The sequence below is a fragment of the Perca flavescens genome, chromosome 22 (genome assembly GCF_004354835.1).
Source record: "Perca flavescens isolate YP-PL-M2 chromosome 22, PFLA_1.0, whole genome shotgun sequence".
In the NCBI taxonomy this organism is placed as follows: domain Eukaryota; kingdom Metazoa; phylum Chordata; class Actinopteri; order Perciformes; family Percidae; genus Perca; species Perca flavescens.
In genome coordinates this window covers 21,361,659-21,487,883 of record NC_041352.1, presented here as the reverse complement: position 1 = coordinate 21,487,883, position 126,225 = coordinate 21,361,659, and the positions used below count along the sequence as shown (strand labels likewise).

Here is a 126,225-nt window from a genome sequence, read left to right as displayed (position 1 = left end):
GCTGACAAGAAACTCTGTGGCAGATAAAATGTCTGATATTTCTGGAGTGGTTTACTGGTCTGGTAGCATAGAAATCTAGAAGCAGCCTAGCAGCAGCAAATTTAATTTGCAGGCAGGGGGGTCTAGGCACTCTCCGTTGACTTGTGAGCTGGAAAAACCAAACTCTGGTCAGGCCAATCACATCGTGTATAGAGTCAGTGGGCGGTCTTATGGCTGCTGCTGCTGATGGGAACAGCGTTCTTCTGGAAGACTTGGAGTTAAGCTTTTCTTTGAGAAAAGAACAAAGAACGGCACTGAAGTCATTCCTAAAAAAGGAAGATGTGTTCGGAATTTTGCCGACTGGATACAGCAAAAGTTTAATCTACCAACTAGCTTCTCTTCCTTCTTCGTGCAGAGGGAACTTGAAAGACAACCGTTTATCCCGCCAATTGGATTGAGCTACGTCAATGGTGGGTTCCCAGGCCTAACATCTTGATGTGGGTCTGGCTTGTCAGGCTAGTGGTCTGGCCCACTTGAGAACAAATTAGGAGTATTTGGCCCATTAACTAAAATGAGTTTGACACCTCTAGTGTAGAGCGACCTTTAATTATTTTTGTTAAAAATTGTGTTCACATGGTGCTTTTTTTCCCTAAATTAGAATTTGTTTAATCAAATTACCCCAAACTGACTGACATAGAAAACCTAAGGCCAGTATTCCAGTGTAGGAGCGTTGGTTAGTATCTGGGTCTCTGGAATGAAGATGCCTTTTATAGCGTGCTATGTACTTGATAGGAAGGTGGAGGCAAACAAATGTTTTGCCCCCAAACAGGTTAATCAGGCCATTCATGTAGATATAAGGGCTAGAGATTGGTCTGGTCATGCAGCAGTTTGCCTTTTTAAAATAAGAAATGTTGTCCATTCATTTCAGGAACCACAGTAGCCCTCCATAATATTTGTATGTACATGTCCAACACCACACTAAATGTGTACTCTTTCAATTTTCACTACTGGCATCTGATAAATTATTTAATTGTAGCACCTTTCGTGTGATAACAACAGATATCTGAATGTGAACTGCCATGTCCGATCATCCCTCAGTTACTGACCCGTGAACCGAAATGTTGACTTAATTTGTGTATTTCATATTTAAGTAATTGAAATCATAATCAGTTGTTATTGTGGATGGCTGTGGCTCAAATGTAGAGAGGGTCGGCCCTCAACCACAAGAGTGACTGTTCGGCCACACATGACTGAGGTTATATTTGAGTATTATATCACATCAGACAGTTGGATATATTTTTAATGACGGAAGACATGAGCAGGTCAGCTTTCCCTGTCTTGCTCATGGACCCTTCAACAGTATACCTGGCTGCTGATAGACAGACCATGGCAGTTTATTTTAGGGATCTAAGACCTCTAGTCTTCTGGTTACAGACATCACTCTCCCCTTTAAATGAGCCTGTTGACAGAATCTATCAGTGGACCGTCAGTGTGTGGACAGCGTTGATCCACAATGAAAGCTAAGGACATGTGAGACTCAGGTCTGCCTCTATACTTGAGCCACGCCGTCCCTTCCAGGGTTAAGTCTGACCTATAGATCGTTTCACATCCTTTTGTTTCCGCACCAGCTTTTCCCAAGGGGCTCAGGCAAAGAGACACAAACCACAACCTTAACTAAATGATGTGTGAATTAAAAAGGTGCGCATTAAAGCTAATTTTCTAGCCACATTGAGGAGCTGCCCTTTGTCTTAATATGCTCCATTTGGCACAACTGCTGACTTACAGTAGTTTGCCTGCTTGGTATTCCTGTTTATACAGTGAATGGGAGCCACCATTACAACCTGTGATGTTTTCCTGTGTGCATATTTTAGTGTGGAATCAGCAGGTGCCCCTTTAAGCCACTGCATTTAATTAGGAACCAATCTGCAAACAGGACACATTTGAAGCTGTGGTGGAGAGGAGGTCACTGAACAAACTGTTATCTATCATGGATAACCCCGACCACCCTCTCCACCCCACACTGGTCCAACAGAGGAGCACCTTCTCTAAGAGGCTCCGACAGCTTCGATGTCGCACGGACCGCTACAGGAAATCATTCCTACCACAGGCAATTCAACTCTTTAACACTTCATCACTGAGTGTGAGATAAGACTCATATACATCCCAACTGCACTGAATGCACCTTGCACAACCTTGCACAATAGGTTGATCTACATCCTATCTTTACTAGGGAAACAGTTGTACATTTTTACTCCCCAACTTGTACATTAACTTTATCTATATCTGTTGAATCAGTTGTACATTTTATTTCCAAATTGTATATATTTTAAATATTGCTCGTGTAGTATTCAATTATTATTTAATGTATATTGTTTCCTATTATTTAATGTATACTCTGTATGTGTGCTGTGTGTCTGATATTTTTGCTGCTGCAACACCATTATTTCCCATTTAAAAAAAAAATCCATCTATCTTTTCACAGAAACGTGCATGCATTAGAGTGTATTCTGATCATAGGGGCTTTGAAGAGACTTTAAATTAAAAGAGCTCCATGCAATAGATTGACTGTGTAAATAAAGTCAAATGTAGAAAGTCAAAAGAACAACGGTGGGCCCACAAGGTAAATGGTCACTCTATTAAAAACGCTGGGGCTCTTGCAGAATGAAGGGGTTGAAAACTTTAATCTTCAGGCACTCACAGGAGCAGGAACAAGTAGACTTAAAAGCATTGATTGGCTTTTCGAAAGGACAGATTTAATGACCAGTTTGGAGCTGTATCCCTTAAAGGTTGGATCACAATTTTTCAAGTCTTAGAAACAGTCAGGTGCCCATATTTCTTGCTGTAATACTTCTGTTCATACTGGCCATCCATTAATAGATGCCTTCCAAATATAAGTGATGGGGGATATCATTTACAGTCCTCTTTCTGTGCAAGAATATATTCAAGTTTATCTGAAGCTAATTTGAATCCTAAACAATCAAGCTTAGACAAATCATGTTATCTTGTTACTTCACTGTGGTTTTAGTACCAAATTTGCAAGTTCCCAAGTTTTTTTTTTAAGACAGAAACTGCCTGGGGGAACATAGAAGAATTTTTGTACTAATACAGTGAGACACTTCAGAACATATTTTTTTACAGAATGAGGACAGTGGAGTTTGTCTCTGTCTTCCACTGGATTCATGTTAAGAAGACATTGTTAAATGGCAGCCCGCATCTTCTGTTGGTCTTTTAAGCACACATTACTGAGTTCACCACATTATTTTCAGGCTGAGAAAGAATCATTTATATCTAACTACATAGCTGATAAAAAAGGTCTCCAAACTTTCTTTAGCCACAGGAGAAGCTAATGTAAAATAGTTCTCACATCGCAAACAGTCTGGCTGAGGCTGAATCGACGATGGGAAACAAGCCCCTCTTTAGGAATAAACAACACATTTCACATCAATGGAAAGCTACCTCCACAGAAGCTTTAGTTCATGGCGATGCTGCATTCACCCTGATGTATTCTGTAGGAACTCTGAAAAAGATCTTGAGCAAATCAACTTTCAGAAAAGTTTGAAATGCCAAGAGGTAAAATTCAGTGTGTGGCTGTAATAAAATGGGTGGGTGGCTTTCATACGGGAATCCTCTTCCTCCAAAAGCCTCTCATCAACATGGGAGAGATTATCTCAATTTGATAACCTTTTGGTATGCAGGTCCTCAGCTATTTATTTCAGCGCTCCTCACTCCTGTATATGTGAATGTTAATGTGGGGTGCTGCTTTCTGCGTTGCTGTAACCAGATAATGGACTTATGCATAATAATGCTTGGTGGATAATCTAGTTTTGAAAGCTGCTCTTTTTTCCCCCAGATAGCATCCTAAAGTTATTAAAGACGGCTTTTCTGGTTCTCCAAATATTGTGCAATTAAGGTATGTGCCGATGCTTCAGAGAACATCACATCTGCAAATTGGTTTACGTAAATTTTATGAGCCAGCATTTTAAACCAGAATACTGGTCTTTTCACATTATGTGGGGCAAGTTTTGGCATATCATTTTGGGCTGTTTACCCATAAAGGCAAGGTTTCAGCCATGAGAGATAGAAGAGACAAAACGACTGCACAGAGGAGTGGAAACGCCATGGTAGATGCCTGTACACCCACACAGAGATACACAACAGCACAGGGAATAAAATAGCAATGTGTTTGTTTCACAATCTGAACCCAGACAGTGACGTACTGTACAGTTTCAAATCACCCATGTTGGCCCAATTTGGAATGTTTGGCTATGTCATGGGCATCAATGTTTCCCAAAACAGCAATCTGTGTTCTTAGCAGTGCGTCGTGTTCAGGGAAGCAGATGGTAGGGGATCCCTTCTTCCTGGAAGCCATGAACACACCACTTCAATAACATTCAATCACATAATAGGATAACCAGAGAGAGAATCCTTACAAATGTAAACCACAACAAGGAGTGATACAGGCCTTTTAGCTTCAGATTCACTCGCATTATTCGGATAGATTTCACCCGTTTTACTATGAAATACTAAAAGCAGAGGAACGCGTTTCTGAGATTTGGGGATTTTATTGTGGTTGACTTGGGTCACCAAATGCAATAATTCCTCTGTATTACTTTAAAGTTACCTACCGCAGCTTTAAAGCTGAAATCCATAACGTCTTGCTGTTGAAATGTTGCTAAACTCACATTTACTATTCAATAGTTATTAGCTGTTAGATAGCATCTTGATACCTTGAAGTAGTGTCAAATCAATTCATCAAATTAGCAAATGCATGTTTACCCACAACAATAAGGTATGCAGAACATTTCAGCTTTTAAGCAATAATCAGACTCAATTCATGCACAGAAAATAAAAAAAAATTGTTTTACTTCAGGCCCTGAATGAGGAATACGATGCAACAGTGATCATGAATTACCTGTTTAAAGTAGGAAATTAAAGGCATAACATGTGAGAGAGAAAGAAAATCATGGCTTAAAAGAAAAAGAATGTCAGCAGAGTTACTCAATGATGAACTGCAATTCAGCAGAACGAGTTGTGTTTTGAGTTGGATTTTGACTTTGAAAATGAGTGCAGAGGAGGAAAAGGTCATCCCATAGATTTAGGGATTAGAGCAGCTGCTGGGCCAATCCCAGTCCACATCTGGTGCCCGCCGTCCTGCCTGCTAACACACCTCTGGCAGCTCAGCAACACATCACATTCCAATTAACCCTCAAACGCTCTACGGACAGCAGGTTTCATATTGCACATCACGTCTACATGGATGGCTGTTTGCCCGAAATCGAGTTTGCTTTGCTTTTTGTTTGCGTGTGTTGAATGGTTTATCCTTAACAAAACAATACCAAATTATTAAGTTATCATGATTCCTTTTCAAATACACAATGGTGTAAGATAATGTCTTTAAAGGTCCCATGACATGGTGTTCTTTGGATGCTTTTATATAGACCTTAGTGGTCCCCTAATACTGTATCTGAAGTCTCTTTTATATAGACCTTAGTGGTCCCCTAATACTGTATCTGAAGTCTCTTTTATATAGACCTTAGTGGTCCCCTAATACTGTATCTGAAGTCTCTTTTATATAGGCCTTAGTGGTCCCCTAATACTGTATCTGAAGTCTCTTTCCCGAAATTCAGCCTTGGTGCAGAATTACAACCACTAGGGCCAGTCTGACAATGAGCTTTCCTTAGTATGTGCCATTTCTGTGTCTGTAGCCATGATGTCTCTCTCTCTCATGGGTGGGCCAAATTTTCTGGGCGGGCAAAGCAGAGAAAGGGGAGGTAACCTTGCTCCTTATGACCTCATAAGGAGAAGATTCCAGATCAGCCCATCTGAGCTTTTATTTTCTCAAAGGCAGAGCAGGATACCCAGGGCTCGGTTTACACCTATCACCATTTCTAGCTACTGGGGGACCATAGACAGGCTGGGGGAACTCATATTAATGTTAAAAAATCTCATAAAGTGAAATTTTCATGCCATGGGACCGTTAATCTTTATTATTTTTGTTTCAAACAAAAAATAACACACCAAAAGGAAAAACAATATCTATGAAGTGTTACAAATAATATGTTCAATCTGTCCAAAAAGGAGCGGGATGAAGCCAAAGCTTGTTATTTTTCCCACCCCTCGTTCAACTGTAAATAGTTCCTGTATATATCATAAATTTTGTATAGCAAGATAAGAGATATACAGAAAAAACATAATTTCAACCACATACCAAACATTTTTAACATTTTGCACCAAACAGCCCTTTACCCTAATTACCCACCCCAGTACCATCAATATACTAACCCGTCCTTATTCTCATTTCCTCTTAATAGTGTTTTCATAAATTATGTTTGTACAATGTTTTAGCACCTGGTCCAAACCATTCCACACACTCACCCCACAGATCGTGATGCACATACTTTTTTGAGTTGTTCTCATTTTGAGTTTTTTTTTAAGTTTAGTTCTCCTCTTAGATTATACCCACCCTGCCTTTCCAGAACATTTTTTTTGTAAATTTCCCGGAAGTAAATTATTTCTTGCTTTGAACATGATTTGTGCGGTCTTAAATTTAACCAGATCAATGAACTTCAGATTATGTGACTTTAAGAATAATGGATTTGTCCGTTCCAGGTATCCAACGTTATTGATGATTTCCACACAGTTGGTTTTCTGTGGGGAAGAAAAGTTCACTCAAGTACATCAAAATTGTTTCTCAAAATAGCTAGATTCTTTAAAATTCAATACCTGTAAACTGAACCTCTCAGACAAATAAAGCTTGAGAAATACTCTCATTAAGCTACCTCCTGACAGTTTAGTTTATTGTTGCATTTCCATTTTGTATAATTAGTTTCCTAGTGAGAGATGTTGCACCAAGTCTTCATGAGTGCATAACAAAACAACAATGGCATGCCGTTTTATGAACAGTGCTTCAGAACACCTACCATGTGTGACTGATATGCATTCATCTTGTAAACAAGAAGTGCAACAGCATAATTAAAATTTGAATGGTTGCTTGCTTTTTAGGTTATCCCACATTCCTAAGGAGGATTATACTTTGCTACAGTCTGTGAAATATGTCACTGCAAAGTACTATTTGTGTAACGGACGATTCCTGAGAATTACAAATAATGTCTGCCTGATATCTCTCCATGGTGGTAGGAAATCTAATCTGTAGCAGTATCAAATTCTCATAAATGAGTATTTGAAGCTGTGTCTGTGGAAGACTGGCTGAGAAGGGAAGGTTTGAAACCCAAAACCCCTCTACCATAACATATGGAAATGAGCTGCGTGATCTTATTTTGATCTTGGGCCCCAGCATGCGAGAGGAGACGTCCCCTTTCTCTCAGGTGGAAAAGCTGTTTGACAGCTATTTCCAATGAGGGAACAGTTGGTTTGCAGCAAAACTTCTTTTTGCTCGTCATTATGTGTGCCGCCGATGGTTGTCGTTAGGCATGCAGCCGATTCACTTTGGTTTCAGTAACGATTCAGGGGTCCAATAAATGATGATCAGGTTCAAGGGCATTATTTTAATTTTGCCTTCATTTTTGTAGGAACTGTTATACACAGTACAACTACAGTCTTCAACGGTGAGACTTGTGTCTTCTTCTGTTTTATATGTATTTTATTGTAAGGCATTTATTGAAACAAAGAAGACAAATCATCAAAAACAGTCAAGTAACAGGTTAACTCAGACGTGCAGAAGAAAAGAAAAAAATATACAATTAAAATTAAATAATAGTAAAATGCTTCTAGTGGAGAGTGCTTTGCATTAGATTTCAAGCAATGGCCATGAAAAAGTAGCTGGGTGAGTTACTTATCCTCCCCCCGGTCTCGTCTAGGTAAGCAAGAAATGGGTTCCAGATAGGCAAGATTTTTTAATTGAGTTGGTTCTCGATAATCTGAATCTTTCCATCTGTATGACTGAAGTCATGTCAGCCATCCATCTCAGGAAGGAAGGGGGAGAGGATGATTTCCATTCCTTCAAAATGAGTCTTTTGGCGACAGTCATCCCCAGCATCAAGGACTGTCGCATGGCTGCAGGAAAGCACAGAGTGGATTGTGGGCAGCCGAAGACGGCAAGTCCAGCTTCCAAAATTTGGGGCCAGAATCCAGTAAGAGGGCAGAGCCAGAGAGGGTGAGACACTGTTCCCTCTGTCACTTGACATCTGTCACACAGGGGTGAGACAGAATGGTACATCTTATGCAATCTGGATTTAGAGGAGTGAACACAGTGGACAACTTTGAACTGGATCAGCTGCTGTCTTCTGTTAACAGAGCAGGGCTGTGTTATAGACTCTTATCCCATGCAACTTTAGATTAGGGGTTTTCAAATTTTTTTTGGGCCAAGGACACCTAAACTGAAAGAGAGACGAGCAGGGACTCGTACCTCATATATACTGTATACCTCATATACTGTATACAATTGAGTTGCATAATGGGGCCTACAATAACATGTAGGATTGCCTAAAGTCTTTACACATACCTATCAATGGTGCCCTACAATTTACATATTCAAATATCATCATGTGTAAATGTCAAACATACATGTGGAAGGCACAGTGCTAAACCTTAACCTCTGTGTGTTTCTGTGGACGGCTACCCTAGAGGTAGTCTACATCCACGACGTTCCACTTCGGGATTGCTCCGTTGCCGCCGGAAATTCCGCCGGATGTCACTCTTTTCGGCCGGATGTCACTCTTTTCGGCCGGATGTTACTCTTTTCGGCCGGATGTCCGTTACCTTCTGCTTTCTTTGTGTTGGAATTTTAAACTCTCAATTTATGAGGACTATGGTTAACTGCTCCTCAGATCTCTGCAGGGTAAATCCAGACAGCTAGCTAGACTATCTGTCCAATCGGAGTTTTCTGTTGCACGACGTACACAAGTTCCACCAAAATAAGTTTCTTTCCGAGGCTATTTTGCAGCGGCACCGGGGCTCCGTTCGGTGCTTAGCGCCACCCATGATGATTGTTATTGGTTTAAAGAAATGCCAATAAACCAGAGCACATTTTCTCCCATCCAGGGAATGCCGTGTGGACTAGCCAGACCCTCCTCCGCAGTGCTGTGGAGGAAGGTCTGAAAATGCAAGACTACCATAGTCTACCTTAACTATAGGCTAGTAAGCATCTCATCAGTGTTGTTGAGGTTGTTGTGGTTGTTTTTACTTGAATGTTGGATTCCTGTTAATGTATATTTGCAGACATATTTTAATTTTGGGGGTTAAAAAAAAATTTCAAAACAAAAATCTGGCGTCAGCCCTGCAGTGATTTTAAGGACCCCCAAGGGGTCGCAGACCTCCTGTTGAAGATATCTGGTTTAGATAATACAACGGCCAGTTACCAGGCATTTAACCAAAATTCACTGCAACCCATTAAAAAGTTTTTAGGTATTTCAGTGAGGACCAAAGTGGTGGAGCCACCAACAGAGGGACACTGTCATCCCTAGAACAACATCGCTATAGCATTGATCATGAACAAAAGTTTAAAAAAAACACTGTTAATAACCACAAACCATTATATACTGTAGACGCTCAGTCAATCACTCTTCTTGGCAAATTTTCATGTCAAACCAAAAAATGCCATCTATGGTTGAGGTATTTTTTTCAAGCAACTTAAGAAAGTATAGAAGTTGCGCATAAAACGAGATTTTTTTGTTCGACAGCAACATATTCTGTTGTTTAGGTCCTCATTGGAGTAGATCAATGAGTAAAATTGTTCTCTGGCAGTGAAGGAAATAATTCAAGGGCCCTGTAGTTCACATAAAAAGATCCTATTTTACTGTCCGAGCTGTTTCGCAAATTTTTACTTGTGCAGACACAATCTCTATGTTCTTCTATCATGAATCCAAGACACGTTAATGCAACAGCATTTAAAAATGAGGAGAAACCCGGTTGTAGCATAGTTCAATCAATGCCACAGATAACAGAAGAAATGTTTTCAGGAGCACATAAGAGTGAAGCTGTTAACACGTGAAGTTGTTAACAGGAATGCTAACAACTGTATCTCCTTTCCAACTGTGGTCCTGTCATTATCTAGCAATCATGTTCAAGTGCAGATTCCCCAATTTCAGCCAAAATGCTGAGAGTCATAATTTGCTTTTCCACTCCATGACACACCGATATCAGCAGCATCAATCTGCAGCGTTCCTGCAGAAGGCTAGTTATTACTTCAGATCAGTCAGCCTTTTCATTTCCATCAAAGGAACATCTTGTGAATTGTCAACACACATAGGCACATTATTGGTGATAACCACTTTCACACTTGAGCGGTTGACAGAGTGGTATGACATGAGGATGGATGGGCTGCAATCTTCATCTGTCTCTGGATTTGAATGTTACATCTCACAGTATGCTTTGCTTTTGTACTTTATATTGTACTGAATACCTACTTTCTCAGGCTGTTCTCATGAACCATACGTTTTGAAAAGCTACGAAAAGATAAGCACTGTAACTCATATGATTTCCAAGTTGGTTTTTTGCTGGGCGAACCACATTGACTGCTGCTGTTTAAAAATGCGGCGGGCCGCGTAGGCAGGGGGGTCGGGGTGATAGGTGGGCGTTAACACGCGGGACTTTCAAGCCAGGGAGCGGAGTTCGCTTCCCGCAGAAAAGAAGACTTCCCCCGAGGAAATGCAGGTTCCATGGGAGTGTTTTAAAGGCCATGACATGGTGCTCTTTGGATGCTTTTATATAGGCCTTAGTGGTCCCCTAATACTGTATCTGAAGTCTCTTTTATATAGACCTTAGTGGTCCCCTAATACTGTATCTGAAGTCTCTTTTATATAGACCTTAGTGGTCCCCTAATACTGTATCTGAAGTCTCTTTTATATAGACCTTAGTGGTCCCCTAATACTGTATCTGAAGTCTCTTTTATATAGACCTAAGTGGTCCCCTAATACTGTATGTGAAGTCTCTTTTATATAGACCTTAGTGGTCCCCTAATACTGTATCTAAAGTATCTTTTATATAGACATTAGTGGTCCCCTAATACTGTATCTGAAGTCTCTTTTATATAGACCTAAGTGGTCCCCTAATACTGTATGTGAAGTCTCTTTTATATAGACCTTAGTGGTCCCCTAATACTGTAGCTGAAGTCTCTTTTATATAGACCTTAGTGGTCCCCTAATACTGTATCTGAAGTCTCTTTCCCGAAATTCAGCCTTGGTGCAGAATTACAGCCACTAGAGCCAGTCCCACAATGAGCTTTCCTTAGGATGTGCCATTTCTGTGTCTGTTGCTACTGAGGAGGAGAGAGGGGGGGCAAGGTGGAGGGTGGGGGTGTGGCCTTGACCAACTGCCACTTTGCTCATTTGAAAGCCATGATGTCTCTCTCTCTCTCATGGGTGGGCCAAATTTTCTGGGCGGGCAAAGCAGAGAAAGGGGAGGTAACCTTGCTCCTTATGACCTCATAAGGAGAAGATTCCAGATCGGCCCATCTGAGCTTTCATTTTCTCAAAGGCAGAGCAGGATACCCAGGGCTCGGTTTACACCTATCACCATTTCTAGCCACTGGGGGACCATAGACAGGCTGGGGGAACGCATATTAATGTTAAAAAACCTCCATAAAAAGGTGGGCAACCAAAATGTACGAAATATGTCTGGAGTCGCAGTGGAAGTGTAACAAGCGGCGCACATTTTGGACAAAAAAAGCTGCGCAATTTAAGACAATCATCAGGGCTAGTGGAAGACTGTTGGAGTACACCTTTAAATTAATACTGTTAACAGGTTTATCTTTGGGTTAGAAGTCAAACATAGAATATTGGTTAGGTGCATGTAACATTAAAAAGTAGTTGATATTACCTTTCAAATAGTCTTATGCTCTTCTTCAAATTCTGTTAGATGCATTGAGACACTGTCTGCCAGACAGTACAATACAGGTCAGACATAAATGTGAGAGTGTGGTGACTTCTGAAATCATAAAAGAGCAAACAAGTTTAAAGTCATAATCACATCGGTCCTCACTGGCAACTGCTGTCCAACATTTGTTAGAAATTCCCAGGATTGATTCTGCTCACCGAGAAGATGTGGTGCTGTGCAATTTAAGATTAAATCAAGACAGGGATGGAAGCTTTGAAATACAGCGTATTGATTGACTTGAGAGAGGAAAATGAATAACAGCCTCAGACAAGGAGATTGAATTATTTCTAATTCAAGTGGATGAGGTGCTAAAGATTTCACTTTGCAGCCTGTCTGCTCACACTTACTGTAAGGTCTTAAGATAGAAAAGTTTCATGGTGGGAAATTTACAGTATAGCTTTTTAACAGTAAAAGAAATTGCATTTTGAAATAAAACATTTTTTAAACATCCACAGTGATGTGAGATGTGATAAATCTGGAGATTTTCAGCAATTGCCTGTGGTTGATGTCATTGTGCGATTACAGTATTTGTGTCTACAAGCATGTTCGCATAGATTTCACTGAAAGCTCATCTAATTTCCTTTAGCATATTTTGCATAAAGATTGAATAAGTCTCCTTTTGAGGTCACATTTATTTTCTCAGTTCTATGTGTGACACAACGCTGCATTAATGAAAGCCTCAGTATTCAGGTCACTTCGTAGAAGTGTTGGGGGGCAAAACAGTCATTATATTAACAGCAGAATGTGTTTGGCACCAATGGGTTAGATTAGTGCGTTGTGTAATTAGGCAATGTGTGATCATTTGTGATGTGTATTAATTTATTCCAAAAGTATGTGTTGTGAATATTTGCCGGTATCACTTTCAGAACTTTGTGTTTGGGGAACCTGTGGTGCAATATGACAACTCTATCGTGTGTTTATGAGTTATTGAATGTGTCAAGACAAAGAGAAACAGAGATGCCGTCGTGATGACTTGATGTCCCAGCAGAGGCAGAAGCAGCACTGAATGTCTTTAAGCACTTGCATTGCACTTTAAAAAAAAAACACTGATACCAGCTGAGCTGTCAGGCCTCCTCCTCCTCTGCTTCATCGGTAACTTTGCCAGCTGGCACACTGAAAGAAAAGAAAGGAAAAAAAACAACAGACAAATGAGTTTCTTACAGAGCCACGACACAGATCATTATTGCATTTGCAAAGTCAATGCATTGTTGAGTCAGTTATTGTGCCATATGGTAACCAGTTTCCTGTCAAAAATGGAAAACATGACATAGTTATTGTGCCATACAGTAACCAGTTTCCTGTCAAAAGTGGAAAACATGACAGAGTTACTACAGGGACTTGGCTGGATCCTGAAGTGCTGGTGCCATTCAACCGCGTGGCTCTTCTTCTCTGTGCCTATCTGACGGCCACATTCTGCTTCATGATGACTTATGCACAAATAGGAGCAGCTGTTAGGATTACATTTCACTGAACTTGTACCTCGTAGGATTTCAAATAATAAATAAATTAAATTAAATAAAAAGTCTCTATAGTTCAACAAATTCCTCAACTCAAGTTTATATTTTCACATGAGTCACTCAGCAACGGCTTTAAATGTTATCAGCCGATTGAATGGGCGTTATCAGTTGTTTATCACTACAATACATCGATATGAGGCAGTATGGCCCTACTCTACCTCCTAGTGTCAGTAGGTCGGTATCATCTATAGGTGAGCTGGGTCCGCCATCCAGTCAGAGCAACTGCTCGACCGCGGCACTGTAAGACGACATAGTATCAAGAGCGACAGTAAGTAAGTAAGTATGTAAAACTTAATATATAGCTATTAAATGGATGTTACCTTATACATTATAATTTAATAAAAAGAACAAAACTCTGGGTTCTTCCCAATTTTTTTGTTGCTTCTTTGAATTACACGCAGACATGTCCCGGGTCCTCCCTAGATAGTTGGAGCTCTCAACGCCCCCAGTGTTGAACCCAAAGCTCCCCCCTCGCCTGGGTCCCATATACAGAGGCTCAGTCCTCACCGCAGCGGCAGCGGGTTCAATTTTGACCTGCGGCCCTTTGCTGCATGTCGTTTCCCCTCTCTCTCCCCTTTTCGTGTCTAAGCTGTCCTGTCAAATAAAGGCCCTGAATGCCACAACAACAAAAGATCTTTAAAGAGCGTAACTCACCTTATGAATGTTGGGGTGGTGGATGGGTCAGACAAACAGGACTTGGACCAGATAGACCGATGTTTGTGTCCCGTTTGGGGACTTTTTCAGTTTAGTATGCAGCAACTGAACGTTGCAGCACTTAACTGAAAAGCATGCTTCAGAAAACGGTCAACTATATGTTAGAAAATTAAGAAATGTTTTTTTGAAAATAAAGCTTGAATAAGGAGCCACACTTTTGCTCAGGAAACTCCGTAGATCAAATGGATGTGACCCTATACATTAGCTACAAAACACAATCTTTTAACCAAAGTGACAACGGTCACATGTACAGACGCTAAAATTAGGACTATGTGCCATTCCTCTTCGACAGTGGTAAAAGCCTTTTTCCTGCGGTTTGCATAAGTGGAGATGTGACAGATAAAAAGAGTCGAGAGCGTGAGAAGATGAAAAGTGTCCGACTTATTTCACATCGCTTGAAGGAAAAACAAAAACCCTTCATATCTCAGAAAGTAAGCCCAAATGACTTCCTTGTGGTAAAAAAATGTACACGAGACAAAAGATAATTTTGTGACTACACAGACTGACAGGATTTGTTCTATATTAAACCGAAAAGAAAAAAAATGGAAGTTAGACTATTGTGATTTTTTTTAAGTTAGAGGAGTTTTGCAGGATTTTTCGGCCCCGAGTTCTGAAAGTCAAAAGCACGTTATCAACGCCTGAAATGGAGCCTTTTTTTAAAAGATAAAGCCTCTTCCTCTCCTCCTCACAACCTCCCCCCCCCACCCCTTCTGCTGTGGTATCTCCTTTAATGGCTCAGCAGTTCTCATGTATGATATTGATGAGAAATCACGTCACGGTGTCATCTGTACTGTAACAGTGATGGATTGCGCTCAGAAAGCTCTCTGCTAAACGAGGGGTTAAATTAAACAGCGTTGCCAACAAGATGAATAGCCACTAGCTGCTGCAGAGTTGTAACCATGGTGACTGCTTTATTGGCAAATCATAATGATGAACCTGAATATGCATCTCTGGGTCACATGCTAATTTGAAGACAGTGCAGGACAGCTAGCCCTGATGGAGAAGCATTCATAAAGCATGCAGAAAAACGAAAAAATGAAACATCAAAGACTGGCAATCAAACATATTTGTCTAATTCTGAGACAATGTTTCCGAAAAGATTTCCTGGTTGCTGTTAAAGAAGTGGAGATACCACTCTTGCATTACAGATTAACAACTCTTTTGTAACAATTTTTAGAGAACGGTTTTCTTCAGCTGTCTGTCTGTCTGTCTGTGGAGTGAAGTGAAATTGTGCCAAGTGATAGCATCAATCCCTGACTTTATTATCAGCAGATTATGTTTTAGAGTGAGGAAGTTACTTTATGGCTTTTCCATCCGCCCACATGGGAACTTCTCATCACCCACTTGGCAATTCATCTCATTTGTCTCTTTAGTTTCTGTTTGTTAGTTTGTTGTAATGTTGTCTGTTGTTTCTGTTCTGTTTAGTTTAGTATTGCTCATACAACCCCACCTTATAGATAACACATACACACACTTCCAAAATGACCATAAAGTGGGATCAACATATTCCAAAAAAGAATTCAACAAAGATTTTGTAAATTTTTGTAATTTAATTTTGTAAAAAAAGAAGAAAAAAAAGAAAACACAGATGTTTTTAATCTGTTCAATTTTTTCTTATATTCCATAAAATACAGATTTTAGTTTTTCTGGATTATTAGCACATCCCTATGACTTCAAACTATGTTAATGTTAAACACCTTACCGTAGTTAAAATCAGAGTTCTCATAACCCGGTTAATAGAGAGAACTCCTTCAGTAACTGGGGTATTCCTGCATGTTTAACCGGAGTATAATCGGTTTAAGCGTTTGCGCATGCTCCAACTGCCCATATGGCCACGCCAAGACCCGCCCTTCAATAGCATTTATTGGCCATGCATCCATGATTACGCAAGGTAACGTAACCCGATTTGTACAGGTCCTATCCCCTGACCAATCGGCTATCCTAACCTTAACCACTCAAGGCCAATGCCTAACCCCAACCAATCGAGCTGGCGCGCGCAAATGTGACGTCGTGGAATCGGCATAACTATTTATACCCGTGCTGGTGGTCGCGACACTAGTTGCAGTCTTCTCCTGAACAGAGGTGGCGCTAATAAGGAAAGGCTACCGACGTTGCTCTTTCTACGGACTAGAAGAAGAAGAAGAAAAAGACAAACAACGGCAGAGCTGGCAGCAGCATTGACGTCAATGCTTCAATTTAATTCGATGACTTACTTGGTCGGATCAAGCCTTTCATTCACCATAAAACAACTCCTCTTAACCCAGTAAGTTTACAGGAGAGACTTGCAGTCACTCTGAGAGTCCTGGCATTCGGTTGCCCAGGAGCTCGTTCATGCTTCTTGTTTCCGCTTTGTCGCAAGCTGCTGAAAGAAAAAATTAAAATAAAGAGTGGTGCGCGACCTCTGCTCTATAAATCTGGGGTGCGCTGGCAAGATCTACATCATGTTGCCGTCACGATAGCGCACGCCAGCTTGGCTGCGGCTACTGTAAAACGGCCATTAGTTAGCTAACGAAGGTAGCTTGCTAATTCCACCCGACACTGGGCCACACTTGTTACAGACCTAATGAGCCAAACAAGTTGTCAGTCGTCTGGCGAGAGCACTGTGCGTTCCTACGCTGTGACAAGAATGTGTAAATGAAACACTAAATTGTTACATTTTACTAATTTAGTGGCCGATCGAAGTAATTTTGACATAGGTCAACCGAATAAAAAAAGCCAGCTGTGCGTTGGCAGAGTGCCACCTCCTGTACTGGAGGTAGAGTTACGCCCGTCATTCTTCCCATTGTTCCCTGCTCATGTATGCGGGGAGAACTGTCCTAACCCGGTTATTCAATTATCCGGGGTAAGACCATACCCCGGTTACTGCTGTGCATGTAAACGCGAGGAGTAACTCCTTACTGTCCCTCCGAGCTACTGTACCCAGCCTCTGTGTGGAGATGGTCTCAGTCACTGTGAAAACATCCTCTGTCACACTCCCTTTGATAGGATTAGCGTAAAGCTGTGGGCAGGAATGGGGAAAACTCTATTTTTACATAATGTGTTTCTGTGTTTGAGGGGTTTCTGAATTGGCACATGGGAGCTTAAATGGAATGTTTACACAAATACCTCATACACCTCCTCCCGAACATGCGATCAAAGACGATACCTTCTTCCTGTGGGAGTTGGCGGTGTGCAAACAGCAGTGAGAATTTGCCAGAATGTTATGTACAATATATTGAGTTGCCAGTGGCTTGATAACTACTGGTAACTACTGTCACAGCTGCCAGCTTTGGGACAAAATGATAAAACTGTGTCCTACTTTCACTTTTTTCCCAGAAAACTACTTATGAAAAGTACTGTTTGATAATACCGTGGCCTTCCTTATCCTCCCCTCCCTTGCCATGCAGCCAAATAAGCCCCCCAAATAAAATTATTTTCTTTTGTACCCTTGTAATATATTCATGGCACAGGAAAACAGGCAGAGGATCAAGATCAAGCAGCACAGAGAATATCAAATGGAATATATTCATGGGGCTGTGTGGGTTGTCTCTGTGGCAAACAGAAAAAAATAAATAAAATCAAGCGTATTTTATATATAGGATACACACTGACACTGCTTGGAGGCGGGCATGTGCTGAAAGTAAACAACGTCGTCACCTGCTGTGTTGATTGAAAGAGATACTGTTGAGGAGACTGTGTGGCCACGAGTCTGGTTTTGTATTTATGTGCAAAAAAAAAAAAAAATCATTACTTGTTTTGTAATCACTTTAGGCATGAAGATTTTGATAGTCATTTAATGTACAGTCTATGTCTGGAAAAAACAGAATGGTCTTATTATATATTATTATAAACATGTATTTATTGGTCAAATAAGCATGTGCTAATACTGTACAGACATTATGATATGCAATTTGCATTATAGAAGTTACTTTAACAAGTCGTCATATAATGTAACTAAATGATAAAATAGGAAGTTTTTCGGTGTGCCTTTAAAAACGATCCCTTTGACCATTACATGAACAATTCATATGAGCATTGTCTGCCAGCTGGTTGAGGTTTGTAAGTTTAGACAACTAAAACAATTTGAATTGAGGTTATGGAATGGTCACGGCCATTGTTAAAAGAAACTAGTGACTGCTGGTAGGAGACAGGTTGTGAAACGTGGTCTCAGCTGACACTAAATCAGCCTTCATCTTCATCACTGATTTCGTCCTTTTTTGCACAGGCACAAGATGACACTTGTAAATTGGAAAATGTGAACCCATTGGCGTAATTTAAAATAATCAAAACTGGCCGGTGCAACCACCCCAAAAACCTATAATAATTTGCTTGCTACATAAGTAAAGACATTTGCACCATAACTTGATGCAGAAAAGGCACTAATTATTCAACGCATTCTCACGAACGGGTCCGTATGATACAGTACAGTATGTATGCACACCAAAATGCATGATATCCTACGAAATTAGGACAACACCGGCTGGTCATGTGACTCTGCGTGGTCACGTGACGCCTGCTGGCTACGAGCTCCATGACGCGGAGCGGCAGTTGCTAGTTGTTAAAGCCGAGAGCATCGCGATGCTGGCTACGGACCTCCATCACAGCTCGGCTGTATCAGCGGCAGTTAGTAGATGTGTTTAGTCGAAAATGGGTGACTTTGAGCCGGGTACAGAGCACAGCAAGCTGACGCTCGTTTCGGCGGATATTGTGGTTACATTTAGTCCAACGAATATAAGCGTTTTGCCGCAACGAAAGTGAAGATTAGGCACCAAAATGAAGAAAAAATTGTGGTTTGGATTAATACACTCCAAAGGAACACTTATTTCCTGGGGGGGGGAAGTCTATATTTTCTCCAGGAAGCAAACTCCGCTCCCTGGCGGGAAAGTCCTGTGTTTTTATTCTTATACAGCGGCCGTCAATGTGGTGCAAACAGCAAAAAAAAAAAAAAAAAAAAAACGTGGAATGCTTACGAATTACAGTACTTAACTTTTCATAGCTTTTAGAATGAATGGTTAATGAGAACAGGCTGAATTGTTGCAGAAAAATTCATCAAAATGCAGGAAAGGAAGTGTTTTGGTATGCTCAAAATAAAAATGTTGATTAAAAGTGGAGATCTAACCCCCCCATCCCCAAATATTGAAACCAAAAGTTACACCCTTGAACTTATGTTGCTTTAAAAGGGGCCCTGTGGATTTTTCTTGTAAAAAAACCCAGAAAGTACTAAAGTAAGTTAAACTTAAACCAAAAATGCATTGTATGAATCCTTGAGTTCTAACTAATGTGTTAAATGCATTTCTCTACTGTAGTCATAAAACATTTGCAAAGCAGATTTTTTAAGTACTTTAAAATTCAGAATTGTTACATCCATGTTTACTTGTTAGCAGTCTTCTCTGCCTGTGCTGGTCATCAGGGCATACACTGAATGCACCTGCAAGACCAAAACAATGAGCTGGAATAAATTAAAACGCTGTGTAGAGCTGAGGGGTTCATATTTCTCTCTGGGTTAAGACTGACAATGGTTTGCACATTACACAGCTATTTTAGCCATGTTTAAATACAAATATTGAGTTGCAGCTTTAAGTGTGTGAATAACTCTGGGGGTGCGTGGGTAGCTCACATGGTAGAGCATGCGCCCATAGCAACGTTGTCTTTTCTCGATGTTTTGTCGCCTTTTTCAATGTTTTTTTGGACACTTTTTTCGACGTCTTTGTGGCCTTTTTCTTAGTTTTTTTTTCTTTGCCGCAACGGGTTCAATTTTGACCTGCGGCCCTTTGCTGCATGTCGTTTCCCCTCTCTCTCCCCTTTTCGTGTCTAAGCTGTCCTATCAAATAAAGGCCCTGAATGCCACAACAACAACAGATCTTTAAAAGAGAGTAACTCACCTTAGGAATGTTGGGGTGGTGGACAGGACTTTGACCGGATAGACCGATGTTTGTGTCCCGTTTGAAACCAAAAGTCAACAGGGACTTTTTAGTATGCAGCAACTGAACGTTGCAGCACTTAACTGAAAAGCATCAGTGTTTCCCACACATAGACTAATTTGACACAATCAACACCGGCCGCCACATATTGCGTTTTGTTATTACATTTTCTTTTTTTTACGCCATTTAAAACATGCAGTGTATTCGTATTATAAAACATACATATACTGTATGTTTTATAATGATGCACCTTACTAGAGTGGCTCTACAATCTCATTGTATGTAAATGCAATGACAATAAAGGCATTCATTCATTCAGTCTGAAACAGAGCTGTACAGTCCGACCAGTGTAATTAGTAGTTATTACAATAACAATTTTTACAATATTGTCAGGCTTCAACCAGTGCTGCTCAAGCAGAAAGACAGGGTCACTGGGAGAGAAAGAGCTATATTTGTTAGGCATTGAAGAAAGAGTATGAGAGGAGGACAGCATCCAACAGGGTGTCCTCCTCAGTTTTTGATACTTGATTGTTAGGAAAATAAGTATTCCCCCCCTCCACTGACACGGGGCGACCCCCCGCACCACAAATCTGTGGGAAACACTGAGCATGCATCAGTAAAATGTTAGAAATATGTTAGAAAATGAAGAAATCGTTTTTTTTGAAAATAAAGCTTGAATGAAGAGCCACACTTTTGCTCAGGGAATTCCGCAGGTCAAATGGATGTGACCCTATACATTAGCTACAAAACACAATCTTTTAACCAAAGTGACAACGGTCACATGTACCGACGCTAAAGTTAGGACTACGTGCCGTTCCTATCACTGCTGTTGCTTTAATCATGATTTTATTAACGGCATCCAGTTTATTTTATAGAAATGTGTCAAGAGAAAAACTCCAAAGTTTATTAGTAATGGCAACATGGGAAATGATCATGACCTTTTGGATTCTGAAATTGTTAAATTACTTGTTAAGATGGAGGAAAACTGCACCACATTTACTAAGAAAAAAACGCTGTTTGTTTACTATGTGTGAAATGATTTGTATTTTAGAGTCTTTTAACGGTATTTTAGAGAACATTTATCATTTGGATTTACTTGTTTTTCTCTATACGTTTCATACATACATACACACACAAGCACAATATGCATGTCATGGAGGCTGTGGGAATAAAACCTGTGACTGAAGTACTGCATGACAAAAGGTCAGATAATACCATTCTATAACTTGTGGATAGAAAGCCAATCCTAATTAGTCCATCTGGGAGGGCATTGATTTGTGCATCCGAGGCCTACGTGCAGTCTCTATCAATAATATGGATCACAGGGGGAACACTACCAATACACATATCTGGATGCCAATTAAGCTTTTGTCTCCACGCTGCGACGCTCTGCTAGTCTTGCGTGTAAAACAAAAAGGGAAACCTGTCATCACCTCCACTAATGACTTTATTTTTTTTCATGCATTTCTTTATTCATCTGTCATTAGCGATCCTGTGTGCGGAGGGATCAAGCTGACATCGCTTTGCTCTAAAGCAATTGTGCTCATTTGACGGCTCAATTGGATTTATTTTGATTCAGCTTGAATTGGCACAAAAGAGAAAAAAAAGCTCTATGCATGCCTTGATTAGTAATGGCAGCAGCAGTCTAAAGTTGGGTTCCCACAGAGGAGCAGAAAAAAAAATTTCCAGCACTGACTTTGAACTTTATGCCTATGAATTCTTTTTAAGTTTAAAGCAGTGGTGCACCCCAGTTCTTGTAGGTCTTTGATATCGTGTCTCTTTGACTTCCAGATCAGCAGCGTTAGGTATGGAGCTCAGAGAGATCGCACTTGTTTACTGTAGGCCACCGTAACGTGAGAAAAGGGACTGATCATGCTTTATTGTCACTCTACCTGCAAAAAAAATAAAAAATAAAAAACGAATCAGGCAAAAATGTATCAAAATGCATCAGAGTTCTTTTCCTACGCTGATCTCCAGGTCTAACATTGAAGCTTGTTTACCGTGTTATGCATAATGTGATTATGTGAGGTATGTTCGGCACCAATGGCAAAAATCCCACCTAATCGCGTTTAATAAATGTCAGGAAAATTTGCAAGACAGAGCCTCTGTGACCGAGAAAAAAAAAGGCTCGGCGAGGACTCGGGAGGGAACGCTTAGCACGCACAGCAAAAAGGTTACATGTCTTACAGGGATTGTTGCTTTCCCCACTTTGACATTTTGTTCTGATGATGATGATGACTTTAATGTTAGTGATGTAAAAATGTCAAGGATCTTCTGCTCTGCGGATGACAGAGGAGTGGCATTCAAGGTTCTTTCAAATCCATTCGCTATCAAAAGAGGATTTTCCTCCCACGTGCATACATTATGAACAACAGGCACTCAAGCACAGACATGAACCAATGCAAAGGCATACAGCTGGCAAAAATGCACCAACTTTGGATTTGAAAGCCTTGCGTGGTGGTTGTTCACGCGCCTGAATTTGGACAGCGTTGACTACAATTTCAAGAGCCCCCTTTTCCTTTGTTCCTCATCTCCACTGAGAGCTTTCTCTTGTCTTGATTCTCACTGGGTGCCTCCCCAATGAACAGATGAAAGATTTTGCCTATAGTCCCTAAGGAGCGGCCCTGACAAAAATCTATCCAAAGCCAACCTTTTGTTCTCACCGCCAGTGCAATGATAGTGCAGATTTTTAAAACAAAAACATGCTACCTCTTGTCTGTCTTGGGGTTTGTTATTGATGTGGGGATTTCTGTACCTGCTGCAGACTACTGTGCTACTTACAGGGTTATACTCATTGACGGTAACCGCGGATCTGCAGCAGTCTTTTTTTTTGCGACTACATCCATTAGAGTTAGAAGTAGTCCCTCGGGTATTACACAGAGAAAGGACCTGGAGGCTTATGGATCTCCAAAATTAAGCACCAAGGAGCAACATTAGACTAAAAGCCGCTTGACAAGGAAAGTAAATCACTGTATGATTTAAATTCCTGCTGGGAAGCTGAACTCCCATGATATTACATTGTTTCACCTTTGGAGACAGTTCTTATGCAGCCTCATTAACCTCTGCACAGTTTTTTTTTTACGTTTCTGCTGTGAGCTAGCGCTGTTGCAAACTTCTGAGACAGGAAACACTCGTTCTTACTACGTGTTGCCAGACCACATCGAAAATCTAATGTGTTAAGTGAAAAACCAGCTGTTGTAGAGAGGGTGGAGATGAATGCACTCATTTTCTGACGGACATTTACAGTGTTGCACTCGGTTGTTTACATGAAAAGTGGCAGATATATTTGTGTCGTGAGAGAAGTTCAAACCCTGGCTTCTTTCACCTCTGCTCATCTGACCAAACACAGGCTGAAGTGGGTATGAATGTCGCATCCATAGATTCAAGACCACTTAAATTACAATAAGCTTGTTAAAATTATTATGGAATTTTTTGCATCGTTGGGTAAAAAAATTAGCCTGGTCCTACCAGACTCTGGTACATTTCATTTGTACAGAGAGTCTGGCCACTCTCCATTGACAAGTGTTAACTTCCTTGAAGGCGGGTACTCTGTTGAAGTTTAAAACTATTGGATCTGCCCAGAGCCACTCTGGATCTGACATAACCAACCGCTAACGTTAGCTAACACCAACTCCTTCACCACTGATGCAGCGAGCTGGAAAACCAAACCTTTCCCGAACCCCGTGGGGAGCAGGGCCACAACATCATGGCCACCAACAAAACTCAGCAAAGATTGCTCTTGCTCGGGATTTAACTTCTGGATATTCGGCAGCGTTGCCACAACAGACCGAATGGCTTCGCTCGCATCTTTCTCAGCCGCCATTACGGAACTACAACTCAAACTAGCGCACAACCTCAACACCATCGTTCTCAGCCAGGCGCGGATTAATGTACAGGTTACGTAGGCTGCAGCCTAGGGGCCTCACGTGTGCAGGGGCCCTGGATTGGCCAGACAATTTATTATTATTATTATTATACTTATTTGTTTTTTTTCGGCCCATAAAAGTGTTAGGCATAGATCGGCGGCCCATTGTTTTTTTTCAATTGACTCTGGGCTGGCCAAAAAACACTTTAGTCAAAAATATCAAATTTTTTTCCATACACCCCCTACTTTCACATTGAAATGGACTAGTCCATAACGGTGCGCGGCGCGAAAGATAAACACACAGTGACAGGAGAACTCAAACAGAGACGAAGCAAGACGAGTCTAAACGCGAAAATTAAACAAGGTTACCCGAGCGGCTCAAATAAAAGAAAAAAGATGCCGATAAGTATTTGGCAACGCTGGCAAGAATGACAAACTTTCTTTACATAAAGAACACATCACATAAAGAGCAGCCTAGGGGCCCCTTAATCCGCCCGTTCTCAGCCACTTCCTCTGTTCGCTGATTGGACTGGTAAAGATTTGGCCGGAGAAAACCCGCGAATATACCGCAAACCCAGACGGAGTACTGAAGAAAAATTTAAATTGAGCGGAAGTACGTAGGAGGGCGGAGCCAGGCTAGCAAAAAATTCCATAATAATTTTAAAGTGTGTACAACAGCTTTCAGTTTATGAAAAGATGTTAGTTTAAAGCACAAGTCAAGAGTTTCTCAAATCAAATGTAGGTTGGGAGGTCTGCTAAAGTGTTACATTTCCATCAGTTCAGTGAATAAGGTCGGTTTTTTTTCCTCAGCCATTCTACGGCAATGCAGGTCAATCATTTGGTAAATAACACCATGAGATACTTTTACATAGACCTTTTTTTTCAAAAGATAAAATGTGACACATCCATATTGACTGAATTAATGATTAGAAATTAGCTTTATGGTGCATTTTAAGGGCAGTCAGAGTGCTTTGTATTCAAATTAAACAGCTGGTTTGGGATTCCAAATTCTTGCCACAACCACTCTCATACTTCACTACTTTGGTTAGTGTCCCCAAGAATAATGCACACACACACACACACACACACACACACACACACACACACACACACACACACACACAAACACACACACAAACTTAATAGCAAATGGCTTTCCACATGGGGCTGGAACACGGGGAAAACAAGGAGCTCAGGAGAATAGATTGAAATGTGCTTCTTTATATTTAGCCACTTGTGAGGTGAAGCTCATTAACATTGATAGTCTGAAATAGGCTAACACTTCGCCCCTGTTACCCACCTATTTGAATTACATTGAGATGACTGACCCTCTGTCGGTGTAATTGATGTTCCTCAGTAACTGCAATTCAAGTTGAGTAATGACAATCTTCCTCTCTGTTGCCATTTCTCTCTCCATCCCATAATGGCTCCTCTGAGAGCCATTATGGCATCTGAGGTGGCCATTTGACTGCTAATACTCTCATCTCTTTGTTACTTATGCAGGGCTTGACATTAAGCTTTTTCAGCTTCCTTTGGGCAAGTGTCTGTGATGTTTAAGTTACCTGATATGGAAAATGTAGGCCTATTAAAAAATAAATATATAAATAAACAGGGATTTGGACAATTATTATAATTTATTAACATACAAAACATACAATTAAGTAGTAGCAATTACATAGCGGGGATGATTCTAACTTATTACTTCAATTACTGGAGGAACAGGTGCTCCAGGCTCCTGGCTTTTTCAGCTATAGTGCAGTGTTTTCGTCTTTTGCATGAGCACTGAGTGTTACACGCTTAGTGTCAAAACTGGGTTCACAGCACGTATCTACACATCACATCAATATTATTGGACAATTAAGTACAATAATTACTTTGTGCAATAATTTATCAGCTACATTAGAGCCATAAAAATAACTGAAAAAGTTTGTAGCTTATTACCCAGACTTTTTCCCGTAATGAAAAACAGAGATTTTCTGTGTAGCTACAGTAAAAATTCAGTTAGTAAACTACTGCAATTAAATCTGTTCTTTAATACATTTTTAAGCTTTTTTTTTTTTTTTTTACAGTTTTGACACTTTTTTAGGCTTTAATATATTTTTTTCAACTCTTTTGTTGGTGCTTTTGACTCTAGCTAACCCAAGTGCTGAATAATAATTGACGATAATTGTGCTGTGAAAAGCTACGTAACTCTGTTAATGACTATGTTAGTTGTTGGAGCACAGGTAAATGTCCCATAATGCTATTTGAAATGTAAATAAACAGAATTATAACAGTGAATTAAGTTCTATGGAAAATTTCTGTTAAAATATACAGACATACAACTTATAATATACGGTTATTTCTTAGAGTGTGACAAATGAGTGGCTCTCTTTTTTTTAACCACTTCATGACTTCATTAAATGACACAAGTATCAACTTGTGAGGTTGCTGTACCTAGTACATTTTTCAACCAGCCAGCAATTGCTGATATAGACTCACAAAATGTCAAGAAAGCTGGTCTTCTTAAACTCATACGGTTTAAGAACCGTATGAGTGAGGTGAATTTGTGACAGTCGTTGAATAAAAGATTTTGAATATTTTAACCAGCTCATCTTCCAATGCTGGTTAGGATGCGGCTGGGACAGTTTGGGATGAAGTGAGAGAGAGAACGTAGTCTCGCTTTGCCAGACCTTCCTCCACAGTGCTGCGGAGGAGGGTCTGGCTAATCCACATAGCATTCCGGGATGGTAGAAAAACGTTCTCTGGTTTATTGGCATTTCTTTAAACCAATCACAATCGTCTTGGGCGGTGCTAAGAACCGGGAAAAGCCACGCCGCCACTGCAAAAAAGTCTCGGGAAGGAACTTGTTTTGGTGGAACATGTGTACGTTCAAAAGTTGTTTTAGTCGTGCAACAGAAAACTCAGATTGGACAGATAGTCTAGCTAGCTGTCTGGATTTACCCTGCAGAAATCTGAGAAAAGGTTAACCATAGTCTTCATAAATCGACCGTAGTTTAAAATGCCAACACAAAGGAAGCCCAAGGCAACAGATATCCGGCGGAATTTCCGTTGGCAACTGAGGAATCCCGGAAGAGGAACGTCACGGATATAGACTAGAGAAAACGTGACGGGAGATGCTGTGTGACCGGAAGAGAGAGAGAGAGTGATCTAAGCAGAGGAGAGTGTCTATTTGCACCCCCGGTATGAATAGCCTCGGCCACACAGCTGAGCTATTTACACCCTGTGACGTAACAACAAAAAAACCTTGCTCGCGTGCACCGAAATCATGGCGGACGTTCATCTTCCATGACCACAGAAACTGGCATATTAGGGAAGTTTTGTCTCTAAAGTTTATAACAATTGACTTTCTAGCAGAAAATGGATACTACAGTTGCGCTTTCGGTCTTCAGTGAAAGCATACAATTATTAGTTTGTTAATTAGTACCTATTTTTTTGTATACAGTATGGTTACATAGCAACCGAGGCTTGAAGAAACCAAGTGGTAAACAGTTGTTCAACTTTCTGAAAGAGCTGCTAGGTGAGTTAGGTGAGTTGACTTCCCCAACGATAATGTGTGAATTGCCGTGAACACAATCCTCTAAGATGCACCAGAAACAAGGCTCGGTTAATAACTCAAACTTGCCGAGAACCAAGACACCGCTTGATTACATTAGAGTCAAGCCGGCCGGCCGGTTGCTCGGTTACATTAGACTCGAGCGGGCCGGCCGATTGCACGGTTACATTCGGTCTCGTTCGGCATAAGGTCTAGGCATTAGTAGCTCATTTGCTGATTGATTCTACCACCACTCCAGTCCAGTGGAGGCGCTAATGGTACACAGTAGCAGAAGAATACCAGCTACACAACGGCCAACCATTGACATATATATAATGCCAACGGCACAAATGAAGTAAAAGAAAAAAACAGGAGTGAGTCGGTTCATTGACGTATGGCACTCGATTCTCCCGGCTCAGTGACACGAGTCGGGTTAATTAACTGGCTCTTCGGTCAGTTCGTCAACACTAGTTCTATGGCACTTTTTGGACCAACACGGGGAGACTGATCATTTTGACTGGCTTTTCTGCCAAGGGTCGGCCGTCTGGTTGGTGTGTAGACACCTTTAGTTGTAGCAGTGTTATTGTGAAAGGTAAGACCGGAAAGAGTACCGTTGCTTACCTTTTGTGTGCTACTGGGTTAGCTCGCTGAACAAACCTGTCGCTGAGAAGCAACTCTCACTCACAAGATTACATACATTTTTCACTTGCCCGATCGGATAACTGTATGAGGCATTCTACTTGCCCAAACACAGAGTTTTGAGCCCTGCGTATTGAAACGGGAGTGGCAGGTTATGCCCTGTGCAGAGATCTGCCGAGACAAATCTCTGCAGGAAAAATGTTAGATAATGAAAATAATCTTACAATTTTCTACAATAAGCAGTTGAAAGTGTTGGGTTTGATGAAGTAATAGGCCTGTCTGCTGCTTTAATTTTCCATCCAAGTACTGTGAGCACTCTGGTTCTCCTTTCCCCCACCTTGGAAAGGTTATTTGGCAGTACAGTCATCCAGAGGGAGGATGGATGATCCAAACAGTTCTGCCTTATTTTCTTCAAGGGTCTTACCTGAGCTCAGAGGACCCACCCCCACCAGGAATAATGGCTGTTGGAACGTAGACACGTTTGAAGTGTAAATATTCCACAGGTCAAAGACTGCAACTGAGAAGTCAGATAACGCCGTATTTTTATCCATGCAAAGCAACTTTGATTTATTTCACACACTTTATTCTTGCCAGGCTGCAGACAATGTTCGGGATCTGCCAGCGGTGGATATGAGTAATTTTTCCTATTTTTATGGTGTCGGTTTGAAGCTATTTTAAGAGCAGACAGCTTGCAAGAATTTTCTTTGCAAACAAAAGTCAGAGAAGGTCTGGAAGTTGCAGAGGCTATCCTGTAAATAAATGATCACAGATTCAGGACCAAAGTGAACAAAAAAAAAAAAACTAAATTGGAATCTGGTTTTCCATCATTAGCGTCTCCATTGTGAGGGTCAGGAATGATGCTGAATTAGCCAAACTAAACAGTCAAAAGGTTCTCAGTGCATGGGGTTTCTTTTTAAGAGACCCCATCAATGCTCATCGTCTATGATCGTTTCAAGCTCTCAACTGAGCCAGTTTAGCCAAACATCCCATTATTCTAGTAAAACCTGTTGTGAAGCCGATGTGTGGAGACATGCCTCATTTGGTATTCATTAGAAAGGCTCCCATTGAGCCTTGACCACACTCATTAGGCAGAGGCTAAATATTTAAAGGACAGATCCAACTAATTTCAATGTGTGTAATTTGCTACCTATCACGACTGCTGAATATGCTGAAAATATATTTCACTTAATTCAGAGTGGAACCTTGCTTATCACACCTAGGGCAAATCAATCAAAACAAGTCCTTTCAATGCAATCTCACTCACTTTACATGGGTTCTAATAGAAATGCAATATGCATATCTTTCAGTAGATGTAGGACTTCATTGTTTGCATTGCTCAAACATTTGTGTGTTTACTTTGCTTGCTGCTGCTTCCACAGTCTTAATGTCATACCAGAAAAAACGGAGCAACTGACTCTTTGCACGTTTGCACCTTGGAACTCCCACACATCTAAAGTTGTCTATTCCTACATGCAAAAGTAAGCCTGAATAAGGGCGTTTTCACACCTGAAATGGTTCATGTTTTTGTTAAATTGTATACATTTGATCCGGTAAGTTGCAAGCGCACTAAAGATCTATACATGACGAAACTATGTCCTGCCGTCATCACATACGTGAGCCGCGTCTCCAGACACTTATGACTGATTGGTTTGTAGACGGGCTTCCTCGTCCTCTCGTATCCTCTCTCTGTGTCAGAGTTTTTTCAACTGACTGCTGCTCTCCCTTACCGCCGCCTGCCGCGGCTCTTTTTGTTTTGTTGTGATGCTGAGAAGCAAGATACGGGAACTTTCTTTCTGCAGCATTTATACAGAGACAAACGGAAACCTACACTGTACATTTACTACCACTTAACAAATAAACTGCTGACGTACTGTCTGCTCTGACAGCCGACAGCTGTCTGCTCTGAGCGCATTCACCGTCACTCACTCTCTCATGTAGCCTACACACTAAGCACCGAGCTATTCCTTAAAGGAGCTTCCCCGGTCTCCTAACACAAGGAGAGCCTGCCAGAGCTTCTCGTATTTGGCCCGAAAGTCCGAACCATCCAATTTCACACTATAAACAAACAGGACCATGGTTCAGTTTGGTCCGGACTGAGACCATTTCTTTTTAATCGGACCAAAATTTGATCTTTTGATCTGGACCGTGGTCCGGGGGAGGTTTCACACCTGTAATTTTGGTTCGGATCAATGTGAAAACGCCCTAATACACTGTTCTCCATTAAATTAAATGAAACACTTGATACTCTGTTGCTGGGGAGTGGCAGGTTATGCCAGTAAGTTGCTGCTCTGCTAACATGCTGTATTAGATATTGTGTATTCATCATCATGTATTATTTAACATCAGATAGATCAAGAGCTAATATACATGATACATATTTATAGAATATATACACATTAGAGTCCGGATCGGGGCGAAATTTTCTGTCCGAGCCCAGCCCACGTACGACAGGCATTAAGATATTTGTGTCCGAGCACGACCCGAGCCCGACACAGTTAAAATCTCATTTTTTTGTCATACACTGTGTTTTTGTTACACACGTAGGCTACGTTTTTGTGTGGAAAGCCCACTTTTGTTAAGCAACTTTAGGAAGTCATTCGGAAATGTCAACAGATGACACGGGGCAACAAGCGCACGTTAATAAGCTGTTAAAATGTTCAACGTGTTAACCTTTCCTGCTTGCTTCATTTCCGACCGTGATCAGAAAACCAGGAGAGACTCCTTACCTCCAGGGCCGACGTTATAAAATGAATAACGTCGGGGTTAATATCCCGTTTCTGGTGAGCAAATGAATGAACTTGGCTTTCAGTCTGGGGTTTATTTCGGACACCGCACACACTGTGTACAAAACTTAAACTTATTCCACCAACTCTGCTCTGGTTGCATAAAACACGTCTGCTTCCTCTCTCTCTCTTCTGCCCACTTACCACCAAGGGGTTAAGCGTCTGTCAACATCCCATACCTCCTATGGCGCCATGTTGATGCTACCAAACGATCACCCGCCGTTAACATTCATGCCATTCATTTTGACGTCACTTTGATAGCGAATAACTTTACATCTGAAGCGTTTAAAGTCTCTGTTTGTCCATTGTTTATTTCTAAAGAAACACAACAATGTATAAAAGGCTCCATTACCTTGTATCTCACGTCATGGCTCCGTAGCAGACGTTTTTATAAAAATAGGCTAACGATTGTGTCATAACCACGCAACTTACTGTCGCATAGTAGAGGAATTACCGTATAGTACAGGAGAAGCTCGCAGGCAGATTCGAAGTTTAATTACTATGTTAACTAGCATTTTAGTTAGCAATAATTAGCCTGTGTCTATGTTATCTCCTTACATATACCTACGTTCTCCGTATCCCAAGGTTAGGAATGATTGAGATTTCTTTTGGCACAGCTACCAGAAGACTTCCAACTTTCAGACAGGTTGCTCACGTCACATTTACGTCGTCTCTCTCAGTTGGAGGCTGCGCAGTAACGCTCAGCGCTCACCGGAAAAGTGCTTCTAATATCCTTCACTGGTCTCCGTCCACAGCAACGGGATCTGTTGGTCCATTCTTATATACTGTTTATGCTTACCACACACACTCACACACACAATGAGCTCTCTTAAAAGGAGCCATAGCACCATTTTACAACAAATGCCTTATCGCACTGATGTGACCGAGGTATCCATGCCTTAATACACGTGTTGCAATGGTTAATTAGACGTTGCAGTATTCTATTGCAGTGTTCGTGTTATTGTGTTAAAAAGAATTTTTTGGAATTGGCCCCATGTACATTTCAGCAAGCTTAGAGTAAGAAACACACTGTGTACTCTTGGTTACATGTTCAAAGGATGCCCTGGTTTATACCCTAAGCTTGTGATATTTGCACTCATATAAAAGTAGCTTTGGTGTACCAAGTGCATATCATATTCTTTGGGGCTTTTGTGCCAGTGTTCCTGTTCCCTAACCCCCTCAGCTAAACACCATTATGCGGCCCAATCTAGAAGAAAATAAAGTGTGACCTACATGGAGGAGAGGGTGAGTGGACCGTCAGTTCCCTGAGGTGCTGGTCATGCAAGGCCCCCTGATGCCGCCATACATTACATATCTAACCACCTCTTTACTAAATTACCAGTGGAGAGCACTCAAGACATAAGACCTCCAAGGAGCAAAATGTATCAAATAGTCATGGCTTTGGTCTGTACTCTGCTCATGTTTCAATGCACACCAAAGCTGGGAAAAAAAACATTTTACAGTAGCTCTCTCTGCATCTGTGTAGGCATCATTAACTGACTTTGCCTTTACTGTAACCCTTCCTGTGGGCATGTTAGTGTGCATACAGCAATATTATTGATAACAGTTTAGCAGGCCATGTACTACTATGAATTTATGCAAATAAAGTCACCAAAACAAATGAAACTCCAAGATACTCTGCCTTTATTTATTTTTAAACTTTTGGCAGCATTTGCCCAATCATGTCATACAGAGCCAAAGCTCTTATGTTAAGCCAAAAGAGATGCAGTCCTGTAAGCAAAGTTACATATAATGCACAAATACCCTAATAAGGTTGGACAACTACTTCAGCAGTGAACAATATTGAGGTGCCAATCGATAAAATCTTACGCGCTTTACTCGAATGACAAAAAAACTGTACTGGGGCACACACGATGTGTGGAAATGATGTGGCAACACAATGCACAGGCCATTTGCATTGGGTTGAAAAAAAAAAAAAAGTGAACCATGTAACTCCATCCTTGGTGATTTTGCTGTTTTAGTTGAAGGTTTTCATGCAGCAGTTTGGCTGTAACTCAGGTGGTAGAGCAGCTTGGTCCATTAATCTTAGAGATGGTGCTTTTTGATTGCTGGTGGGTCAAACCAGCCCAGGATGCCGAGGTACACAGTGAATGATGTTTTGCACTGAAAGGACTGCATTCATTGCATGTCCAATGACAAAGACTATTCTAGTCTCTATTCTACGGTTCTGAACCATTATGATTTATGACCAATGCCAAAGTTGAGTGGCAACACAGGAAGAAATGTGGCCTATATGAAGCGAGGCAAAAGTATGGACATGGAGGTCATATGACCGGAGTTCGCTGCCCGTCACAGACCCGCATGCAGTTAGCGTTCACATTTTTTGTTTATTATAAGTCTTTTTAAGCCTTAATCATGTTTTATTTTGCCATTACCATTATCTTCCCCTACAGTCTTCCTTATAGTATTTGCCATGTGCAGATATAATAGAAAGTGATTCAAACAAACAGGACTTTCACCCAGGAGAGTGGGGTCCGTGTCCGGTTTGAAAATAAAAGTAATACAGTGACTGTTTTTTTACTTTACGGAACAAAAAGAGTCACGTCAGGTTCAGTGCCATATGTGTTACCGGAAGTGAAGTAACGTCTGATTTTAACCCAACCCACAATGTTTTTCTAAACATAGGCTAACTAAGTTGTTTTGTTGCCTAAACCTAACCATTTCGACCATTTCACAACATTAACCACCGCGACCTTTCCGTTCTCTGGTTTAGATATGAGGACGGAAACCGCTCCTGTGGGCGGTATTTCAACACATTCTCACTCTCCCATCGCGTAAAATACGGATGCTTGGTCATGTGCCTTTGGCTTTTGTTGTTCACGCTAAAAGTGCGTCCTTTGGCGTTTGTTATTCACGCTAATAGTCTCCTTTAGCGTCGGGACTCTTGATGTCACTTTAATGCTCTGGGTCGAGACGTACTGACAGACACGCGCCACAAGAACAGGACAGTTAGGTTTAGGAAAAGATCGTGGGTGGGGTTATCAAATGTACGTTTCAGTGACACGCAGGACAAGAACGGGACAAGATCTCCGCTCTCCTGGGTGAAAGTTGTTTGACCCATCCACCACCCCAACCAACCTCCTTACGTGGCATTTCGGTCTTTCATACTACTTGTTACCGTTGCCGCTCTTACTACTACTACGTCATCTTAAAGCGTTGCGTTCCACACATACACTGAAGGGTACTTTTGCGTCATATCTGGCGCTGAGAACCACTGACCAAGCGTTGGTATTTTACGAGTTGGGAGTGAGAACGGGTTGGGTATTTCCTACCATTGCTAGGGGTGCTAATTTACTAAACACTCCTGCAAAATGACCGTAAACTATTACGAAATTTACTTTTATGTTTCTTCTGTCTGGTATTGGTGTTGCACATATTACCTTCTGTAGACTTCTGCTGTCAGCCAACCCCTCCACCCACACAGAAACCACTGCAATTTTACAGACATCTTAAGTGTGTTTCAAGCTACAGCAGCAGTGTTATTGCCTTGGGTTGTTTGAGAGTGATAGAGACAGAATTGCCGAATACAGATGCTACATTGCATGTGCTGATCAAATTTGTCCAATCCCCTCAGTTCCACTGAAGTCTCCTCTCTCTGTAGGGGAAACAGCTGCAGCAAGGAAGCAGAGGATGCTTTGGAAGCATTTTCACAGAGCAATAATCTTATGGTAGGAATATATTCACAGCACGACATATAGTGAATTAGCAGATACTGAACTTCATAGAACAGCAGTTTCGGGTGTCTTCAGCGCAGCTTGAAGGGAGCTGAATTTACATTTAAGAGAAAATGTTTGCAGCTTCTGATTTAGGCCAGTTTATTTTTATCAAAACACACATGATAGGCAATTTCAGAAACTGATAGGAAGCTTTGATACTGTCGGGAGAAATGCTCGGATCATTACTATCCGTGTAAAAGAGTAAACAGTATTTTCCTATAGAATAAGTCATTTCAAAGCGCTTACTTCCGAGATTATGACATTGACATATATCTAAATTTGTTATCAATAACAACTCTTTGCACTGAGATACAAGAGAGGAGGGTCTGAAAATGTGCAGCACAGTCATCCTCAATGAAGGCTTGTTTTGGTTCATCAAAACCAGCTTTCTTCACCCTGCATTTTAGTTTTGGACAGATTTGTCTTACACTCCACATCCCTCAGATTTATATTTTATCCATTGCCTGAGGCTGTGTAAACACGGTCTTCCATAATATCGCACAATAGGTTGTGAAACCTCACACAGATGTGCGACAGCTGTTTAGTGGGTTTCGAGCAAAGCAGATGCCATCTTCAAGCCACTATAAGCGAGACAAAATTCACAGCTCTCTGCTGAGATTTAGTTTACTCAGACAAATTGAATATTTCCTCACAGCCACTATGACTTATTCTGGGCTAGGGATAGTGAAGGATTCATAGATTGTGTTGTACTGTAACTTAGTTCAGCCAGAAAGCCACAAAAAAGAATGAAGGTCCAGGTTCATCAGTTGTATAGGTCACTGAAAGTGCAATACATGCTCTTACTGTAAGTATGAGAGATGTTCCAATATAATTTTTTCCTACCCAATAGCAAGTACAGATCTGATACCAGTGCATAAAAGACATATGATTGCAATCATTGTTGACTATGGCCTGGCTCACATTAAACCCTTTGTAAAACATGAACAAATACATACAGTGAATGACTGCCATATAACTTTCATTTATTATCTAGTTTGACAGGTCGGTCATAATGGAAAAGCACATAATTAAACTACTTTAAAGTAGATTTTTTTTCCGGGGCTAAAGTACGTGGTATGGGATCGTGCTGAGACTTGTGTACTCGCCGATACCAATACCAGCATTTTAGGTAGTATTGGAGGCTTTTCCGATACTGGTATCGGAATAACTCTAGTAAGTATGGTACATTTGTAGACACTTGGTAATGTAATGTAAAATGTAATGCAGTACATGTAAATCAGGATCAGAGTGTTCTCATGAGACCACAGAAAGAGATGAACTGTAACTAACCTTCTGTTAATGCTGCTGCTGTCCCGGCATCTCTGAGCCCGAGGCACGGATACTTTATTTAAAACAAAAGAGGTAGCCCATAGAAGCCACAGATAATTGTGGTCTGATTAATTAAAACGGCTTCAGCTTGATGTATCGGAAAAAGCTCAGCTTTTAGGCCACCAGGCCCTGCTCCTTATCTAATCCATACCACAGGAAATGCAAATGTTGTTTCCTGTCTCACTTCTGCAGTGGAGAACTGAACGCTGCGGTGGAAACCTTACCCGGGAAAGCAGCAATTACATTACTCACATTATTGTAAACTGATCATGTGTGGGGAAAATATATATATTTATATATGTATGTAGGAGGAGAGTTCAGGAGGGAGGCAGACCGAAGTTTCAGAGTTTAATTCGATGAGTTTCATTTTCTCCTAGCTGAAAAGGAGCTCTGGCTGCGGGATCCATTTCAGGGATCACGAGAGGGCAGGCCTGACCAGAGATGGCACGATCTTACTCATAACACCATGCCTGCCAGTGTTTTACTTGTCAATGTGCTACTGTGAGGTCTACTTATGTTTAGTTTTCTTTTTTTTAACCTCGGTGTCAGGTCCATTGTCCAAAAGTACATGTTGTACTTGTACTGTTGATTTAACTTTGAGACTGTCCGTACACAACAAGGCATCATGACTTTGCGTATACATACACGCCACTTTCCTAAAGCCAAGTGGCGTGTTATCTGTACGCATTTTGAGCTATACGCGTGTATGTATACGCTGTATACAGCAAATGTAAACATACATATCGCGAGAATGTGCCGTGCTATCGCGAGAACGTCACACCAGTTAAAAAAAAAAAAAAAGTTGTGTTTAGGAAAAGAACATTGGGAAAGGCTTTAGTAACACAAAAAAAACATAAGAGCAGGAAAAAAACGCCACACGTGGGACGCAATCCCGGCTCTCCTGGGTGAAAGTCCTGTGTTTTACCCATCCACCACCCAACCAATCTCCCTCTTCGGACTTACCTTCCTTCATACTACTCGCTACGGCGAAAATTCACACGTAATGTAGGTCAATTGTGGCCGAACGGTGTTGATAAACACGCTAAAAAGCGATTATGTGTCTTGATGACACACCAAAATGGCATACGCACTGGCAGGTCATACATATGCCACTTTATTATTTATCAGTCAGCCGTACAAGAAAAACACATTGGTCATTTTATTTTTTTAAACACTGCTATAGATTTTCAAGAAGATGTGCGACTTCTTGCGTCTGTGCAAAAAAAGTTTACTGCCACAAGCAAGGTCGGAAGTAGCACGACATTTAAATACACACTCGAGTCCGAGTGGATGTTTGTGCCAAATGTGAAGAGATTCCCCCAAGGCCTTTCCTAAGATATATCTTGTTTGTAGTTGCAAAATGGGAAGTTGTGCTTTCATAGGAGGTGTTGAACTGTGTCTCGGCCGCGCTCAGAGACTTGAGCTTTTCTGATCTAACTCTCAGCAAGAAAGCGAGTAAGTGTATTTCTCAAAATATCAAACTATTCCTTTAACCAAGTAGTTTTAGTTGCCTAAATCGAACCAAACCCTAGCCATAGGTGGCAAGTCAGCAAAAGGTAATAAATGATGACCAACAACCTATATTAATAAAAGAAAGAAGTGGCAGGACTGCTTCTGGTATCCTGTTAACCACCGGTTCTCTCTCCGAACTCGTAAAATATGGACGCTTGAGCAGTGGCTCGCAGGGACCGTTCACATTGTACGCGCAAACGCCAGCGCTGCGCTCGCCACCAGGTTGTCCTATTCCCAACTATATTTGTTGTGCTCGCCGCCGGGCTCAGCACAAATTTACGTCATACATGCGCCAATATTTGAATGCACGTCACGTCTGCGTCCGGTGTTTACATCAGACGTGCAGTAGGCTACATGCGACATTGTGTAGGATACACAGTAGTGATTTGGTGGAGACGATGTTTCTGTCTTTGAAACAAAAGGAAGCCTTGTTCCGTTTGTGGATCCACGTGTGTTCGGTGTTTACTTTTTTTCCTTTTATTCAGACACGTGACAGCGTAAAAAGTTGAACCATGTTGAACTTTGACCGCGGCACACGCAAGAGCGGCCAGCCATTGACAAGAATGGGTTTCATAGCGCAGCGCTGCCGTTTGCGCGTACAATGTGAATGGCCCTTAAGCATCATTGTGCAAGGGCTGTGCTATACTTATTGTGGAGAATGCAGCCGAAAGGGTTGTTCAATTAAAAAATGCCAATTAAAGGAGTAGTTGATGTGCTTCAACATAGGTACCTGTCTAATGTATATGGAAGCATGTTTCATGCTGCATGAGAGTATGTGTTGAGATATGTGTATTTTCTGTATATTGTGTTGTCTTTGTAAAGCTGCGGAACAGAGTCCAAAACAAATTTCCCTTCGGGGACAATAAAGTAGATCATATCTCATCTACCATGAAATCCCCCCTAGTTTAAACTGGAAATGTTAGTATTTCCGAGACTCAAAGGGGCTGTGAACTCCACTAATCAGCCTCCTGCTAAGCTCAACTGCAGCCACAACATGCGCACAGGAGAAAGTGTTTTGCATGCTGGTTTAAAAAACAATTAATAACAGTTGGTTTTACATTGATTAGGACAGAAGTCAATTAAATGCACCCTCTTGTGCAAATTAACTCAAACTCCCATCCTCGACATGGCAGGAAATGCAGGGTGCATGAACGATAAAGTTAAGGATGAAAGAGCTTTCAGAATTTCAAACTCCAATTCCATTGTGGTACCAAACTACATTAAAGTGCTCATATTATGCTTTTTGGCTTTTTCCCTTTCCTTTATTGTGTTATATATCTTTTTTGTGCATGTTATAGGTTTGCAAAGTGAAAAAGCCCAAAGTAGCCTACACCCCAAAGGGTCTTACCATCTCAAACAGAAAAAAACTGTTCATCAACTGCTCGAAGCAGCTCTATTGTAGTCCAGCCTTTACTTCCGTGACGAACACTTTGTATCACACGTTATAATGCTCGCCTATCTGCTAGCGTGGCACGCCCTCAAACCAAGCTAGTTAGAGTGGAGGCCTGGAGAGTTCACATAGTTGTATCGCCACGTCCAGGAGACAGAATTAAAAGGTTACGTACGAATGACTAATTTGTTAACATTTAAATAACTTACCACTCGTCTTGCTCCAGTCTAGGATGCGAAGCTGGTTCGGGTTGTTCTGCATGTGTTTTGGGATCAGACTCGGGTTCGAACATGTACGGCTGAGCCAAAGCCAGGTTAGGGTAGGTTACCGGCTAAAGCTGGTTTGTTTTGGATCAAACTAGCGTGCTTGTCAGGGCACTCCCTCATACTCTGCTTCTGACTGGCTAGTAGTCCTTACCTAGGTACTGCGCATGTGCAACTTCCGACAAAGATGGAACAGAAGTGAGATGCCTCACTCTGTAGCTAAAACAGAGAGCTCAACACACAGTTGCAGCAACGTGCAGTACAACTAAAATATGGTGTTTTTGGAAAATTAAACTATGTAAACCTATTCTGGTACAAACTCTAAATACAATTATGAACCTGAAAATGAGCATAATATGAAGTATTTAACAGTGTGTGCAGTATATCACACACATGCTCCCTAAAATGATCACTATCAGAATGGACCACATTTCAGTCATTTCAACACACTTCACATTTTGCTTCATTAATTCAGAAAATGCCACAGAAAGCGGTGCAGAAAAGTTCAGTAAAAAGCTCATTACTTGTGACACTATAGAAGTACCACATTTAAAACAGTAGTAATAGCGGGGTTTTTGTCCTCCAGTGAAATTAGCTGCTGAGCTTCCAGCTATTCATCGACCACAAACTTTGCTCATGAATTACACATTAAACACTGTAACCTCCATTCATAAGACCTTGTCCTTCTTTTCTTTTTTTTTAGGAAGCTATTATGTAAATTTATTTCCAACATTTCTGACCCGTTTATCATTCAGTGTAAGGGGAACTGCTTTGATTGGTCAAAAAATTGGCTCTAAACTGTGATGTGTTGTTTACCGTCAGTCTCCGCTGAGCCACTTTGGAGCCCAGCGCGGGGTTTTTTCCACAGATAATGAGGCCTGGGATTACCATCTTAATAGGCATTAATAAGAAATGAATGATGGCACAAGGCACATTTGCAAACAGTACACTGAGAATGGAGTATCAAGGAATTAAGAACACTTGGGAAGGGAGTTATGAACTCATGAAAATTCAATTAGCCCACTTTAGAAATGGATTATGCACAGGAAATAAGCTTAGCATGATAGGGGGGAAAACAAGAGCGTATCATGGAATCAGATAGCAGTTGCCACTCTGACATTCACTCATACAGTTTCACAATTGCATTGCCTCTCATTTTTCTTCATGAAATGCTACAATATATCCTATGATATATCCTGTGGTGTTTGCTTTCCCCGTGAATCTCCCTATAGACCATTTTGTGCTGACCACCACGAAATAAACAACAAAAACGTCCCCGTGAACACGTATCAATAGATTAAAAATACGTGACCATTTCACAAACTGCCATGAGACCGGGCTGTGCAGCGATGTGCAGTAAAACAAAAATATGGTGTTTTTGAAAATTAAACCATGTAAACCTATTCTGATACAATCTCAAATTACAATTATGAACCTGAAAATGAGCATAATATGGCCACTCTAAATGTTATACAAAAAAATCAATGTGAATGTGTTTTGATTTCTGACATGGTCCGTCAACACGTTAAATTAGTTCTGGTCAAGCATAAACCGACCCCTGGACTTGAATGAATTCTCTGTAAGGTTAATCAGCTATTGATCACTCACTTGAGTGACACAAATCTAATCTTTCAACATTTACGAAAGTTCAGGGATCAGAGTCAGCTGCCGCACTTTGGTGCACTGCTTTAATTTGACTTTATTGGAGAGAAAAAAGAAAATGTCAGAAGCTCTGTAAGGCTGTAATGCTCATTGGTAATGAAAACCGAATTAAAAGATGGATAAAAGCTGATGTTTAAAGTTTGTTTTTAGCCCTTGAAGTGGTGGTGAAGAAAATGTAAAACTGACTGGAGGGTGGTGTCGGAGTAAAGGTCTTTGGTAACTTATATCAAAAGGGTTTACCATGTGAGTATGAAAGTATTAAGAGATGTGTGTGGACGTATTACACTAGAGAAATGATTATATTCTGTGTCTTGTCTGCTCTGTTAGCGGTTCATTCATCCAAAATGTACTTCTTCCTGACTGTCAAGACTAAAATGATCTGGATATGTTGATGTATTTTGTCCAGTCTCTGCAGTTTTAAAGTAGTCTTGTCGTGCACAAACTAACGTGTATTTACTGTCAATGGTGACCTGATCCTCAAACTTAAGAAATGAATGTGGTGATTTTGGGGCTATTATTATTAGCCTGGACTTTTAGCTTTCGACCTTTATTTCATTTACCTGATGAAGGTCTGAGACCGAAACGTTGTATTTTTCTAAATAAATTATTGCTTGCGTAATGGTCAGTGTGCGGGATTTTCTCTAAACTTTTTGATCATATCCGACAAAAAGAGGTGTGCAAAAAAGCTTTTATACGTTGGACCTTTATTTCAAAAAGTTTGAAATAAACCTCAATGGCTTCATACCGTTATAAATATTAACTTCCAGAACTATTTGCTGTAACATCTTCCAAATTGGGACAAATAGTCACCTGGGTGTTTATCTTTTCCTTTGATGACTTAGATGCACCAGGGGTGGTCTGAAATCTCAGGGTCAGTGACCTTATGGTCTATAATCGACAACCTTTTATTTCTGGGATTGTTCAGGTGCCGCCAGAAATTCCGCCAGATGTCCCTTTTTACATTTGGTGGATTTAGGAGGACTATGGTTAACTGCTCCTCAGATCTCTGCAGGGTAAATCCAGCTAGCTAGACTATCTGTCAGACGACTGAGATTGGTTTAAAGAAATGCCAATAAACCAGAGCACATTTTTCTCCCATCCCGGAATGCTGTGTGGACTAGCCAGACCTTCCTCTACAGCGCTGTGGAGGAAGGTCTGGCAATGCAGATGTAGAATGTAGTGACCTTACAACCAAACACTAGCTATTAAAACGTCCTCCACCTCTCGGAGTACAGATTCACAGCTCTCAGGAAGCAGCTTTACCTCAGAGGATTGCTGTAAAAGTGGAAGGGTATTTTTAAGAGTCAAAGATTCCTTAGAAACATGCTATGATTTCCAGCAAATACACTCACAGCTAATGTTGCCCTATAGTGCAGAACATCGCTAAGAGAGGAGAGAGAGAATTTTGTCCTTGCTGATGTATGTAGAGTCTGACAGGTCAGGAAGAGGATGCTAAAATATGTATGGTTTGGCCTTTGGTCTGAGACCTATGGAAAGACCATGAATAATAGATGGGCTATAGCTCCCACAGATTAATTTGTTTATGTCGGATTTCTTTTAAAAGAAGCGTCTCCCTGAACGTGATATCAAACCTATCCCAACAACCTCAACCAGCATTTATTCCTGCTTCTCCAGGGTGAATTACTGTAACCCTGGCTAAATCTTAAAGCCTATTAAAAGTTGACATTATTTTTAAACAAGTACAGTCTGAAAATTCTTGATAGCCATAACTATTAAAAGTTATTGAGTTCCTAGCTGCTTTAGTATGAACTGAATTGCACTGCTGTAGCTTCATGTCTCCAAGTACTGCTGAGGGGAAATGGATGTTAATGGCTGACTGCAGTCGCGCAAGTCGTCATCAATCACCCTACTATTTGGCCTGACAGCGTTTTCCCCAATGTCAAATTACAAACCCTTTCATTTCATTTGCATGCAATTACGCAGCCCTGCAAATTGCAGAGGTTAAACTGCCAGTCAAAGAGATTCCTCAAAGAAGACCTTTCCCTGCAGGAGGGCGACACAGAAATGGTCACCGTTTCATCTTAGCGGATGCGATTTTAGACGGACTCACACATTTCTTTATTCATGAGCAATGCTTTGGCTTCTCTCTTGCGTTAAAAGATGCTAGTAGCAAGCCGTCTCAGGGAGTCATGTTGTCAGTCATTGGATTTCAAGCTTGCTGAGTCGACAAAATGAGTCTAGGGAAAACATAAATCAAGAAAATGTGTGTGTGTGTGTGTGTGTGTATGTGTGTGTGTGTGTGTGTGTGTGTGTGTGTGAATAAGTGTATTGTGACCATTTTCAGGAATATGTCTTTTTCAAATTAAAAGCACTACAAGGCAGACACTGCTTTTCTTTTTTTTGTCACAAAGTTTTTGAAAGTATTCTTAAAGGATTAGTTAGCCTTTTTGATAAAACAAGCTTGTTTGCTTTCTTGCTTACATTTAGATGACAAGATGAATACCCCTCTCATGTCTGTCTGTTAATATAAACCTACAGCCAGCAGCTGTTTAGCTTAAGCACTCTGCTCTGTCTAAATGTAACAACATTGGCTACCAGCACCTTTAGAGCTCATTAATGAATACATTATACAGTATCTCACAAAAGTGAGTACACCCCTCACATTTTAGTAAATATTTCATTATATCTTTTAATGGGACAACACTGTAGAAATTACACTTTGCTACAATGTAAAGTATTACGTTTACAGCTTGTATAACAGTGTAAATGTGCTGTCCCCTCAAAATAACTCAACAGCCATTAATGTCTAAACCTCTGGCAACAAAAGGGAGTACACCTCTATGTTAAATTCCCATAGAGGGAGGCAGATTTTTATTTTTATAGGCCAGTTATTTCATGGATCCTGATAAAGTTCCCTTCACCATACCTAGAGATTGGCATGGGGTACTTTCCATAAAATCATCTCTCAATGCAAATCAAACCAGCTATTAGGCTAACTGACATAAAACCATGCCAATCTCTAGGTATGGTGAAGGGTATGTGATGATGTGGGGCTATTTTAATTCCAAAGGCCAAGGAAACTTTATCAGGATGCATAGTATCCTGGATCTCATTCACTTAATCTATGTAAAAACCAAAGTGTAAAAACAAGATTAAAAAGTTCTACAACTATGTTTTTCTGTGACTTGGCCAACGTAGATTCCATGATACAAAACAATAAACAATGTGCTAATTAGTGAGCTTCTGAGGTGCTGGTAGACTTTTTTTGTACATTTGGATGGAGCCAAGCTAGCCCCTTGCTACCAGTCTTTATGCTAAGCTAAGCTAAGGTGTCCTGGCCGTAGCTTCAACAGATCCACATGAGGTGTGTCGCTCTTCTCATCAACTATTTCTTTAAAAGTGAAAGTATTGTCAGGGCTCTTAAAAAAAAAAAAATCCCAAGCACTTCTGGCGTCCTTCTCCAACATGGGTTGTAAAAAAAAAAAAAAAAACTAACAGATTGCAAAAGGGTAGAAGTGATAGCTAAGGTTGGCAAACATAACACCATGCGTTGGCTGTGAGCTTAGATGAAAAGTATTAAACATCTACAACTTCCATTTTCACTTTATCCTGTTTTTTTGGCTGTTCATGATTCAGCCGTGGTTTTGTTGAATAGATTTTGAGCGCACGGACACACCTAGCTTTTGAAACTGAGTTCTGCTTTTATCTGCCATGACCTCGTTCACACCTGTCCTCTCAGTCCTCGCCTGCAGCCTCTCTCAGGGACTGACGATACCTGACGAGACGGAGTTGCACCTTCAGATGATCGCAGACAAATCTGATACAAGGTGCATGCAGGATACACAGTTCACTATACCCAAACTCAATAACACTACTATCCCCACATCCTTCCCCAGTCAACGGTTATAGACAACCTGTTCTCACTTACTTTTACTCCGTAAAATACTGACGCTTGGTCAGGGATTCTCAGCGTCGGATACCAACGCAAAAATCACCCTTTAGCGTCTGTACGGGACGCACCGGGCAGAGCAGCAGCTCGGCTGCGGCGCTGTAAGATGACGTAGTATTAAGAGCGACAACGGCAGAGAGTAGTATGAAAGAATCCGCGTAGGGAGGATGGTTAGGGTGGTGGATGGGTCAAACAACACAGGACAAAGAGGGACGCCAATAGTCCTGACCCAGAGCGTCGAAAAGTGATGCCAAGAGTCCAGACCAAGTGCATCTAAATATGACGCTAAAAGAGACTTTTTGCATCTATAACAAAACGGCAAAGGCACCTGACCAAGCGTCGCTTTTTGACGCGATGGGAGTTAGAATGTGTTGTTATAGACCACAAAGAGAGTAGGAAATGGGCAGACTGATTATAAAAAAAAACACTGTCGGATGGAGAAAAAGCTGGAAAGTGATCTAAAAAAAAAAATATATATATATATATATATATATATATATATATATATAGATGTCCGTTCAATATCTAGAAACTTATAAAAGCAGCTATTTCAAAGAGTGGGAAAATAAATCCCATGAAGCCGGTTGATAAAAGCTGGAAACAGATGAGAACAGGTGGGTGCATGGCTATGAATATGAAATGAACTCTCTGGGTGAGCTGCAAGTTATAAAACCTGACATAATATTTTTGGGAACTCAATAGTCCATAAACGGTGTTACACAGAGAAGCAAAACTCAGGCAATAACAACACAAAACCTCATTAGAGCTAAAATGTATAGTACATCTTTGTGGAGCTGCAGTCAGATAATAACTCTATCCAAACACTGCCTCAGCTAAAAAGACATTTGCCCTGTTAGGCCTAAGAATACTCAAATATATCTTCAATTGTGTTTAACATAAAACGTATTTTCTTATTCAGTAAGAGCAAGCTGTTTACTAAGCAATATGAGTCTGAAGAGAAGCACTCAGACCATCAAGAACGAGAACCTGTAAAAATCTGTAAAGACGCCTGCTGTTTAAATTGCAGGTCAAGTGCTCCTCCAGGAGCTGAATCCATTAATGTATTATACAAGAAGAGGCACTCCAAAACACAGGAAAACACAGCGGTTTTGGGGGGAAAGTCTTAATATCTAACCTCCAGGACACATTGGATGGAAGCACAGAGAAAACAATAAATTATTTGGCTGTGTGCACGTACAGAAATGAAATTATAGCCAATGGCAAGGTCTATATGATTGGTACATGTTGGCCTCATTAAACTGTAATTAACCTGAAATGTGCCTTTGGAGATACTCAAACATGATTAGGGCCCTTCATTTCAAATTACCTTGTGCTTTTACTCAGTAATGACAAACAAACTTTGTGCAAGAGTGACATTTTGAGGGAAGGATGGTGGGTCTTTCCTCCCAAAGTGAGACATATAAATGAAAAGAACAAACTTCATGACAAACTCCCAGAAGTGAGTCAGTAGTTTTTAGAGAACAACCACGGGACGTGTTAAATCACAGAGACGACACACAACTAGTGAAATACCTCCCTTACGCTGTAAAATGCAGAATGCAGATGGGTGTATATCCTGGTGTAACAACCTAGTGGAATTGTACAGTATAAGCAATTGCCTTTAGTGGGAATTATATAGTGCTGCAGGTATAGAATGAACTTGTTTCATCCCTTGAGCAATGAGCTGACGGAGGCTGACATGTACACGGTTATTGATTTGAAAGGACCCGTCTATTCATGCATATAGGTGGCTTGTTGTTAAAAAGTTGTTCCCATGGGGAAAAAAATGCCAACACAAAGAACCCTTTACACAGAAATACATCAAAAAGTCAGACTCTGGGATGGAAAAGCATCACAATGCATCAAACCTCTATTATAGTTTAGCAACTAGCATATGTGTGTATGTCCTCCACTGAAAGGGTAGCTTTGGTCCAGGATTCAGAGAACAAAGTTAGACAGACCCTTTGAACATGCTTTTAAATATTTCAGATAGCACTGATCAGATTAGGAATGAGAGCCAATCGAGGTCATATAGATCCTAGGTTGTAACCTCACACTAAATCAAAGTAATATGAGACAGACTTTGAACCTCGCATAGACCCATCCAGATGACCTTGGGATCACATTTGAAACGCTCCATTGTTATTGAACATGCGACAGAGATAGCAACGCCAATGACTTGTTTGTAGTCTAATCAATGGCAGGCCTTTACCGGTTTCTCCTTTCTTTGACATAGATGTTTGTGTTACCGCAGATACAAAAAAAATAAAGGTAGACCAGACAGCAATGTTTGGCAAATCTCAAAAGGGATTTGAGGCTACAAATAAATTGGTTGTGTGATGTTAATGTGTTGTTAAGGAAAGAGAAGGTCAATGTGTACTTTGCAGAGCTTGTAACTGAATATGAACCAGTTTGGAATTAGATTTGCTAAATCTGCCTCACTGGAAAGGTGTCCTGCATGAAGTAGCGGTTGGTAGAGATATTATGCTCTCGTATTCAGCTACCGTAACTGTTGCTTCCATGGCCAAGCATCATATCAATCAACATTGTAAGAGATTGGTAAGGCCTATCTTCGCAGATCAAAAAAGCAAAAGAACGAGGAGGGGGACTTTTCAAATACAGTTTGAATGGTAAAAATTAATTTTAGCCACTGTATGCAAGTCAAATATTTCGGTCTTGCCCGCATATTGGAGGGCATAGGTTTCAAGGAGAATATGCTATAAGCTGTAGGTGGGTATTTTCATCATATTGACCCAGATAAACATACATTGAACATTTCATCTATTGGGCTGAAAAGAAAAGAAAAGAAAAAAAAAAAAAAAACACAGCTTGGGACAGGGTCATCTAGAAGCTAAAGCTAAATTTAGTCCACTTCTGTCTAAAATCAAGGACCCGTTTAAAAATAAGAATTTTAAATGCCGCTGTTATCATTGTAAACTGGGTTGTGCTAGGATGGATGGATGATCTTTTTATTTTTTTATTTATCCTTTATTTTACCAGGTGATGTCCCATTGAGATAATCAAATCTCTTTTACAAGGGAGCCCTGGATCTTGATCCTCATTTTGCTTTCCCAGAATTTGTCCCAGAGTGACGCCACAAAATATAAATATACTAATAGTTATTTTCAGTATTTGAAGATATACTCAAAGGCAGATAATGAGTTGCTAATGAACCCCATGACTGCAAAACAACAAATACGATGTGCCATAATCAACCAGTGAGGACATAATTACTTCTTAATGAACAGTTCCTTGACCTAATTTACAGTCCTGGGAAAACACTAACAAATCCAGAGTATCTCTTCAAAACTGTTTTATATCAGATCACGACTTCTAAGGTTTCATGTTGTGTAAGTGATGAGCCCCTTATCGCAAAGCACATGTGTCCCTATCTTCCCCATATCTTATCTACAGTATTTCTGGCCCTAGGAAATCAAATCTGAAGAGATTGCATAACAAGCATGACAGCCCCAAAGGTAAAGCTTGCAAGACTTGCAAGAGTGAGAGGGAGGACTAAAGGAAGGGCCAGCTTTGAACTTAGCAATCTGCTGACCTTGGTTTTCGTGTAAAGACAAGCTGAAACACGAACAGACATTAATAGATAGTCTCACCAAGGTAACACTCCACTCTCTCTCCATCTATTTCACTCTCAGTTACTCTCCTTTTCGTGGCCTTGGCTAAAAAAAAAAGTAATTTCCACTCCGAACACAGAGTGAAAGTCCAAGTCTTAGCTTTAACAAGGCCCCTGAGAGTTTAAAGTTAAGGGGCCTGAGGGGCCTCTGGAGCACTAGACCCCTCTGTATAACAACTGTATGTACAGTGTTCTACCAGATACTCACGGAGGTGCAAGAGGTGAGTAACATGAAATCAGAAAGGAAAAGCAGAACAGCAAAAGTTTCAGAAAAAGTGAATAAAGTAAGAAAATTGTAAATTTAAAAAGGAATAGTTTGACGTTTGAGGAAAAATGCTTATTTGTCATCCAAAATCAAAGACAAAATACATCATTGTAGAGCCGGGTGACATGGAGAAAATCAAATATCACGATATTTTTGACCAAATACTCCAACATCGATATTGCTGCGATATTGGAGGGTTGACAATTGGTGCTTTTACAAAATATATACAAAATGAGATTTTTGATAACTAATCATCAGTAACATGGCTATAATAACTAAGTGGGTAAAGGCAAATACTAAAAACAGTTACAACCATCCGGGAAGTTCAGAAATGATGTCACTTTACTGTAATGTAGTCTTTAAAACCAGAAAAAGACAACTCTTATATTACAATATCCAAAATTGAAAACGATATCTAGCATCATATATCGATATACAGTATATGGCGTCAGATTCATGTCATATCTCGCGAGCACTATAAAATATGCTCCACAAGCAAATTATATAATTTCTCACGCGCAGATATTACTCTTTGCGGACCAATTCAACAATCAAGAATGTACAGGCAGCTGCGAGCATAAAACAAAACATAGGGAAAGGGAAAGAATGGCACATGTGTGTATAAAACTAAGCAGCACACAACGCGCCCGTGGGTGTCCGCTTTCAATGCGGTCACACCCACAGACATCTGACACCATAGTTTTAACATCAATATATTGCCTAGCTCTACATCATTGGTCCATGCCCTCCAGAATGACCCATGTAAGCGTTTTCTGATCTGACTGACAGACCGGAAAACACCACCACATTATGATGTGACACCATTATCGTTAGGTTTGGTTAGGTTTAGGTCTAAAAAAGCCAATTATTCATATCATAAAAGCATGGGAAACATATCAAACATTGCCTTTTGATAAGTATTAAAGCAACTTAAGAAATGTCTTTTTTTTTAAAGAAGCAACACTGTCATCTGCATAAAGATTACTCATTTGTAATCAGATTGAATTTGCTCGTCTAAATGAGATGGTGACATTGAGATGTTTTCTAAAAGGCAGAGCCGTGACCTGTCTGCAAATCACTGACTCTGTGAAAGAACTGCTCCAGGGAACAGAAGATCATGCCTGCCAAATACTGAATATGTAGTATACTGGCGGCTTCACATCTACCTTAAACACCTAGAAAACTACAGTAATGTTGCAAAAAAATGTAATGAAATGAGATGTTTAATCAGCTTGAGGCTGTTGAGAAATTGCTGTTAATCAATAGAGCTCCAGCTAATTATATATTCATTACTGTATTCAGCATTGATTAAAAGTTTCTCCCCGACTTGTCAGGTGTGGATTTTATCAGGGCAACACTTGGTGCCCTTTTTCTGTGATCTGAAAAAGCCATTAGCTATAATTATGAATCCCAACTGTTAACATATCGATTCGCTTTCTTAATTAGAAATGTTATAAACCCCATAAAGACACGGCTCCCCATTATTTTTGGCATAGATATGGCTGATTGAACAGACTAAATCAATGCGTGTTTGAGTGGATTTCATGACAGCGCTCGTGGTTGTCAGGAGCAATCAAGTAGATCACAAAATGGCATAAGAGGCAGTTGAGGGAGAATGAAACGTCTGTCACGTATGCTGTCTTCTTTGGAAAATAATAAACATATGAAATATTTTGTAACTCAAAACTCTGATATTAATAACATCAAGGGTAGCACTTTCAATGAAAACGTCCACATTAACTCCCCCGCTCCTCTCCTGCCTGTCTGTCGCTCATCTCTCTGCATTTAAAAGTAAGATGTTTGCTAACTGACATGGTAAGCATGTAAAATTGACGGGCTATTTTTATCCCAAAAGCAAAGCTTAAGAAAGGGGACAGAGTCCACTTATAAAAGCCTTGCCTGAAGGTAAGGCTTTTAAGGGACAGATAATGTGTTTCCTATAGTAGAGATTTAAGCAGCTATTTATTTATTAATTTCTTTCAACTTTCTCTAGTTAAGAGTTGAACTTAAACTCAAGGTTTGCTTAGAAGTCGAGACAGAACTGCAAAGCTGCTTGCAGTTCTTTATTGCAAAGGCAATACATCTGGCCTTCCAAGACATTCTTTCACCCATGTGTATGTTTTCAAGCTTTTTTTTTAATTTATAATTTCTCCTTTTAAAAACATGCACTTCTTCTTTAATACATAGCCTATTTAAATCCTCCAAATGAGCAAACATGTCAGTTTTGACTTGTTTTCCAAACACTGGATGATGCAGTTTTTATTTTTAGCTTCAACACTCACACTTCGAATTGGACGATTATTATAGGAGTTGCTTTTCAGTCATCAGTTTCAGTGTCAAAATGGACTGGAAGATTTTGAAAACTTGTAATTATTTGATTCTATAAACGGGTTCATTTGCCCCATGCCCCTGGGTGTAATACGTTTCCTCACTAATATGAAACGTGGAAATAAACTACCCATACTCTCTCAGATTTACTGCTGGCGTGAAACTTAAGCACATTATGTGTTATTACTGAAGTGTGGAGTCACCTCGAGACATTTGCTTATGGGGCAGCTCATTTTTAATAAACACTTTTTCACATGTCTAGTTTTGCAATGAAATCAACTCTACTTCCATGTTGTCCCTGATACGACCTTCTGTTTTTCCAAGAGAGCATATTGGGTGACCAAATATTTATAAGCCTTCAAAGCAGGGCTGAGATGTCAGTGCAATGAAAGCAGGAGGCTCTCTTTCATCTAGGTGGGAATTTACATAATGCTGGAGAAAGGACCATTGACCTTACCATCACTAGTACCAATACAACACTGTAAAAATTAATTACAAGTAAAAGTCCTGCATTAAAAACGTGTTAATTAAGCAAAGGTAAGTAGTAGCGGTGTTGAAATGAATCATAGCATTGACGCATTGCGATGCGGACCTAGACAATTCTGCATCGATCCAGTAACAGACCATAATCGATTATTGCCTAATGATGTTACTTGTTGATATTCTGGTCACTGCTTTTTTTGTTTTTGCCTTTTGAGTGTTGTCTGCGGTGTTCAGACTCCGCTATATTCAGGACGTGTCTTTTTTTTTTTTTTTTTTTTTTAGAGCAGATAAATAAAAAACTGCTTGAATTGACGCATCGTGATATCGAATCAATTCAAATAGTTGACAATTGTAATTGAATCAAAACGTGACAACAGTGAAGATTCACACCCTTAGTAAGTAGGCTATAAACAGGAAATTGTACTTAGGGCCTAAGTAACAAAAGTAAAAGTGCTCGATGAAAAAAAAATTTATATTATTATATATCATTAGATTATAATTACTGTGAAAACAGGATTGTCATTGGTTGAGGTGGAGCTCATTTTTAACTATTTTGTTAAAAGGCTGCAACTAATGATTATTTTCAATGTGGATTAATCTGCTAATTAGTTTCTCCATTGATCGATTGCTTGGTTTGTGAAAATTGTGAGAAATACTGTCAAAATTACCCAGAGCGCAAGGTGACACCATCACACGGCTTGCTTAATAAAATTTAAATAATTACAAAAGTAGCAAATATTCACATCTGAGCAGCTGGCATTAATATCATTAATAAGACTTGCTTTTTGGTATTTTAAAACTGTTGCCAATTCATTTTCTGCCAATCAATTAATCAACAACCATTTTAGCTCTCTGTACTGTTGGGTAGTTTAATCAATCATAAAGAATTATAAGGTATTCATACGTTTTGTATGTCAAGTCTTAATTTCTAAGGAAGTAACTACAGCTGTCAATTATGATAGATGTAATATAATAGATTATAAATATTGCTCTCTGAAATGTAGTGAAGTGGAATTATAGAGTGGCACAAAATAGATAACATTAAAGTACCTCAAATTTGTACTTAAACACAGTTGAGTTATTTGTCTGCCCCTGAGAGGCTATTATTAATGTTTCATTAACATTTATTCAAAACCAAATCAATACAATACTCACTGTTTCCAGAATTTTAGGAAAGTCACAGTTACCAGACATTTCAACTGATCAAATTAAACCACTTTTCTCTGTAGCTTCTCAGCCAAATAGCTTAATTTTGTCTTCATGGAACCCTACTGGGTCTGTTTACAGAGCAGCATCAGACTGTTTTGTGCTGGCAAAGCACATTGCTGCAGTGTTAAAATGGCCCTCTCAGTGAGCGCCACCACGCTACAGATCTGTAAGGCTGATCAATGCACAAACATGCGGTCGGATTGTATTTGCACACGCGATTGATGTCGTTTTAATATCTGCATTTCAAATGTCTCTTTATCATCCTGCCAAAAGTATACAGCATATCCTCTCCCCAGGACGGCTGACAGCCAGCACTAAGAAAGGTACAATTTCCCCTGGTCTCTGACTCAAGTTTAAATGAGCCTGCTTGTCAGAAAACCAGATATTTTTAAACTATGTCCATTAAAGAATAAACTGTTTTGACTTCTCTGAAATATCAAACTGAACTATTAAATACTATTAAATGTTTTTTGATCATGCAGAACAAAACAAAACAAGCAAGAATTAAATCCCCCTTCCAATACCATGGATATAGAGGCATGCCAAATCACTTATTTATGAACTTCAATATCCAATGGAAATTAATCTCAAAATGAAATAGCACAACGTGGTGTCAACATAAAACACGGCGCTTTCAAACTGGAGAGCGGAATTCACTTCGCGGCCAAAACAAAATACATTCACCCAGGAAACGCACGCTTCGTTCCTCGGGAGTGTTTTCATCCAAACCACGATCTTTTTCCTAAACTTAACGAGTCGTTTTGGTGCCTAAACTAAACTGTCAGGGCCGCATGACGCTCACTTTTTTCTGGCTAAACTCAACTTCCACGGCCCCTGAAGGGACCGTCATCTGGCGGTGCCTGTACCCAGCTCACAGTCACCTATTGGCGGCTAAACGACTGCCGCTGGTAGCCGGCGTCCCAGAGCTCTGTAGTGGCTAAATACAACCAGCAACTGCTGTTCTGATTTTATCGTTCTATGGCACTATAGACTCCTCACGTTACAGTGCTTTACTTGGTTTAAAATACTTATATTTTAGGTATATAATACTGTATATCAGGCATTAAAACAGGTCAGGGGTGAAAAAGGTGAAAAGGATATTACTCCTCTACGGGGGACGGGGGCATGCTAACCCGACTCTGCCAGATGGATTGCTTTGCATTTGCTCGGCATATCCATCTGGGAACTTTCCGTTGGAGAACTTTTGGGAAGGGGCGGAAATACTGGTTAGCTGATTGGATGAACCATCTGTTTATCACCTATGTTGGTGATAGACGGGCCAAATCAACCAATCAGATCCACGAAGCGTATGAAAATACAACCACAAGCCCGCCCCTGCTGCTGCAGGCAAAGCATAGCTCGTTAGCTCAGCATGCAAACATGTCGGTAAAGGATATTTGCCGTTTGTGTAACGAGAATTTAGGAATAAAAGTCACCATTTCAGGTTCACGGACCATATTCCAAAAGAAGGATCCAAGAGAAAAAAAGCATTAGCGAGCGGCTACCGCTGGCTGATAATACTGGTTAGCTGATTGGATAAACCATCTGTCTATCACCACCTAACCCACCTCAAAACCAACGCTGATTGGCCCGGTCGTTTGGCTAACGGCTCCAAATTTTTTTCTGCCTCAAGATGCCAGACTGATCTGCAAGTGGAAAACTGGAGCTCGCGAGATCAGGACGGTCTCACGGGGCTAGGGGCATGCTCCCCCGGAAGAAAATTTTAAATATTCCATATTTTAAAGTATCAATCTGATGCATTTTGAGATGCATTTTTTGCCAACCAACAGTGTAATATTTCAATATGCACTCATTAAAGTTAATTTGACCGGCCAAACAGTTAAAGTCCTTCTGACATTACATAATAACAAAAGTCATACATTTTAAAAACTAAACTTTTTACTTCTTCCAACCATATAAAGAGTCAATGTGGATTTACATATCGCAATAATGTCATAATCCTACAATGAATCATTGTGAAAACTAAACTTTACTACTTTGGCCAGATCATCATCAAAAAAGTGAATTAGTACATTCATGATTTTGTCCAAGTTGATATTAGCTGCTTTATTTACATTTATTAAAAACGTCACATTGTTTATCTTTTCATATAGCTAGACTCTTTTATATAGCTAAACTCTGGGACAAGGTCGTTATGGTTAAATACCTGCCATGCTGATTCCAAACAGACAGCTTTGTCAAGGCAGTTTGGGCTTCAGATAGCTTTTACACAGTGGCCATGTTAATGGCAAATCATGTTCCGCTATGAACATGCACACACGTATTGTTTGTATCACGGTCAGTCAGTAAAGGAACAGTCGCAGCGGTAGCGATCGTTGCCGGTACTCGTATTACAGAGTGCACGGATACATTTTGTTCCCACTGGGGATAAAAAAATAAATAAATTCAGCAGAGGCAGTACTGAAGCCCCACGCATCCCCTCCGGCAAATCGCACTCTGATTTTAAGTACTGTATGCTGACAAGGGTACAACCAAGACTAATCTGGGTCCTAGTAATAAATCATATGGTGGTTTATGTTTTCAGTATGTTTTAATAGCAACTCAGTTTACAGCCAACAAATCTCATTTAGCAAAGATCAGAGACAGGCAACACCACATAGACAATCTGGCAATCGAACACTGGCCGATATTTATACAAAGGGGCTTGATGAGGAACAGGTGTGGCTTGATGAGGTAATGAGGGACAGGTGTGCAAAGGGGAGCAGGAGTGACAACCTTAATGGGGATGATTGGTGGACAGATGAGGAAATGTAGCCGCATGACGAGGCCAAAAGCAGGAAGGGAGGGACAGGAAATAGAGTACACTGTAAAAAGAGCTTAGTGGTATCAACTTAAAATAACGAGTGAACTAGTTGCATGAAATACTTTGAGTTTTAACATCTCTTTCTGGATTGTGCTGCCAACGTAATGATAAAAGTTGAGTGTACAAAAATAATTTGTACCTCCAAATAATTCCCAAGTTTTTATGAGAACTAATATCAACTGGCAACTTGCAATTATAATAGTCAGAACAATGCAATGTTTCAAGTCCCTTGGACAAAATATTTATTTGGTTGACACACAGTGAAATAACATGTATTGCTGACAGAAAAGGAAAAACCTTTTTTTACAGTAAATGTAACCCTGCAGCAGCTAGCATGGCTAACAGACTACCAGCAGCAGTCCACAAAGTTTTTTATATAATTAACATTTTGAGACAATCGCTCCCGGGCGTGAAATTGACCTGCTTCTTTCATATGTACAGTATGTGCAAAAATGTGATCATGCTTACAAGAACCATCTTTTATACAGTACAAATTATGCTCAGTTAAATGCGTATATTGTTGATTTCATCATTTCAGGATTCTGGTACTTTGATGCACTTTTTTATAAATGTCATAGTCTCAGATTATGGGCAAATGTATAGATCTTAAAGTAGTAGTACTTATTGGGAGCTTGGTGTTATTTTGTCCATTATTGGGAGCAGTAGGCTAGTTGGAACCGGTTACCTCCAGGATCTGGGCTAGGCTAAGCTACCGGTGGGTGCGTCAGACAGAGTTACAACACGCAGGGAGATGAGAAGGGTATGTATGGACTTATCTAACTCTGGGGGTTACGGTGAATAAGCTAAAGTCCCAATAAGTCGGCGTGTTCCTTTCAGAGTTTAAATTGATAAACCTTTTTTTTTTTTTACGCGGGCTATTTGTTGACCCTTTCTTTCTCTGTCTGAGACTGGCTGAAGTCCAGTGAAATGGCAGTGGTTCATTTCAAATTGTAGTAGTTTGTTTTCACTAATAAGCAATTACTTGACCATTTGCAGCCGCCCTGGTTTGCTCACAGAAGCAGCTTGTGACCACAGAGCTGCATGACATCTAGTGACTCTCCGTTCAAATTCAGCTCATTAAAAGTACAGATTAGACAAAACGGAGGACACTCTACAAGCAGGAGTTTAGTTCCAAATGAGCGCACTGTCCGCTTGTCCAAGTTTTATCGTCTTATAATAAGTGCCAAAGTTTCTGCTAAGTTCATTCATCATATCCCCTGCTGAGGTTTTTTTTGCTTGATTTAAATGTCGTACACTGATTACAAGTGTTGAGTTCTCACAAGCAAAGAGTGCCAGCTTCCTCACTGTTACTGGATTATACGTGCAGGATCGTTTGTGGTGGCTCGGCTTGAGTCACTGGACATTTTACTGTCACACGTACTGAAGAAAACATAGTTTGAACCTTTTACCCTCTGAGTAAACATGAGGGGCTTGTGGTGTGTGAGAAAACTTTTAACAGCTTGTCTTGGAGATGTGAAGCCGCAGTAGCTCTGAATTCTCTTTTATCAGCTGGGGTGAAAGACAAAAACGTGTTTATTTACAACCTGGGGTACATGTGGACAGCTAATATAACACGGTCGAGAAATTGGCATGGTCTTGTACCAACTGAGGCCACCTATTTGTCTGCATGTACTGTATGTAACAACCACTCGTATCCGCCTCCTATGTTTTACTGTAGATGCAGTGAAAAACACACTCATATCTGTATCGTATCTTCTTGCTCCAGTCACATCAGGTTATTAACAACACATCTTTCAAGATTCTTTATCTCTAACTCTTCACTGGGACGACTGATCTTTCAATTGTGTTCCTTGGTGATGAACATCTGCCCTTCACTAGATGCAAGCTGGACAAAAAGGTATTGGATGAGACTTCCCCTGTGGCAACACTTTTCTTCTGTCTCGTAATGTATTGTGCAACTGTGGGTTTTTTATACCCTTCTGTCTGTATCTTTGTAGTTCTTATTTTGACATCACATTGTCTGGGATGTGAATGTCATGAAAGATGAAAGGTTTAAAAAGGAACAATCAGCAGCTACTCATAATAATTATAGAAACTGAGTGTTGACTGATGCTTTTTTTTTCTGTTCTGGGCTATAGAAACATGGCGGTGCAACATGGTGGAGTCCGTGGAAGTGGACCCACTCCCTACACGAAGGGCTCAATATAAGTTAACAAAAACACGTTGATTCTCAGTGTAGTATTTTTCAGGCGATTGTACACTAATGATAACAGTTACATAATAATTGAATAGCATAATATTCCATTTCTGCAAATAGATCCCCCTAAATCCGTCACACTGGTACTTTAACCGGAAGTACATTTACCAAACCAACCTGCTAGTCCTGATCCTTAAAGTGTTTTCAGATGCAAAACCGGAAAATACAGTTTGAAAACACTTTCAATAGAGCATAAATCTCACCTTTGTGTTTTTTTGTTTGTTTTTGGAGTGTGGAATGGGCTCATTTCTGCCCCACGAGGCTGGAGGGCGAAAAAACACCCTGTGGTACTTGACAGTTGAAGAGATCTGCATATGCAGCCACAAGGGGCAACAAAGAGCCCGTTTCATTTTGTAAACGGACATATTTTTCGGTTTTACAAAAACGTTATGAATGACGACCAACTGTTTTTTTTTTTTTTTTTTCAAATGGACATCTGGTTAACTTCTCCAACTCAGTAACTAGACTTTACAAACCCTAAATGACCCTTAATGATACAGTATGTTTACCAGCTCTCATTTTCTTGTCTCTGAGCTGCGTGAAACTAAACAAACCTTGAATGCCACCCAACACATGTGAACACACATTTTACATCTCTGTGAATTTGAAAGGCCTGTCATAGCTGGAGGACAATAAGCTCACATAAGCAAAACCTCCAATTCACAATTTGCAGAACAATACAGATCCTGCTGATTCAGTAACTCACTTCAATCAACATTTGATTGAGAGGTTTGCCTCATTGAGCTGACGGTTCCCAGAGGAGACTTTTATTTCTGCTGATGCCGAGGAGTGCAAGTTATTAGCCATCCTGTTTGGTTTCAAATAAAACACCACTCTTCATGCAGGCTAGACTGCAGATTACAGTTTTTAAAAAGGGGTGATAGAATGATAATATGGGGTATTTCACACTGTTCCTTACGATCTCCTAAGAGGCTATGTAACATTGGTTGGGCTGAAAATGGCCCGGGTGCTCTACTATGCTCCCTAATGCAACCCTGTGAAACAGCCCCAGAAAGAAACCAGAGGTTTTCTCCCTTATATGGTATGCTCATGAATATTTAGATAAGCTGCACGCTGATTGGTTGGTTTACAACGAGCGAACCACACACACACACACCCCTTAGCCTGTGCCCATATTATCTCCTTACATATACCTACGCTTTCCGTCTCTGTAAGATTGGGAATGATTGAGATTTCTCCTGGCACAGCTACCAGAAGACTTACAACTTTCAGACAGGTTGCTCACGTCACATTTAGATCTCCGAGCTCAGTTGGAGGCTGCGCAGTAACACTCAGCCATCACCGGAAAAGTGCTTCTAATATCCTTCACTGGTCTCCGTCCAGACCAACGGGATCTGTTGGTCCAATTAGTTTACCATCTATGGTACAGACATGCCCAGCCACGGGCAGCGCAGCGCCACCGGAGCAGGGGACATATAGCGGAGAGTGAAGCTCAAAGGCACACAGACAGAGTTGGAACTACTATGTTCTTATCATGTCTCATCCTGGTGGCTCCACAGCCCCTTGTTCCCCGAGGATCCGTGATGGGAAAAAAAAAAAAAAACGTTAACGTATCGTGAACCGCCGCCAGCAGGCAGCTACACAATAGCAGCAGCAAACCGCCATTGCATGTCCTCTGTGCCGCCGCGTTAGATCCACAAGTCCTGCTCCATTGTCCGATATCTACTCGTTCTAAACACTGTTCTCTTTTTGTACACGTACACACATGGGCCAGTATTCAGCGGCAGCAGCTCCAGCAGCACACCGCCGGTTGCAAGTCCTCTGTGCCGCTGCGTTAGATGTACAAGTCCCGCTCCACTGTCCGATATCTACTCGTTCTAAACACTTTTCTCTTGGCCAGCATTCCGTTGTACAGCCTGGAACAATGCATTTACGACCGTGGTTCATTTTCACTAGCCTTGAAAAACTTCCAAACTTTCTTCTTTCTAAAGTACACGGCGCAGCTCGCAGCTAAACTCATGTGTGAGATCTACGTTACCTACGTTCAGAAGACCAGCTGGTCTCAGACCAGTGGTCTGTAGCTATGTAAATTTTGGGGCGGGACAAAAAAAATACAGACCAGAGCCAAATAAGGTACAACCACCGAGTTGACGTCAACTATTAGCTTCGTTGGGATTCGTCCGTTTTCAGAGGCTGTTTCAAATTGTGAGATTTGCAGAGGAAAGAGGTGTCAAAGGGATTTTGAGGTTCTATGTATGCCTATTTTACCCACCAAACTGTCCTTATTCAACTATGGCAAGGTAAACTTGGTTTTTCATTCCATCACCCCTTTAATATAGCCAAAATAGGCAGAGATGGAACGACACTGGTTACAGTATCAGTGTGTACTTCAAACGATCAAAGAAAGGAACAGAGAGTTCAGACTGACATATTTAGAAAATTGATATCAAATAAAAAGACATTTAGGGGCACACAGAAATAAAACCTACTTTGTCTGAGATCAGATTCCTTGTGTTTTACTGCCCTCCATTGTCACGCAAGTTTACACAGCCGGTAATTCCAGACAGGATTCCTTTATATACTGTCTCGATATCTAGGATAATAAGCCGTGCTTGGAAGATGCATATATGCATATTAGTATACTTCATGTTAAACATAAATATATATACTGATTTGATCACAGCAAAGACAACGTCGGCAGTACTGACGGCAAAATAGGCTACAGAATATTTTGTTCTGTATTGACAGGTGCAATATTTAAAATTACATTTATATCTGCATTTATGTCAAAACCTAGAGACTTTCAAACATCAACATGTCATTTATTGTGAACTCTACCTGCCGGACATGCTTTTGTTGCTCTATGTATTGTTTTACCAATATTATGTTTTTTCTTATCTCTTTCTTTTTTATTTTCTCAATTCAACATAGTCACATATGATTTTGGATATGTCTGTAACCCCCCTTCCTCCATTTGAAGAGCAATACAAATGTTGATCACAAAAAAGAATGTCATTTATTAATATGTATTTGTGTCAAAATGACATATAAACATCCTTTCCTATTCTATTTTGAGAACTCCACTATGGCATACAAAAAGTCCAAGAAGCTCTCTATCAAATTATTTCTTATGAGAGCTGAATACCAGTATTTATTCGGCAATACAGTAAATAGAAGTAATATATCTCCACATCTCAGGGTGTTGTGTGATGTAAGCCGAGATATTTTGCAATCTGAGGGCTGCAGGCTGCAATATCTCAGAATTAGTAATGTGAGTTCAGCTGAAAGCTGTAAATGTTATAGGCTGGCTGAAGTGCTGAAAATCAGAACAGATAGCACACTTTCCCTCATCTGAAGTTTCAATCTAAACCAGAGTGCACTTCTTTAAGTGCATATTTTAGTTAAAGTGCATGCAAGAATGTCTTTGTTTCCTACTGTATCATCGGGGCTCAGATTGCACCTTTGCTTTTTGGGATATTTACATTAAGACAAACATCCAGCAGCATGACATTTCATGAACATCTTTAGAAGACTAGGTTGTAATGAGAAGTTTTTGGGGGGAGTAAATCTTCAGACCAGCTTGGAAACAGAGGGGGTAGTTGATTGAAGAAGCCAGAGCTCAACAACAAACAGCTGCTCAAGTGTCAATGATCACAAGCAGGTAGCCTGTGATTGACATTGATGGCAATATTGCGGCAATATTGTAGGTTGGACTATTGGTGCTTTTTACAAAATATTTACACAGTAAGAGTTTAGATAAATAATCACCAATAATGTGGATACAATGACTAAGTGGCTAGAACAGTCTGGTAAGTTCAGAAAATTACATCACTTTTTGTAATGCCATTACACTTGTGTCATATCACAATATCCAATATCCACAGATAGTCTAGCTAGCTGTCTGGATTTACCCTGCAGAGATCTGAGGAGCAGTTAACCATAGTCCTGATAAATCAACCGGAGTTTAGAATGGCAACACAAAGGAAGAGGAAGGTAACGGACATCCGGCCGAAAAGAGTGACATCTGGCGGAATTTCCAGCGGCAACGGAGCACACCCAGAAGTGGAACGTTGTGGCTATAGACTAATGTCGACATAATATTGATATATTGCCCATCCCTAGCTTTAAAACTACATACAGTAAATAAATCAAGTAAAAAAAAAAAAAAACATATCAGCTCTTTCAAATCTGGGAACTCTGGTCGGTCGGCTTTTCTTCAAACAAAATGAAAGACTGCTGGTGTGACTTGCATGAAAATGCTGGTCAGGCATTAAACTAGAGAAACAACCCTCAGGGAGAGACAGACCTTTCCTTTGACCTGGATTAAATATTGATGGCCTGCGATAATAGAGGATAGAGCACAAATGTCCATGTCACAGCACAGTGAGGGGAGTCAAACCTTTGTTAATGAACTTTAGAGAGGGGGTGGTATGTTTTCCCACGCCCTGATATGACCGAAGAGTGTCCATTTTGGAAAGAAACGTTTTGCTGCGTTGCATTTCTTCTCTCTTTCAACCCTTCAGACACATCCATCGTTACTGTGAAGTGATAAAAGCATGTAGGCCACACTTGCACAGCTGCACTAAAAGTTAATCTTCAAATAGAATTAAAACTCCAGACGAGAGGGGAAAAAAAGCTTCCCCCTTGACTGATGTGTGATTAGTTCGAAAAATCTACAGGAAAATTAGTCAAGTGAGCCAGATATAGCCACAGTTCATCTGCATCTCAAAAAGCTAAGAATCTGACAGGATCTCAACAGCAGGACAAAAAGTATTCATGGGCATATATGAATAATATTCAAGGAAATTAGGATTAACGATTATGTAAATCAGTTGTTTTGGGTAGTTTTCTGCTTGTAACAACTATATTTTTACATTTTAACATAGTATTGTTTTAATTTAGTTGGCCGTGACCACACCTTTAAAGAAACAGGATTGTATTGTAAGAGAACTGGGTCTTGTTAAAGTCCTCTTAACTTTTTTTCCTATACGAGTTGCTGTAATGGGATTAGAAAAGGTGGGTTTACACTGACATCTAGTGGAAGACAGATGATCTTGCAGAGTGTAGTATTTAAGCCAAATTATCTTTCTGTTTATGATGCCATCTTTCATACATGACATGACAAGTTGTATTAGATGCCTGTAATGCTGACATATTTAACATTGTGTTGAGTCATTTTCATTCTCCTTTGTTTAACCAGGTGAAAGTTGAAATCAAAAATCTCTTTTTCAAGAAAAATGTGGCTAAAAGGGCAGCATAACAACAAACAAATACTAAGGTATTACCTAAGGTAAGGTAAAGGTACTTTATTCTCACATACACATAGGCCTACATGTAGCGAAATCCATTCTCTGCACTTTAACCCATCCCTCAAGACATGTGCAGTGGGCAGCCATTTACAGCACCCGGGGACCAACTCCAGATCTGAGCCAGTGTCTTGATCTGGACATCTACAGGTTTTCGATGGTGGGGGAACCTGGAGCACCCGGAGGAAACCAACGCAGACATGGGGAGGCCCGGGGCGACCGCCGTCGTGCCAAGGTACTTATCCCCGCCAGGATTTGTATCCCCTGGCGGCGGGAGCGCGCGTGCCCTCAGAGCAGAGTTTAACTGCTGCACTTCACATTCACCTCTTAAATGGAACAAATAGTGACGTGGAAGACTCAACAGGGTTTTCCATAGTAACAAGGGTCTAATTTATCTACATAAATAAGTTTGTCTGTTACATTAAGGAGACATGTTAATGCATGGTTTAGTGTTGTGGATTAATCAACAGTGTTTTCCAAAGTTCCATATTGCCATGCACGGGGCATCCTTGTCAGACCACACCCACAGAGAATGGACAGATGGAGGTAGCCTAGATTGGGGGCTAAAAACACCAAACACAGCACGGTGGGAGGAGCTTTGTGTGTGTGTGTGTGTGTGTGTGTGTGTGTGTGTGTGTGTGTGTGTGTGTGTGTGTGTGGCTAACAAAGTCACGTTTTTTTAAACAGGGTGCGTTGGACATCCTGTTGTGTTATGTGTGCAAGCGCCTTTTTATTACCACAGGTTTACAGACCCGTCTCTACTGATTGGGTATCACCTGGAACACAGCCAATAATCGAGAGACACAACCACCAAACGAGAGAAAACATAACTCAAGCCGTTGCACACCGTTCCCAGTAAACATGTGTGCCCCAGCTCTTTGCCTGAGGGAAAGCCCACAGTCTCAGACTTTAAAAACACAGTTTTAAGCTTTTAATAGTGTTTTTGTACACTAGACCTTAGTATAGACCACATTAGGATAATTATCTCAAAATCTAGCTACATGATCAAACGTTTTTTAATTTTCAAAATAGCTTTTAATGTGTTATAGTTCTATAATAATTTGAACTTGTGTAAATTGTCTTTGAGTACCCTGAAAAGCACTGTATAAAATGTATTATAAGTAATTGTGTATTATTTATCTCTTACTTTAGCAATTCATGTAATTTAGTAAAGATATTAAGTAATTTCATGTGACCTATACTGACCAGTTTTGTTAAATGGGTTAATGCAGGATCAATTGATTGGCACATCTTCCTGACATCTGTACTACGTAAAACAGATGTCAGGAAGATGTGCCTGAGACCACATCTGTAAGATGAAGCAGATGTTGGGACGATGTATATGAGCCTGCATCTGTACGATGTATACTTTGGAACATCGTACAGATATATATATATATATATATATATATATATATATATATATATATATATATATATATATATATATATATATATACACACACACACACACACACACTGTGTATAGCCTAGAAAGCTAGACACACCTAGTGTCAGCAAATTTATTTTGGGTCTGGCTTGTCAGGCTATAATGTGTAGGCAGTACAATACAAAATATTTAGACACTGGATTCATTGTTTGGGGTCCCCCGTACCACTGCTCAATGTGTAAAAATCAGGAAAGAGTACTAGAATATTTTAAGTAAAAGACATCGCACACATACACAGAGCCAAACAAAAACAAACCAACAATAAATTCCATTTACAGCATCTTTGCAGCCTGAGCATTCAATCCTTTAGAAATATAGTCTCCCATTGGCAGACCTATCTCCACACAACCACCTTCCTCAGTGTAGCTGCACTAGAATTAATCATAAAACAAGCACAAAACACAGAGTAGTCAACAGATATGATTATGCTATGGACACACAGCGGGTGCAATGTATTTTAGCCTGACACTTCTTGAATCAACAGCACAGCAAAACATCAGCAAGGCAGACAACACAGAGATGTAAAAACAATATAAACCTCAAAAGCAGCAGCCACAAACACAAATAACACAGCTAACAAAGGGAGTTTGCAGTTTTTACACAACGCTACGTGTCGAGCAACCATCACAACCAGCGAGTTGTTGTACTCACCTGTCTGAACGCCATTCTGTGAGCTTTGAGCCCCGCGAAGTGCACCTCAATCAGCTCCAGGTTCAACTTCTCTGCTCCACATTCTCAAAGCTAAAATGGAGCTAGCTAACAAAACCATGAAAACCTCTCGGCCCCACTGAGCTCCTCAAAGTTGTCACAAACTACGGGAAGCCCTCACACACACCTCATTGAGGGTCAATGTTACTCAGTGACAGCAAAAGTCAACATTAGACGAGCCACCATGAGCATATATTAGCATTTGGCATGTAAGGCATTTAGCATGTTAGCCTGGTCTATTTCATGTGACTTTTTATTTTATTTTAAGCTGTTAAGGGATGTGAGTTGAAATTTAGGTACACAAAGTAGAAAAAAGGACTTTGTTACAGCAGCAGTAAAGTTATTAATTATTTCAACCTCTGGTAAAAATAATAATTGCCAAATAAACCTGTGCATGCTGGTGTATATGGTGTAATAAGCTCAGATAAATAAGGGCGAGCGAGTCCATGCAGGGCCTTATATGTTAAAAGAAGAACCTTATAATCAGCTCTAGCTTGCTCTGGGAGCCAGCGAAGAGAGGCCAGAACAGGTTTTATGTGATCATATTTTCTAGTTTTTGTCAAGATTCCGGCTGCAGCGTTCTGAGCAAGTTGAAGGCCTCTAGTGGCACAATTTGGAAGATCAGCAAAAAAGGACATTGCTGTAATCAAGTCGGGAAGACACAAATACATGGATACAGTTCCGGCATCATAAAATGGTAACCCTTCCTTTTGCAAAACACTTGACTTGCACATTGGATGGAGCTAACGATATACTCCAAAAGCATTGTTATCGCAGTAAACAAGGAAATACAGGCGGTTTGATGTGCTATCTTGGCTACGCATGAACAAAACTGACAAATATGTACAGGAGGTTATCCTACAAAGTAAAACTGGTAATTATGTTTGGGGTAAGTAAGAGTTAAACCAAAAGTGTTCGTAACATTCCAATATTAGGAGCATGTTTTACAGCTGGGGAGTGAGGACATAAAACAGATTTTCTGTTTTGAAACTTGCCATCAAATTCAAAATCATGCTTATCAATTCATTAGGAAAGGTTCTGAAGTATCAAGCTGAAAAAATGTTCAGTATGTTTTTTTGTAGCTGTGCGCCCAGAACATTAGGGTTAACAACAATAGTCACAATGATTATTATTATTAGGAAGAATTCAAATAGTTGCAGGATTCTCATCTGCATGAGCTCTCTGCCTCTATTATACACACAGCGTGCTGTCTTATTTGGTTCACATTAGAGGTCACGCTGCTCCGAGATTTGAACTCATGTAAAACTTTTAATAGCTAAGTGCTGCCAGCCTCCGGGGCCGTCCTTCACAGGCTGTTATGATCTGGCGCTGGGCGGGGGTGAGACGCTCTGCTGAAGGGTTACACAATGCGGCGACAGGAGGAGAGTCTGCTGGGATCATAATTGGTGGGTTTCCATTAAACAGGTTTGATTAAAGATGTAGAGATGTCATGTACATGCGAAACTCTTGTTTAAAAAAAAGACAAACTGGACAGGTAATGATTAAAAGTTTTATTATCTCCTCTTTCATGGCATGCACTAATCTTGCACTAGGACATTTAGCACAATGTGTCCTCACTCTTAATCATGCTCCAGCAAACTGCATGACCATATATCTTGTCTATTATACGCAAAATAAAATAATCTCAAATATAAAAACAATCTAACAACTCTGAGTAACCTCAACAATGTGCTGTAGCGAAATGAAGCATTTTCTCACATTAAAAGGAGGAATACACCCTCAAAAACGATTTGGTATTAACATTGAGTAGTTGCTCTTTGGCGTGTGCAATTTTTTTTTCCTTCAATGCACCCTGTCTCAACTAAAGATAGTGCCCAGAGTGCTTTGGGATTCACACTCCTTAGTGAAAATATATAGAGGCAATAGTCAGTGGAGCATTGTAAACAAACTGGAAATATTTTCATTTTCCCATTTATGTCTGTGTAAAAAAAAAGAAATATACCAAAAGACAGCAAAATAGCCTCACAAAAATCTATAAAATGTTGACAGCGGTTTGTTTTTGGCTACGATTAAATGCAATTTTTTTGTCTTTAACATGTCATAATATAAAATAAACACTGTTACCATCATGTACACTTCACACTGCTAACAAAGTCTCTTACATTATTTCTGTGTTAATATATTCTACTGTTAATGTAGAAAAGGCATTAAGTCACACTTGTACTCAAGCAGTAATCATAATCATCAGGTACTTCCGCCTCACTTCTTCCGTCCTTCATTATACCAATTAAACCATCTTGTGCAACACTGAGGATTTTCGTGAGCAATCACTCCTATGATTATTTTCTCTGTTTACTCGGGCTGCAGGAGATCACTAATCTCTGGCCATGTCCTCTCGGCTCTCTCAGAGTAGATAATTATTGTAATCACAAATGGATGCTTGACACAGTTGTCAGGCCTCACCTTACGGTGACAGATTTAGTCTGTGAATCTCGTTGAGGTGAGCGTCACTGTTGGATCCGTCATATATTCCACTGTCCCAAAACACAGAGCCTGTGGGAGACCAACACATCATAATATATTATGATATAGCTGTATAAAAATGCAGGCCAGACATTGCAAATTGCGACCTGTGAACATACCGCTGCTATTGGTGACATTGCTGATGACGGAGGAGCTTCGGGAGGTGAAGTGGGGAGCTGAGGTGTTTGCTGTGGTAGCCGACATATTTCTGTTGTTCTGGGTGGCCATCCGACTCCAATCTGCAGAAAAGTATTCGTGACAAGCCAAGCATACTTTGTTAATTTAAATACAGGTTCAAAATCAGGCAAGATCTGGACGTAAAAGGAGCATCTTTTTTTCTGATTTATAATATGTATTTATTCACATATATTCACAATGGACATCAGACGTAATAATATCTCCAGAAAGTGTAAGTCATACGTGTGTCATGTCTGTGTGTTCAGATTTGACAAAGTTATGATTCAAGAAGGAGTGCGATTTTTTTACGCAAATTGTGTCAATTAGCATGCAGTATCTTGTGTCATGTCTGTCCCTCCTCAGTTCTTTCCAGTTTGTAAACCCCTGCCCTAATCAGTCCAATCAAATTATCAGAGGTATAAGAACACAGTTAGGCGCCTACCTGAGTTCTCAGCCAATCGCAGACTCCCACAGCAAAGATAAGTTCTCCATTGCCTGCGGACATTCTCCTTCACAGCACAGTGGAAAACAAAGACAAGGAATCCTGTACAGGATATAATTGTAAAAAAAATAGCTTTTGGGATACATTTTCATATTATGGTTTGGCTAATATGGATAAACCCATATTGGTTTTATCATAAAAAGTGTTTTTTACAATGTGGTGTAGAACCCAGTATATTCTATAAGTCTCACCTTGCAGAGAGTTGAATATGGTGAAAAGGTAAACAAAGGGTAAGTAGAGGGGTCCCCAGGCAAACAGGGAGAACCCCCAAGTGAGGCCAAGCAGGATGATGAGGCCAGTGATGCTGCGCAGATCTGTCATCACTCCCCTGTTGGGTGGCTGGTTCTGGGGGTTCTGCTTCTTGATCCGGGACAGCTGGACCATAACCACGATGAAGACCAGCAGGCACAGGGCAAAGATCAGGAGGAAGTAGGCCACCACGCCCACATAGAAGGCAATGTCATTACGCAGCCAACAGCTACAGGGGGACAGATAAAGACCCAAAATAGATATTTAACAACCAAAAATAATGCATGCTTGCTATCTTATAGGTGGTTATTACGTGCCTACTAGGGGGTTGCAAGATACTATTCTTGGTGTTCAGGGAGGTTAGCAGAGTGTCACTAGTACTAATGGGTACTATTCGTGTTTTGTGTGGTTCTATGGCTTTTTCACAGTGAATATTTTAACTTGGAAAAATATTGAGTTTGTTGTCTGGCCCTCCAGTGGCCAAATGTGTTACTGTCAGGAATAATCAGGGGAAAAAAGGTTTTGATTTAATCAAATGTACCTTTTTTAATTATCCTGCAAAATGTGTAATGTATTGCATCTGAAACTGTATCAATAAAAAAATGTATGTGTGCGGTTATGAAGATTTAGGAGTAACTTACAAGTCGTCTGAAGTGCCATCTGTATATTTTCCATATGTGACCAGACCATAGTTGTTTTTGTCCACTGATATTACAGTGATCACCACGAGAAGCGGAAGGCCTGCAAAGACAAGGATGTTACTCAGCAGAACCATTTCATTATATCTTATAAATATATATACAGTATATATATATATTTTTTTTTTGAGCATTTAGGAGCTGACCTACCCCAGCCTATCAGCGAGAACTTGAGCATGTATCTGCTGAGGTAGGGAGTGAACACCCGGACGATGCTCAGGTACATGTGCAGGGCCTCGAGCCCTGCCCAGGTAAACGATGTCAGCAGGAAGTAGTGCAGGAAGAAGGCGGTGCTAATGCACAGCCCGACCACTGGGTAGAGCGCCAGCCAGCCGTCCAGCAAGAAGACAAGGTTGAGGAGGAGGAGGGATAGGCAGAGCTGGACCAGGATCTTGGCAGGAATATCCCGCAGCAATTTTCTGCAGGAGAAAGAGCTTGTTAGGATACTAACAAGTAAAACTTAAAAAAAAAAAAAAAAAAAAAAAAAAGAAATATATACAGTATATTCATTTTAGCTTTAACATAAAGCTCGGATTTAAGTAGTAATGGTTAAGACATAGATTCTTACTCAAATAAAAGATATGTCAGTAAGGTGAGAGCGAGGAAAATGGCAGAGATTCCACAGCCGATGTAGGTGATGAAAGTAAGAATTTGCGCCTGTTTACGGTCAATTTTCCCCTCTCTGGACAAATCCTGTATTCAGAATAGGATACACACACAAACATAGAGTGAACACCATGCTGTAGACCTTATAATTTCTCCCTTTAACCATGTAGAATAAGACAGTCAGATCATTTGTTTTGCCTCTTTAACTGGTAATTTAAGTTGTTCATTTAATTCCTAATATACATGTTGTAATTGCTATTTGAAGCACTTTATTGGTACTGTTATGGTCAATGTATCACACACATATAAACACGAACCAGCAGAATTGCAAAGGATGTAAGATGGTTGCAGCTGCAGGTTGTTTCTTCCTGTGTGGAATTGACAACAAAGCAGCCAGCAGAGCCCCAGCCTCCTCCACCACCTGAACAAGAGAAACACAACGAACAGGGGCATGAATACATGGGGAAGTTTTATGTAATCTATTTACTGTAATAAATCCAAAAATGACCCCAATGTGTCATCAGATATTAAGGAAACATGGTAAGTTGAAATACTATCTTTTCTGACAACAATGCTAATGCCAGTATTTTCTCCTTTTGAAATTTCGGTTCCATGACAGAATTTTTGTTTGTGTTTTGTTTGTGTGTGTGTTGTTATCAACTGCCCAGTTTGACAGCCAGGCCGGGTTGCCAGATATACATATACCTGTAAAGATGTTAAGCCAGCGCGCTACAGCTGTAACATTAGTACAGCCATGAAAGCAGCAAACAAATGAACAGATCAACGGAGATAGATTCTACCCAACCTAAAAATACCGGCATATTTCTAACAGTTGCGTGACCAGAGACGTTACAAATGCCTGGTAAATTTTGGAGATTTATTTGAAAGATGGAGACAGCTTAGAGCCCAAAAGGATGCAGAGTTGGCTAATTTCCTCCTGAACAGGTAAGCATTAGCTTCAGGCTAATTTAATACGGCTACAAGGGACGGGCATTTGATGTCATGTCAACATTCGTGGACTCACATTGAATTATATAGCTAGAGTATCTGAGTTGGTTACTCACAAAAACAAATTAAGACCAGTAAAGTGATCCTGACTGGTCCTGGTTAACGCCACCATGCTAACCCTGCTAACGTTACCGGGAGGACCAGTCAGGCGGGCCACGGCTGTTTACAACGTGTAGCCTGTTCAGCGGCCGTAGCCGACAACACTGAGTTATTTTAAGCCAAGAGAGGGGGACTGTAAATTGGGAAGAGAGGACCGTGAGTTTGCAGTGTTTTGCGATTGTTGCCGTATTTCTAAGCCAATAAAGTGTGTATTTCAGTCAGGTGGAGAGGACGGCAAGGTAGTGTTATTTTTAGCGCTTCCTACCGTAATTCTAAGCCGAGGAAGTGTGTCTCTCCGTCGGGTGGAGAGGACGGCGAGGTTGTGGGGTTTTTAGCGGTTCCTACCCTGATTCTAAGCCGAAAAAGTGGATCTGTCAGTTGGGTACAGAGCTCCGCATGAGCACGGGCTTCTATGACTGTCAATATAGCCAGCATCTAATGTTAGCTACTCCGCTGTGCTGTGAAGTAATGTCTGGCGTACGTGTATGTGTAATGTATGTGAGACAAGCGTCTAGCAACATTGTTGTGGATGCTCGTTCAGCACGCTTTGGAGGAGGGTCTGACAAAGCGAGACTATGGATGCTCCGGTCTCAGACTGGCAACCTCTGTGAACTTCCTCGTCTGGGGAGGAGGGGTTGGGGGAGACGAAGCTCTCCAGTGTTTTGAATTTGTACTGCAGTAACTATTTTAAACACTGTCTTTATAGTGCACCTTTAACCAAATTAACCAACTCGATTTGGCATGCATGCACACTCACCATTCCGAGTAAAGTCCCAAAATGCACAGGAGGCTGTGTAGTTTTCCTATGAACAAATCAGAAGACAAAAAGCTTAATAGAGGAACTTTGAGTGATCTTAATCACTGAATTTTATCAATTCATTTTTATGTGTGTGCACACTTACAGGGTTGATGTTTCGGATGGTAAACTGAATGTTCTCACTCAGGTTGCTTATTGACAGATTGGTCACACTGGCGGCCAGGACTGGACTGACAAGGGTTTTGTTATCTAATGCTGCATCCTGCAACAACAAAAAAACAGCTGTTTCCTTTTCTAATGAACCATACCTGGCTGTTGAACTTAACTGAGAAAAGGTACAAAATACTTGCATATTCTGTGACAAAATCTGTAAGAGATGACAATGAGATAATGCAAAAGTACCTGGAAGAGGGCAGTTTTGGTGTAGAAGGTGAACTGGACCCTGTTGGCCTGCTTCTGCTGCTCAGGACTGAGCCCAGTGGTGAGGGAGGAGGGCAAGAATACAGATCCCAGAGCAGACCCTGACCTCTTGGACCGGGATCGACTGAGGGCACGGAGCTGGACACACCAAAAGTTAACAAATGGTTAATGGAAAGGTTTGGCAGTGCCTGTTTTCAGCATGTGTCTCTGCTCTGTATCTGTAAGGCTACTTTAAGTCACAGTAGTTGCATTTGAAAACATTGGGGCTCATGCAAGAACCTCTCTTACTTTTTACTTTGCTAAATGTTCCACCTCAGATTTACCAAAGTTGAATGAATGCCAGTTGTTCATGAGTAGGTGGACATTCATGAGATTGGAACATTATCTACTCCTCTAAAATTGCCATATAAGGCCACCTGTTCCCCTTGGTTTGGGGGAAGAGTTTAATTAAATAAAAGTATTTCCAAATAGTAAAAAGAAAGATTTCACACCAAGAACCTTCAAGTCAAGACACATGCCAACTAAATGTATAAAGTCTAAAAGAACAGTTTTCTGCCCTGTGGAGAATATTGTCTTTACATGACTCATACGACAGGTCGACAACACTCATAAATTTTCTTTATTTAAGAGAAAATTCCAAGTATGAGAAAATTTGTTTATGACAACAAAAAGGACCAGTGTGTAGGATTTAGTGGCATCTAGTGGTGAGGTTGCAGATTGCAACCAACTGACTACCCTTAACCTCACTCCTCCCTTTCCAAGTATGTAGTAGAACCTACGGTGACCTTCAGGTAACTCAAATGTGTATGGTTTGTCTGTTCTGGGCTACTGTAGAAATATGGTGGTGCAACATCCCTATGCAGATATGAAGGACTCACTCTAAGCTAACAAAAACATTACTCTTAGTTTCAGGTGATTATACACTAAGGAAAATATAATTATGAATACTATATTTCATTTCTGCCAATAGATCCCAATGAATCCTTCACCATGTCTCTTTAAATCACTTGTACGTGCCACATACATAAGAACGAATTTGTTCGTATAAATGGTTCTTGCCCGAGGCCCATTGTGTCTCATGAAATGCAGTGAGAACAGATGGCTAAATTCAGTTGTGGGCTACCTGGACATTATCTGTGTTGAAAATGTCAACAGAAGTTGTTGGAAAGTTGGTCCCATCGACTGTCCTCACTGCCAGAACCAGCGAACCTGAAGAGAGGATCTCGCTGTCACCAGTGACAACCAGTTTAAGACCCAGATCATCTACCAGGTGAACAAGACTGTCAACAGGACAGAAGACAAAACATTTAAAAAAAAAAAAAAAAAAGCATCAAAGGTAGGGGTTTATGTGTCCATGTGGGTGAGGGCTGTGTGAACTGTACCTGTTAGCAGAGGCAGAGAGGGCCAGTGAGTCGGCCTCCATCAGGTTGCTGATTATGTTGACCAACTTCTGTCCCACTGCCTGAGAGACTGTGGGGCAGTCCATAAGCTTCTCTAACTTCCTTACCAACTGTGCCACCTGCAACATCCATCAAATGATGAAGTTTACGTTGAAGTTTTCCACAAAAGTAATTGTTGTATGCTAACATTTTTCTTTTTTCTAATAGTTCCATAGATCAGAAGCTTCACCTGAGAGGAGTTCAGTTGAGACACATCCTGTGTTTGATTCAGCAGCTCATTCGCTTGCTCTTCCCGGGCCGTTTGGCTTGTAGTTGTCTCTGCGATGGTTGTAGAGGTACTTCCTGTACCATGGCAAAAAGTACAGAAAGTTGTCAAGTCATACGAATTGATTATCCATGTATGGTGGTGTTTATATTGATAATAACGATAATACATCCAAATTTTATAGTGCTTTTTGAAGTCCTCAAAGACGCTTTACATAATGGGATACAAAATAAAAACAAGCAGTAAACATTTGAATTGATATAAGACATCAATATAGCAAAGCTTTGATCAAAAAGCATTCCATCCATGCAGATTGAGGACATATACCAGTTATAAATCTATTGTTATGATGCATTTATTATTGGACTCATTGAGTGCAAAGTTTACCTCCTTTACATTGCAGCCAATTTGATCCACCACACTGAAAAGCCTTTATTTGAGGCTTCAACCAAATTGTAAATGTTGAATTCTCAACTATACATACCAGGTTTTTTGGTGGTAGTGTTGGAGATCGTGGTGGTTTGGAGAGTTGTTGTTGAATAAGATGAAGTAACCGTTGCAGTCGTGGTGTTAATCTGGGCAGGAAGTGTACCATGCACAGTTGTAGTAGTTGTGGTGGAATTTGCAGCTTCAAGGGAAGCGTTAGTTGCTGTAGTTGTCAAATTGACTTCTGGTCCTTTGGTTGTCAGGTTGAAGTCGGCGGTTAAACTGCTTGCAGTTGAGCTCAGGTTAAAGCTGATTCCTGCGGTTTGATTGACATTGACGACGATACTGACGACAGTGGCCGCTGTGGTGAAGTTGTTGTCTTTGCTAGTTGTTGAGACGGTGTGGGTCACTCCTCCTGTGGTGTAATTTCCTGTCTGGTTGTTCAGTGGAGCAACTGTAGGTATAGTGGTGTTGTCGAAAACAGACGTCACATTGTCCGCAGTTGAGTTTTTTGTGGTTGTTGTTGCATTGTTAGGAGTTCCATCATCTTGTTCAACAGTGGTAGACATTGTTGTGTTTTTATAAGGGGCCGTTGTGTTCTGTTGGCTTTCCCTGATGGGTGCAGTGGTTACGTTGTCTGTGGCTGTTTTCTTTTGAGAAACAGTAGTAGTGTTTATATTCTCAAGTGTTGTGTAATTGCTAGAGAGCGTAGTGACATTGTTCACCATTGTGTGATTGGGAGAAGCTGTAAATGTGCTTAGTGTTGCGTTACTTGTAATTGTACCATTGGGTAAGTTCATATTCCTGTCAGCTATGGTTATGTTGTCCTCTGTTGTGTAATTGTCAGAGGGTGTTGTGTAATTCTTGGTTGCCATAGTTACATTATACACTACTGTGTGATTGGGAGAAGTCGTAAATGTGCTAACTGTTGTGTTAGTCGTAAACGTACTGTTTTCTTTTCTGTTTCTGCCGGCTGAAGTAAAATTGTACTCTGGTGTGTGATTGGTAGAAGGTGTAAATATGTCGGGTGTACTTACATTGTATCCTGTTGTGCCATTCAGAGAAGGTGTAATTGTAGTTACGTTGTACACTTTTGTGTGATTGGTTGAAGGGGGAACTGTAGTTACATTGTACAATGTTGTATCAGTTGTAGAAGGTGTAAATGCACCGACTGTAGTTACATTGTATGCTTTAGTATCATTTGTAGAAGGTTTAACCCTAGTTACATTGTGCTTTGTTGTGTGATTGGCAGAATGTGTAACTTTGTCAACTGTAGTTACATTGTACATGGTTGTATCATTTGGAGAAGATCTAATTGTAGTTACATTGTATGCTGTTGTGTGATTGGTTGAAGGTGAAACTGTAGTTACATTGTACACTGTTGTGTGATTGTTAGAATGTATAACTGTGCCGACTGTTGTTACGTTGTACTCTGCTGCGTGATTTGGAGACAATGTAGTTGTGTTAAGCTTTGAAACAATAAGAGCAGTAGCCATTTGTAGTGTTGAGTTGATGGAGGATAATGTTGTGTTTTGCTGTGCTACGGTTGTGTTTTGCAGTTTTGTATTTTCAGTGGGTGTCAACAGTGTTGTGTTATTAGATGAAGTTGTGTTTTGTACTATTGTACTGTTAGAGACAGTCACAGTCGTGTTTTGTGAGCTGGTTTGGAGGACAGGCTGTGCTGTTGAGGACTGTGTAACGTTAATTGTTGTGAGTGGAGTAGTCATGTTAGGCTGAGCTGTTCCTTGTGACGTATTTGTATTTTGAACTGTTGGAGTATTTTCAGCCGCCGTAGAGTTGGTCCCAGATGGTGTTAAGGCTTTAGGAGTTGTAGTGCTGTTGATCAGATTGGAAGGTTGCGTCGTGCTTTGCTTGGTTGTGGAAGGCTCCGGAGGGCAGCTGTCAGTCAGAAGTACAGCAAGACTCTCATTTGCCTCACTAGAAAAAGAACACATAGCAATATATTGTATGAAAAGATTAGGCCAGTGCCATGTTTAATGGCAATTGTATTAATAATTCATTAATAAATAATGATTAATAATTAATAATTCATTAATAATACACTGAGAGTTAGATGAGTAGATCGATACCCCTCCCAGAGGCGTCGGACTGGGGGAAAAAGGGGACCGAGTACCCATGGTCCTCATGTGAGGAGGGCCCAAAAATATGCTAGAATTAATTGCTGTGGATGCGGGGAGGCGAACATAGAAAATGCCTTTCTACAGGGCCCAGAATTTTGTGCTACGCCCCTGACCCCTCCCATGTCTGTATGCTAATTATGATGCTACCGCAGAAACAGAGGGAAACAGCCTGGTTCCATCCAAAGGTTACAAAATCTGGCAATTAACACCTCTCAAACTCACTAGTTAACTTGTCGTATAACCAAACCAAATTGTAAAAATAACCATCTGCTGGGGATAACAAGTCATGTAGGCTAGAGTAGTTTAATTCATCAGTCAGTAAACAATTAAAATATATCTATATAATATATTATATATATATAATCAATGTGTCTGTGTTCAATAGTTGTTTTGTTGAGTTTAATTGTTGTTTGTGTTGATCCCTTAAAGAAACCCCACTTTAGAGAATGCTACTTACAGGGTTAGGTAACATCCATCTATATACATGCATTCTAGCAGCTACTTTGTTTTATAATTTACATTTTCCTCAGCCTGATTCATCTATAAACAGTAGAGTATGTGAGCTCATGAATTTTCCAGAATGGCTATGAAAATCACCACAGACACCATTTGTTTCTCTTGTGCCCAACATGCAAAAAGCCACCACCATACAAATGGTTTATAGAATTACCATTTAAGCAGAGTGGGGTCAGGTTGGCACACATCGGAGGTCAGCAGGTCACTGGCAACCCAGGTCAGGTTGGATGTCAACAGAGTACTGACAGCCGAACCAGGAGGACCACAAACCACTGAGGACACACAGAGCAGCAATGATACATTAGTCTATATCCACGATGTTCCACTCCTGGGATTGCTCTGGTGCCGATATCACTCTTTTTGGCCGGATGTCCGTTGCTTTCCCCTTTCTTTGTGTTGTAATTGTAAACTCTGGTTGATTTAGGAGAACTAGGGTTAAGTGCTCCTCAGATCTCTGCAGGGTAAATCCAGACAGCTAGCTAGACTATCTGTCCAATCTGAGAATGCTGTTGTATGACTAAAACAACTTTTGAACGTACACGTTCCACCAAAACAAGTTCCTTCCTGATGTTATTTTGCAGAGGCACCTTGGCTTCCGTTTGGCACTTAGCACCGCCCAAGACGATTGTGATTGGTTTAAAGAAATGCCAATAAACCAGAGCACGTTTTTCTCCCATCCCGGAATGCTGTATGAAACTAGCCAGACCCTCCTCCGCAGCGCTGTGGAGGAAGGTCTGTCAATGCGAGACTAAAAATACATTTACACAATAGATTTGTATAATGTCATTGCACAATCCAACTATTGGTCGCCATTGCTCATGTGTGTGTGGCTTACCTGCCTCACAGAGTTTACAAAGCGGAAGTCAGGGAGTTGACAGTCGGTTTTTGGAAGAGAGACAGGTGCTTCTGAATTTAGTCCCTTTTCCCCATTGAGTCGCGTTAACGTTTTGTTCGAGTCTTAAATGTCTACAAATGAACTGTCAACTGAGTGTGGACGCTGATTGGCGCCGGACCAAGGACTGAGCTGGTCGGAAGACGGAGCAAAGCGGCACCCCGGCTACGACGAGAGGTACTTCACCTTTAACTAAGCTCTGTAGTTTGCATATGCACGGGCTAACAGAACTCTGGAAGCCCTAAACGTAACGATAGTTCCAAATTTTCCCAGTGTTGTGGTAATTCATTGACAATATATGAAAGAGGTTTCATAATAGGAAAAACACATAAACCTGCAGACTCACCCATGCCGGTAAGTGGCGTTTCTCTTGTTATGCCACTGCTGTTGTTAATGACTTGTTGCAGAAGAATATTTAGGGCGCAACCATTGACAGGTCCAGACATCTCCAGTATCACCATGCAGCTGTACAACCTAGAGACCAGCAGCAAAGGGGTTAAAACAATCCATGTTCAGACATTGGCACAGGATTTTTTTAAAGAAATAAAGTTATTAATGTTTGTTTACATAATAGATCAAAACATATCTACCTCTGTGGTGTACCATGGCATTCCAGATGAGCACGCTGGATAAAGAAAATAATTGATGAAGCATGATTAACAGCTCTAGATCAATGTGAGTAGCTCAATGTAAGGTTAGGGTTAGTAGCAAACTGTTATCTGCAGTAAGATTTACCTGGTAGAGCTTTGAAATATCTTGGCACACTGACCTGGAAACAAAGAATTGCCCGCATGTGTGAATCATCACCAAAAAACCCTTTTATATTCAGTATTTAAGTAATCGCTTCAATAACTGCCCACGGTCTACGTGTAGGAACTGTAAGTAATTCAAAGTGGATAGAGACTTACCCTGACATTGTGTTACAGGTGCGGGCTGCACTAAGTCCAGACAGCTGTTAAATAAGGTTAGAAAGTCAGTACATAGCATACATACTCTATATAACAGGAAGTACAGTTCAATCATACTGCGCTGTACATACCAGTACTTTTAGGGCGTTAACATTAAAAGAGGCACTGATAATATTGATTCTCATGGCAAAAAACTGGCCTAGAGAGAAAAAAAACAAAGTAAAAGTTGTCAGGGGCAGTTTAGGACATAATTAAAAAGGAGTAGTTTAATATTTTGGGAAATACACATACACATACACTTTTCTTTTTTTTTACAGAGAGAAGGTCAATACTACTCTCATGTCTGTCGATTAAATATTAAGCTACAGCCTGGAGGCAGTTAGCTTATCTTAGCACCAAGCCGCCTGGCTCTGTACAAAAGCCTACCAACAAGCACCCCTAAAGCTTACTTAATATCTTGTTGGTTTATTCAGTACAAAAAACAAACAATTGAGCCAGGCTAGCTCTTTGTCCCTGTTTCCAGTCTTTGTGCTAAGCTAAACTTACCAACTGCTGGCCGTACCTTCACATTTAGCACACAAACATGTGTGTGGTATCACGCTTCTCAGCTAACTCTCAGGGCCTGATTTACTAACACTGGCGCAGTTTGCGCTGCGTCTGTTTATGCGAGTTCAGTAATAGCGCACGCTATGCTTCCACATTTTGCGTAGTATTTATCAACCCTGACACCCATCAGGCAATCAGCGTCTTTCTCCGCCCACTATACCGTAAATTGCGCTGTAGTGAAGCGGTACTTGTGCTATGATACGGCTGAGTGCAGACTGCGATATTCCCACTGCTGATGCTATGACTGTTTGAAATGATCCTGATGCCAATATATTTGTAATGTAGCGAGGAGTTTAACAACTGCTGGAATGGAATGTGAACGCTGAGTGGGAGATTCAATTTCATCTTTGATTTCTTCCAGTAACTCTAATATTGCATGGCTGCTTGATCTGTAACGCTAAATGATGTTGTGTTCACTGACAAAGTGTGATTCTTATGTTAAAAACATTTTCAGCCTCGCCTATGTCTTCGTCTTGCTCAAATTACTGTTGCCATTTCACCAGCGGCATAAAGGTCTACGAGGAAACTCGACTGCGGCTGGTTCAGACCTGCTTTTAAGAGGCGGAGAATTTCCCCCGCAGAATAGAGACGCGCTCTTACTGACAGTCTTTGTAAATACCACGGAATATACAATTAGGCGCACTTTGCGCTTATCCTCCCACCTTTTTGGGTGGAACTCCCACTTTCCCCACGACCCTCCCACGAACGCATATTGAAAGCGCAACTTGTCTCTTCTCGCTCATGTGGCAGACAGTCTGCGCTTTTACCCAAGTGCGCCCTGTTTGTAAATAGCCCGCATTGGTTACGTCCGTCTTTGCGACCAATTAGCGCCTGGAAACAGGCGCAAACGGCTTGATAAATCTAGCCCTCAGAGAGAAGGCCAATAAGCATATTTCCCAAAATGTCAAACTATTCCTTTAAAGTTTGAATAACAACCCATACACTCAAAGTACACACTTATTTATCACATTTAGCAGCTGTGTGTGGAGGGATATGAGTGCATGTATATAAACAAATAATTGACATTGCAGCACAAACTCATGCAGACAGGCAGGAAGACAATACTCTGGCTGTTTTCTTACTTGCAGAATTACAGAAAGCGGTGCAGTCACAAAAGCGAGGCGCTTGACCTAAGGCACAGACAAACACGGTTACAGCATCCTGGTAAATATAATGCAAGTTTTGACCTGGTATTAAAATCCAATCTGAGGGATCGGATCACAAATCTGTGTTTTTGATACTCACTGCTGCAGGATTTATTAGGTTGTGGAGCTGCGTTGGAGTTGGGATCTATGAGGGAGCTAAGTGAATAATCACTGATAAGAGTCAGAGTGTGCACATGTACAGATATACGCTCAATCAGAAAAACAAAAGTTATTGCTCACCATGTAAGCTTGGAGTGATTGTTTGCCCGACAGATTTCTTCCAGGGAGGATGTGGATGTACACCTCAAAAATTTGCCACTGGAGGGCTCCACATCCCCACAAACATCTTGACCTGATGTGGACAAAATCAACATGAGTAAGCTAATTATACTGTGTTTGTGTGTGTGTGTGTGTGTGTGTGTGTGTGTGTGCGTGTGCGTGTGTGTGCGCGCTTTTGGATATTTATGTTAAGGGTAGGGTTAGGCATGTAGTTATGAGTCATAGTTTGGGGCAAGGGAATGAATTATGTCAATGATGGCCCTCACGAGTAAAGAAACAAACCTGTTTTTTGTTTTTTTGCTCTTGTACTTCTATCTTTGCGATGGCCAGCTTTTCTTCCCCTTGACACTAAGGGCACTTTTTGGATTTAACACACACACACACACACACACACACACACACACACACACACACACACACACACACACACACACACACACACACACACACACACACACACACACACACACACTTTGTGTATATATTTCCGTGTGGGTATTCAAGTATACATTAAAACATGGCATAACCTTAGTTGACTGATTTTTAAACAAAAACTAACAACAAATTAATTTCATGTTTTTCTAATGCAGTTTAATTTTTTTTTTACATCACTAATGTTTATAAATGCAGGCTTATCATTTTAACTATGACCAATTGAGAATCACACACCATGTTTAATTATATACGTGGATATAATAATAATTTAATTAAAAGGATTTAAAAAAAAAAAACAGACAAATTGAGTCTTTAAACAGTAGTGTGTTGTGTTTTTTTTTGTACGTGTGATTCAAATGTTAATGGACTGATTGAAAAATGCTCACCGACTCTCTCCACGTCTCCTATGATTGTGGCTTGTATTTGTTGGTCACCAGCTTGCTGCAGTGCAGAGACTCCGGCACGCTGCAGTTCACACGCTGAGACAGCGTGGCTGAGCTGCAACAGCACATTGCAGGTTGTTTGTCTGGAAACAAAGTAGTCACACCACTGTAAGGAGGTGACATCTGAAGTATAGGTAGGAGTGAACACAAAATACCTGCAGACATGCTGTTACCTTATGTTACTTTTTGCACTGCAGTTCACCTGTACTGCCTGCAGAGAGAGAGAGAGAGAGAGAGAGAGAGAAAAGTTGTAGTCGTCTGCCTGCCTCGTAAAAGATATTTCATTCTGAAAAGTGAACGGGTGTTCCCCGTTTCTGGGAAAGACTGACCTGAAGTTGTCTGTCACCCTGACAGAAATCTTTGACGCCTGTTACTACTTGGGCTGCATTACTTTGGCAACTAAATGCATTTGACACCTGAGTGAAAGATGGAGAGACAGAGGCAGAACACATGCTGATACTGTATGGGAGGTGACAGGAGCTAAGCACATACAGTTTAAGCATCAGGACAATGATAAATATTTTTGGCATTAATAGTTTGCATCAGAACACAGAAAGTGTTGTCCTTTTTATACAGTTACCTGAATTTAGGAAAAATCAAGTTAACTTAAAGCCGCTGTGTGTTTTTAATGTGATTATCATATCTTACAAATTATTCAGATGAGTTTTTGTTTGTGTAAAAAAGAGACAACCCCAGGGGAAATTGTTTGTACACATAAATTATACACATTATGCTAGATCCTTAATTACAGAGTCAACTGAAGCCAAAGACAAAATCCTAATCCAATAATTTACAGCGCTGTTTTTATAGACCTAGATTTGCAGTAAAATAGAAAGAACAGATACAGATTTTTTTTTTATCTATTTTTTAATATGTATTCTTTCTTGGCAGAAATGGGCTTCCATAGTCATGACATCACTGAGCTTAAAAAAACAAATAGTGTTGTGGGTGGGGATATTTCTGTTGGGGTTGTTTATATTTCTGTTGCTGTTTTCTGTTTTGTATATTGATTGACGTGATTGTGCGTTTCTGTTTCCTGTATTTCCCCACTGGGTGTTTAGGGTTCTGTACCGTGGCTTTTGTTTCCTGTTGATTGTGTACGTTTCTGATGATTGTGTAGGTTTCTGTTTCCTGTTTTATTTTGGTAGTCTGGTTTTCTGTCTTGTCCTGTCCAGGTTTACTTCCTGTGTTTTCCCGCCTGTCTGGTTGTGTGTTGCTACACACTTTTTTTATTTTATATGTATATGTATGTATGTATGTATGTATGTATATGTGTGGGTATGTGTATTTGTGTGTATATGTATGTGCATGTGTATGTATGCATGTGTGTATATGTATATATGGGCACATACTGTATGAGTATATGTATTTTTAGTTTTTTTCGAACTAAAAACAAATGAAATGAAATAAATTAAATTGTCCTGCCCTGCCCTGATGTGTTTCAGCTGCTGTCTCACCTGTCCCTTGTTTGCTCGTTACGTCTTGTATTTAGCCTCTGCGTTCCCTTTGTCTTGGGTCAGATCATTGTGTTTGTTCCTGCTGTGTCTCCCTGTGTCAGTTCGAGTCAAGTTCTGTGCTTCCTGGATTTCCCTGGTTTTTGTACTACTTTTTGATTTTTTTTATTCCCTGTTCTTTGTTGCTTCACTCTGGGATTATTTTTTGCCTGCTCCTCTCAGGACTCCCTTTGTTCATGAGTATTTAGTTTTTTGGTCAAATAAATTGTCAAACTCAAACCTTCGCCTGCCTGCTCTCTGCGTTTGGGTCCTCTAATTCCCTGAACTGTAACAAATAGGTGACCATGAATCTTTGTACTAAAAAAAAAAAAAAAAAAGATTGTAAATCTGCAACTATTTGATAATCGATTCATTGTTTTGAGTCATCTTGTAAGAGAGAAAAATGACAACATTTTCTGGTTCCAGCTTCTCCATCTACAATGGTAATCTTGAGTGTGTTTGGGTTTCAGACTGTTGGTTGGACAAAACGAGATATTTGAAGATGTCACCTTAGACTCTAGGCATTTTTCACTGTTTCATTACACTGTTTGAACAGAGCGGTTAATTGATGGTACTGGTAATCGAGAAAATAAATGCCAGATTGAAATCGGCAAAATAAATTTTCACCTCTAGTTTAGCCTTAAGGACCTGATTGGTTGAATTGTCTGTATTAAAGAATCATTGTGTGCATCTACGTTATCCTAAAATTGTGGGGGGGGCGTTCCTATACAGCTCATCTTAGACAGATCTTAACACCTTCAAACTCCTTTAAAAAGCTTTAGTTTTTAACTTTTTATATTAATGAAGTTACATTCAAGCCATTGCCAAATTAGTTAATACTAAGCTAATTAAGACTATCAGCTCCACACAACTCTCTCTCTCTCTCTCTGTATTTCTCAGCATAGCTGTGTTTAGAAACTGATGAACAAGTCATCTGGCGACTTTCTTGTGCCGAAATTCGAGTGAAGATAATAACCTCTTCTGAAAAGTTCATCATGTTTTCTTAATCCTCCGTGTCCTCCTTGGCTACGTAGCAACTGCGTGGGGGTGAAGCGCAATCACGGAAGGCTTGTATCATGTGGACGCGCCGACAGAATTGTCATTACTTAGAATTCCTCATGGGCGAGACAAACTACGCACTATATCTTTAAGGCTGAAAGTCCGTAACTACAACCTCAAATCCATAGTTTAATTTTAAAGCCAATGGGCTGAAGTACAGAGTGAAAAACACATACAAACACATAGGCCCACTGTGAAAAGGGATCTGATGCACCGTTTTAATACCTAAATATACCATAAACTGTAAAACGTCAGTAAGTTACAGTGCCATTGTTCACACATCATCCAGGTTCATACGGCAATGAATGGTTGACAGTCTAAATCTTAATTGTTCTCAGATGCATCACAGAGTTGGAATGTTCTGCTCTTATGAACTAATCCTGTGCCGGCAAGACGTGTTTGTGACAAGTTGGCATTTAAAGCTATTAAGTGCATGACACGATGAAGGAGTGGAAAACTAAAAGGTAAAACTAAACGTGGGATGGGGAGAAATGGTCACTCACCAATTTGAGGACATCTTGCTCAGTCTTATTGTTGCCTTGGGCCTCCACACTTATGGACATCCAAAAGTAAGCACCTGCAGGAAAAGAATGAAGCTGTTCAGGTCACAAATATGCCTTACTAAAACACTCTGATTATGCAAAAGGTGGATGTTTCTTACTCGTATTGGAACAGAGTTGGCTGATGTCACAATTTACTAATGGGGAACCTAAAAGAAGAGAGGAAACTGATTTTTAAAACCATTACATTTAGGTATTGTTTCTTCTGTACATCAGTAACACAATGTTACACAGAGTCTCTAATTATAAACCCACACAAATACGCAGCACATGTCTCAGACTAACCCAGTCTGAGTGTTCTCCCAGGCGTGGTTTGGTTGACAAGCAGAGATGTGATTAGAGAAGTCTGGATACTGGCTGACCTCTGATAGGCCGAGCTGGCGGCAGATTCAGGAACAGCAGCAAAGGGCAAAGCTGCGTTGGAGGCTGTGGTCTGGTTGACTGGGGTCGGTATGCTTAGTGGGATCCCATTTGTTGAGGGTGTAACAGATGAATTCTGGAAGTTGGATGGCTTTTTTTCTGTGCTGTGATTGGCTGATGCTGGTGTGACAGATGGAGTCTCTGTTTGATTGCTGTTGACTGTAGTGCTACCACGGGGTGTTGAAACTGAAAGTAAAATACAGTCAGCAGCAATAGCTTAAATAACATTCAGGTACAATTGTTTCTAAAACACAAAATGAAGGATTCTCTTTTTGAATTGGAATTATCCTTACATTTCTGTTTTCATTTTTTTTTTTTTTATAATTTACTGATCTATAATGTAATGATGTTATCATAATCAACAGAACTGATGGACACAACTATAAAAAGTAGACTCTATTGTAAGTATTTTTTACTTTTTATCATTTACAGACATTATAATGTGATAATAATTGATACAGATGATGGCCAAAACTTCACAATGCAGGGCAAAAATTGAAATTGTCCTTAAATCATTTACTGGCATTACTATATTGTCACAACTGTCAGAAATGATAGACTAAATGAAAAAAAAGGCTGTACTTGTTTTGTTTTTTTATCATTAACTGGCATAATATGATTCAGCCTATACCGAACTTGGCACACAGTTATTATCAGCATCACTCACCTGTGGCCTTAGACGTCTGGTTGCTCATGTGTGTGACAGGTGTAGGTATGACAGAACTTGAGGTAGTTCTTGTAGAAGGCACTTCTGATAAAAGAAAGGATGTTACAGTTTTTTACAATCACTTTGCTACTAATTTCATAACCTTGATGGGATTTTTCAAAACTCTAGACACAAAACTCACAACAGTCATCACTTGTAACAGAGGCTATCCAATGTTCAAAACATTGGATTGTGCATTCATATCTCTAAAGAAGTCTTGCACTTGCACAATCATTGGTTCAAAAAACAAATATATTGTGAAATACCATTGAAACATTACTTTAGATCACCCACACACAAGCTACCCATAGTTTCACTGGGTCATCGTTCGTACATTCATTAAATATTGTAGTACAAAATAGGTGATACATGTTTCATTATGGTACTACAAGTAAATACATCCCTGTAAAAGTACTGCAGTAGTAGAGAGAATACTACAGACCAATGTGGTATAAGTATATATATATATATATATATATATATATATATATATATATATAGAGGCACAGGCTGTTATGTGCATGCGAATTAACTCCCCCAACCATCTTGTCTGTGATTGGCTGGTAAACGTGATTTGTTATATTTTGGTGCACAGCCTGTGCCCTCAGTGTTTGTTTGACGTTTACGACCCCTGTGTTGTCTCCCGAGACCGGGCTTTTTCACGGTGTATTCAGGGGGCAGGCAGCTAGCGGATCAAGGAGAGATGCCTACGATTTGAGACAAAAATGAAATTGTGCTGAAACCACGCAGGAACTCACAGTGCACCTTTAAAGGTGTTATATAATTAGATATGATTGTCTTGCTCACTAAGTGGAAGTGAGAATGATCCAGAGTGCTGAAAGTGAGGGAGTGCTGAAACAGAGAATGTAAATTAAGGTTTTCAATCCGCACTCCGCAAGAGTGTGGTCTACTTCTACTTTCAAATATATCTCTTGTTTTCTAGGTGTCCCTAACTAGAAGGTACTTTTTCTCTACTAAAACTCTTTATATAAGTAGCATTCTGGCAAAACTAAAAAGCTGTCTACCCTTTTTTTCTTCCTAACTCTACTCTGTACTGATCTTTTTGGCTATGACTTTCTTGAAAGCATATTTACATTTCCCGGAAGCCATATTGGTTAGCTAAAGGTCAAATAAAATACAAAATTAACATTTTAAAAGTGTGTGTGTTTTTTTGTTTTTGTTTCGTAACATGATCTGTTTTTAATTTTCTTGTGTTTAAAAAAAATGAAAAAAGAACAAACAATTTTACGCTCTCGAATGCACAATAAAACTATTATTTTCTCTTTGTGTTTACTTTTCTATGTTCTCTTTACATACAGACATATACAAATATACAACATGCATGTAAGTGTGTCATTTTGTCACGTTAATACACACCATCACTTATGCTTCTGTAAGCGCGTGCCCCACGCCTCAACTGTCTGCCGTCTACAAGACACATGAAAACATGCAACATTCAACATCCAACATGCTCTATGAACATGCACAGCTACTGTGTGTAGAAAACTGTTAGAGTGAAGTGCCACGATTAAGTGTAACATTCTGCATGCACTATTATTGCTTGAAATTATTTCCTTTGAAAAGACAAATTTAATGTCTAAATAATCAGTTACATTTGTGAAAGAACAGGATGAAGAGATCACTATAGTAATACATGAGATGCATGCACAGTGACTTCTATATGCCAAATTTAAAAACGTGAGTTGTTTTAGCTAGAATTAAAGGCTTTTACAATCATGATGAAAGGACAGAAAAGATTACACTGCATTCTGTTATGAATGCAATTAGTCAGGAAAGTCATCTATGCACAAGATCCCAGCTAGAACAACATCCACGATTAGGATAAGTTAAGTAAAGACAAGCTTATGCATGTCTCTCACCAACACATAGGAGCTTTGGGTCTCTCTGCGCGGCCCTGGGACTGGTCAAGCCCCAGGACTGAGCATTCCAGCCAATCACAGTGCCGTCCTCGCAGAGGCCATGGTTGCCCAGGTCTGCCCACATGCGGAAGAGATACAACTCCACCTGCCCGAGTACGATCCCGGGGGGTCGATCCCTGGGTTGGCAGCCCAGAAACAGGGAGCCGTTTGGGGGGATGGCCCGAGCGAAGACTGTCCTCTCTGCCACCATTTTCCCATCAACCTGAAACATTTACACAGCCTGTTTTGCTAACATCACCAATAAAGTTCACAAGTTTGACTCCTGCTATTACTGGGACCACACTGCCACAAAATGTATAGTTTTGGCCATCATTTCTACCAGTAATAATAAGATCACACTCACTAAGTTAATTGCTAAGATCTGGGAAGGTGGTGACATTGCTAAAAAATTAATTTAGGGGGGCAAGAAACACGTTGCACTCAGACGATTATACAGGTTTTAAATAAACACTCAAACACTAATTTGACAAAGAGTAAAATGAGAACCCTGCCTTGATTTCCATTTTACCTTCAAATAAAGTGGACAATATGACTAAACTGTTAGCTTGTTCACAACCTGTCTGATTGTGTTTCTTGCCTCTCAGGCTTTATAATGATATCGCAACATTCCCAGACATCGACAAATACTTTTGGTGAGTACAATGTTATCATAACTGCTAGAAATGATGGCCCAAACTACAAAAATAAGACCAATGTTGTTATAAATTGGAGGTATCCTTTAGGCTAAAGGTAATATATTTGGTCATTCAAAAATAAATAGTGTTTGAACTACTGGAAAAAAAGACAGAGGTAAAGTAAAATTAGCATTAGCATTTTCTGAATAGCTTAGTGAGGGAATAGGTTTTGTCGTAGCAGGACAGTATCTATTTTCATACACTTAACTGCACATACCAACCCAACCCATACCATTCCAAACCCCACCCACAATGTGTGCGATTTGCAAGATAAATGTATTGGTGTGTAAACAATCTATTTTTAGCATACACTATTTGGCTTTATTTTGTGTAAATCTCATGTCATACTCAGTGGTGGAAGGTAACTAAGTACATTTATTCAAGTGTTAAAACTATGTACAAATTTGAGGTACTTCTACTCCACTGCAATTGAGAGGGAAATGCATTTTACACATCAGCAATAATTATCCAATAATATGACATTTAAGGCTAATGTTCTGCAGTAACTACTTTTATTTTTGATACTTTAAGTACATTTTGCTAATAATACTGATGTGTTTTTTCCTCGGTAACATTTTCAATACAGGACTTTTACTTGTCTTGTTTTTTTTTTATTAATGTGGTATTGTTACTTTTATTGTTAAGGATAATTTCTACTTACATCCTAATTTCTAATTCCTTCCTCCACCACTGAGCATACTCGTATACTACAGGTATTACCTCCAGGCTAAAGGAGTTGCGTGATACATCCCTCCTCAGACACACTCTATGCCAGTGTGTTGGGGACAGCTGCATAGGAAATCTGTGTCGGACCCTTAGCAGCCACCCATACAGTGCCTCATCATCTCCCTCCAGGCCCAGCTCAGGTCCGGGTGTAAGAACCGAGCTGTAAGAGAAGGCCACCCAAGCTCCAGGGACTACCACACGGATGTCAACACATAAAGTCATCTGAAGGGGCAGTGGCATGGTGGCCCTGCCCTGCAGGGTCCAGTGGTCCTCACAGCCATTTAATACTGCCTTAGTGTCTCCCAGGAAATAGCCAAGGGCTGGAGAAGAAATGCATATTTTAAAAAAAAGATGTAATTGCACCACAGAGCTGCACTGGAAGCAAAAATATGTAAATGGTTGAGTTAAACCTAAGAGCCAAAGATCTTTAAACACTGACATATATTATCACCTTATGTTGATATGGAGAATGTGTTAGTAAACAGTTGCTTATTTACACATCCAGCAGATACGATGCAACATTAGCATTCATTGTGTTGGCCACTTGGTAAATCATCATCATAACCTTTATTTAAGAATCTCGGAAATCATTGAGGTTTGCCTCATTTTCAATGATGCCGAGATACAAGACACATAAAACATGAAGCACAAAGCAAGTAAATAATACTCAATGAAAACAATCACACACAGAAGTGAAGTGATCTGAAATGTATGTCTAATATTCAGTCTCTTTTAACTTTATCTAGCTAACGTTACTCAATTTTTTTAGGATAAATGATAAAATAACTGTGATAATTCTGTGTGGGTTCACTAATACGATTGCACCTCTCACATTAAACCTGGTCCTTCAAACCAATCCAACTATTGATTAATGCTACTTTAAAGGTCCCATGGCTTGAAAATTTCACTTTATGAGTTTTTTTAACATTAATATGCATTCCCCCAGCCTGCCTATGTTCCCCAGTGGCTAGAAATGGTGATAGGTGTAAACCGAGCCCTGGGTATCCTGCTCTGCCTTTGAGAAAATGAAAGCTCAGATGGGCCGATCTGGAATCTTACCTCCCCTTTCTCTGCTTTGGCAGAGAATTTGGCCTGCCCATGAGAGAGAGAGAGACATGATGGCTTTCAAACGAGCAAAGTGGCAGTTGGTCAAGGCCACACCCCCACTCTCCACCTTGCCCCCCCTCTCTCCTCCTCAATAGCTACAGACACAGAAATGGCACATACTAAGGAAAGCTAATTGTGGTAGCTGAGCTTTAAGCTCCAACTGAGCCTGTTAATGCACAATGCTAAGCTAATAGTTTTAGTTGTTTTAGTTCTGTTGCTGTTGTGACCTCAATTTTCTAACCCAAACAAAAAAAATAAAAGAATAAATAAATCTAGCCCAAACTCATAGACTATCTGGTAAACATAGCCATTAGCATCGTCATTGTGAGTGCGTTAGCATGCAGAGATTAGCATTTAGCTTAAATAAGTTAAGTACAGCCTCACATAGCTGCTAGTGTATAGCTGTAAACTCATATTATTACTTCCATAACTGTTTTTGTGGATGATAGATTTCTTTAAAAGTTTAGTCAGTGGTGTTGGACAAACATGCTAACAAAAGACACTACTATCACAACTGTAAAGAACTGGCTAACAGAAGTGTGCTGTTTCAAGTTAAAAGCCTCGTCACCTGCAAAAAAAAATCCCATTTCCCTTAATTAAAATCAATATTTAAAACGCTCTATCTCCTTCTCTTTTTCTCTTTATATGTGAGTTTGGCCTACCTTTGGGTGGAGTGGCTGTCATCAGTGAAAGCCAGATGACAAGAAGGAAATGATGTGTCCATCTCCACCGTCCTTCAAAGCAAAGGCCATCCATCCTCCTGGAAACATAGTGACATAAAGTCAAAGAATTTAAACATCTTCCTCTTCTTTTGGTTTTATTTGTGTATACGCCATTGCACTGGTTTGTGTCAGAGCTACTTCTCTATCATTTATTCATTGATGTCCCAAATATTAAAATTTAATTTCAAGCTTTGTAAGAACAACTTCCTATATTTCTGAAATGTTCTTCCCTTCCGTGCAGACTGTTTCTAAATGTGGATATGATCACAGTGTATCATAGTTTCAGTTGTGGAAACTACACCAAAATTCTCCTTTACAGCTGGTAAATTAAAACCATCTAACATTATGGGCATTGTCTACACTCACGGATTGCCTGCAGGGCAGGAGTGGACGCAGCAGATTGGGTTACACCCCACTGCATTCACATCTTCATAAATTACAGGTTATTGTTACATGTGGTGTCTTCATGTTGCTGATACACCTCACAAGATGCTTGTAAAATGGAGATAATACAGTATCCCACACTACATAAAGTATTTTGTGACATAATTACTCAAATAGCCTATACATATTCAAAGCACCACAAAGAGGAAAATACTAATGCTTTGTTTCAATGTAAAATTATGTAATCCTTTACCCTCATTCATAAGAAGCTTTAATTGATAATTCATATATTATTACCTTATAAGGTTGTTATGGAGATCTTGTCACATCCAGCATACAGAAAGTGTGTTATTTCTATCCACAAGACAAATGTAAGTTCAATACTCACTCTGCTTTTAACTCTGTTTGGGTCTCCAACAGCTCCTTAGGGAAATGTCTGTCTTTTTAGCTCCTAAATGTTCCACTATGTACACCAGCTAGATAGCAAACTTTCTCTAATTGCCGTTTAGTACTGGTAAGGGATCAAAACACTTAAGATTTGTGCGCTGGAAAACCAAAACAACGATTGTAAAAAAAAAAGCTAAAACGTTAAAGCTGAGGGGGGCTACTAAGTTGGGTGATAAAAATTGTTGAGATATTTATTACAAGCAACCCCTTTTCAATTACACATAATCTTTGATCCAGTGTTCATATAAAAATATTCATAATTGCAGCTTTAATACTAGCCAAAATAGAGAGGCCATTTCCAAATGCATCTTCCCCTGGCATTGTCACTGCTCGATATGTCAAAAGAATAAAATCTATAAGTAAGTAAGTCATAAGAACTGTGATGTAAATCCTTTCCCATCCATGCTAAGCCAGGCATATTACATACAATGCAAAATAAACTTCAGAATTCTACTAATAATTTTCAAAGCCTTAAATGGCTTGGTTTTACGTTACATTTCTGATCTTTTCATTGATTACAGTCTAGTTAGACATCTATGAAAACCCATTTTGGCCAAGAGAAGAAAATACATGAAAAGGCATGATAAAAAAATATACAAATGGTGAGATACTAAGTCAAACTTTTGACTTAAGAAGTCCAATTCTTTTTTAATTTTTTTTTTTTAATTGTCAAGGACCATGCACAGTTCAAGCCCTGTACCAGAGTTAAATATAGCACATTAAAATGACCTGCAATAAATAAAATGTGCTATTTAAATAAAAATGTCTTGCCATGTAGAGAAAATGTACAATAGTGATTAGCAATTTAGATTTTTACATGTGGATAACATTTTTCAAATTGTCGATACACTAAGAACCATTTCTCAGTCCTTTATTCTTTTCATATTTTAAATAAGCAAATATGGATAAAACCAAGCAGCTATAACTCTCATATACTCACAGTATTAGCTTTTACTCCAACTGGCCCTTCAGATGTAAAAGTAGTTGGCTCAGTGGTGATTATAATAATGAGATGCTTTCCCTTTTTGTTCAAACATACTGTTCCTTTTCTGTGAAATCCTATTTTTAACCTGCACATTAATGCAAATGATGAAATGGGCACACACACGTGTTACAATGTCGACTGTAATACAGGGAGTGGCTGCAAATATATAGAACCTTATTGAAAAAAAGTGTTGATCTACAAGGTTTGCCGGCTGAAGTATGCAGCATGAGTGTAATTGGGTTAAATGATGTGCACGGATACAATCTAATGATTACTTTTTTATAAGTTTATCTGTCTAATAATGTTGATCCATATGATTCTTGTGTTGCTTTGTTTGTTCCCACACTGATATACACTTACCTGAAAACTTTGATACAAGATGGATCAAGAGATTAAAGCTTTCAGTGAGGATACTTTGTTTGCTCTGACCCATGAGAAACAACATGTCTATTCTCTGGGTAAAACAAGTTTAATTGTAATTTAAAAAAATTCAAATTGTACATTGCTGCTTAAAGAAACCTAAACCGTCTCATCATACATGTGAAACAACATGTCTATGTATCTGTGAGGATGTGATTTATTATATGTTCTGTGTCAGAAAAAGAATCAGTAGCCTAACTGTTAAAGCCTCAGGGCAGAAGTCGCACGGTTGTTGTCATTCCTAATATCAAGTTCCCACAGGCTGACTATTCTTTGTAACTCTTATTGTTTCCTGTTCCTCTATTACAAATACCAAACCCTTTTTGTATGCATAATTTACAAACTGTCAATTACATTTTACAGATAAAATATTCAAATTATTATTATTATTAAGTTCTTCTATGAAGTTTTGGTGTTCACATTTAGAAATTTGAGTAAAGGAATCTTTAATTTGCTTACCTGATGCTTTTCAAAAGCATCTGCAGAGTCTATGTAGGTTTACGAGTGTGAATGCATGTACATATTTACATGTCTCTCCATGGTTCCTGTAATATCATTCATCCGTCAATCATGAGTCCAAAAAACTGCCACCGTTGAAGTATCACAACTTGTCTCTGTTTTTCTGCTTGTGTTGCTTCCTATTCTCTTCTCTTCTCTTCTCTTCTCTTCTCTTCTCTCCTCTGTCCTCAGTTGCTGTCCCTCGTATCTCCAGTATCCACCTGTCACTTACACAAGAGCATCGTCTGTAGCATTAGGTGTTTGTGTGTGTGCGTGAGAGTGTGTCGAGGTGCGTTCAGGAAATCAGAATTTTTGAAATGCGAGGAGACAGTAGACCGAATAATGAGACTCCCCCAGAGAGGAGAAGGAGGGAAGAAATAATAAACAATGTCTGTCTGTCTGTCTGTCTGTTCTATCTCAGTATGACTGGAGGGCAGCAGCTGGTATTACAGGATGCAGGACCAGACAGTTCCTGGACAGGGTATTAGCCTTTATCTGGCGTGTCTATTTGTGTGTGTGTGTTTGTGTGTGTGTGTGTGTGTGTGTGTGTGTGTGTGTGTGTGTGTGTGTGTATACGTACTGTGAGCGCCCACAGAAAAGAATGCGTGTTGCAGCAAAATATAGAAACAGGCAAAAATTACACGGTAGGCTGAAGTATAGAATGTTGGATTCAGGTTGACAAAGAGATCAGACATCTTCCCTCGCTCTTTCTCTTTTTCTCCCTCTCTCTCTCTCTCTCTCTCACAGACATACACACACACACTCACACACCCACACACGCACACACGGCTGGGCTGTGAATTTGAGAAATGGCATCTGACGTAAGACGTAAAATGAATCCAAACAAGACAAGAGCAGCCTCAGGGCGACTCTTCAAATCACAGTATCTCTGTACTGTGTGTGTGTGTGTGTGTGTGTGTGTGTGTGTGTGTGTGTGTGTGTGTGTGTGTGTGTGTGTGTTTGTGGTAAGGAGACATCTAGATAATTAAGTAGTTGACCACTGGCCACAAGGGGGCAATAAAGTCTAAAGCGATTCTCTTCCAATACAGATCAAGTGTCAGCCTTTGTTCATTTTTACTGAGGTGTAACAAAACAGTATCAGATCAGTGGAGCAGAGCAGAACTGCAGCACGTTACTGCTCTTCTTCAGTGACACAGCACTTTTTAGGTGAGTTAGTTGTCAGTGTGTGTGTGTGTGCGTGCGTGTGTGCGTGTGTGCGTGTGTGCGTGTGTGCGTGTGTGCGTGTGTGCGTGTGTGCGTGTGTGAGCATAGTTCAAGCTCAAGTGAATCAAAACCCCACCGGCAAATCTTTTCTCGCTTTTCTCCTTTCTGCAATTATTCAAACTGAAAACTCCTCACAGCTTGGCAACAATGGCCTTTTTCAACTCCATGGAGGCGTTTACAGCATCTGCCTTTCCAGAGTAGGTTAGAGATTTCTGAATATGTGATGTTAAGACAATATAATCCCTCTACCTGTCTATGGGAGTAGGCTGGGAATAAGCAGTCAGAGAGTCCCATGCAGAAAGGTAACCACTTCAGTATATTGAGTTTCAGCAAGTGTCATGCCAAAATCTCCCTGAGGAGCTCCCCCTTACAGCTCACAAAATGTACTGCGCGTCACTGTCCACGACGTTCCACTTCCGGGATTGCTCCATTGTTGATGGAAATTCCGAAGGATTTCACTCATTTAGGCCGGATGTCCGTTGCCTTCCGCTTCCTTTGTGTTGACATTCTAAACTCTGGTTGATTTCTGAGGACTATGGTTAACTGCTCCTCAGATCTCTGCAGGGTAAATCCAGACAGCTAGCTAGACTAGCTGTCCAATCTGAGTTTTCTGTTGCATGACTAAAACAACTTTTGAATGTACACATGTTCCACCAAAACAAATTCCTTCCAGAGGCTATTTTGCAGAGGCGCTGTTGCTCCACACTGCCCAAGACGATTGTGATTGGTTTAAAGAAACGCCAATAAACCAGAGCATGTTTTTCTCCTATCCTGGAATGTTGTGTGGACTCGGCAGACCCTCCTCCTCCCCAGCACTGTGGAACCTTGGACTTTCTGATTATCCTGGAACTATTGGGGCTAAAACATGCTGTTTTGAGCATCGAAAATCGCATAGTTTTAGGTTAAAAAGAGTATTTTGAGTTTCAATGAAAGATTTTGGGGAGAAGTGAAGTAAACAGGGTCAGAAACTAACATAAATTATTGAGGTAAATTGAGATTATATATACAATGTGGAATTATGATGCTTTAACATGAATTTAGCAATAGTTTTTAGCCACCCTAGCTGTGTGGCTCTGTCAGTATTGGTCGGCCCTCTACTTTGGTCCAGATTTAAATATCTCAACAACTCTTTAATAGATTATCATCATTCTTGTTTTACAGACATTCAGTCTCGTGAGGAGGAATCCTACTGACTTTGGTGATCCTCTGGCTTTTTCTTCTGGCGCCACAATTAGGTTGACATTTTTGTTTCTGTCGTCTCAACTAATGGAATGATTGTCATGAAATTGGGAACAGACCTAAGATGTCTTACTGTAAGATGAACCAAAAAAAAAAATGGTGACCCTGTGACTTCAGATCAAAACCTTAAAGGTAGAGATGGCCCGATACCATTTTTTGCTGCCCGATACCAATTCCGATACCTGAACTTGCGTATAGGCCGATACCGAGTACCGATCCGATACCAGTGTGTCATATATTTTATTATGTTTTAACAGCTGTATACTACTATCCCTGTATGGATGTGATATTATTTCTATCTTTGCTGTCGGTCTGGCTCAGGTTAAACTCATTGTGAAACATGAACAAACACAGAACTTTCTTTTATTTTCCAGTTTGACAGTCAGTTATAACGGAAAAAGAACCTAAATAAACTACTTTAACTTAGATTTTCTTTAGGGCTTAGATACTGATATCGGTATCGGAACATCTCTACTTAAAGGTGCTCCAAGCGATGTCACACGTTTTTTAGGCTACAACATTTTTTGTCACATACAGCAAACCTCTCCTCACTATCCGCTAGCTGCCTGTCCCCTGAATACACTGTAAAAAAAACGCGGTCTCTGTAGACAGCCCAGGCTCCACAAACGGCAACAAAAACAAACTGTGCCAACCTGCACCACCAAACATAACAAACAGTTTTCCAGCGTACCAGCCAATAACCGACAAGAAGGATTTGGGGGTGGGGGTTGGGGTGTGCGGAAGCATGGAAGGTTTGGAGAGGGGACGGGATGAGGAGGAGGGAGGGGAGAGCTAGAATCGTTTTGTTTGAAAATACTTTGAATGTCAACAAGAAGTGCCGTCACCCAACATCGCTTAGAGCACCTTTAATTTGTCCCTGTTTTAAAAAAAAAAAATAATTAGAATGAGCAAAAGTGATTATTAACTAAATTGGGCACTAAAAGAAGTCAACTAAATACATACAATACAGTAAACTAAAGTGCAGCAAAAGGAGGTAATTTGTCTGACCCCATCAAAGGCAAAACTGACCTAAATGACAGAGGAAACATATGGCTGGCCAAACCAATTAGCAAAAGAGGGATGGACAAAATCCAATAACTACAAATTAACACTGGACAGTTTGCTAATAACCTAATAGTAACTATGAGAAAAAAAGACAAAATAATTCTAAACTAAACTAAAAAAAAAAATAAAGTGCAAAATACACTAATTAAAAGGGTCTACACCTCCTGCAGCATGAGTTTTCCAAGAATTAACAGTTTTCCAGAAGGTCCATGCTTTCCTACAATCTGACATTTCTACAGATAATGCACCACAGCAGTGTGTGCGGGCAACATTTTGAAAAGCTCGCACAAAAGTCAGAGAAATTGACAATTACAAAGGCTGAATACAGTTCTTGTGTAACTACCATGCCTTACAAAAGACAACACAGCCCAGTTGGTGGTACCTTGTGCATGTGCTCTTAAGGTCCCATCATGACATGCTGCTTTTTTGATGCTTTTATATAGACCTTAGTGGTCCCCAATACTGTATCTGAAGTCTCTTTTATATAGACCTTAGTGGTCCCCAATACTGTATCTGAAGTCTCTTTTATATAGACCTTAGTGGTCCCCAATACTGTATCTGAAGTCTCTTTTATATAGACCTTAGTGGTCCCCTAATACTGTATCTGAAGTTTCTTTTATATAGACCTTAGTGGTCCCCTAATACTGTATCGGAAGTCTCTTTTATATAGACCTTAGTGGTCCCCTAATACTGTATCTGAAGTCTCTTTTATATAGGCCTTAGTGGTCCCCTAATACTGTATCTGAAGTCTCTTTTATATAGACCTTAGTGGTCCCCTAATACTGTATCTGAAGTCTCTTTCAGCCTTGGTGCAGAATTACAGCCACTAGAGCCATGCCATGGGACCTTTAAGAAAACCAATTGACAGTGCTCATAGGTGGAATTCTGGCAAGGGATCATGCCGTTGTCTTGCAGATGGTTGTGGTGCTTGCACCGAGCCTGAACAATGCTTTCATTCAGGCAAGTGTCAGAGACGAGCATGGATTAACAATAGGAAGCACTCCCACACACAGAGACCTTGAACCACTGAGATGAATTCAGGAATAAAAGAGTGAAAGGCAACAAGCTTCTTTCCCTTTCGGGATTCACAGCTGTTTGAAAGAGAACAATACTTTCATTCAAACTGATTTACAGACAGAAGGAGAAAGAGTAGTTTAAGTGCTGACATAATTTCCTGATGGAAATTCATCATTTGCTTAAAGCTCTGAGACTGATCGGAAAAGTTGTAGTAAATAAAACTTGTATCCAGATTTGATGCAGCAGTATGGTGCATATGTTGGCATTTCATTTCACTAATGTGCTTTATATTATTGTTTTGACTCACATTAAGTGGTGAGTCAGTTTTGATTGTTTTAGGTTGTGCTTTATCGTGAGATGATTTCTTTTTGTGCCACATGTGGTGATTGGCTGACAGTTTTGTCTTAATATTGACTATATAATTATGATGGTGTAAGACCTACTGTATAGAGCACCGGAATAGACTATGTCAGTGTTGCACTATTGTACTAAAAAGAAAGAGATTTGGTTGGAGAAGTTTTGACTTGTCGGTCTGTCTCTGTAAGGGCTGCAATAGTCTATATCCTCGACGTTCCACTTCCGGGATTGCTCCGTTGCAGATGGAAATTCCGCCGGATTTCACAAATTCAAGCCAGATATCCGTTGCCTTCCGCTTCCTTTGTGTTGGCATTCTAAACTTGATGATTTTTGAGGACTATGGTTAACTGCTCCTCACATCTCTGCAGGTTAAATCCAGACAGCTAGCTAGACTATCTGTCCAATCTGAGTTTTCTGTCGCACGACTAAAACAACTTTTGAACGATCACGTTCCACCAAAACAAGTTCCTTCCAGAGGCTATTTTGCAGAGGCGCCGATGCTCCGTACGGCGCTTAGCGCCGCCCAAGACGATTGTGATTGGTTTAAAGAAATGCCAATAAACCAGAGCATGTTTTTCTCCCATCCCGGAATAGACCCTTGTGTGGATGGTCTGACAAAGCAAGACTATTATGATCCTAACCCATTATTTCTTCAGGTGTTTGTAAATCACATTAAGAATCCATTTGACGAATGTTTTTGTTGTGAGTGCTTAAATGGACCAAATGCAGTTTGTGACCTATAATGATTTTAGTTACAAACTCAAGGCAAAGTTGTTGTAAACTTTTCTATTGAAAAACACCAGCAGTGCCCGTATATACAGTATTTCTTCCATTACTATACTAAACACATATTTTGCATCAAAGCCAAAACCACTTAAAAGCATGTTTTCTTGATTTGACTTTATTTGTCCAGCATTAAAGTAGAAATACTTGAGTCATACAGATGATTGCCTCATGTCATTTTAGCTGTATTTGTGCAACTTGATATGGCGAACAGATAGCAGTAGCCAAACATTGTGATCAGATCTAAAGCAACTTTTGGACACGTGAAAAAAATGTGGCACTTCCTCTGTAATAACGTCATGGCCAGGCATGACCTCAGCTGATCCTCAACTTCTGATTGGCTGTTTTGGGAAAGAGCTGATTCACATGCCACACAGCACTAGCAACAAGCAGGTAACCATGGATACACTGCATTGGAAACCCATCTTTCTCTTCTTCTTGTCTTCACTAGCCTCCCACTCTCCTTTACCGTTTCCTTTGACCCTCTACCCCTTTCTTTCCAGCCTATCTTTCTCTCAGTGACACTCTCCGTTTTCTTCCCGTCTTCAAAAGGATCGGCATTCTTGTCTGCAGCATGCTTAGTGGCCGCTCAGACTACAGTGAACCAATTCCCAGCCGGCAGTCACTATGGCAACCGAGGGGCCAAAGGAAGAAAAAAAAAAACCAACAGCATCCCATGCTCAGACAGTGGTGATCTGGTCTACCACTCGGGTGCTGTCGTTCATTTCAACGCACTCCACCTCCTGTCTCTGCCCCTCTCCCTCCGGCCGCTGTCCCTGGGTCTTGGAGGGAGGCAGGAAGGTGAGGAGGGTGGGCAGGAACGCAAGCGTGTGCAGGACCGAGCAGCCGGCCGTGAGGGTGAGGCAGCGAAACAGTGTGCGCGTGAGGTTGGAGCGCACGGAGCTAACGGGCACCAGGGCGGCGCTGTAGCAGATGAGCGTCTGTAGAGAGGGAACGCCGTGTCTCTCCAGCGCCACTCTCACCCAGCGAGTCCTGCTGTCGCCCTGACCCGAGGCGAAACCGCAGAGGAGGGGGCCGCTGGAGTCTGCCGAGTGTCCCAAGGCTGAGATCAGACACAACACAGACATGCAGTCCAGCTCCACGCCCCATAAGGTCATGAAGCCCAGCACCCCGAACTGGACGGAGAGCAGGGTGAGGCCCAGCCACACGGACACCAGCGGCTCCATGACGGCCAGCGAGGACAGGCCCAACAGGAAGAGCACCGCCAGCAGTGAGTGTCTGAGGGGGGAGCTGACCGCTGCAGCGTAGCGGTCCAGGTAGACGAAGGAGGGGTTGAAGATTAGGAAGCGGACACGAGAGGTCAGCGACAGGCGCCGCAGCGTGTCCAGCAGCACTGACATCTCTTCCCGCTTGTTCTCCGTCGTCTTGGCCACCAAGAAGATTCGCGACGCAGCCACGTCGGGCTCCTCGCCCTGGCCGCGCTCCGCAAATATAATGTCATCGGCGAAGTGGGCGAACTGCGGCTCGCGGAGGAAAGAGTGGCGAAGCGTGTGGGTGAAGTTTTCCCGCGGCTGGCTGGTGGACTGGTTGCGATCCGACAGGTAGTTCAGGTAAGCTTCCAGCCAGCTGATTCGCTGGAAGCCTTTGGCGTATTCCAACAGGTCCCGCTGCACCGAGGCATTCCAGTAGGGGGCGCTTTCATAGATGTAGAATCCAATAACAGGGGAGTACGAGCTGAAGTAGCGCTGCTGGGCACGGGTGTACAATACTGTCGCTGTATCCATGGCAACCAGTGCACTGGGGTCTGAACCCTGGGTCACCTGCCGATAACAGAAACACATTTATTACAGGTCAAACAGTGTGTTTATTTGTAAGACATGTACATGAGTGTGTCTGAGTCTTGTGTAAAAAGTTATTTTTCACTATCCCCTCAACCAGCACACAGGGACCAAACAAACTGAGGAACACAAACAAACATCTTAAAGGTCCCATGACATGGTGCTCTTTGGATGCTTTTCTATAGAACTTAGTGGTCCCCTAATACTGTATCTGAAGTCTCTTTTATATAGACCTTAGTGGTCCCCTAATACTGTATCTGAAGTCTCTTTTATATAGACCTTAGTGGTCCCCTAATACTGTATCTGAAGTCTCTTTTATATAGACCATAGTGGTCCCCTAATACTGTATCTGAAGTCTCTTTTATATAGACCTTAGTGGTCCCCTAATACTGTATCTGAAGTCTCTTTTATATAGACCTTAGTGGTCCCCTAATACTGTATCTGAAGTCTCTTTTATATAGACCTTAGTGGTCCCCTAATACTGTATCTGAAGTCTCTTTTATATAGGCCTTAGTGGTCCCCTAATACTGTATCTGAGGGTGGAGGGTGGGGGTATGGCCTCGACCAACGGCCACTTTGCTCGTTTGAAAGCCATGATCTCTCTCTCTCTCATGGGTGGGCCAAATTCTCTGGGTGGGCAAAGCAGAGAAAGGGGAGGTAACCTTGCTCCTTATGACCTCATAAGGAGAAGATTCCAGATCGGTCCATCTGAGCTTTCATTTTCTCAAAGGCAGAGCAGGATACCCAGGGCTCGGTTTACACCTATCACCATTTCTAGCCACAGGGGGACCATAGGCAGGCTGGGGGAACTCATATTAATGTTAAAAAACCTCATAAAGTGAAAAAAAACATTGTAAAAATAATTGGAATGATGTGTGTTTGATGTACAAGCAAATCAGTTGTCACCTAAAATATTGACAAAAATGACTTTTATGACACAAATATGAAGCTATGGTATACCTTGATATATAGCCTACTTATGTGCCAAAACTCTTTTTTTTTTTTTTTTAACTATTAGGAGCTACATGATCATCCGTCAGTCAGCGAGTCAGTGTCTAAATTACATAGAGTGCAATTGTTCTAAAATTATTAAACTATTTCAAAATGCTACAACTTCTGGAAGTGGATTTGTGCTATTAAGTGCATTAGTCAGTTTACATGTATGCACATGAAGCTTTTATTCTGAAGGATTCATGCTGATTCGTGCACGTTTCATTCAGAAATGTGTGTCTTTGATTAGTTGAGCAGAGCGATGACAAACTTTGTCTTTATGAGGATGATTGCAATCTGGTTGTATAATACGAGGCCACTCGGATCCTACCCCCCCTCCCTCCACAAACACAAACATTATGCCTCATGATGAATCATGCAGGAAGTTGAAGGAGCTGATGGGATTAAATTTCACTGTAATTGTAACTTAATAAATAAAAATTGTAGGGGTGACCCCGAATAGTCGAAGATTCGATGCATCGATATGCGGAGCCTGATTCGACCACCAATCTCACAGTCGGATCTTCGCAGGTGTTATTATGAAACGAGGATCATACCATTTTGGCAATATGGGGGTGCTCAATGTCTAATTTCACACAGAACTACTGGTTTTGTACGGTTATATTAAGTTATATACAGCCTTTAATTATGATAATGCTGTAAAAAAAAGTGAAAAGAAAGAAAGAAAAGTTCAATAAATATTTTTTACGTGTGTGTAAATCCAACCACCCCTGTGAAAGATTTAAGTTTCACTTTCCCTGATCCGCGACAGACGAGGAGCATCAGACGAGGAGATTAACGTTACTTAACAATGTCTGGAAAAAGAAAATCTAAAGTGTGGATGCACTTTCAAATGGTAAAAGATGATCCAAAAAAAGTAAAATGCAAGTTGTGCCAACAGCTCATGTCCTACCACTCGTCAACAACAAACATGGCTTTCCACTTAAAACGGGTACGTTTATTACCAATAAAGACGTTTCACTTTTTCATATATAATGGCGCTTTTAATTTACGAATAGCAATATCATATGTTGGGACTTAAAATATGTTAGTCTTTTTTCTAGATCCACCCACAGTATCAGACTGACGATAGCAGTTCATCTAGTAGTAGTAGTAGTAGCAGTAGTAGTACCGGAGCTGCGCAAAAACTAACTCAAAGAAAGCTAGATTTGAGACCGCCATTGCCCGAGAAAAGGAAAAGAGAAATCCCGGAAAATTGAAGAGTTTATTTCGCTTCACAATGAGGCCAGTGAATGTTGTGGACGGTGAAGGTTCCCAAAAGAGAGACGGTTATGCCTGCGGCGGATGCGAAATACGCGTCTGCGGTTTACATGTTACCCTCCTGTTGACTAGTGTCGTGCCCCTCCCAACCCATTCACACACACACACGCACACACACAGATGATTCGACTATCAGTCGACTATAGAAAGATTTGTCAATTCTGATTCGGATGTGTAAATCCTTAGTCGGGGACACCCCTAAAAAATTGCTTGATTTGATTGACTGATAATACCGTAACAAAATGACTATTTTTTTGTCTCACCTGCAGGAAGCCCATCAATCCAAAGGAGATGTAAACCAGATACAGCAGAACCACAAAGGGTTTGACGTAGGTGTTAGTGATCCAGTCTCCATAGCAACGCCTCACACACCCCAGCAAAAGGTGAGAGTCCTGAGGATTAGGTTCCGTGTTAGCTGTGGAATGTGGGAGTGGGAGTGGGAGTGGGTGTGGGAGTGGGTGCGGGTGCGTGGAGTTAGCCACATGAACGTGTCCGTGCGCGGCAGTGTTGTTCGGCGTGTGTGGGTGTATGTGTGCATGTGTGAGAGTTAGGTTAGAGTTTGGCGTTTGGGCGGGACTGTGATCGACCTCATGCGGTGGGTTGGTTGTTTGAGCCTCGTCCTGGTAGCGCGTATACATGAGACACCTGTACCAGGCCGGTTTAGAGTCCAGCCGGTCCGGTTTGGGGACTCGCCGGCAGAAGCAGCCATGTCTGTACCCGGTCTCTAAGTATCCCGTGAACACCAGACAGGAACTGTAGAAGGACAACATGTAAACGTAGCTGATGGTGACAGACAGCGTGGCGGTGCGGCAGAAAAGCCGGACAGCCTCCATGTTGGTGAGCGGCGAGGCGGCCAGGCCCAGGGTCATCAGGTGGAGCATGGTGGAGCCGGAGAAACGCAACATGACGTCCTCGAAGACGCTCGCCACGCGCTCCTTCACATGCTGGTCCTCCCGGGTTCGCCTCCATGACGACAGCATCTCAAAGGAGCCAAAGAGCCCGTGTCCTGGTGGGAAACAAACAGGAATGGAAGTCAAATGTATGAAATTAATAGCTTGGTTTAAAGGGGCATTGCGCTATAATACCTACTTAACTCCAGACCTTTTTTCTACTTTTGAGCTGCATTAAACTCAATATTTTTAACCATTGTGTTGTCTTCCATCTGACCATGCGTCGTCCTCCCGGCTCAAAACTGAAAACCTTTCTCTAGGTCTCTTTTTTCGACACTTTTGGTGCTTATGTCAATGTTTTTGGCGGGTTTTTTTGCGTTTAATGCTTAATGCTTCTTTTCACTACCATGTATAAACACCACTAACGCCAACTTATCACCACTACTTTTACAATTATTTTTGGAATTCATGGTGACTAATAATCCTCATTTATAGGGAATCTCATTCTTGAGTTAAAAAAGCAGAAATTTTGAATTATTTATACTAATATTAAAGGAAGGATAATCACAGAGAAGCGTATATGTCAACGTTCAGTGAGGATACTGTTTTGAAACATAAAAAAAAAAATTATTAAAAATTAAAATGCAAAAAACTTTCATAAAACACCCAAAATGCAATGAAAGTAGCGTTGCAAAGCGCTTTGTATGGCATCATCCGTGTTATTTTTGGCCAATCAAAATTAGGTAGTTAAAAAGAAACCCATGTTTCTGATATAGACATTTAGAAAAGACAACACAAGGGTTATAATAACCAGTGATCAAATGACTACGTGTAATATAAAAAGGTTTACTCGTAACGATGAGCCCACAACAAATTCTTGTAGTCTGCAATTTCCTGAAGCACTCTAGAGCATTTTAGCTTCTTTCAGCTCGTTGTTTTGGTTTTACAGCCTACAATTTTACTGTTTGGCTCAGTCTCTCAAGCTCATTTCCAACCAACCTGCTTCCTTTCCCTAGAATGCTTTGATTGCTCGCCCGCTTCCCTCCAATTTAGTCATTTTGAGGAATCACAACATTGCACGAGGAAGTGCAATAACTCAGCCGGCATGCTTTTGAGCAGTCCTCGCTGCATAATGTCACACCTCACATACTTTTTAAAGCAGAAATATGCGAGATGACAGATGTAAGACACCATGGAAATGCAGTCTTCCTGTGACTTCAACAACCCTGGTTGTTGTGGAAATTGGAAAACTTTGAAGCAGCTGGACATGAGAAGTACAGTTAAAGGTGCAGTAGGTAAGCCTTATAAAACTAACTTTCTGTCATATTTGCTGAAACTGAACCTATGTTCCAGTAGAACTACATGAAGCATGTAATTAAAAAAAAATCCAGCTCCTCTGGCACCACCTAGTGGGATTTGCAAAAATCCACAGCTCCCTGTTCAGATGCACCAATCAGGGCCGGGGGTGTCTAACTGCGTGTCAATCACTGCTCATGCACACGCATTCATTCTCCCTTGTTGGGGGAGGGGCTTAGGAGACCGTTTTGGGCTTTAGCGGAAAGGGGGGCGGGACTGAGAAGTTGTCGATGTTTACATTTTTTTGGCTAAGTCCTGGATCATCGCAATCCTACCTGCGGCACCTTTAATAATTTATTATGTTATATAAATAAATAATTACATATTCAAAATATTTTGAGAAGAGAAAACTTGTTACGAATAATCCAACAGATTTATAGCTTGAAACATGAGCAACATCATGTAAAGAATACATTTTTGATGCTGTATTCAATAATTCACATTGACGTCCATTTGATTTAAATGCACCACCTTCATGTACATGCACATACATGTTTAAATATGTGCAGCAGATGGTTTTTAATGGTTTCCTCTACCTTGGTTGCCATGGCATCCATGAGTCACCCCCCCCTCCCTCCCCCCCAAAGTGACCTCACCATGGCGAAACACTTAACACCTTAGCATAACGTACCGACACTTCAGGCGTGGGTGCAACTGAGAAAGTCTGCTGTGTGTGTGTGTGTGTGTGTGTGTGTGTGTGTGTGTGTGTGTGTGTGTGTGTGTGTGTGTGTGTGTGTGTGTGTGTGTGTGTGTGTGTGTGTGTGTGTGTGTGTGTGTGTGTGTGTGTGTGTGTGTGTGAAGGAGGAATTAGACAGTGAATGACAGTGGAAGAGGTGGGGAGGTTAATGTTGCAGAGAGAAAAAATGAGAGCAAAACGAGAGGATGGGGACGGCACTTCCCAAGGATTTCGATATTTACCAGAGCTTGAGAAAGGCTAATGTGCACTCCTGGACGACGACACACACGGACACACACATTTAGGTCCTAATACAGGAGAAAATAACCATTACGATAAGGGTGTGTCCTTTGGTCAGAAGCCTTTCAGAGCCTTAATATTACTGTTTAGTAGTCATAAAATGGATTTCAGATACTGAAAACTGTTGGTTATGGAAAAAAAAAACAGACATGCAAACATTAGGCTAGGGATAGGTTTTACGTTTTCAATATCGGTCACTATACCTTACCTTTAGGTACCAATACCAAAACATTGCTATTTTTTTCAATACCTCACATTGAGGAATATAAACATGTTTTTAAAAAAAATGAAATAAAAATAGTTTTGCTGGGCCCAAGGAGACTTCATCAAATGTCTTCTTTTGAAAGATTAAAAGATATTTAACTTACATTATAAAACAGAGAAAAGCTGCAAATGATCACATTAGAGAAGCTAGAAGTATGTCATTCTTCTCTTAAAAAATTACGATTATTTTTCTGTTGATTGATTTTGCAGCTTGTCGTTCGATTACAGATCTGACCAAACACGAGATGTCGGTTTTCTTTACTTTAACGTTAAACGTTTCTGCGGTTCCATACCAAAAAAACTTGACATCATTTAGATGTTTTGAAAATGAACAAGGTTGTAAATAAATAAATGCACAAATGACTGAGATAAATTTAAATTGTGTCCCAAAGCCTTTACATAATTAACTCACGCCCCTTTGTTCACAAACACACTCCTCCTCAATGATGAAATTATGGAACAAGCTATTTTTTGCTATTTCCCACATCAACACATCGGTTTGTCTTTTGTGCCAGCTTTGCACAAACATGTCTTCTGTCTGTCATAGAAAGATGCTAAATGTTCTTACCACATTTTGAAAACATTAAATACTGCATTTCTCCCTCTTCCTCTCCTTCTTGCTATCTCTTTCTGTACAGTATATCACACGTTTTCTGTCTGTCTACTTCATTCTGAAAAACCCCGCCTGCCTTCCTTCCAACTACAATGTAACATCATTTTCTGCTAAAAAGAATCCTTATCTCAACCCCCGTTTGGAGTGATATTTCATCGAGCTCCCTCTCTGTCTCTATTCCCCTGTCTCTTTGGTTCTCGCTACAGTTATTTTAAGCCTAACAGCAGCCTTTCCTCCTCCACATCACAGAGTAATTATGGTATAGACTGCATGTGTGTAGCAGTGGTTATGTGCCACACATCCTACAGTATTTAGTATGCATGCACTTGAGATAAAGTGCAAGTACACCTTCGCAGATAGTATGCATTTTCATTTTGCTCCTAGTTTGTTGAATTCTTATTTACTGTATTTAAACTTATGTTTGCTTTCTATCCCTTTTTCATATTATCTCTGTCCAAACATATGAACTGAATCACTAACTTCACTTATTAAATAGATTAAAAAAAATACATTTCATAGCCCCTATTCCACATGCAAGCTGCAGCATATTGCAGAGGCATTTTCCCATAACTGCTGAATCAATCACTGTGGCTTCAAGAGCAGAGATGGTTTGTTAATCTGATGCCTTGCTTAAAAAAGTTAATTCCCAAACCACGACCAATGTATTTGGGAACAAATAATATTTGCCTGAAGATTATCACAGATGCAAGTGTACAAGTGTAGTAACACTGCTGCAGTCTGTATAAGACTTACTTTCTCGTTAAAGTCTTTTATTTCCTATAATAAAAAAGGATTTGGGCTCCCTTGAGGACTTTGGTCATGAGTACTGTGACGTGGTCGCCATCATCATCTCAAGTCTGCAATATTTCTATGAATTATTTGTTAATCTTCAGAACAAAGTCTGCATCACACGTGGACTATACTGACCTTATTAAGTGGCGATGATGTGATCGATCCACATTACATACAGTTTCTTCATCGCTTCATAAAATTCACTGTTTCTTCTATAATTCATTGAATCATACAGTTTTTAGTGCCACAGCGATCCCTGGCCTCATGTTGCCTTACATAAAAATGAATTGAAAAAGAGAGCACTGGTATCGGATCAGTACTTGGTTGACCCTGAGTTGAGGACCAAATGTCCTTTTATCTACAACAGTCCAGATCTTAACTTATACTCTTATACATGTAAAATAGTGTAAAAACCTTCTAGTTCCAACTCTGGATTTGTTCCAGACTTCAAGAACCCTATCTTGACAACTTAGTTTTTTTAGAGCCTTTGGATTAAGTTTCTGCCTCCAGTACGAAAATGTATTGTTAGTGCCAAGTCAAGTTCATGTCCTGCCACTTGTCAGTCATTTTGATGATCTGTCTACTTTGAAATGGCATTCAGCCTGAGGCTGGCATCTGCAAAACCCATCACAGGAACTGAAGAAGCAGACAGTAAACACAGGCAGTCTGAGATATTAAAGCAATGGAAATGTTCACCGTGGCTTCCACCTGCCATGCGTAAGATTCACTTTTCTTTGATTTCTCTGTGCTCTCTGTTCAACAACCATAAGTTCTCAAAATGTGTAGGCCTACATCCAAAAATATCCTCAACCTAAAAGCCCTTTCCAGACAAATGGAGGACATATAGAGTTACTAAGACTTTAAATGTCAAATATGTCTTGTGTTTTTGTTATTTTACCATCAAAAGTGTTCATTTTAAACCTACCAAGCATGACGAAAGGGATGCCCAGGTACGTAGAGTTGTAGGTGGCCCCGGTCAGGTTGAGTATCCCAGCAGCAGTGAGGCCTGACAGTGTGACTGACAGCAACGCCAGCAGTCCCAACCAGGGTTTAGACCTCACACAGTCTCTCATAGAGCAGCAGAGGACGGCCAGCACACCGCACGCCCCCAAGCTGGCCAACAGGGGGCGGTGTGCCAGCACTGAGGAAAACTGGAAGTCAGTTCTCAGAGAAGAGGAAGTAGAAGGATACAACCCCAGCTTAGGGTGCAATGCTGCAAAGTGCTGTAACTCGGCACAGAAGGCCTTTTCCCATTGGCTGGCCACCCGGTCCATCAGGCTGCCATGTGCTTGGAGGTAGTAGGTGAGCTGCAAAGCCCTGGCAGAACGTACACCTTCTCCCCTGGCTCCGGTCCCCTGACCTCGCACCGCTCCGCTGGGACCCCAGCCCTGCACGCCGCCCAGCTGGTGGCCGATGTACGCCTGCCGTCCGTCTGCCAGCTGCGTGATTGGGTAGCGCAGAATTGGGACAGAGCGGTTGGCGGTGCGCGCTGACTGGATCTCCTCCATGGCGCGGATGATGTCATCGATGATGCAGACGTTCTTGTCATCGGGGAGACAGAGGTAGGAGAAGGAGTAGTTGTAGCTGTTGACACCTGTGGCCGGGACCGTCACCTGCATCTGGTAGATCCGCTTGTGGAGCTGTGTGCGGAGAAAACACACACATGCAAAGTTAGCGTCCCAGTTGCCCAATTCAGCTGGAACAAACTGTGGCAAGGGCCAAAAAAAAAAAAAAAAAAGTCCCATCAAAGTTTTCCAGTGAGCAGCACAGTAAAACTCACAGTGTGTGGCTCGTTCGCTTACTTTGTGTGCTTCCACTTTCGAGCTGTTTGTTTGTGTGAATAAGAGAAAGAGATATGTGGGGGAGTGTGCGTGCGTGTGCGTGTGTGTGTGTGTGTGTGTGTGTGTGTGCGCGCGTGTGCATGTGCGCGTGTGTCTTACTCGACAGAGTAACAATAGTGGTATCAGAACCCTCCTCCGTTTCTATGGCAAGAGGACAACAGTGCCAGCATCCACAGACGTGGTTACTAAGCAACAGGCCTGATGCCAGTCTCTGCCACGGCGAACATGGGCTGTCTCCCACCTCAGAGTGCTGCATTGACTTCGGAGGGAGGGGGGTGTGTGTGTGTGTGTGTGTGTGTGTGTGTGTGTGTGTGTGTGTGTGTGTGTGTGTGTGTGTGTGTGTGTGTGTGTGTGTGTGTGTGTTCGTCTCTGTGTGCAGGAATGTCTCTTGATTAAAAAAAATGTTTTAACTTCTTTCAATGCACCGTCCTGTTGTAAAATGTATCCATTCTTCATTTAATTTTTTTAGCTTTTTACTGCCAAATTCTACCAGTCGTTCATTAATATAGTTCGCAATTTCCTGGTAGGACCTTAAAATTCCCAATCCAAGTGTCTTAGATCACTAAATTAACTTTAAAAGCCCTATCAGTATTTTTTTTTAGCATATTCATTTTAGGTATACTGACATAAATAATTGTATTTAAATATACAGTATAATTAAATTTATAAGCATTTTGTGTTGGTTAAAGGTCCCATGGCATGAAAATGTCACTGTATGAGGTTTTTTAACATTAATACGAGTTCCCCCAGCCTGTCTATAGTCCCCCAGTGGCTAGAAATGGTGATAGGTGTAAACCGAGCCCTGGGTATCCTGCTCTGCCTTTGAGAAAATGAAAGCTCAGATGGGCCGATCTGGAATCTTCTCCTTATGAGGTCATAAGGAGCAAGGTTACCTCCCCTTTCTCTGCTTTGCCCGCCCAGAGAATTTGGCCCACCCATGAGAGAGAGACATCATGGCTTTCAAACGAGCAAAGTGGCAGTTGGTCAAGGCCACACCCCCACCCTCCACCTTATGGTGAAGCAGCACTATTATCAATATTTACATCAATTTACATTTTTTTTTATATATTCAGATTTGTGATTTCTCTGACTTATAAGTATCTGGTCTTTAGAGGGTTAAAGAAAAACATCAGCTCCTACAACATGAACATCTTCAATTAAGACTAAGAGTCTACAGTCACACTAGCAGCTCGGTGAGGCTGCTCGTAGGCACACAACTTTGAGCTAAATGCTAAAGTCAGCGTGCTAACATGCTCAGGATGGCAATATTCATTACTGATATTTAGCGGGTAAAATGTTTACCATTTTCACCATGTTATTTTAGTATGTTAACATTTGATAACCAGTGCTAAGGGATGACAGGAATAGCATTCTGCAAGTTTGTTTGTGGTCATAAACCGAAGTATTGGACACAAAATTTTGACTTAATCATGGTGCTAGAGGAAAAGTCAGGGGATAACCAAAGTTATTAGCATTCATCATCTGGGAAGCATGAATGCCTGTAGCCAATTTTGGGCCAATCCATCTGTCGATGTTGAAATTGTTTTAAATGACAAGTAACGACTTAGATCTGCTTGTGACACTAGACAAAATGTCAGGAGGTCACTTAATGCAGTAAGCATCCTTTGAGGACCATGTCTGTACAAAATGGCATGACGTCCATCCAATAGTAGTTGACAGACGGATCAACTCTGACTCTTGTGGATGACTGGATCCTATATGTGACATCACACCAAGGTATTTACACCACAGATAGGACCAAGATTTATCGGAACAAAAAAATCGCCTCTCTGAATAACGGTGTCAAAGCAAAGGTTGTATTTTGACTTCTTCAAAATCGAAGAGCAAGAGCGTTCGACTCACAAATGCGGCTCAGACACTAATTAATCATATTTATAATGATATCCATCACAGGGGAGCTTTCGGTTGCATCACTGACAGAAGCTTAAAAAGACCAGAATTCAATGCAGTCATTGGGTGTGACTCACAATTCTCACTCTTGCTGCGAGTGGTGATCCTGTCTGGCTATCACTGCTATTGCTGTCTCATGCAACAAGTACAGAGCTGTTCTCACGGGGGTTGTTCGATTGCATTTTGGGAAACGTAGGAACTCACAAACTGATGCACAAGTAGACAAGGCATGCTGAGAAGGAAAAGTACAGAGTCTTGAAACTCACAGATGATATGTAACAGTGTAAGATTATGTAACAGTGATTTTTTTTCTTCTTCTCTCTTGCAGCCTGTTGGCAGTAAATGATGCACAGCCCTAAACTTGCCTGTCTCTTAACTGTGGGATTCCTCTATGGACCAACACTGTGGTCTGGCTATATGCAAAGTGGATCACAATAACCACATCTGACAGACACACACACACACACACACAGATCAGATCAACAGACTTTCTCAGTTGCACCCACGCCTGAAGTGTTGGTACAGTGGGTATGTACACACAGTCTATACAATAAATCTTGGTGTCTCAGGGCTATTAGTCTGCAAGCTCTGATTACAACTGCATAACTTCATGAAATAATTTAGCTAATTGCTCCAGGGGTGTCAAACTAATACTCATAAATCCATTAAGGAATACCAACGCAGAGACAGAGGCCTCCGAGCTCCAGCTAACTCCACTTTGTAATTAAAATGCCCTGCTTCATAACTATAAAAGGTTGTCGGGGGTTATTTGAAATGGGACTGTGTTGTTCTGTGTAATGACTATCAATCACTGAGAATGAGGAGGAAGACAGCTGGCATATGTACTCAGGCCTGCAGACACTGACCTTTACCACTGTGTGTATTTCTGAATGGGACTAGGAATTGATTTGTTTTTAAAGTTGGATTCTGCAGATGCACTGCAGCCTCATTCTATGACGTAGGCTATAGACACCGTGATTTAAAAAAACAAACAATGCAGGCAAGACAGTGCATAAATGTGTTTTTAGTTGGCATTAGCCTGTAGCAGCTTCTAAACACCAGAGTCCTTAAATCATTGATTGTGAGCATATATGTTGGTGAGTTTTATCTTGTGCTCTTGAACTAAAAAAAAAATCCTCTCAAAGATTACAAGAGAGACATTTAAAATGTTCAAATGATGTTCATTATCTTAAGCATTTGCCCTGGTTGAAGGCGTTACGGTTCTCTGTGTGTATGAATTTTATTTTATTTTTATCAGCTGTATTTTAGGCTATATTCATGGTGTAACTTAAAAAGTACATTTTATTTTTTCGAATTCATTCATGAATGTGCTTACCAGGACCAGCACCCATTGAAGTAAATTGACGTTTTAGAAAATTGTTTGGAATCAGAGCTACGGTGCGTGCGCCTTGCCGTTGCCTTGCTTACCTTTAGTATGGTATCCAGATGAACCGGGTCCAGCACGCTCCCCTTTCTGGTGGTGACGATCACGCGCCCGTAGCGGCCCGGCGTTTGCAGGTCGGAGTAGAGCGCGTGCTTGGAGCGGTTCACGGGGAAGAGGCTGTCCACCAGGTTACCCTCTATCTTCGCCAGGCTGTGCTTCGGCGCGAGCATACCCTCCACGTCCTCCTCCACGCGGTACCGGCTGAAGCTGGCCCCCAGCAGGATGGACAGGAGCACGGGCGTGGAGGCGAAGAACACCGGGTGGCTCGCCACGAACCGGCCGAGCGCGTGGAAGGAGGTCCTCAGGCCCGCGTGCAACACCTGGCGCAGCATCCTAGCGCGTGGCCGCGGCTCGAGCCTCTCCCACCGACCGGAAAGCCCTGGAGCACTGCTGAGCATCAGGGGCTGCCGGACGCATCGGTGGCCTGCGTCGCTGTGAGGTGGAGGTGGAGGTGGAGGTGAGGTGACGCCGGGTAGTGGGAGGATTTTCCCCCCCGGTGCAGGAGGTCACCAGCCGGGGAGAATCCAACCCTCCTCCGGTCACAGGGGCGCCCCTTCCCCCGGGGTTCGCTCATCCGCTGGAATAGCACTAAGAACAGAAAGCTTCTTAAACGAGGCGGCGTTTCTCCGCTCTGCGGTTAGAAAGCATACTGATAACCTACTTTACATATAATAGCAACTACCGTGCTGCCTTCAGTGCCTCCTGCAAGCTGCATGGCTCTGTGCGCAACAGAAAAACCATCGCAGAGCCAAAGTGGTCTCATAATTACACTTGTTACTTCCTCCTAAAAACTGACGAATGGTTTGAGTAGTTCTGTTTGTGCACTCGGACAGGTTGCAGAGAAGACGCACAGCTAACACTAAACTGAAGCCAGGTTGTAGCCTACCTGAACAGGGGAACGGGGGGGACCGACCCGGTGATGACGGAGATCATCTAATGAGACGCATTCAGACGTTATCCTGCCGACTGTCCGTGCGTCCAGCTCCACCCTACACCACCAAGTCACTACACAACCTGATGGGTGGTCAAGGTGGGTGGGAGTCGCGGTGTGCACGCACCGGGGATGCCGGTAGAGCTGTTTGTCAAATCAAGCCTAATCTGGGTTTCCTCTGCGGCAGAAGGCTTTCTGTCGTCCGTCCTCTTCTCTCCTCATCGCCCCGGTGGTCTGACGGAGCCCCTGTTCATCCGCCACCGGGCTGCTCTCCCAGCAGCGACAGCTCTCCTCGTTGGGAAGGCACGTCACTAATTACTGGCTTTCAGACCGGGGACCGATCTCTCTCTCTCTCTCTCTCTCTCTCTCTCTCTCTCTCTCTCTCGCCCCGCCTCTACTTGCAGCTACAATGCAGAGAAACAAACAGAGTCCATACGGACTGAGTGGCAGCGTGTGTGTGACAAAGACACAGAGGTTTCTAGGAATTTATTCCAACATATTCAAAGTGCAGCCAGCATGTAAAAGCGACATTAATGCTGGCTGCACTACTTATTTTTTTTCCCAGGTGTGAGTGTTGTCAGGGTAGGTCTAGCCTACTTCAAGATCCAAACAGAATTATTGCAGGCTAGATATTTTTTTTTAATATCCTATATATATATATATAGGATATATATGACAACATGTAGGCTATCTCTTCTGCAGGATAAAATATCACATTTGATTCTGTCACATCTGGGCAACTCCTGCGATTTCACTTGCACAATTATGTAGCCTACAGTACATAGGCCTATAATATTAAATATCCTTAGCATTGTTGCAGACGCATGAAGCATCTTAGGTTTGCTTTTGTGTAGCATGTTGCCATAGAAACCAGACATTTCTTTTTTACAAGCCACCCTGGTTCCCATGGCAATAAAGATGCCACCCATCCCCCCAAAAATAACACAGACTTTAGCACGCACGCGCACGCGCGCACACACACACACACACACACACACACACCTGCTGACTCCCAATCTGCTTATGGTGTGGAGGTGTCTGACACAGTGACATGACATTAAAAGCAAAAGAGACACAGAGAAAGAGACAGAGACAGACAGAGACAGAGACACAAAGAAAGAGACAGAGAGAGAGGAAAATATGTGAAGACAATAATGAGTACAGACAGCCTGAGATCACACTCTGCCTGTCTGTCTGTCTGTCTGTCTGTCTTTGTATTCAGACCCATGAAAATCAAATAGCCAAACAGCCTTTTGGTCTGTCTGCATGGCACCAACTAATGGCTCCTTCGTCTCCCTGGATATCATAAATTAAAGGCTGTTTGGATTAAAAATAGAAAACCTTTTCCTTTATTCCCTCAGCATGACAATGCTCAGATTGGTTAAAAAAAAAAAAGTCTTTTAAACTGGTGGGCTTTGTCCTACATGGCAAATGAATACCTAAATAGATTTAAAAAAAAATATATACTGTATATATATTACAATGATCAGGCTATAACTGACAGCATCTGCTATATTTGAAATACAAATGGCTTAACCAAGGAGTGAACACATGCAACTGTGGGTTAATCAGCATGCTAAGAAAAACAATATGCCCATGATAATTTTTTTATAGGAAAGATAGAAAAAAAAGAAGCTAAAAAACAACAAAAAAAACATCTGCATGCATGTTCTAATCCGTTATTCAATTAAGCCTCAATTAGCCTTTAATCCCCATTACCAGTCCAGTGAGAGATGAGCGGTGAAGGAATGAATGAGTAAGTGTGTCCCCGGGGAGGAAGGAAGAGCAGAATAGAAAATGAAAGACTGCAGAGATATAGGGGGCTCGGGGCAGTTTCTGATAACAAAAGTACTAATTAGTGTCTTAAAATGATTTATAGAAATCAGAATTGTGTGTGTGTGAAATAGAATGAGGAAAGTGGAGAGAATGGATAGAGTACTTTGAAAGCATGCCCATTTCTTTCAGGCTATTTTCTGCACCTACAGCATCTAAGGGGGGAAATCCTTCAGGGGTTGAAAACTGTAGCGCACGCACGCACGCACGCGCGCGCACGCACGCACGCGCACGCGCAAAGGCATACAAGATTGACAGATGAGGGAAATAGTAAAGGCAGCAAAGAGGAGAGAACCTCTTGTGACTTTATTTTTGACAGGCTGTCATTTTGCATGTCCATGGCCTCCACATTTCATTTGCTCTCATGTTTGTCCATCTGCATGACATCTTGTTTCCATTATTAAAGACGGCTCTACAGAGTTGGTCATCGTGAATAAGGCTCCTCTCTCAGCTCCTACTCCTCTGAACCTGGCCCCCATCCCTGTCTTCCACCCCTCCCATCCCCCGATCCATCTGTTTTGGTGGAGGCCATCCATTAATAAAGACTCTGTCCCTTCATTTCTATTTTCCCTCCTTCTGTATTATTTATTTGCCAATCTATCCAGTTATGGTGGGCAGATATGGTTGCCGGGTTGCCTTCTTCTTGGATGGAAACTGAGAAAAACTTGATTCTTTCTAAACCTCTTACCCACAAATTCTCTTCCAGATATGGAAACATGTAATCCACTAAAGTTTATAACTTTTACGACTTAAATATTTAACTCAGAATAAACTTTCTGACAACCACTTAAGCTGCCACAGTAACATTTAGCAGAGGCCGTGATTGGCAGCTCCTCTAATATAAATGAAGCAAATTTGCTGGGTGTAGGTGTTACAGCAGCTGAGTCAGAGTCACTTCAAATGCAGAAAACCTGCCTGATAAGAGGAATTTTTACACTCCAGCCCAGAAGAGTCAAAAAGTGATGGCTAGAGTTAGACAGAAAAAGCCTGTAAAAGTATTTCTTTTAAATGCTAATTACTGTAATGTACTACTGGCATTAAAACTTTTCATGAGCCCATTTAGGTTGCAAATCTCCACCTTTCAGACAGAAGCATTTTTAATACTTTACTTCAAAATAGTCCAAATAGTTTATATTTCATATTTTTAAAGCCTACATTATCAATGGTTCCCCCTTTTTCAGTCAGGTTATATAACCTTACAGGGTTGTTTCCATTGTTATTTTTTATGTGTAAGCATAAAGTTTGAGTGGAAATCATAGACTGTTAATATTAATGAATGGAGCATGTGTGACATCACCCATTGGTTTGTGGAGGTCTACTATGAGTCGTCAAGTTTTCCGTTACGGGCGCAGCCATCTTGGTTGCGGATGTGACAATTTTAGACGAGAGGGAGGAGTGAGGGAGGAGCCATAGACTGTTGGGCAGTACTGCTTACACTCTACGTCACGTTACACACTTTCACTGGCAATCACATCATAGCCACGCCCTAAAAAAAACCCTGCTTTATTGCCGATTTTAAAATCAACGAGACCATAATTCAAAAAATGAACATCATTCTGTATTGCAGAAGACTTAAAACTAGCGATTGAGACCATAAACTCATTATGAAAATGTTTACTGAGGTAATAAATTGAGTGAGAAGTGGGTCACTTTCTCATAGACTTCTACAGAAACCGACCTTCTTTTGCAACCGCACGTGTCACCTCAGATAGAATGCAGGTTTAAGGCATTTCCGCATTTGCAGCACTTCGCCGAACCGGATGCTTTGTCCATTAATATTAACAGTCTATGGTGGAAATATATTTTCCAAAAATATGTCATCTTTATATATGGCAAATGTGTTAGCAAATAGTTGCTCCATCCATACTCTTGCATTGCCAGACCTTCCTGGAGGAGGGTCTGGCTAGTCCACACAGCATTCCGGGATGGGAAAAAAACGTGCTCTGGTTTATTGGCATTTCTTTAAACCAATCACAATTGAATGGATCATAGACAGTAAAATGAATGGACAAAGCGACGCTGTAGACTTCCACGGAGACCAGTGAAGGATATTAGAAGCACTTTTCCGGTGAGGGCTGAGCGTTACTGCGCAGCCTCCAACTGAGAGAGACGATGTAGATGTGACGTGAGCAACCTGTCAGAAAGTTGTAAGTCTTCTGGTAGCTGTGCCAAGAGAAATCTCAATCATTCCCAATCTTGCAGAGACGGAGAGCGTAGGTATATGTAAGAAGATAACATAGGCACAGGTTAATTATTGCTAACTAAAATGCTAGTTAACATTAGTAATTAAACTTAAACAGCTAATGTGAGTCGAAACTGCCTGCGAGCTTCTCCTTTACTGTACGGTAATTTGCGTAAGTCGCGTGGTTATGACACAATCGTTAGCCTATTTTTACTAAAACGTCTGCTACGGAGCCATGACGTGAGGTACAAGGTAATGGAGCCTTTTATACATTGTTGTGTTTCTTTAGAAATAAACAATGGACAAATAGAGTCTTTAAACGCTTCAGATGTAGTCATTCACTGTCAAAGTCACGCCAAAATGAATGGCAGTCAATGGAATGCTAACAGCAGGCGATGGCTTTTTAGCATCAAAATGTCTCCATAGGAGATACGCTTTGCAGATGCTCACTTACCCCCTTGGTACAGAGCCACGGTGCCTCTGCAAAAGGAAGGAACTTGTTTTGGTGGAATGTGTATGTTCAAAAGTTCTTTAAGTCGTGCAACAGAAAACTCAGATTGGACAGATAGTCTAGCTAGCTGTCTGGATTTACCCTGCAGAGATCTGAGGAGCAGTTAACCATAGTCCTCAGAAATCCAACACAGAGAAAGCGTAAGGTAATGGACATCTGGCTGAAAAGTGGGACATCCCACTGAATTTCCAGCAGCACCGGCGGAATCCCGGAAGTGGAACGTCACTCCATCCGTTACAGAGAAACATAATCACTCATTTGTCAACCTGATCTCACAGAATTCTATGAAATGAACAAAGCCCCTTAAGTTAAGGATAAGATCGTGATGGGACAAAAGGACGCTTGGGTTTAGGAAAACAACAACGGGACGGTTGAGTTTAGGAAAAGAAGAACGGGACAGTTAAGTTTAGTAAAAAAAGAACAGGACAGTTGAGTTTAGTAAAAGAAGAACGGGACGGTTGCATTTAGTAAAACAAGAATGCGACAGTTTAGGAAATGTAACATGCGGGACACGATCCCCGGTCTCCTGGGTGAAAGTCCTGTGTTGTTTGACCCATCCACCACCCCAACCAACCTCCTTACGCTGATTTTCGGGCTTTCATACTACTCGCTACCGTAGTCGCTCCTAATGATACGTCATCTTCTCATTGACTTTACTTTGGCATTGTTTTCCGTGGTGGCCACAGAGAATTTTCATACATTCTGTGCCACCACCACGTAATGCTCTGTTAACAGTTTGGGCTCATTTCACGGAATTCTGTGAGACCAGGCTGCATTGTAGTTGTGTTTCTGGTCACCTGATGAAAATAAGTCCAATATTCACTCTCCTTTTAGCTCTGTTTTTGGTCTCCACCACCTCCTAAGGTAAAGGAGCCCTGGCCTACAGTTGGATTTTACTACCTTTCCATTGAAAAATGCTGCTTGCTGCATCCGAGAACTGGGTTAATGAGAGCTGTCCGAGTGAACCAAAACAGTAAAGTTGCAGGCCAGAAAACCAAAGCAATGACCTAAAAATGTGACGCACAGTCATTTCAACCATTGTTAAAATAAAAATAAATATTGATTAGGGCGACTTTAAAGTTAAGCAACAAGCAAAACTTTTGGTTACCGAGAATAAATAATAAAATCAAATATGGTCTGGATCAGTTTTTTTTTTTTCAAGATTTACAAACCATTTAATAAATGTATGTCGTCAATTTCATGTTTCCAACCTCTGCATCTCCATATCATCTAATATCCATTCATCCATCTCTATTTTCCTTTCAGCTATTTCTGTCCATTGGTGTCTTGGGGATCAGCAGCATTCATAATTTCATAAATGTCATTTGGACATTAGCTCACGAGGCCAGGAAGGATGCCATAAGTGGAGAGTGATGGAAGGGGGAAGTCATATGGAGGGGCTTTGAGATGAGATATACAGTGAAGTCATCTCCATGGCCTCTTAGACTCAAAGATTTGATTACAGTTACAGGCCAGAAACAGAGAAGATTGATGCAGACGGATACAGATAAAGAGTGTATCACATGGCTCACTCTGCCTTGCTTTCATGAAATCGCAAGAGAAAGCGCCAGAAAAAGAGAAAGGGTGAGGCAGCTGAGTGCCACAAGCTTGATGAATAAAACTGGGACAGGCCCTATGACTTGAGCGTTGCCTGAGGAAAACCCGTGTACTAAAAGGAGTGTGATATCTGAGAAGATTGAGAAGAGATTTTCACCTCTCAGAAAGCTACATTTATTCTGTGTAATTAGTGGACCCTTCTGTAATCTGTACACCACCTCAAAAAGCAGCCTGAAGGCATGTTTTCCCTGCCCTCTATTGGACAAAAACAGAACTACGTGACTGGACAATATTTCTGTGTTTTGGGGTGGTTTCTCTGACTACATGTTTTATAATGCAGTGAAGTGTTTCTGAACTGATTCCCTTTTGCCATCACCTCCACTTAAGAAGAATTTGGAGGACACGAAAGACAAAGTGTTTGATTTCTGGTCATCAGACCATGTATAAGCCTATAACAGCAGAAATAACTGCCGCCATTTGATCGGATGTTGTAAACTGAAACTGACATGCACTCGCATAGACACTTGCTGCTTGGTTTGACAAATGTCTAGGATTTAGGCTATATAATGGGGCAGGGCTGGACGCCACGGAAAGGTATGTAATCATACTTTGTATATCAAGGTGACATGTAGCCTACTGTATACTGTAATATAGTACACTGTCTTTAAATTCAAATGACAAACAATGTATTGATAAAATAAACAGATTTTAATATATGTTTTCGGCTTATCCAATGAAATTATATTTAATAAATCAAGTTACGTAACCACATGGATGCAACAATCCTGGAAATAAATATTACCACACTGCTGGTCATTTTGATTTGCAATATTGTTCACAATGGCCAAATACAACCAAAGATGCTTAAAGTCAGTAATAATGTGAAGCAAAATCTCTACAACCCTCTTATCATCCCATAGGCTACTGTACAGCATATCATCATAATACTCAACAGTAGGTGGGAGGAATTGGCTCTCGTCGGGTTGCATTGTTTGGACAGATTTTGAATAAAAAATATTCAAATGTGGCAAAAAGATGCTACCGAACACTAAGGTCCAATACAAGTAGCTAATAAAAAAGCCAAGTGTTTGGGCAGTAGACCTTTATCAGGGCAAAAGTTTGACAAAAGGGAGTCCCAGATCTTATAATGACATCAAATAGCGCAGACATGTGCTTTGTCATGGAGTTCCAATATGCAGTCCAAAATACAGAGGAAACCCTCAACATGAACTTAAAACTGAGGATAACTGCAGAAGGCAAACAGGATAGCAATGACAAAAGTAATAAAAGGAAGGAGATATTGCACAAACAGAACACACAAACTGTTATGAAGTGAAATTTTTTAATTTAAAGACTCATATCAAAATCCACATTTTAACCCATGGACTGTAAAAAGAGTATCCAATAGAGCTCCTATGATTCTTTGGGGATGGGGGGGGGAGGGGGGTCTCTATTTTGGTAATAGAGAACCAAAGTTACGCCCTTCTATTTCCAGACTCTGGAACCTATCTTTCAAAAAAATATGAACGGGAGTCAATGGAGAGATAATTATTTTTTGGTCCGGTTGAAATTGAGCCACGGATTACAAATATGATGTTCAGCCAAAGAAAGTCTCAGTTAGCCATAGGTTTGTCATATGACCACTTAGTTTAGTGTGAAACTGCTCAGTGAACTACATCTCTCGTCTGACACAATTTACGTCACCTAGCTTGATGCTCAACTTGCTCGTTAGCTAGCTAGCTTAGCTCTGTTCCACAGCGCCTCATCTGAGGAGGGCCCAAAAACTGCTAGAATGAAAGTGTGTGTGGAGGGGCCCATTGGGAATACCTTTCTACAAGGCCCAGAATTTTGTGCTACGCCCCTGATTGTACACATGCTCAATATTTCATGATCACCAGTCCCAAACCATGTGATAACAATCCTTACAGCAGCCATAATAAATATATTTTATTTTACTAATTGGTTAAATGAGCTAAAAGAAAAGTGATTGTTGGACTTGCATTCACCAGGTGGCCAGAAAGATGAGGGCAAATGGATGTTAATGTGTCTAATGGAAGTGTAAATAGGCAACGGTTTGCTAACACATTCAACAACTATACGACGTGATGAATGTCAATGGTGCGTTTACAGCTTAATCTGCTGCCCCCAAGTGGCCAAAGGTGTATCATATACATTTTTTTATTCAAAATACTTTTGACTTACAATTTTTGAGTTTACATGGCCTGTAGAAGCAGAGGAGGCACAAATAGAATACTCAAAATGAGTTTACCCCGTTACCACAAACCACTTTTTGTTTAGTGATCCTTGGGGTCAATCTGTGCCCCTCTGCTACTCGATTTACTGATGTTTGCAGATTGGTGTGGTTTTGTTTAACGGAGACTGGATCCAGGGGATAAATCAGCATTTTAATCACCGTAGCAATCATTTTTACACCAGCCACTAAAGTAGATTTATCACAATTCAATAAAGTAATGGCACAAAGTGATGCAGTAGCTCATCATTAACTGCACTACCAACACAGAGCATCGAGGTAGCTGCAGGGACTGATTCCCATGTTACTCTCCGGTCAGCAGGGCTGACTGCAAACATCAGATGTATACATAATAGAAATAAAGCTTAAATCTATTCAAATCAAAGTATCAAGTGTTTATGAAATATTCAAAATATGTAATATATATACACATTTTATGAGTAATCTTAAGAATTTTGAGGAAGCCTAATTGCAAATATCAGATGCATACATATTAGAAATATATGTTCAACTCAAATCCAAGTTTCAAGGGTTATTAAAATATTCAAAATATGTAATATATTATATATATTTTTATTAATTTTTTCATTTTAGTAGCAGTAGCAGTAATTTTAAGAATTTTGTGGAAGCTTAATTGATCGTTTTTTCAACATCTCAGACAAATTATAATTCAAAGCTAAGTATTTTCATGTCTTAAAACTGGAGTTTGATCTTTGAAATGTATTTTTTTTTTTTTTTTTTTTGAAAGGAGGCTGCAGCAGAGCGACAGTGAGAGAGAGAGAGAGTAACAAAAGAAGTGTTGAAAAACGGTTGTTTTATCTATTTCTTGAGTAAATCAGCAGTGGAATCCGCCACGATAATGAGTCAGAGTGCAAGAATGGCTGCCAGGGGCCCGATGCATGATGTTGCTTACACATCTAGTAAAAAGTTAAATCTCAGCTCATTATCGTCCATCTCACTTACCTTCCTCTTTGTCTCTTAAATCACCCACAACACACACACACACACACACACACTCTAATCGACTGGGGCACTGAACTGTTTTTCCACAATAATTGGTGTGTATTGATGAGACTGCCGCTGGTGTTGCCACAGATATAAGTCATTAATGTTACCCCCTGCCTGGTAAGACACACATGCAAACACACAAACACAGTGACAGCTTCAAGTTGCCATGGGAACTGCTGACATAAATGAATGAGATGTGATGCGTGTAATAGCAGGTGCAAAGGAAAATCAATAAATGGACATGTTTTCAGATGCAATCTCAATCTCTTTATGTCTTTTGTCCTGCATCCATCAGACCCCTCCGTCCACTGTCCGCCACCTCTGAACACACACATTTTCCAACTCAACGTAATGTCTCAGAGTTTTATTACAACCTGAACTGAATGAGGCACAACGAAAAAAACAGCAACACAGTGAACCATAATCACATTCAGGCTACTACAGTATAATGAAGGAAAAGCAAAAAAAATGTGTGATCATATTTTGAGGGGACTGAAATGATAAACTGAATAGCCAATTGACAAAAGTGAATTGTCAGCAATCATCAAAGTCATTCATCAAGGAGAAATGCTTAGGATTTGCTATTTTCATCCTCTCAAGACGTGCAAAATTTGCTAAATTTGTTAAATATCGTCGTAAACTTTTGTAAACACGTTTGAGTGCGCTTCAAAAAGGAGAATTACAAAAGCTGGTCAGATAAATTTGAAATAAACAGAAGAAGAAATAAAAATTCTGGTGACAATTATTTAAATCTACTAAACCAAACCTGAACACTGGGTCAATATAAACACATTTTTCATAACATATATTCTATACATTGTCTGACTAACTTGTGAAATCTGTAAAAAAAAAATACTCCCCATATTCCAGAGCAACATTCAATACCACAAACAAGCTGAAGTGTGAGTGCACCTTTGCCAGTGTTGTAACAGAAAGACAGATGGAGAGAGTACAGGATCTTGTAGTTTGAGTGCTTGTAATTCTGTGAGTTCATTTGCCTCGGGCGGAACTTTAGCAGAATAAATATAAATGTCTGACATAAGACCAGGGATGAAACAAAGTGGGACAGAAAGCAAAGACGAGACAAAGACATATCAAAGGAGAACGCACACCCACGCACACACGCACACACACAGATTAGTTATATATATTATATTACAATTATGATAAATGCATTCACAATTATTAAAAACTAAAATAAGGAAAAAGGAAAAGAGTTAATATGAGATCAAATTGGACTGTACATATCTAACTTATTTCCTTTTGTATTATATTTAGCATGTTTTGCTCACACATAATTGAATCTTCAGGAATTCATGGCTGCTAATGAATATATGAAAATATTGACTTGATATATTTCTGCTTACCACAGTTACCGTAACATTTACCATATAGGTAAGCATTCATTGTACGGTTACTTTAATATATAAAACAATTGTATTCCCATAAGAAAGGTTCTAGCTTTATCAAGTCACACAGTACAAATATGGGCAGCTTCTTTTTTCCAACATTTCTATAATCCATAAAGTATGGTCCTTAACAAATGGCTTCGGTCATGACTTATGCAGTAACTGCAACTTATGCAGTAACTGTAACGAGATACAGTAGCCCACTAAAAATGGCTTCAGTCTACAACATTTCCCACTCTTACCGTAACACAAGTGTATTCTTTCTGTGAGAAGAACTCTGCTTCATTTCTTGCATTGTTCCCACATCATGTAAACTAAGTTGGCTAAGCCCAGCATTATCGGCCTTTGAAACAGACGTCCTGCTGACAGCTCTGGCCTGGTTCAGGATCTTAGCTGAGGTCAAAGGTCACCACACCCGGCAGGACTGAGCACCTCGGTTCATGACCGAGTCAGGGCAGCTGAACGCTTTCCGAAACTCTTCATAGTTGCTCATTGCGCCGATAACTCTGCAGGGCAACAGTGATGGTGAAGGTCAGACAGAGTATGTGTGTGTGTGTGTGTGTGTGTGTGTGTGTGTGTGTGTGTGTGTGTGTGTGTGTGTGTGTGTGTGTGTGTGTACCTGTATTTTGGTGGACTGTGAGCTCCACTCTGGATCTGGTCCCTGGCTGCTTCTGGTCTGTATGAGTTACATCTCACCTACAGAGAACATTTTACAGATAATTTACTTGCCTGTGTGTACTAAATATGTGTATTTTCACTTCCCTGCTTCACCATATGGGGTATATATACAGTACAGGCCAAAGGTTTGGACACACCTTCTCATTCAATGCGTTTCCTTTTCATTTTCATGACTATTTACATTGTAGATTCTCACTGAAGGCATCAAAACTATGAATGAACACATATGGAATTATGTACTTAACAAAAAAGTGTGAAATAACTGAAAACATGTCTTATATTTTAGATTCTTCAAAGTAGCCACCCTTTCCTTTTTTATTAATAAGGGAAAAATTCCACTAATTAACCCTGACGAAGCACACCTGTGAAGTGAAAACCATTTCAGGTGACTACCTCATGAAGCTCATTGAGAGAACACCAAGGGTTTGCAGCGCTATCAAAAAAAGCAAAGGGTGGCTACTTTGAGGAATCTAAAA

General features: G+C 40.7%; 4 protein-coding genes and 1 long non-coding RNA gene across 6 annotated transcripts in view; all 5 read right to left on the bottom strand.

The window, feature by feature from the left end:
* Nucleotides 1–7,657: 7,657 nt before the first annotated feature.
* Nucleotides 7,658–65,135, bottom strand: LOC114549456 (uncharacterized). Its single transcript, XR_003691550.1, has 4 exons — nt 64,894–65,135; nt 12,865–12,924; nt 11,755–11,862; nt 7,658–8,123 (listed from the first exon to the last, which is right to left on the bottom strand). It is a non-coding gene; the product is annotated as an uncharacterized LOC114549456 (long non-coding RNA).
* Nucleotides 65,136–66,479: 1,344 nt separating this feature from the next.
* On the bottom strand, nt 66,480–78,665 carry adgrg2a (adhesion G protein-coupled receptor G2a). Its single transcript, XM_028569598.1, has 21 exons — nt 78,630–78,665; nt 78,499–78,542; nt 78,326–78,359; nt 78,181–78,215; nt 77,937–78,064; nt 76,853–76,970; nt 74,100–75,979; nt 73,580–73,692; nt 73,333–73,469; nt 73,074–73,230; nt 71,933–72,088; nt 71,676–71,792; nt 71,531–71,576; nt 69,984–70,087; nt 69,629–69,753; nt 69,211–69,479; nt 69,004–69,103; nt 68,305–68,591; nt 68,054–68,155; nt 67,554–67,673; nt 66,480–67,464 (listed from the first exon to the last, which is right to left on the bottom strand). The coding sequence occupies exons 2-21, from the start codon at nt 78,504–78,506 to the stop codon at nt 67,376–67,378; spliced, it is 4,125 nt and encodes a 1,374-aa protein (XP_028425399.1). The 5' UTR covers nt 78,507–78,542; nt 78,630–78,665; the 3' UTR covers nt 66,480–67,375.
* Nucleotides 78,666–81,056: 2,391 nt separating this feature from the next.
* LOC114549618 (uncharacterized) lies at nt 81,057–90,831 on the bottom strand. Its single transcript, XM_028570000.1, has 11 exons — nt 90,754–90,831; nt 88,979–89,304; nt 87,525–87,786; nt 85,606–85,689; nt 84,804–85,124; nt 84,620–84,667; nt 84,462–84,535; nt 81,736–81,822; nt 81,580–81,617; nt 81,350–81,489; nt 81,057–81,064 (listed from the first exon to the last, which is right to left on the bottom strand). The coding sequence occupies exons 1-11, from the start codon at nt 90,773–90,775 to the stop codon at nt 81,057–81,059; spliced, it is 1,410 nt and encodes a 469-aa protein (XP_028425801.1). The 5' UTR covers nt 90,776–90,831.
* An 8,512-nt stretch (nt 90,832–99,343) lies between these two features.
* Nucleotides 99,344–113,979, bottom strand: ptchd1 (patched domain containing 1). 2 transcript variants are annotated; one of them, XM_028570042.1, is made up of 4 exons: nt 113,374–113,979; nt 109,119–109,833; nt 103,566–104,308; nt 99,344–101,013 (listed from the first exon to the last, which is right to left on the bottom strand). In XM_028570042.1, the coding sequence occupies exons 1-4, from the start codon at nt 113,785–113,787 to the stop codon at nt 99,913–99,915; spliced, it is 2,973 nt and encodes a 990-aa protein (XP_028425843.1). In that variant the 5' UTR covers nt 113,788–113,979; the 3' UTR covers nt 99,344–99,912. The 2 variants fall into 2 exon arrangements, with proteins under 2 accessions (XP_028425843.1, XP_028425844.1); XM_028570043.1 differs by lacking the exon at nt 113,374–113,979 and adding an exon at nt 113,282–113,332.
* A 10,048-nt stretch (nt 113,980–124,027) lies between these two features.
* Nucleotides 124,028–126,225, bottom strand: part of phex (phosphate regulating endopeptidase homolog, X-linked) — a 31,583-nt gene continuing 29,385 nt past the window's right edge. Inside the window, 2 exon segments of the mRNA XM_028569329.1 lie at nt 124,028–125,577; nt 125,691–125,767. Of these exon segments, the coding sequence (XP_028425130.1) occupies nt 125,478–125,577; nt 125,691–125,767 (177 nt within the window). The 3' untranslated portion in view covers nt 124,028–125,477.

Bases quoted from the DNA above. Each gene is read 5' to 3' on its own strand.
- adgrg2a (XM_028569598.1), bottom strand. The intron at 76,971-77,936 runs GTGAGTCTGCAG...GTGTGTCCTCAG, and splicing joins AACGCCACTTACCGGCATGG to TGGTTTGTGGTCCTCCTGGT. The intron at 71,793-71,932 runs GTACTTTTGCAT...TTGTTGTTGCAG, and splicing joins CCAAAACTGCCCTCTTCCAG to GATGCAGCATTAGATAACAA.
- LOC114549618 (XM_028570000.1), bottom strand. From the start codon at position 90,775: ATGACAGCCACTCCACCCAAAG. The intron at 89,305-90,753 runs GTAGGCCAAACT...TTTCTTCTCCAG, and splicing joins GACAGCCACTCCACCCAAAG to CCCTTGGCTATTTCCTGGGA. The intron at 81,490-81,579 runs GTAACAGCATGT...CTTTGTTTCCAG, and splicing joins AGTGCAAAAAGTAACATAAG to ACAAACAACCTGCAATGTGC.
- ptchd1 (XM_028570042.1), bottom strand. From the start codon at position 113,787: ATGCTCAGCAGTGCTCCAGGGCTTTCCGGTCGGTGGGAGAGGCTCGAG. The intron at 104,309-109,118 runs GTAGGTTTAAAA...GTTTCCCACCAG, and splicing joins CATCCCTTTCGTCATGCTTG to GACACGGGCTCTTTGGCTCC. The intron at 101,014-103,565 runs GTGAGACAAAAA...TGTTATCGGCAG, and splicing joins GATTGATGGGCTTCCTGCAG to GTGACCCAGGGTTCAGACCC.